The 144,179-nt window shown below is 38.3% G+C and overlaps 10 protein-coding genes across 13 annotated transcripts; 6 read left to right on the forward strand and 4 right to left on the reverse strand.

Moving 5' to 3' along the window:
- The first annotated feature begins 1,085 nt into the window (after positions 1-1,085).
- Positions 1,086-3,419, forward strand: dnajb1b (DnaJ heat shock protein family (Hsp40) member B1b). The gene is made up of 3 exons (XM_072463819.1): positions 1,086-1,386; positions 2,268-2,866; positions 2,950-3,419. Exons 1-3 carry the CDS (start codon positions 1,176-1,178, stop codon positions 3,181-3,183), a joined length of 1,044 nt encoding a protein of 347 aa, XP_072319920.1. The 5' UTR covers positions 1,086-1,175; the 3' UTR covers positions 3,184-3,419.
- Positions 3,420-18,084: 14,665 nt separating this feature from the next.
- Positions 18,085-20,686, forward strand: LOC140377985 (uncharacterized). The gene is made up of 5 exons (XM_072463614.1): positions 18,085-18,133; positions 18,496-18,831; positions 18,951-18,986; positions 19,894-20,027; positions 20,351-20,686. Exons 1-5 carry the CDS (start codon positions 18,085-18,087, stop codon positions 20,621-20,623), a joined length of 828 nt encoding a protein of 275 aa, XP_072319715.1. The 3' UTR covers positions 20,624-20,686.
- Positions 20,687-21,100: 414 nt separating this feature from the next.
- Positions 21,101-24,971, forward strand: LOC140377986 (uncharacterized). Its single transcript, XM_072463615.1, has 5 exons — positions 21,101-21,170; positions 21,424-21,738; positions 23,935-23,991; positions 24,067-24,189; positions 24,724-24,971. Exons 1-5 carry the CDS (start codon positions 21,122-21,124, stop codon positions 24,969-24,971), a joined length of 792 nt encoding a protein of 263 aa, XP_072319716.1. The 5' UTR covers positions 21,101-21,121.
- Positions 24,972-28,214: 3,243 nt separating this feature from the next.
- Positions 28,215-50,757, forward strand: LOC140378137 (dynamin-2-like). Of its 3 annotated transcripts, none has more exons than XM_072463820.1 (20): positions 28,215-28,506; positions 33,265-33,338; positions 33,621-33,770; positions 34,886-35,089; positions 35,444-35,542; positions 35,613-35,773; positions 36,147-36,289; positions 36,367-36,502; positions 36,965-37,032; positions 37,716-37,854; positions 39,481-39,567; positions 39,772-39,842; positions 40,582-40,636; positions 42,314-42,424; positions 42,506-42,615; positions 42,688-42,799; positions 43,350-43,517; positions 45,354-45,580; positions 47,327-47,572; positions 50,111-50,757. In XM_072463820.1, exons 1-20 carry the CDS (start codon positions 28,346-28,348, stop codon positions 50,178-50,180), a joined length of 2,592 nt encoding a protein of 863 aa, XP_072319921.1. In that variant the 5' UTR covers positions 28,215-28,345; the 3' UTR covers positions 50,181-50,757. The 3 variants fall into 3 exon arrangements, with proteins under 3 accessions (XP_072319921.1, XP_072319922.1, XP_072319923.1); XM_072463821.1 differs by lacking the exon at positions 37,716-37,854 and adding an exon at positions 38,430-38,568; XM_072463822.1 differs by lacking the exon at positions 37,716-37,854 and adding an exon at positions 38,430-38,568 and having other exon boundaries at positions 50,114-50,757.
- An 820-nt stretch (positions 50,758-51,577) lies between these two features.
- Positions 51,578-55,570, reverse strand: LOC140378088 (transmembrane emp24 domain-containing protein 1-like). The gene is made up of 5 exons (XM_072463757.1): positions 55,329-55,570; positions 53,714-53,811; positions 53,193-53,382; positions 52,145-52,312; positions 51,578-52,036 (listed from the first exon to the last, which is right to left on the reverse strand). Exons 1-5 carry the CDS (start codon positions 55,524-55,526, stop codon positions 51,986-51,988), a joined length of 705 nt encoding a protein of 234 aa, XP_072319858.1. The 5' UTR covers positions 55,527-55,570; the 3' UTR covers positions 51,578-51,985.
- Positions 55,571-63,796: 8,226 nt separating this feature from the next.
- LOC140377987 (tumor necrosis factor ligand superfamily member 14-like) lies at positions 63,797-65,225 on the forward strand. Its single transcript, XM_072463616.1, has 6 exons — positions 63,797-64,010; positions 64,255-64,311; positions 64,390-64,420; positions 64,495-64,566; positions 64,627-64,876; positions 64,983-65,225. Exons 1-6 carry the CDS (start codon positions 63,822-63,824, stop codon positions 65,161-65,163), a joined length of 780 nt encoding a protein of 259 aa, XP_072319717.1. The 5' UTR covers positions 63,797-63,821; the 3' UTR covers positions 65,164-65,225.
- A 10,005-nt stretch (positions 65,226-75,230) lies between these two features.
- LOC140377043 (phospholipid phosphatase 3-like) lies at positions 75,231-80,537 on the forward strand. The gene is made up of 6 exons (XM_072462315.1): positions 75,231-75,682; positions 77,226-77,383; positions 77,959-78,245; positions 79,041-79,098; positions 80,034-80,210; positions 80,285-80,537. Exons 1-6 carry the CDS (start codon positions 75,469-75,471, stop codon positions 80,384-80,386), a joined length of 996 nt encoding a protein of 331 aa, XP_072318416.1. The 5' UTR covers positions 75,231-75,468; the 3' UTR covers positions 80,387-80,537.
- Positions 80,538-82,229: 1,692 nt separating this feature from the next.
- LOC140377040 (adhesion G protein-coupled receptor L1-like) lies at positions 82,230-109,390 on the reverse strand. Of its 2 annotated transcripts, XM_072462311.1 has the most exons (25): positions 108,640-109,390; positions 100,951-101,069; positions 98,505-98,721; positions 97,753-97,862; positions 94,285-94,492; positions 93,685-93,949; positions 93,272-93,611; positions 92,291-92,584; positions 91,459-91,562; positions 91,139-91,324; positions 91,011-91,049; positions 90,750-90,930; positions 90,262-90,384; positions 89,956-90,173; positions 89,212-89,385; positions 88,928-89,140; positions 88,189-88,409; positions 87,324-87,390; positions 87,132-87,220; positions 86,391-86,559; positions 86,160-86,309; positions 85,977-86,073; positions 85,776-85,886; positions 85,549-85,569; positions 82,230-85,263 (listed from the first exon to the last, which is right to left on the reverse strand). In XM_072462311.1, exons 2-25 carry the CDS (start codon positions 101,018-101,020, stop codon positions 83,336-83,338), a joined length of 5,595 nt encoding a protein of 1,864 aa, XP_072318412.1. In that variant the 5' UTR covers positions 101,021-101,069; positions 108,640-109,390; the 3' UTR covers positions 82,230-83,335. The 2 variants fall into 2 exon arrangements, with proteins under 2 accessions (XP_072318412.1, XP_072318413.1); XM_072462312.1 differs by lacking the exon at positions 85,549-85,569.
- A 1,441-nt stretch (positions 109,391-110,831) lies between these two features.
- LOC140377045 (nucleoredoxin-like protein 1) lies at positions 110,832-113,144 on the reverse strand. The gene is made up of 4 exons (XM_072462317.1): positions 113,007-113,144; positions 112,063-112,310; positions 111,867-111,956; positions 110,832-111,760 (listed from the first exon to the last, which is right to left on the reverse strand). Exons 2-4 carry the CDS (start codon positions 112,296-112,298, stop codon positions 111,424-111,426), a joined length of 663 nt encoding a protein of 220 aa, XP_072318418.1. The 5' UTR covers positions 112,299-112,310; positions 113,007-113,144; the 3' UTR covers positions 110,832-111,423.
- A 1,476-nt stretch (positions 113,145-114,620) lies between these two features.
- LOC140377044 (nucleoredoxin-like protein 1) lies at positions 114,621-118,980 on the reverse strand. The gene is made up of 4 exons (XM_072462316.1): positions 118,679-118,980; positions 115,435-115,699; positions 115,257-115,346; positions 114,621-114,996 (listed from the first exon to the last, which is right to left on the reverse strand). The coding sequence occupies exons 2-4, from the start codon at positions 115,668-115,670 to the stop codon at positions 114,621-114,623; spliced, it is 702 nt and encodes a 233-aa protein (XP_072318417.1). The 5' UTR covers positions 115,671-115,699; positions 118,679-118,980.
- Positions 118,981-144,179: the final 25,199 nt, after the last annotated feature.

Genomic DNA, 144,179 nt, shown 5'->3' on the forward strand with positions numbered 1-144,179 from the left:
TTTGACAGGGAAAAAGTCTTCCAAATGTTTCCTATAACACAGTGCCACCGTGCGAAGGGCGAAGTGCTCCAAGGGGCACCACCTTCTTATCCAGGCAGTTTGGATTGAATGGCAATGGCTTATTGTGCAGCAGATGCACTTTACAATTGCAATTAATCATGAAGCCTATAGTAGGCTTACTTTGTATTTAGTTACTGTATTTATATTTTCAAAACTAACTCTAGGACTCGAGTAACAAGCCACAGGTTAAACAGACGCAGACAGATCCAGGGCACTTTTGACTCGGCAGACGTATTCTACAATCCTCAAGAAGCAAACCGGTCTATGAATGATGCAAATTTGACCCATATTAAAATAGAAATGAAAGAACGAATGAAACAAGATGTGTGATGCGGAACCGACAACGCGACGTGTGCAAAGCCAAAGTGTTTGAACTTCTTACAAATCTCTAATTCATGTTTTTTATGAAGGCAACAGAAAACATCAATAGTTTGTAGCCTCGAGCGTTTTCTAGAGGCTCGACCTTTTCTGCAGGTGACGCTTGAGCAGGGACAGAACAGGGAAATGTAGGGACTCATAATAAACTGAGTAATGAGTTGCTCCAGAATATAGGAATTATACGATTTGTATTAAATTGTATACATATCACCTTTAGGTTGCCAAAAGTAAACATATTTTTACACGTTCGAAGGGGGTTGGACGCTTGGAGGCACCACTGAGCATTTCTGCTTGGAGCACCCAAATTGCCAGCCCCGCTATAACAGAAAGCTGAACATAGCCTACTGGTAAACCTATACTACTGGTAAACCTGTACTACAAGTTACTACGTGGTAAAACTTACTTTAACTATGATCCAAACAAATGTGCGATTGTGGCTCAGAATCACTCAATTATCGGAGAATGCGTGAAATGCAAAATGTCCGACAGCCCGCGAAGGCAGCGCGCGATAACGCAGCGCGGGGCGGGGCTTAAGGCTGCAGCGTCATTGGTCAGCGCAGATTGTTCGGGTTTATTTGAGAACAGTCTGGAAGTTTCCGCTCTGTTTATAAAGAAAGGGTTCACGCAGCAGCCAAGACCGAGAGAGACGAGACTCACGACAGTCAGCTGCGTGTGCCTCTGACAAGGGACGGAGACCGACACAGCAAGACTTACTTAAAAGTCGTTTTAGGGTCACGATGGGTAAAGACTACTACGACATTTTGGGAATTAAGAAGGGGGCATCAGAAGACGAGATCAAGAAGGCGTATCGCAAGCAAGCTCTAAAATATCACCCCGACAAGAACAAGTCCCCAGGAGCCGAAGATAAATTCAAAGAAATAGCTGAAGCGTATGACGTTTTGAGCGACCCCAAGAAAAAAGACATCTATGATCGATTTGGCGAAGAGGGTGAGTGCTTTCTTTGCTTCTCCAGTCTGAATATTGACATCAAAGTCATTTCAGAGGAACAGTTTGACGTCTTTGGCCGTGTTGTGCTGCTGCTGCGTGTAATGGCGTCTCTTATGCCCTTCATTTTGGACCACAGTCAAGTTTGTCAGCCAACGTGAACGTGCATGTTTTTGTTCTAATGTTGACTCAGAGCTATTCTCGAGATCAGCTCACCTTAAGAGTGTTAAATAAGTGTGGATGCTGTTGTTCCGTCTGCGTGTGACAGCGCGGAGGCGGATTAAAGCCTCTGCGCGTTTGGGACGCTTAAACGATGGCGTCACTTCAGCGCTTTAGCTCCGTGGACATAGATGGGCTACAACAGAAATAGATTCAACGATGACTTTGCACACGGGGTTTTGAAACCGTTTGACAGCCTTTTGTCAGAGTCAATATTCGCGAACGAACTTCACCGATGGCTGAGGATGGTTGCTGAAGCGTTACCATAGCAACTCAAGACTTATTGATCCTTCACATTTAGCGTTCGTTGGCAAAGCTACTGGCCCAAAGCTTTAAAACGACAAAAGGGTGTTTCCTGTGCCCGTCATATGGCAGACCCTTGGACAAAGTTACTGGTTGCAAGTTTGTGGTACATTCTGCAGACTGGACACAATGGTTTGCCCAGTGTAGTTTCCATACATCCTTTTTATGAAATTTTTTTCCCCCTTCGTCTAACAGCAAACTGATACGTGGCTTTTATTATTAAATTAATAAGCAATGTGATACTTGGTTGAGTTTTATTTCCCCAAAGTCTGAACTCTGTTTGTGTTTGTTGTTGTTGTGAATATTGTTCAATGGCAATAAAGCTATTCTGATCCAATAAAAAAATATTTTCCTACTTTCAGGCTTAAAGGGCGGTGGACCCACGGGTGGCAGCGGTGGAGCACCAGGCACCTTCACCTATAGCTTCCAGGGAGACCCTCATGCTATCTTTTCAGAGTTCTTTGGTGGACGTAACCCCTTTGAACAGTTCTTTGGTGCGCGAAATGGTGGCATGGATGAGGACATGGACACTGATGACCCATTCAGCCGATTTGGGATGGGTGGGATGGGTGGTGGGGGTATGGGGGGCTTCCCTCGCTCCTTCAGCAGTGGCATGGGCAACCACACCAGTGTTGTGAAGAAGCATCAGGACCCTGCTGTGGTCCGTGACCTACGCGTCACTCTGGAGGAGGTGTTGTCTGGCTGTACGAAGAAAATGAAAATCACTCGAAAAAGACTGAATCCTGATGGACGAACAGTGAGGAAGGAGGACAAAATCTTAGAAGTGCAGGTCAAGAAGGGGTGGAAAGAAGGCACTAAAATCACCTTTCCCAAAGAAGGGGACGAGACTCCGACCAACATTCCTTCTGACATAGTGTTTGTGTTAAAAGACAAGTCCCACCAACTGTTCAAACGCGACAGCGCAGACATCATCTACTCAGCCAAAGTCCCACTCCGAGATGTAAGTGAAGTTTAAACACCGGTTCTCAAGCTTTTGTCACTGTGATTTGCAGTGTGTCTGACTGTGTTTTTGTGTGTGTCCAGGCTCTTTGTGGTTGCACAGTCAGTGTTCCCACGCTTGATGGCAGAACAATCCCAGTAACAAGCACCGACATTGTCCATCCCGGCATGAAGCGGCGCATTAACGGTGAGGGCCTGCCTTATTCTAAACGGCCAGAACGTCGAGGAGACCTCATAGTGGAGTATGAGGTCAAGTTCCCTGAAAGGCTCAGTCAGGGCGCCCGGGACACCATTGCACAGGTTCTCCCGCGATCCTAAAAGCTGCCAGCAGTTTGTGTCGAGATGAGACTTTTTCAAGCATTCATTGCTAATGTATATACGACCAATACTGTTCTGTATAAAGAAAAATGAAAGTATATTTGAAAATGTGTTTATAAAATTGACATTTATGCCTTTAACTAAGTGAGATGGGTTCTTGGAAAACTGTGTTTATATTTCTATATAAGAAAAAGAACTTGGAAGTTTTGTATTAAAATGTTTGAAATATCAAAGAAGCTTTCTTTTTGTCTTTTCTAAGAGCCAAACCTTTGTCATCATTGTAAACGTGCTGGTTTACCAATGAGAGGCTTCCATACTCATCAGTGTGGGTTCAGTTAAAGTCATTTTTATATAACGATCATGATCCAGTGAACTTGTTTGGTTTATTCATGTAATGTCTTGAGGCTGGTTTTGCTGTGCCTTTATAAACTGATACCCGTGACAAAGTCAGCAGACTGAGCTGGATGCCCTGGAGCCTCCTGAACTGTAAATGTGCTGTATGCTAAAGACATTGGCCAACAACTCTGAGGGGCTGCGATCATGAGCTGGATCTCTGCAGTGTCGGCGCAATGAGTCCAACATGATCATTCTCTGATTTCACCTGCTCAAAACAAACAAGGAGCTTTTTCCACACCAGCACATTTTATGGCTCACATCAGACCACATCCTTTTTCCATGTTCAGTCACTTGGTTTTGCAAAGTTATTCAACAAAAATGAAGCTTTTTCTGATGGTTGTGAGTTTCTTTATCTCTGGTGAGTGTGACTTAATGTCTCTGGTGAGTGTGACTTAATGTCTTGAATGCGACTGGTTAGTTTACTCAAATGTTTTGGGAATGTGAAAGTGTCAGTAAAAATAAACGATATGTGGCTAGTCTTGTGTATCTTGTAAGTTTGGACAAGTTTAAACAACATTTGTGTCGTACAAATGGTTGAATTTACTGATCAGACCAAGGTCACAGACAAAAGAGAATATATGATTGGTTCTTGACTTATTACATTTTGGATGAGAATATTTAAAACCACTGTCTGGTGTATGTAAGAGCCTTTAAACACGAGCAACAGAAAGTCCAAAATTCTGGAGACAAAATAAATTTGACGCTAAAATATTGTCATTGATTAACTGACATCAGATACAAACACTAATAGTTTTAATCTTTAACAAAACATCATTATTTGAATTTCCAGGGTAGAAATATGTTAGTTTGCGTCTCTATTATAATCTATTTTCTATCACAAGAATAATTTGTAGTGAAGTATGTAATCTGTATGTCAGACATCCCAGTCTATTGATATCACTCAGGTCAGCGTGCGGTGACACTTATGGATGGGCAAAGCAGACTTGATTCTAATCAGTATTTGTGGAAACATGAATGCACATTGAAGTAAAAACAAAAAACGTTTAAAAACTTGTACACGAAAGTCAATCCAAAGCCCAGTCTCCTGAAGGGCATCCTCAGTATTCTACTGAGATAAACCACTGTACCAGTATTTACCTGCTGGATAGATTGAATAGTATCATTTCCCGATCAATTCATTACACAAATTTGCGCTCTGTTATCAAATACTGCCTGTATTTCCAAAAATAAAGTCATTACATTTCGACATTAAAGTCATAATATTATTAGATTAAAGTCAAAGCCAGAAATAAGTTAATTAACAAGAATAATCTAATGAATTAATGAGATTATTCTAGTTAATTAATTTGATTATTCTCGTTAATTAATGACTTTATTCTCGTAGTGCCCCGCATTTCTTTTGGGGGGGTTAGCCCTTATACTCCGTCGTAGATGTGGGAACTTCACAAGCCACAGTTTACACAGACGCAGACATCAGGCTGGGAGCAGTCCGCATACAAATCTTACTAGATATTTGTAGATCTTAGATATACAAGATCTTACTAGATATTCATACTTGATAAAAAAAAAAAAAAAAAAAAAAAAAAAAACACGAAAAAGAGCATGAAACAAAACGTTCGTTGCCTCCAGCTGGAGCGTGGTTCAAGTGGTTCATTCATTCATTTTACTTATACAGGGAAAACCCAATGAGAAAAGTTCTCTTTTTCATGGGAACCCTGTTAAAACACAACACAGAATTAAAGCAGCGCTAGCGGCGATGACGGCTCTCGTCACCCGCGCGACCGTGTTTTGATCACGATTGCCCCGACACTGCATTCTCTTAGACTTTATTCTTTAGGCCTAAGTCTAAGAATAAAACACTGTACCCCCCCTCCCTGTACCTCCGTCACCTAGCAACAGAGATCTGTCGCTAATGCTGATGCTAATGCTAAGACCACGGCACGAGGGGAAATGTCCCATCAAAATAAAAGAGAAAGAGGAAGTGAAGGCATTCATTACACAAAGTGAAGGCATTCAATACACAATATCTGCAATGCACTTTTTTCATGGCTTCTCGAGGAGAATATAATCCATGAGTTTCAAACAAATCAGACAATGTTGAGTTTTTCACACAATGGGTAGGGGGCGCTATGGAGTAAATTTGTTACATGGGTATTTATTTCCAATCAGATCATAAAAACGCATTAGTGAGTGAAATATGAGCTCTGTAGATCATTTCCAATAGGTGTGACTTGTGCCTGTGGGTATGACGCGGTCTTGTAGACACCCCTCGTCAGTTTGGAGATTCGAGGAAAGGAGATGGTCTGTAATATAGCTAAACACTGCGGGAATCAATCAAAAAAACACTCTGGGACATATACATATGTACATATATGAAGCACAAATAGCAATGTAAGAAGGTTAAAAGCTCTGAAAAGTCGATTTTGCATGTTATGGGACCTTTAATATTGCAATGCAGAAAATAACTTCATAAATAGTCACCTTAAGGTTGTATTACAGATATCAAACAGCCCACACACGTTGGAAGTGGGCCGGGGGGCCTGAGGGCACCACTGGGCATTTATGGCACTAAATGGCAATAAGGGGCCCTGCTCCAGATGCTTATATAGAATGTATATGTTTAGAAACTTTAAAAAGGTCTAAATCTACTTGATTGATTCAATCTGTTTTATTTTTACTTTTCAGCTTAATTAGAAGATCATTACAATGTTAGACCTAAAAGATTATAAATTTGAAGATTTGTTTGTGAAAATACATTAAGTCCAAGGGCCTAGTCACTGATATAAATGATCTAAGTTAAACATCTGTGGATATTTCTGATCAAAATCTCATATCTGTCTGACATTAGCAACCACCATCACTTCATCCAAGTGTAGTTTAGTGTCAGACTGACCCTCACTCTATTTTAATACAAAATGGATGCTGACTGGGGAAAAAAAGAACAAAAAACCACACACAGATGAACTAATGGTCGTACTAACCATTTGTAACTCTTATTCACTTCAGCTTTGGAGGCTGCTGATGTCCAACAGGTCAGTGGCCGTATTGGAGAGGAGCTGTCTGTCCACTGCTTTAATCACTGGACCACAAATGGCAGCAACAGTCAATACAACAAGTTTTTCTGCAAAGGACAATGCTCTGAAAAAAACCTCCTTGTCCAAAAAAATGGGTCTGCCATTACGCACCGAGGAAGATACAAGATGGAGAACAACAGTGGTGCTATATTCAGTGTGACCATAATGAGGCTGAGGAGGACAGACGCTGGGAGGTACTTCTGTGAGCTGGAGGGAAATAGTTCTGTGCTGTTCCAAGAGGTTGTAATTACAGTTCTGGAGGGTAAGAAACAAATCAAAACAACAACAGTACCCTTAAGGTCAAACACACCACCAGCTACTCATGAGTTTCAGCTTCCTGTTTATAAGTGCTGTAATATTTACTTTTTAATGCTTCATTGCTTTGGCAACTGTGCTATATTTTCCTCACTCTGAAACCCATGGATAGTTTTAAGTAAGACCACATGTTGATTTAAACATATTGCCCAGTCCTTGATGGTCGGCTGCTCAGTTTGTGGCAATTCCTTTTTTATTTATTTTTTTGCAATGGCCTTCTTCCTTGCCAAGTATGCTCCATAGGTATCCATTTATTGTGTTCATGGCAGGAGTTTCGAGGCCCAGATACAGTTGGGACGCCAATACTAAAAACAGATTGCAGTGCCTGCTTAGTTCATCTGAAATGTTGTTTTAATGAATCAAAGCTGTTTCAGAGGAGCTTTAGCCTAAGAGCAAGAGGTTCCTGGGTTTTGCGAGGGGCCTTTCTGTATTATTTTAAGCAATACAAAATTGTACTAAATGCAAGGTAGATTCGTTTAATGCCTTACTGTGGAGCTTTTTAGTAACATAATAGGGACAAGCAAGTTAAACAGTGCTCAACATAAAACAGAACAGAAACACACACACACACACACACACACACCATGTCAATTAAAGTGTCTGTCATGTTATTTTCAAAGGTACCCCTGCTCCTCTTGGCTCGGTCCCTCATGCTACTACTGAACAAACTACAACACTGTCCCAGGATGATCTATCTCGCAGCATTTTAACAACAGCAGCAGGTCTGACCCCGCTGACCACGTCAGGGGCAGCGGAAAAGAAGCCAACCTCAAGCCTGACAGGTGCTTGTAGGAGAGTTTATTTTCCTTGGTCCATAGGGTGATTTGTAAGATATGAAAGAAAAAATATTAAGCAACTTTTATATAGTGTTATAGTGTTTACACAAATATATATTTTGATTGCTTAATGCATGTTGGTGTAATCCTGTATTATCCTGCATTTGAGGCTTTAGTGCTCAGAAAATGTCTCTATTCACCCGTCCCCTATCACAGCTCACAGTTCTGTACTTACTTGCAATTATTTTCTTTTTTTAAAAGTAGATTTGGTGTTTAATCCAAACACTGTGTGTGTTATTAGTGTTATTCATGTCCTCCTACTTACAAAAGAGGGTGACATTCATGATTAAAGAAGTGTATTTACATTTTCAAACATGCCACACACATAGTGACAGTGTGGGGTTAGTATATTTTATCTGTCATGTGGGGCACCAGCCTCAAAGTTGAAGCAATTACTGTACCATATCATCAATTAATATTTTGTTGATCTGAAGGTTTATGAGAACTTTACCCTGATATTGACCCTTTTTGTGAAAACGAATGAAACACTTTACCAGCTATGGTTAATGAAGATTTATTGACCAAATAATTGAATATGGAGTATGCAAATGAGTCATTAACAGGTGGAGAATCTAGATACGATTGTTCTATCTAGTTATGTGTTAGATTTAAAGTTTATACTAAGATGAGGTGTGGTGAGATGTGTGAGCTACAACCAGAGCAGGGGAGACTGTAGCTGACATCTGCAGAAGGTCGTCTCTGGAGAAGTCAGGCTGTTCAGCGATGGATGAGAGCCACGTTGATCTGAATTTCCTCCGGTGACGAGAAAGCAGTTGCACTGATCCACAGATAAAGCCAATTTGAAGATCATCTTGGATCCAAATTTGTTGTAGACTTGAGTGTCAAAAAAGTCCTTTGCTTGAGTGTACATGTGTTTCAGTCCCGATCACGTCAACAGACAAGTTGGTGGCACAGAATTTTGGAGGAGAGAGAAAGTTAGCTTCCTTGGGCATTGTCCTCTCTGGAATGTTTTTGTTCCCTAGATGGATGTGTTTCTCTCTCCTCCCTCCCTTAGTCCTTAGTGTTAGATGGCCCAGATGGAACTGGCGGGGTTTGGTTAGATTTGTGCAGTAGTTTAAGTTTAGGGGACTCCTTGAATATTGGCAGAATTATTCACAGAGGTGGGGATCTAGACCTGGGATTTCTACGGACATGCAGGCATTGTTTGAACATTAACCAGGCCTACATAGCTACACAGGACAAGACATTTGAATAAACAAGCAGAACAACATTGGCATAATGCACAACTTGTATATCAAATCCATCCTGTGAGAGTTCTGACTTAGCGGCGACAGCTGATGGACTTGTGTCATGGCTGAAACATTTTTCATCAGAATTTCTTGAGTAAATTGTATTTGTTACAGACTGACTTTGAATTTGTCATGGATATTTTGAGTCAACTTCAACCAGTTTAAAATTAAGAACCTTAAATTGAAGCTTAAGCCACATTCAAAGCACAAAACATCTGCTTGTGGCAAAGACGTGGTCGAACAATCCCCCGAAGGTATGTGGACCTCCAAAAAAGGGGATGGTGAGCTATTGAGCTATCTAGCAATGATGTCCGGTGTTCCTTGTGTAGTCTAATGTATGGGGATGAAAAATGCCACATCAACAAAAACACATAGCCTAAATAAAACTCTGCTGCTTGTTATGGTCGAATGTCATTTTCATTTAAAAATAGCTGAATCAATATTAACACGGTTTATAAGTGACATGAATAAATATTTGGGACCCTTTTTTTCCTTGATAGATACTACAGTCGTTATCATTGTGTCGGTGAGTCTGGCGCTGCTCGTCTGTGCCATCATCCCCCTGATATTCTATGGACACTGGCGCAGTTCTGGAGGTAATGTGACACATACTCTCAAAATCACACACGCACAGCTCAGAGACGGAGATTTGAGCTGTTCGTTTGTCTCTTTCAGAAGATCAGATACAGAACGCTGCCGAAAGGAACAAGTCCAGAGTGAGTGTCTGTACTTTCTATGTTATTATTTATTTAAAAATGTTTAATTTAGTGGATTCAAAGTAATAAGTAGCTACTTAAGTACAACTCATCTAGTAATAGGTCTATAGCATGTAGGCTGATTTCACTTTACTGACCACTTCTGCAAGCAGGTGGCGTCAGCTCCTGCTCACAATAAGAATGCATGTTTTTCAAGGTTCTTTTGAGCAATAAACATCAGGTAATAGAATGTATTTATTTTATTTAACCATTATTTATCCAAGTGATTGAGAACTAATTCTCATTTATAATGACAACTAAGTCAAGGCAGCTGCACAGGCGCAGAACAACAGTAGCCCACAATAATAATATATGAAACATGAAAATCTTTCACACATTAGGCTATTTACAATAAAGCATGTGAGTAACTTTAAACAACTTTAAAGAGTACCTTTAAACAACTTTAAAGAGTGCCTTTAAACACCTAAAAGCATGTGAATATTCTTCTGTCCACAGGCGGAGTACAGTAATGAGCTCACAGATGTCCCATTGACAGTGGCAGTGGCTCTTCAAACGGACCCTGAATCTGAAGCTCCCGACGTGGCTCAGTACGACTCTACCTACGAGGCCCTGGACCCACAATCTCTGGACTGAACCCACGTTTTAGGAATACACGAGTCCTTCGGTTAATTTATATTGATGTCGACTTTGTGTTTTAGTTTTGGAGACTCTCTGAGTGAAGACCCAAAAAGCTCCTGCAGTTCTCCATCACTGATTCATGAATATTTAGATCAAAGGAATCCTCTTTCTACAAGTGAGTTTGGTCGATATATTATCTGCAGGTGATTTCAGAAAGTTATTTGATTGGCTGGAATGTTCTTTTTGCTCACTTTAACAAATAAAATTCTTAAAATCTATGAGTATTTACTACTTTAATTGTATCTCACATTTAAACTTTCTGAGCACAAGATCAAAATATTTGAGAAAAGATTACATTCTTTACAATGCCAGGGGTCACCAACGTGATGCCCGCGGGCACCTGGATGCCCTTTGGGCCCCTCTCATTCACCCATGTGGACCTGATTTGAATTTAGAACAGCTCTGCTAAAGCTTTCTCGTTTCGCCATGACGCTACTAAGCTTATTTAAATGAAAGCTGGACATGTAGATACGGCAACAGACGAGATAACCAGCTCCATGTCACTTTTTAATATTTCAAAATACACAAAGTAATCACGTAGTTACCCGCCGTAACTGACGCGAAAACGAAAGTGACGCATCCGACGTGTGCACGCGGACAGCAATGGATCTGCGGCGCGACACGTGTTTTAAAAGACAAGCAAAAAGGAGACAAATAATGCACAAAACCTTTGAGGATGTCAAGAGTAACAGAAGAGGAGGAGCTGTAAGAGCAGGACAGGACCAGTGTCGGACTAGGACCAACCCAGAACTCAACTAGGTCTAACTCATGCAGAACTAAAGTTTAAACCAGGACTCACACAGGACTGAACCTGATCAAGCAGAGATCATTTCAGCCATTATGTCCTCTAAAAGCTCAACTTGTGTCCTAGACCCCATTCTAAGCAGACTCCTCAAAGACATTCTCCCCCTAATTATACACTCTATTCTTAATATAATAAATATTTCACTAGAAGTGGCTATGTTCCACAGTACTTCAAACATGCAGTCATTAAACCTCTGTTGAAAAAGCCTCACCTCGATCCTGACCTATTGGTAAACTACAGACCTATTTCAAATCTTCACTTTGTCTCTAAAATCCTTGAAAAAGTTTTAGTTAAACAGCTTTGTCGCCATCTACAGGACAATAACTTATTTGAAGTTTTCCAGTCAGGGTTCAGAGCCCACCACAGAACTGAAACTGCGCTAGTTAAAGTCACAAATGATTTGTTATTAGCCGCTGACGATGGACTGGTCTCAATCCTGGTTCTGTTGGACCTCAGCGCAGCGTTTGACACCATTGACCACAACATTCTTCTGCAGAGGTTAGAATGTGATGTAGGTGTTGGAGGAACAGCCCTCAGCTGATTTAAATCCTATTTATCTGATGGGAACTCCTCACCGTGCTCTAAAGTAACTTACGGTGTGCCACAGGGATCAGTACTCGGTCCAATTCTGTTTACTCTTTATATGCTGCCGTTAGGTAACATTATCAGGTCACATGGCATTAACTTCCACTGCTCTGCAGATGACACGCTGTATTTATCAATGAAACCTGATCAGAGCGATCAAGTAGACAGTGCTGGGGAAAGTATGGCAGATTCAGCACTATCCTCTGCTTCTGACTACTTATTCTATCAAACAATATTTAATATTTAATTTCACTTGCAAACTGTTCATTGCCTTTTCTTTTTCTTTTTCTCACTCCTGAGGACCTGTGGACCCAGATGCTCCTCTCCTGGTGAAGCGGTCTCTACCCCGTATGGACAGCCCTTCATCTGCCTGGAAGATCTGGTTCTCCTCCTGAAGAACTGGTTCTCCTCCTGAAGAACTGGTTCTCCTCCTGAGCAGATCCAGCTCCAGTCTCCCTCGCATCCGTCTGAAGGAGTCGGATCTCTCCTTCACTCTGGAACTCCTTCAGGTTTAAGGACAGAGGACTCTGGAACATCGTCCCCCGCCACCACATACATAGCTTAATTCGTTTTTCACTTTGGCCCTCAGAGGCAACCGTTGTTGTGATTTTGGGCGTTACAAAAATAAATTTAATTGAATTGAAGTAACTGCCTGGATACATGTGGAAGGTTGTCACAGGAATGAGGATAGAAATGTAAAATCCTTACAAAGTGCTGGTCCCACTAACAAAATAGAGAAGTCCAAGCGACTGTACCTCCTAAGAAAGCTCATTAGCATTGGGGTCAGCTCACAAATTATAAATATAGTGTGTAAATCAGAACAAAAACAAATTAAACAATAGTGTCTCGCTAGGCATCAAGATTGTGGGGAGACTTCAGAAACCTCTGAGCCAGCTGTACAGAGAAAGGACACTGAATAAAGCTAAGAACATTGTGTCAGGCCCTCTGAACGCGCAGTGTGAGCTTCTGCCCTCTGGGTTGCACTAAAGAGTTTGCCATTGGCAGAAAGGTCTGTTTTTTAAAAAAACTTTAGTGCCCTGTACTGTGGACAGTATTCATGAGCTACAGAATGAAATGATTCTTTATAATGTGTTTCTTGTACAACTGCTTCTGTTTCGGTTTTAAGTTGTATGTCGTCTGTTGATAAATCCTGTCTGATGATTGTGGATTAAGTTTGGAAGTATTTGTTCTTTTCTTTTGGACATAATTGAGGTGTATATATGATAATCCATATTCAGAATAGAAATCGGTCAATTGGAGGCACAATCGATCAATTAGAGATACGATGACTTCTTGCCCACCAGGAGGTTTTTTTAAGTGCCCAGTTAAAAGTTGTTAAGATAAGATAATCCTTTATTGTCCACACACGGGGAAATTTCGTTGTTACACTGCAGTAGATACAGGGGGAAAGGACAGATAAGTTTCAAAAAAACACTCTTAATAGAATAACTCTTATAAACAAAAAATAAATAAAATAAAAAGTAAAGTAAAGTAAAAAAATAGCTAGCATAAGACTAACACTAATGCTAATAGTAAGTAAGTAAACAAAACAAAACACTCTTATTTACATAAGTTATATGCACATGAATATGGCCTTAATTGCTTGTGAGTACAACAGTAATTGCAAATGAATACGATGGTATTGCACATGGTTAAGTCAGTATTGCACGTGTTCAGGACTAACAGTGTTTGTTGTAGAGTCTGACAGCAGCAGGAAGGAAAGACCTGTGAAATCTCTCCTTCACACAGCGAGGGTGGATCAGTCTGTCACTGAAGCTGCTCTCCAGAGTGAACAAAGTGTCCTGCAGGGGGTGACACTCATGATCCAGCATAGATGTGAGTTTAGCCAGGACCCTTCTGTTAAAAGCACTTTTCAAACAAACGTTTGAAAACAATTTTAGTACACGGACAAAACATCAGTAATGTAAATATTTAGGTCTAGTAATTGACTCTAAACTTACATTTAAAAATAATAATAATATTAAAAAACAGGAAACACACTGAAGTTCAACTTGATGATCCAGGAATGTCAAATATTTCACTCTAAGTAAAACCCAAGAAAATATTTGGCATTTCCAGGAGATCTAAACCAAGACTATTCCAGGTCTTAGGGCTAAATTCCGAACACATAACCAAGAACTTACTCAAAAGAAATGTGGATACTCTAAATTGAGCAAAATCTAGAACTGGAGGGGACTTTGAGTACCACAAGTGATTGCAAGTAAGTGGTACATGTATTGCAGTTTTAGAACCACTGTCAAAGGTCCCATAACATGCAAAATCGACTTTTCAGAGCTTTTAACCTTCTTACATTGCTATTTGTGCTTCATATATGTACCCAGAGTGTTTTTTTGATTGATTCCTGCAGTGTTTAGACTATCTCCTTTCCTCGAATCTCCAAACTGACGGGGGGTGTTCACAGGACCGCGTCATAATCACAGGCACGCATCATCATCCCCCCTCACCCTCCCCCCTCTCCACCCGCCTCCCCGTCCCGCTTGGTGGGGGCGAATATCAAACCAAGCCGTTTGCATTTCCGGGTTGGTGAGGGGGTCCAAGGTCTGGGTGATATTTCTTAACTATTATGTTAAGGGTGTTGCACAACCCTTATTATTATCAATTATACACTTAGGATAGACTACGAAACGTGGAAAAAAAGCATGTTATGGCACCTTTAAATTATTCTCTGCCAATTGTCTTTACTGCTATGCAGTCAAAGGATATTCACTTGTAAAGCTCAACATTTTATTTGGCATTTAAATGTCTTATTTTGCTGTTGATGCTTTGGGGAACACCCATGTTTTCACCTTTGATCTTTGCGCTCTTTGACTCTGAGCGTAGGCATGACTGACACACATCCATCTACACACAATAACCTCTGTTTCTAAAAGGTGCAAATACAGGAAGAGCACAGCGCATGCACGATTCTTTGCAAGCATTCATATTGTTGTCTGCAATGTAACGGACACAATGAAGGTATTTTCAACAATTTCTGCAATGTATTGCTTTCTTTTGGGTAAGTTTTACATAAATTCCCTTGCTCTAAAATGTGTGATATGCAAACGTCAGGCAAGTATACGATTGCCGTTCAAGTTTTATCAAAGTTTTTGAGTATTTTTACAGCCGTCTTTTTCTTTTTGGCAGTGAATGGAACAAGCATAAGTGTCAAAGGACCAGAAGGAGGTGAAGTCTCATTTTGGTGCTCCCATAAGTTGGCCCAAAACAATGACAAGTACTTCTGCATCGACCCGTGTAAGTCTGACGAACACATACTGGCCAAGGTAAAGCCAGGAGGCGTAAAAGTGTCTGAGAGGGTTCAACTGCAGGACCATAAAGATGGGTCATTCACAGTAACCATGTCCCATCTGAAGACATCAGACAAGGGGAATTACTGGTGTGCTGTGGACCGGCTTTTGGATACATACACCCCAGTACATCTGAATGTTACAGAAGGTAAGTCCAAGTCAAATCTTTCACACATACTATTAGAAAGTCATGTTTGACCCTAAGCGATAATAATGAATGTTTGTCCATGTGCATGGAACTAGTCATAGGACATAGGAAGAAAATATTGCATATACAGTAGACCGTATTTCAAATCCAAATAATGACGTCAAATCTGTATAATCTGTGCAGTTTATAGCATAACGTGAAATGGGTGAAGTCAATAGACCCACAATTGTTATGTTGTGTCTTTTGTTGTTTCAGGCCTGTCATATAAAACTACCACAAATATTTCTGCAATAACTGAAGTTACAATCACTCTCGAAAACAAGCTCATCACCCACTCGACCATCCTGACTGACGGCAGCACGAACAGTTCACCAGGCAACCACAAGTCATTATAAACAGACAAATGAAACAAGTTTAAAAAAGTAATGTGTCTGACTTTTGCAGGTCGTAATACAGAAGAGACAGCCACAACAAGAACGCTTCAAACAGAGAAAGAGAAGTACTCACGTATGTACAAGTACAAATACAGAGAATGAACTCAAAGAACAACTGCACTATTTTAACCTATATTTATTTTCACACCCTAATGTCTGCAATTTAACTACCAGCAATAATTTATTCAACAAGAAAATAACCATATTCACCACTACTACTATTCTACGATACTATATTTATTTCTTCAACAATGGCTTATGCAACATTTCTCAAATAAATGTATGTAATTTGTCCTGGTTTTGTCGCGGTCTAGTACAGGTTTTGTTGCGGTTTAGTCCTAGTTTGTCTTGTCAGTTTTTTACAAGTGCCTTTTGTCAAATGTCTTGCAGGTCTCGTACTGTACTTGATAGTGGGAGTGCTTGTGGTTTTTACTGTCACTATAGTCGTGGTCCTTTGCTTCAGGAAATGCAAACAGAAAACAAGGCATCGAGAGCAAGTCTGCTCCATTCCTCAGCAGCTTATCAGTTCTGATCTGAACCAGGTCGGTTTGAATTGCTCTCACTTCAACTGTCACCTTTATATCTACAGGACTAAAAACTGATCATTAAGACTACGTATTAAACTGTGATGGTGCTTCAAAATTCCTGACAATATCTAGATTTAGCATCTTTCCATTGTGAGATAGACCCTTGCCTGCGTTTAGCCCAAAAATGATGTATTTATTTACTTATTTATTTGATCGGAACAGTGCATATTAATGAACACACATAAATTACAGTGTAAATATGCCAGTGCCAAGTGGCAGTTTGAGAAGAAACTTGAAAAATGAAAGTAGAGTAGCGCTGAGTTCAAAAACAGACTCCCTCTGTGACGTCATCTATAAGCAACATGCAATTGAAAATGAAATGAGTATTTAAACAATCATTTATCAGGTATTATTATTCGTCAAATCATAACTACTGTGTAAATGGTATGGATATTTGCCTTTGTGTACAAATTACAGCTGCCCATGTCCAACCAGGAAGTACAATTATAACTACAATCTCCAGAATGGTCAAACTGGGGGGAAAAAATAGGCAAAATTTTTAGTAAAATCTTAAATATAATCATGTTTATGCTTTGGTCCTGTCATATGCGCTATATCGCCGAATATGAATTTGCCCAAAACCGCTGTACATAAAGGATTACATTATATTGCAGAAGAGTACACTTATAATAACAAAAACTAAGTACGTGAACAAACGATTGCTTGCTTGATTGATGGATTGATTATTTACCTCTGTCAAAATTGTATATTTTTCTTGTGGACCCAATGTCACAGACTATTTCACATTCCTCCTTCCTTTTGCATCTGTCTTTCATCATTATACATGTTCTCTGTTGCTTCATTATCTTCCTGTAATATGAAAAACTGTTCGACAGGTCAGCGCTCGTAATGACAACACGCCTGAACCAGCGATCCAGCCCGTCTACGTGAACATCAGCTGCTCCAAACCCACGAGAAACACTGCGTCTTCAACAATATCTCGCCATGATCACTTTCCTTCTTACGTCCAGCCATTACCAGCTCTGCCTGAGAAAGACAGTGTTGAAATGTGCGGCGCCAGAGCTAACGCAGAAACATGTGCAAGAGCGGAACAGTCATCGCTTTGGTTTGGATTGATTCATCCACAAACATGAAATGTATATTTGTATTAAGTGAACCCCAGACCCAGGCTTCTCAAAATAATACTTTCCACTTCTGCAAAAATAATGACAAATCGAAAGCAAACTGTCAAAGCTGCATTGCCATTTCCTTTTATGTATGCAGCTCACTTATGTTGACTTTCTATGATTCTTTGTTAATTGAAAGTAAATATTTGAAGGAAATTAACTTAAAAGATCAACTTAAAAGAATGTTATTTATGGAATTATAGTGTATTAAGTGAAAGAAAATGACGCTCTTGTGCATTGTTACTGAATTTCTTACATGAGCTTGTCTGATTGTCGTGATCGTTGTTGACTTAGTGTTTCAGAAAGTTCACATCCAATAAAAATGACAAGCAAACCAAAAGATAAGGCTCCATCTCTGTTAATATGAACATTGCACTGGGCACAAGTAAACATTCAGACACAGAACCAATCTTTTACTCAATTTAAGTATATTGTTAGCGTTTTTTTTTTAGTCAACTAAGTCATAATTTTGTGAACTAGTACTGTTTTTGAAGTATTGGAATATTAAAGCCAACTTGAAAAACAGATGCATTTTTAAATTGAATGCATCTAACTTAAAGGCTGGGACTTGAACATTCATAAGGTTAAAGTTCTTTAGTTTGTGAAAGAGGAAGAGATATTCCACATATAACACCTGCTGAGAGCGGTCTCAGGTTGTCGTCTGTTCAAGTCACAAAAGGAGCGATGGGAGCGATCAGAACTGCCATTTCACTGTTTATACTCCAAAAACAAGGTAAAACTCCTCATATTTTGAATGGTATTTTTCAGTATTTCACTCATCCATTGTAGAGAATGTTATATTTGATAATGTTTTTACAATATCAAACATGGGTGATTAATAAACATGGCTTATTGCAACTGTTACATTCTTAAACATGGCTAAACATTTACAATACACTGCCTGTCCAAAAAAAGAGTCACCACTTGAATTCAACTAGCAAATATAGTAGGTCTGAGCTTCCTACTGGATAACTGCTGAGGGTGGTGATCTTTCAGCCGCAACACAGTCGTTAATGGTTGAACTGCTCTTTCCCATTACTTCATTTATGGAGAATTTGTTTGATGTGTATTTGTGTTTGTTTTTTTCTTCAACAGTTGAACTTATAATGTGCTCCAAAATCACATTTGTGGGCGCGAGGGAAGGTGACAGCGTGACCTTTACTTGTAAATATCCTCCTGCCACTCAGAACAACCCTAGGTTCTTCTGCCAGGCCAGGCCGGTGTGCAAGTCCCACCTGATCGGTACGTTCCCACCTCAGCACTGGGAGACAAATGGACGATTTGCCCTCCATGACAACATCACTGCCGGACAGTTTGTGGTGCAAATGGACAGGCTTGACCCTGAGGACAGTGGAACCTACTGGTGTGGGGTCAAAAATACAGATAACCCTGACTATATTACTGTCTTCCAACTCAACGTTACACAAACTAGTAAGTGCAAGATGTATAAAACAATGAGTTCCTGTTCCTCTGAATGTAGCTTTCTCTTTTCAACAGCCATGAATGTATGCTGCATGCTATTAAGGTTTCCGTTTGTCTTATCTATACAGCAACCACAAGAGCTGCAGAACCTCGGAGACCTCATGGTAAGTAAAGTCAGACATGTACTCCCTCAGATGAATTACTGAGCACAGAGTTGAACTGGCAACAAAGGGCAAACATCGACAAGATGCAAGGCAGGCAATCCTCCCAAAGTGCAGGTGATGAACTCTGTTATCTGTTTGTAACGGTGTATTCATTCAAATGCACCTTTCTATTTTGAGTCATCTCAAGTATTCTCAGTTATAAAGCGTTAAATACAAAATGTTAAGGTGTCCAAAAGTATTATAAGAGGCCAGAATATTAATATCAAGCACATGATAAACTCTAAAACATGTTTTTTTTGTACGACCACAAAATCAGTTATTTCCTGTGATTCATGTTTTATTGACTCATGTTTTATTGAATAAAATATACACAATAATCAACTCAATATTGTAGGACTACGATCATTTGTTGTAGCTTTGCACGTTTGATAGAATTTTGGATCATTAAGAAATAAAATATAGTAGAAGTAACATACACATTTGTGCAGGTATAAACGTTGAGTAAATAATAATAATAATAATAATATTAAAAAAACGTTTGTAATAATCATAATTACATATTATGATCATAATATTATTGTATTAATAACGGTTTCCCTTGGGTTTTGGAAAGATAAAAGACTAAGGCTGTTGCCATAACAATTTAAAAGAAAATATTACATCTTTTGAATGGAAATTGAATGGAAAAAAGTGCTGCATATAATAGGAAGCTGAAACCTATGAATATGTAACAATTAGTCATTACATTACAGTTTTGTGTATCTGTCAGTGCAGTATGTCTGGCAAAACCGAAGCACTATAACTCATACTAGGTTTGCGTTTCAGTCCCTAGTTTTTCCTTACACCCCAACATCTTTGTCGACTTTGAAATATTCTCGTTTGAATGTTCTGCTTGTATATTTTCCAGTGCGTAACCAGCCCATGTTCGTGGCAGTGGTGTCGTGTCTGTCTGCGCTGGTCGTCGTGTTTCTGTTCACACTCTGCCTCTTTTTCACTGTCAGAAATAGAAGACACCCCCGCCAGCGAGCCAGGGCACAGGAGGTCAGCGCATTCATTTATGTCATTCTATTAATAAATGCATATCTAAATATTTTTATGTCAAATCAATGTTTCTACACACAGCACATGCATTTGTGGTTTGCAGGTTTTTTAACTTTGAATATATCACTAACTTAATCTTAATATTGTTCATGTTATAATGCGTGTGTGATGTATCGAATCTCCAGGTACAAAGTATACTATATGTGTAGCCTACATGAAACGTGATCAAATCAAAATGATGAGATCTGTTTTTTCCCACATCGCCCAACACAAAGTAGACATCCAAGTCCAAATTCTTATCATGATCTTCTTTTATCACACAGACGTCAGAGGACTACGTGGTTATGAAGTCTGCAGTTCGGCCTGAGCCTCGCAGTCCAGACACTGAGATATTTCCAACCATGCCACAGAATCCACCTCCAGGTGTCTGCTTCACTGACCAGAGACGACCCAAACACACGGAGTCCTTTGCCCTGCAGGAGGCTCACACAGAAGACCAGGGGCCAAACCTTTTCAGCCACTACCAGGGACTGGATTTGAGCTCAGTAGAGGAACACATCTACCATGGCATCAGCAACAAACCAGTGAAAGACTGAGCAGAGGGACAATGCTCTCAAACCTTTGAGGAATCATTCTTTTAGGACAAAATGTCACTTGGAGTTCAAAAGACAAAAGGCGAGACAACTAACAATTCAGCACCAAATATTCATATGGAGCCATAACAGGAAAATATCATGTATCTGAAACCCATGGACACTTAAAGGTGCATTTTCTTCCTTTTCTGGTGGAAGGTCCGTCACCTGCGTGTCTCCATGGAGTTTGCAATAATTTGCAATAAAGTTTGCAATAATTTAACTTAATTTTGTTTGCTACAAGAGGACTTTCACCTCACCTTATATTTATAGATTATATTTTTTTCCCTCTGTAATCTTGTCCCAAGTGTCCCAGCAGAATAAATGTGATAATTACAAATGGTTCTTTCCTGATTTTGTATTCATACTGTGTGTGTTTGAATTGTCCAGGAAGTAGACTCATAAGAGGAAGTTCCCTGTTTAAAAGTGTGTCAAACACCACTGGACAGACATTGTGTGACAATGAATTTTGTGCGTCTGCTTTTCATAAATATCGTTATTTTTCTGGGAGGTAAGACAATGGGCATTTACTTTGTTCTCTGGTCTTGAAGTCTCTGTTGCATTGTCTTTGTGTAACAGCCACCTTTTGCTACAGTAGGTCTTTTACTAAACCTGGGATATGCCAGATAATTTGCTTGATCAGATTTTGAATTTTTAACCCTGACAAAACATGATTGAATTGTTTTTGCACTCAGTATTGAAATACGCATTTTAGTTTTTTTCAGCTACAAAGCTACAGACGTTTAATTAAAGATGTCCAACAGGTTTCTGGGCTGTGAAAGTGGAGGCCTTGTTGTTTTCTGCAGAGGAAGGCAACGAGCTGGTGATCCAGTGCTCACACACCAATGCTCATGGAAACATGAAATACTTTTGTAAAAAGCCATGCACTGATGACAGGCATGTTTTAATATGGAGCCAACCCAGGAATCCAAACAGCAGGTACAGGATCAGAGACAGTGGGAACAGCTTCAGTGTGACCATCACAGACCTGACCATGGACGACTCTGGAGAATACTGGTGTGGAATTCAACGAGTGGGAATCGACACGTACAACTATGTACTCATCACTGTCACACCCAGTACGTTCAGACTAGAAACACTTTACAATCAGCATGGTGTGTGTTCTGTAGTGTGTGTACTGTAGTGTGTGGACTGTAGTGTGTGTACTGTAGAGTGTGTACTGTAGTGGGTGTACTGTAGTGTGTGTACTGTAGAGTGTTTACTGTAGTGTGTTTACTGTAGTGTGTTAACTGTTGTGTGTGTTCTTTAGTGTGTGTACTGTATTGTGTTTACTGTTGTTTGTGTTCTGTAGTGTGTGTTCTGTAGTGTGTGTACTGTAGTGTGTGTTCTGTAGTGTGTTTACTGTAGTGTGTTTACTGTAGTGTGTGTACTGTAGAGTGTGTTCTGTAGTGTGTGTACTGTAGTGTGTTTATTGTAGTGTGTACTGTAGAGTGTGTACTGTAGTGTGTGTACTGTAGTGTGTTTATTGTAGAGCGTGTACTGTAGAGCGTGTACTGTAGTGTGTGTACTGTAGTGTGTTTACTGTAGAGTGTGTACTGTAGTGTGTGTACTGTAGTGTGTGTTCTGTAGTGTGTGTTCTGTAGTGTGTGTACTGTAGTGTGTGTACTGTAGTGTGTGTTATGTAGTGTGTTTACTGTAGTGTGTTTACTGTAGTGTGTGTTCTGTAGCGTGTGTACTGTAGTGTGTGGACTGTAGTGTGTGTACTGTAGAGTGTGTACTGTAGTGTGTGGACTGTAGTGTGTGTACTGTAGAGTGTGTACTGTAGTGGGTGTACTGTAGTGTGTGTACTGTAGAGTGTTTACTGTAGTGTGTTTACTGTAGTGTGTTAACTGTTGTGTGTGTTCTTTAGTGTGTGTACTTTATTGTGTTTACTGTTGTTTGTGTTCTGTAGTGTGTGTTCTGTAGTGTGTGTACTGTAGTGTGTGTTCTGTAGTGTGTGTACTGTAGTGTGTGTACTGTAGTGTGTGTTCTGTAGTGTGTGTACTGTAGTGTGTGTTCTGTAGTGTGTGTTCTGTAGTGTGTGTTCTGTAGTGTGTGTACTGTAGAGTGTGTTCTGTAGTGTGTGTACTGTAGTGTGTTTATTGTAGTGTGTACTGTAGAGTGTGTACTGTAGTGTGTGTACTGTAGTGTGTTTATTGTAGAGCGTGTACTGTAGAGCGTGTACTGTAGTGTGTGTACTGTAGTGTGTTTACTGTAGAGTGTGTACTGTAGTGTGTGTACTGTAGTGTGTGTACTGTAGTGTGTGTTATGTAGTGTGTTTACTGTAGTGTGTTTACTGTAGTGTGTGTTCTGTAGCGTGTGTACTGTAGCGTGTTTACTGTAGAGTGTGTACTGTAGTGTGTGTACTGTAGAGTGTGTACTGTAGTGTGTGTTCTGTAGTGTGTGTTCTGTAGTGTGTGTACTGTAGTGTGTTTACTGTAGCGTGTGTACTGTAGTGTGTGTACTGTAGAGTGTGTACTGTAGTGTGTGTACTGTAGTGTGTTAACTGTAGTGTGTGTACTGTAGTGTGTGTACTGTAGAGTGTGTACTGTAGTGTGTGTACTGTAGTGTGTGTACTGTAGAGTGTGTACTGTAGTGTGTGTTCTGTAGTGTGTACTGTAGTGTGTGTACTGTAGTGTGTGTACTGTAGTGTGTGTACTGCAGTGTGTGTACTGTAGAGTGTGTACTGTAGTGTGTGTTCTGTAATGTGTACTGTAGTGTGTGTACTGTAGTGTGTGTACTGTAGTGTGTCTACTGTAGAGTGTGTACTGTAGTGTGTGTACTGTAGTGTGTCTACTGTAGAGTGTGTACTGTAGTGTGTTTACTGTAGAGCGTGTACTGTAGTGTGTGTACTGTAGTGTGTGTACTGTAGTGTCTACTGTAGAGTGTGTACTGTAGTGTGTTTACTGTAGAGTGTGTACTGTAGAGTGTGTACTGTAGTGTGTGTTCTGTAGTGTGTTTACTGTAGTGTGTTTACTGTAGAGTGTGTACTGTAGTGTGTGTACTGTAGTGTGTTTACTGTTGAGTGTGTACTGTAGTGTGTGTACTGTAGTGTGTGTACTGTAGAGTGTGTTCTGTAGTGTGTACTGTAGTGTGTGTACTGTAGTGTGTGTACTGTAGTGTGTTTACTGTTGAGTGTGTACTGTAGTGTGTGTACTGTAGTGTGTGTACTGTAGAGTGTGTACTGTAGTGTCTGTACTGTAGTGTGTGTACTGTAGAGTGTGTACTGTAGTGTGCGTGTACATTTAGCCTGTGTATTTTCATGTTTTAATAAGGAGCAGAGATGAAAGACTCGCCGCCTGATGCTTCTGCGCAGAACAGAACATCTACAGGTGAATAGAATGCACTGACGGCTGACGCAGTAGAACACATAGTACTGTAGTATGTATGTAGTACACACACTACAGCCTTTGTGTTTGCAGAGAAGCTGCTGTACACCGGAGGGGCTTTGGCCGCTCTCCTGGTCATCCTGCTCATTGCTGTTGTGATTTTCAGCAAACGCAGACATCGAGATATCAAAAAACCAACAGGTAAGAGAGACCAAAATCAAAGCAGGAGAAAAAGTGAACTTGTCTAATGCTACTGTTTTCAGAATGTTTAAATAACTAAATAGTAATGTATTGAGGTCAACTGTTTCAAATTTCCAGGGTTGAAATGCAAGTCAGTTTGTGTGTAATGTATAATTTTCTAGCCTCAATATTGAATTAAAGGTTCACTTCTACTTATAAGTATAATATAACTTTCTAAGTATAATTTGTGGCAAATGTAATACATATCTTTAGAAATAATGAAAACAATGTGTAAGTATTTGTTCAGAAAAAAAAGAATGCCAAGTCTATAAACTCCTATTAATATAACAAATAATAACAATAAAACACAATAGTAAATGTCTTCACTCATGTAGCCGAGTGGCTTTCATTTGCTAAAACTACCTGGATTTTTCATATTGTGTGATATTTTGAGGTTAACCCCAGTTTCTCCATTGAAATCACATTATGTGTATGTTATATGTTTGTTTGCAAAGTTTTAAAGTGAACGTGTTAAGTTCTGTGTTTTCTTTGCAGCAGGAGAGACTATGACCCTCACTGACACACAGGACACACCCACATTTTGCTCAGCCAATCAGAGCCGAGACCCAGGCCCATCGACTGCACACCATCACGGCATCATCCTGGAACCCACAAGTGACATTTACGCCAGTGTTCAAAGGGACGGAGAGAGTTATTCCTCGGTGTTCTTCACCAAACACAGAGCCAGTGTGGCACGTGCTGACCCTGAGTCCACAGTCTACAGTCAAGTCATCTGTCACTGAAGCTCGTCATCTGTCACTGAAGCTCGTCATCTGTCACTGAAGCTTGTCAAGTCACTGAAGCTCGTCAAGTCACTGAAGCTCGTCATCTGTCACTGAAGCTCGTCAAGTCACCTGTCACTGAAGCTCGTCAAGTCACTGAAGCTCGTCAAGTCACTGAAGCTCGTCAAGTCACCTGTCACTGAAGCTCGTCAAGTCACCTGTCACTGAAGCTTGGATTTAATTCCACATTAACAGAATCAGAATCAGAAAGTGTTTATTGCCATTGTCAATGAACAGAATTCACAAACATAGGAACCTGTCTTGGTAATAGTTCAGCCAATCCTTGTGTACATTTCAAACAGTGAAAAGTTGTAAACATAATTATTACTATATTATTTGCTTTTTTTTTTGCTTATATCTTCATATAAATAATCTTAATAAGAAATGTGCTTAAAGTGCTATAAATAAATAAATAAATATGAATAAATATATATATATAAAAAAAAAAAAAAATATATATATATATATATATATATATATATATATATATATATATACTTATAATATTTGTATGCCGCTCGGTGGCCGCCTGGATAGCACACAATTTGGCGTTGTGAGCTTGAATCCAGCTCGGACAATATGCTGCATGTCCTTCACTAATCTCATCCCCATTTTCTGCTTCACTGACCAGTTCAATAAAGCCTATGGCAAAAAAATATTTAAAAACAAACAATAAAAATAATATCTTACGCTAATTTGCTGTATAACTTGAGGTTAGGCTGAGACTCTGGATCTTAAAAACATCCATCCATCCATCCATTTTCTGCCGCTTATCCGGGGCCGGGTCGCGGGGGCAGCAGTCTGGGCAGGGACTCCCAGACTTCCTTCTCCCCAGACACTTCCTCTAACTCCTCCGGGGGGATCCCGAGGCGTTCCCAGGCCAGCCGAGAGACATAGTCTCTCCAGCGTGTCCTGGGTCTTCCCCGGGGCCTCTTCCCGGTGGGACATGCCTGAAACAGGCGCCCAGGAGGCATCCGGAACAGATGCCCGAGCCACCTCAGCTGGCTCCTCTCGACGTGGAGGAGCAGCGGCTCTACTCCGAGCTCCCCCCGTGTGGCCGAGCTCCTCACCTTATCTCTAAGGTGGAGGAAACTCATTTCGACCGCTTGCATCCCCGATCTTGTTCTTTCGGTCACTACCCAAAGCTCATGACCATAGGTGAGGGTAGGAACGTAGACCGACCGGTAAATCGAGAGCTTTGCCTTTCGGCTCAGCTCCCTCTTCACCACAACGGTCTGATGCAGCGACTGCATCACTGCAGCTGCTGCACCGATCCGCCTGTCGATCTCACGCTCCATCCTTCCCTCACTCGTGAACAAGACCCCGAGATACTTGAACTCCTCCACTTGGGGCAAGGACTCCCCACCCACCTGAAGAGGGCAGGCCACCTTTTTCCGGTCGAGAACCATGGCCTCGGATTTGGAGGTGCTGATTCTCATCCCAGCCGCTTCACACTCGGCTGCAAACCGTCCCAGTGCATGTTGCAGGTCCGGGTTTGATGGAGCCATCAGGACAACATCGTCTGCAAACAGCAGAGATGAGATCCTGTGGTCCCCAAACCGGACACCCTCCGACCCCCGACTGCGCCTAGAAATTCTGTCCATAATAATTATGAATAGAACCGGTGACAAAGGGCAGCCCTGGCGGATGCACTGGGAACAGGTCTGACTTACTGCCGGCAATGCGAACACAGCTCCTGCTCCGGTCATACAGGGACCGGACAGCCCTGAGCAAAGGGCCCCGGACCCCGTACTCCCGGAGCACCCCCCAAAGGACACCCCGAGGGACACGGTCGAAAGCCTTCTCCAGATCCACAAAGCACATGTGGACTGGTTGGGCAAACTCCCATGAACCCTGGAGCACCCGATGGAGGGTATAGAGCAGGTCCAGTGTTCCACGGCCAGGACCAAAACCACTCTGCTCCTCCTGAATCCGAGGTTCGACTATCGGTCGGATTCTCCTCTCCAGTACCTTGGAATAAACCTTACCCGGGAGGCTGAGGAGTGTGATCCCTCTGTAGTTGGAACACACCCTATCTTAAAAACATGTATAATGTAATGATCTCAGTTTATGTAGTGTCCACGGCTTCACAGATACAATGTATTCACAAATGTACACAAGGCAGCTTAATCAAACCTTTGTCATGAAACCAATGCAATGGCCCACAGGTTTACTGAAACGCCTTCACCCTTGAAGGTGCTATTTGTGTTTTGTCTGATGGAGGGTCTGCCACCTGTGTAGACACAAAGTAACCCCAGCCAGGCAAATTTACAGGTCAGATCTACGAAGAGGTATCACAGTAAATAAAACACATGTAATCTAATAAATGTATAATAGATTATAAAAATGTGACACAACACAAGCAATGCCATAACATCTCCATGGAGACAAGCAGAGGACCTGTCACCAGAAGAGGTATATAGTGTACCTTTAATATCAGACCATTACTGTCAGGGAAAGTAATTATTGTGTGATTGTCCTGGTTATGTTTGCCCTCTTGTGGTGATTTGTGAGACTTACGTTTGATTAAGTTTCCGTGAGTTCATTTGTGAACTAGATCATATCGTATTTGTGAAACCACGGCCCACAAAAGGCCTTTGAGCTAAACATAATGATGTGTAGTGAAGATAATATCTTGCACAAGTAACTTTTGTTTTGTTTAGGGGCGTCGTATCAGGGGCTACAGCGGTTTGAAGTAATGTGTAGGTTATAAGTAAAACACAACAGCTTTGTTATTGAGTGCAGCACAGTCAATGCAGACTCGCATTATTCCACTCTTCCTCCAATAATCAACACGTTTCTGGGAGACTGGGGGAAGTGTGTGGTACTAGGGCGCCCTCTGGTGTATGAATTAGCAACGTAGCAGCTGTTAAAAATATATATATATATACAAATCAGCAAAAAAATTCACCATCACAACATGATGACTGTTTGTAGTTATTAAGAAGCTAATACGATGTCATCACAATGAAGCAAGCACAGATTGTATAATGAAGCAGACCTGAGTGAGCAGAAGAACAGCAAAGGCCACGGAGAAAGTTGATTGACAGCAGCGTTGTCCAGTGAAGAGCCAGAGCTGCGCTGGAGGCGGGTCTTCAGGCTGCTGTCGCCTGACCGGATGATGACAGGACGTTACTTTTCAGTCCAGACACTTTTACCATGAAATCCCACCGTTTCTGACACTGAGCAGCGACAGTGATCACACTTTTTTAGTTTTATACGTTTGCAACTGTTTTGCTCATGGTTTGACAAACAACCTTTTGTAAAAGTTTGTAAACCGTCTCTGCGCTGAGTTTGAGGGTGAAATCCCGCCGTGGACGGACAGGACTTGAGCCATGGGAAACCGGGGGATGGAGGACCTGATCCCCCTGATCAACAAGCTCCAGGACGCCTTCAGCTCCATCGGGCAGAGCTGCAACCTGGACCTGCCGCAGATAGCGGTGGTGGGCGGCCAGAGTGCGGGCAAGAGCTCCGTGCTGGAAAACTTCGTTGGAAGGTTGTACAATTAACACGTTTAATTCAATGACAGAATGCATCGTGTAATAATAACAACAACAACAACAACAACAACAAAAGCGTTTGTGTCAAAAGAGTCAGCTTTGACGCGACTTATACACCAAAATGGTCCAATAAGCGCCGTTGGCTTTGCGCTCTTGTGCCTCCCTGTTCCTAAAATTTTCCAACAATTTTTTCTTTTCCCCCCCCCTCTCTTGTGCTGTGTTATTCACCACAAAAACGCCTTTCATGAAGCAGCTGTAGAGATTGAAAGCGGGAGAGAAACCTTGTGATACCGGTGGCTTATAATAAATGCGTTATTACGGGAGTTTTTTTTTTTTTTTTACCAACTTCCTGTCAATCATTAGTCGGGGTTGTTGCTCCTTGAGATTGCTCGTAAATACATCTTCACGAGACAAAGGTCAGGTCATGTTTTACCTTGAGAATTCCCGTTGTAAGCCATAGTTAGAGCCCGTTGCTTTGTTATTTAGTATTTGGTTGAGCGTGAGTTGAGGATGGCCCTGAATGTTAATGCACTGCGGCTTTTCTGTGTGGAAATGGCCTGGACCCAGTAAATGACAAATGCAAACGAAATAATAACATCTGTTCATCACATTTCACCTTGTTTATTGCAGTTATCTGAGGTCTCTTATAGTTGACTCAAGGGCGTGTACAGTTAGAGCTGCTTCAAAATAATAATCTTACTCAAGGTGATAGCTAATAAATTATGATATCAATATAAGTAAAACTGACAAAGAACCCATTGGACAACAGTGTAGCCTTCATTAAAACCATAGGATCATGTGCAAATTCTGGCATTTCCAACAACAAGACAGTAAAACAAATGATTGTGATTACTTATTGTCTATTTTTTTAAACCATCATCAAGAGTAAGAATGTTACATTAAATGTTGACGTCGACTTAATCACTTGCTAGAAGCGATTGTACAGAAGAGAAGCCTGAATGTGATTAACCGCAGATGTGTCTCTGGATAAAACATGAAATACAAAATGCTTGAACACAGGGCGTTCTTCAGGACCAAAAAGCACGACATTGAATGACTTCACTTGTCGATGACGAGGTCGTGGATTGGGCAGCCACGTCTTGGGTCGTTTTCGCCTGTCGCCTTTTGTCTGGGCGTCCCAAGCAGCGGCGGCGGGGCACAGAGGGGGCATTGATGCTGTGTGCCGGGGGTCAACAGTGATGTCACCAGCTGCACTGTCCCTGGATGTGACACACTGCGCCACACAGACGTCCTGAAAGCCCCCCTGCCCCCGTTTTTATGTTTGTGGTCGAGACCCCCTCTGACACGTCCCACCATATCACACTACGTTTAGATCAGCCCGACCTGCAGCGTGACAGATGATCAGTTCCACTAGAGAAGCGTTGAAATTTAGACAATATTTGTTTTGAAGCTATGCAACATTTTATTATCAAGTATATTATAAGTGTATACGTTGATATTCCTGCACTTTTTCTCATGTGTCTGATAATTGAACCCCAACTAACACATTCGAACACATTTCTGTTGGCTTGGCATAATATCGTCCATTGGACTACTCATTTTTGTCAATATCAACCACCCATAATTTTCTTTTTCTTCTTTGGTGTTTTATGGCGGCTGGTATCCAAGTTGTTGTTGTTGTTGTTGTTGTTGTTTTATGGCGGTTGGCATCCAAGTGTTGCATTACCGCCAGACTTTATTCCTCAGACTTTGTCGTAGTCCTCAGACTCTGTCGTAGTCCGTAAAAGTACTCCTTCCATTGCTTTGGTGTTACAAAGCCCATGAGGTCATGATATGTCTTTGTGACTAGAATAGTTGGTTGTTGGTATCCAAGTGTTACATTACCGCCAGACTTTGTTTTTTAGACTCCATTATTCAGTTCAAAGCACACGAGTTCCAAGCGCATGAGATCCTCTTCTTCTTCCTTCTCCCTATCTTCCTCCTCTTCTTCTGTGGTGCTTTGTCTTCTCCACTTCCTCTCGCCCCTCTTCTTCTTCTTCCTCCTCTTCTTCTGTGGTGCTTTGTCTTCTCCACTTCCTCTCGCCCCTCTTCTTCTTCTTCCTCCTTCTTCTTCCTCCTTCTTCTTCCTCCTTCTTCCTCCTTCTTCCTCCTTCCCAGTGCTCCACGGCGGCCGGCATCAGATTTCTGGAGTTACTTCCGTTGTTGTTGTTATGCATCTACTGTGGACAGGAGACCAGCGATGCACCCACCTCCATTTCTTTACTTTGATTACTTTGACTCTCCAAAAGTAGACTTCCTTTACTCTGACTCCCATTTAGTGCCTTTAGCTTGTTTTCTATTTCTGCCATTCAAGTTCTTTTGTTCCAAGGAATCTTCCTGCAGCTTTAGCAATGATCCTGATCCTTTCAGTTCTCTTTTGAGTTTAAGCAGCACAGTTTATAACATCTGCCATAAAGAGCACAAAGTCCTCTCTATCCACAACCAAGGTATTCTCATTCATTCTGCAATCTCCACACTTGGAACCTCCACACTTGAAGGCTTCACACTTGGAACCTCCACACTTGGAACCTCCACACTTGGAACCTCCACACTTGGAACCTTCACACTTGGAACCTCCACACTTGAAGGCTTCACACTTGGAACCTTCACACACATCCAGCAGTGAGCCCTCTCTAAGGACTCTCACATCCTTGACTCCTACAGCCTCATTAAGGCTCATGGTCAATATTTTGTTCAATATCGCCCACCCCAAGATACAAACATTTCAAACTATATTTCGATATTAAGGAAAAGGCTCAACACTGATTGTGATACTACAGTGAGAGGAAGAAACTGGTTTTAGACAATGTATTGTATTTTCAAAACAGAATAATTGTAGTCAACTTTAATATTACCATGAGGTCTTTTGATATAGATCCAAGTGCATTCTAAAACTACTCGTGAAAATTAAAGGTCCAAATGTCCTAGAGTTAATCAGAGAAGTTACATAGTGCACCTTTAAAGAATCTTTTTCATCTTTTAGCCGGCTGTAGCAGTGTTGTTCTGACCTAGTTTATAGTTCTGTTCTGGATTGTACTTGTCTTACCAGAATCAGAATTCAGAAGAGGAAACTATTGATTTAGAGCAGGTTTGATTCAGTGCCAGTTAAATGACTGTACTCCACTTAGTCCCAGTTCATACCTGACTTAGATCTGCATTTAGTCATAGTTAGTCCGTTACAAACACCATTAGTGTTCAGATTGACCTCATAATGTCGGAAAGAGAACAAAAATTCATGCTATTTTCGTTTAACATTTGTCTTATTGTCATATTATACCGTTTTGTCTAGACGTTATTGAACAATATTACCAACTCTGAATGGGACAGCGGATCCATCCACATCGATTAAATGTCTGGTGGCGTAGCTGTGGCTCTGGTTCGTGCAAAGCGGTCAGAAGTCACAGGAAGAGATGAGGAAAGAGGAGTGGATCCCTGTTGTGCAACTTCCTGCTCGCTCAGCACTACTCACAGACTCTATAGCTCCAAGTTTGTGACTTTGCATCTCTTTTAATTGTGCGCAAAAACAAGGGCCTGTTGTTGAACTCCGGTTGCCCAGAGCCGTGCGCAGCCAGTGACCCGGTAATCATCGGCTGTATTGAACTGGAGTTTCCATTTGGATTCGCAGTCTGAGGAGGTTCCACTAGGACTATATATTATGAATAAGGACATGAGCTTGTCTGTCTTGGCCTCTCATTAATAATGCAGCTTCCTCCGAGCGCCGCACACAGAGACAACGACCGTGTTTTCAATTGACACAAACACTGAAGGTTTATCCAAATTCCTTTGCCGTCAGGAGCCAGGTTTAGGTTCCTCTCATAACTCTCCTCTTTCTCTCGTCATCACCTCGGTCCATCTGTTACACGACTGATTGTGCCACACTGTAGTCTGCTTTGTGCTTGTTTGTTGATTTTTATAGTTCTATTTATCATGTGTTACTGTTTGATAAATGTGCTTTTTATTTATGGATGTGTTGTGTCCCAGTTGTGTACCCTAAGGATATATATAAGTAATTTTGTTTTAATTTGGTTTGTTCTAGTTAGTCATCCCCGGGTGATTCACAGGCTTCTTACTTCTAACTCTTATGGAGCTCAACAGTCCTGCCCTTTGTTCAAAGCTTGCCGAGGTGTTAGGAGCACATTTAATTTAAAGTTCTAAAGAAAAATGATTGTCTCCATAGATTTTGAAAAATAGATAGCTCAAAGGCACGACAGGGGCTCTCCAGTTTATGTGGTGACTAATGTCCATAATGCGGTTGTTTTCAGTCAAAAGGAAATGGCGAAATGTTTTAACAACTTGAATAACAGTTTATACAGTCTCATAACAAGATTAAAGATTAAAAAAAGATTAAATATTCGTCATTTGTTACCGCATGGTTGATTAGCCCCCATCGAGCTTTCAAACGTTCAAAAAGTATTATAAAAAGGTATATTTACTTCCTGAACCTCAAAGTACTTTGTCACTGTAGTGCTCCGTAATAAAGGGATACATTTACCACATTTTACTACATTATTGTAAACTAAATGATGAGTAACACACAATTGTAAAAGTGTATGGATCAAATATTAGAATGGAAGAATCTGTTTGATGGTTTGAAATTGCTCTGTGGTAAAAAGGGGGCAAGAGAAAAAGCTTTTTGCCAATAACAGAACAATGAAGCGATGGATCAGGTCGGCTAGCCCAGTGGGAAATGTAAAGGCGTCAAGTTTCTTTATTGCTAATTTAAATGTTAACATTGATCTCGTTCTCGCCCGCAGAGACTTTTTGCCCCGAGGATCTGGTATTGTCACTCGTCGCCCTCTGATCCTCCAGCTGGTCAACAGTAAAACAGGTGCGTTTATGACAAACTAAAAGACTTCTCATAGTTTTTCTGACATAAATACCGGCACATGAAATAACATGTCTGCACAATGTCTGCTACAATCAATGCGTCAATTCTTCAATTACCGATTTATTTCGTGTTAAAGTCACAGATTTTACCAAACGCAATTCCTTGTTTGCTCCCCATTCCTCAACATAATATTTGTGAAACCTGAGTTCATATTTGTGCAAAGTATTCCTGTGTATTTCAATATGGTGTCATGGGTTGATTTTGTATTCAAACTGTGTGCAGAGTATGCAGAGTTCTTGCACTGTAAGGGCCGGAAGTTTGTGGATTTTGAAGAGGTTCGACTTGAGATCGAGGCAGAAACCGACCGTATCACCGGATCCAACAAGGGCATCTCTCCCGTCCCCATAAACCTGCGAGTTTACTCCCCGCACGGTAAAAGCCACGCTCTTGTCTTGTGTTTGTGTTGTATTTCTTATTTGTGAATTGTCGAAAATAGGGCTGAGCAATTATGGCAATTTTTCTGACAAACATTGTTATTAGATTTGCGGTTTATGTTTTAATAGTTGTATTCTGTTCAAAGTGCACGTTTTAAGCACGTCCAAGAGCATTAACATATGATAAAAGACTGTTTGTAGAGGTCTAAACTACAAATGCAGCTTTTATACGTGTTAAGAGGATATTTTGTTATTTGCAAAGGGCTCAATTAACTTCAGTCTTTGCAATTTGCTAATTATGACCATTCAAATTGCGATAAAAAGTGAATTAGATCAAGTTTTTTGTATCAGTTTCTGCATTGTGACAATGGTTCAACATATGCTCTCTGTAAAGCTCTAAAGCAGTATTTTTTCAGTGATTCTTAATCACTTATTTTGTACTTTTTTAATATGACATCTTAAACTACATAGTTCACTAAAACACAGATAACATTATTTGTTTTAAGATGAATATATATGCATATATTTATATATTAATCTTAAAACAATATTTGACAATTTGGTGAAGTTTATAATTGTACTTCCTGGTTAGACATGAGGTAGAGGTAATTACCTAGCAACCGCACTGTAAACAAGAGCCAAAATCCATATAAATTACTGTTATGAGTTCACAGACAATAATTCCTGATAACACCTTTTATTTTTGATAGAAAAAATATGCCTCTTGTGTTTAAATTGCCCCTGCTTTTTTAACGTAATGTCGCTTTTTGATGACATCACAGAGGGATTCTGTTTTTGAACTCAACTTCCTATAATTTTCAACTTTTATTTTATTTTTATTTACTTTTATTTTAAGTTTTCTTCACAAACTGCCACTTGACTGATGTAAAATGATGATATATATTTACCACAGGTTCTCTCCCACTAAACCAAGTCATCTTTTTTTTTTTCAAACATAAGAACCTGTCACCTGCACATTAAGTAAAATAAATAAATGCTAAAAGGAAAGACGACGCTAAATATTTGTTGCTTATCGGACATCTTTAAAATATGTGTTGAAACTGTTGTTGATTGTTGAATGCGTTGTTAATTTTTCATGCTTGTCTCTTGCAGTCTTGAACCTCACACTCATCGACCTCCCGGGGATGACTAAGGTGGCGGTGGGGGACCAGCCCGTGGACATCGAACACCAGATCCGGGAGATGCTGATGCAGTTCATCACCAAGGAGAGCTGCCTCATCCTGGCTGTGACGCCCGCCAACACCGACCTGGCCAACTCCGACGCCCTCAAAATCTCCAAAGAGGTCGACCCTCAAGGTAATAGTGTTGTTAGTCATGCCCGACCGGGGTTATTAAATTTGTGTGTATATTTCCCCCGTGGTATTTCATTAAATGTAACTGGGTTTGTTCTCATTTTTCACCTGGATAATTACATTTCGTTCCATTTATCTCAGCCAATCTGTGCCCCCTGTGCAGCAGCACCTCACCAGAATAATTACCACTTACATTATTAATAGACTCCCTGACAGCAAGATGAATGGAAGATCGCTGTATTTGCTCCATTTCATGTATAATCATTAGCTTCACCCAAAAACGCTTGTAAACGATCATTTTAAGTATTCGGTTTTGACTGCTTTTGATCACATAACGTAACCAACACTCATCTCTTAGGGCTGCGGACTATAGGAGTGATCACTAAACTGGATTTGATGGATGAAGGGACGGACGCACGGGACATCCTGGAAAACAAACTGCTGCCCCTACGCAGAGGTAAAAATCATTCGTGGGTGCATTATTAGTTATGCATTTGAATATAATCTTGTCTGTCCACATTTGGCAGGTTACATTGGTGTTGTGAACCGCAGTCAGAAGGACATTGATGGAAAGAAAGACATCGGCGCTGCTTTGGCCGCTGAGAGGAAGTTCTTCCTGTCTCACCCGGCTTACAGACACATAGCTGAACGCATGGGCACGCCGCACCTCCAGAAGTCACTCAACCAGGTCACACACAACTCAGCACCAAACATTATTATAGTATTATATAGTATAGTGTTTTAGTATTATTATTGTATTATAACTGTCCAGAATACTATGAAAAACCTTTATACTCGGTTCTGAACGGTAACACAGACATTTGTATTGGATTGAACTAGAGCAGAAGAAGAATTAAAGAATAATTGAATAAGAATTACATGTATTTCAGAGCAAATTTGTGGAGGTCTAAACTACAGAGCTTTATTTAGGTATTGCAACCATTCAAATTATGATTTTGTTTCGATTAGGATCTATCTCAAATCTCACAATTTACCTGATCATTTTGTCACTTTGTATGTTCACCTTGCAGTCCAAATAACATCATATTTTTTGTCTGTAGCAACTCACCAATCACATCCGAGACACTTTGCCGGGGCTGCGCAGTAAGCTCCAAAGCCAGCTCCTGTCTTTGGAGAAAGAGGTGGAAGAGTTCAAGAACTTTCGTCCCGATGATCCAACGCGCAAGACCAAGGCTTTGCTGCAGTCAGTATCACACTGAGGCTTTTATTTCTACACGTTAAAGTGCGCTCGGTGTAAATGCTGTTTGTTTTACTGAGCAGGATGGTGCAGCAGTTTGGGGTGGACTTTGAGAAGTGCATTGAAGGATCCGGAGATCAGGTGGATACATCGCATCTGTCCGGTGGAGCCAAGATCAACCGCATCTTCCACGAACGCTTTCCTTTTGAACTTGTGAAGGTAACAACAACTACCACATCAAAGCAACATTTTACAAGAGATGCACTGATGATGGGTCCAATTGAGGATTCGATTCCAGGATATGTGATAGGTTTTGGGGCAATCAGTTCAAGACTAAGTGCGTTCACACTTAAATACATCAAACTTGGGTGACTAAACATACAAACTGGACTTGACTGGACCAGGACCAAACTTGGACTAAATCAGGTGTGAACGCACTAAGAACGTAGTTATACAAAGACTCCGTACATAGTTCCATACGTATTGAATAATAAATAACACTTACATTACATATTTGGATCAGTTTTATTGAGTAATTTGTGTTTCAATAAAAACGATCCACATTCAGCCTTAACACTAATATCGGTTGGTATCAAGTATCACAAAATATCGTTTTCAATAGTAGCTTAATTGCTGTTTAGTGATGCTCTTATTGTGAACAGAAGTGTTATGTGTAAACAGATGGAGTTTGATGAGAAGGAGCTGAGGAAAGAGATCAGTTACGCCATCAAAAACATCCACGGAGTGAGGCAAGTCCCAGCAGCAGCTCACACTTATGTTACTGTATTTGGTTGTCCAGTGTTATTTGTTCGTCTGCAGTTTGTTTGTGTTGAACCTCACCCTCATGTGCACCACAGCTATGGCTTTTGGTTAAAGCATTTACCTCTAATGGCCTCACCCTGACAGAGACGGAATTTATGTAGCATAAAAAGATGTATTTAGAAAGATATTTAGTAAAAGGTAAATGGCACGTATTGATGTAAAGCCTCGACCTTGCACCTTGCTTGCAGTGAAATTAAATTGTTGTACCTTTAAGATGACCTGGCCAGCAGATTAATTGTTTGGGCTCGCGCTGTTGTGAGTCTGACCACATTGTAGTTTGTGGGGAAGTCAAAAGGATGAACCCAAGAAAACATGGCGATGCCGGCAAAAATACAGATTTACAGACATGCACAGTGAGGCGCTTCTTTGAGGATTGGGGAAGAAGTCTGTGCTTTTCTCTGATTGGATTTGACAAAAGTTTGTGATGCTTCGACATATCAGATTCAATTATTTGTCATGACAATGAGGCGAGAGTCTGTCCAGATTGATATTGTGTAGAACTCAATTCAGAGTTTCTTTTTTTGCCCTGGTGTGCTTTGTGCTCCTGTCTGTGTCCTTGTCCAGTCTGAATATGTGTGTGTCTCTGTCTGTCTGATTTGTGACCCTTCAGGACAGGCCTGTTCACCCCAGACTTGGCGTTTGAAGCCATAGTGAAAAAGCAGATCATAAAGCTGAAAGAGCCCTGTCTGAAATGCATCGACCTGGTCATCCAGGAGCTCATCAACACAGTCAGACAATGCACAAATAAGGTATTACAGGCACAGGTGCACAAGCCTCAAGCTCCTGGGTTTAGTGCAGAGTGTCCCCACTGTGTCTGTGGTCCAGACAAGTCTTTACACGTTTAGGGTCATTATAACTCAAGCTGCAAAAGCCCTTGTCTCACTAATGTCAGTAAATACAGTCATAGCCAAAATCATCTGAACCATTGGCACATTTAATCAATTTGATTATATTTAAAACTATTGCTGAAACTATCTGTACATTTTTATTCATTCAATGTATATGAACACCTGTGCTAAAATGTTATGCTATAGACACAGAATAGCTCATGATAATTGTTAAGCTCTAATCTGTATCTTTATTGCATTGAGAAATTAAATCATATTTTTGATCAGCTGTTCCCAACATTTTGGCCACAACTGTACGCACTGTGTAGGTTCTACTGCTTGTTTTTGATATAAACATTAAATGACTTTTTAACTTTTTCTTTCTCAAAATATTTTTGAATCTTTTTTTCACCGTTGCATCCATTTCTCTGGGTCTACTTTCTTGTATAAATTCCACACTGCACTACTTCTATCTTCACGTGTCCGCACCATCCCAGGACAGGCCTGTTCACTCCAGACCTGGCGTTTGAGGCCATAGTGAAAAAGCAGATCATAAAGCTGAAAGACCCCTGTCTGAAATGTGTCGACCTCGTCGTCACAGAGGTCGTGGCCCTGATCAGGAAGTGCACTGAGAAGGTAAACAGGAAACAAAAGAGACCAATAATCATATTTAAATCAGCAAGAAACCAACAATTATAAGCAATGGAGATAACACGTGTATTGTTGATTGTTATGTGTGTTCTCCTTAGTTAACCCAAAAATGTGACCCTATTGTAAATAATCCACATGAATTGCTCATTTGATCCCAAAACTCACGTACCCATGTTATAATTCCCCACGCTTTACCCTTGTCCACTTATCTAATCAACTCCCCAGGTCCTCCTCACCTGAGCTCTGCCTGACACCAATAACTCCACCTCAACAAACTCACCTTTTTTATCTTTTTCTCTGTCCTGATTTGACACTTTCAGCTTGAATGCCTTGTTCTACCATGTTCCTATGTCTATTACACTGTAAGTTTTATACACAATACTGTGCAAACGTTTTAGCTATGAAAATCCTTCCTCTTGCTTAAAGTACAAATTATGTTTTTAATTCGTTCATGGATTGAAGAGGGTTTTGTTTTAATAATATGCTGTAAAATGTCCTCTGTAGATGAAAAAAACAAATAACATACTATATACTACAAAATCTGCTAATATTGTAGTTTAGACCTCCAACTTATATTTTTTGTATTAGTTTATTAGTTTTTGCACCATGAACTGAATCTTTATTCGAACAAATCATTTCCAATCTATTTGGAATCATATGACTTAAAATAGCAATAAAAAAAATTCCAACCTTGGTGTAATATTAACATCTCCTTGTGCTTATTGAATCATGTGTAGTTGTGTGTATTATGAAGAGCCTTTCTGCCTAAGACTTTTGCACAGTCCTGGATATTTGAATGAATGTGTGTGCAGTCACGTGTGTGTTGTGCTGGATGAGGCTCTGAGTCGCACTTTCCTATAATTACAGTGGTATGCAGCATTGTGTTTGTGTTCACAGCTCGGCTCGTACCCTCGACTGAGAGAGGAGACGGAGCGTATCGTCACCACCTACGTCCGAGAGCGGGACAGCAAGACCAAAGACCAGGTGGACACTGCAACACGTGCAAATGATCAGACTATTAACGCTCTGTTCTGTCAATGAAGTGAGGAGTGTTTAGTCTAGATACAAATCCAAGAGATCAACTATAGGTGGCACTGTGGCCTTATTGTTGGGTCATAGTTCCTTTATTGAAGGCTGTAAAGGGCTTTTACCTTTGTCATTGTGTTGTCTCCTTATGTTTTTCCCCAGGTGCTGCTGCTGATCGACATTGAACTCTCCTACATCAACACCAACCACGAGGACTTCATTGGATTTGCCAAGTATGACAAACATGTCCGTCACCTGTTCAATACTGTGCAAGGTTTACAGTACAAACACTTCATCTTTGGGTCAGTGGGGGCAGTCAGCAGGGCAGACGTGGGAAACTACCATGTTTTATGAGCTGTACTTTCTGAGGGAAGTTCAAATCACTTGTACTTTTTAACACATTGAAAAGTAAACATGAATAAGTACATAAACTTTTGCTCAACTACACTGATTAAAACTATATATTTGAACTCAGTGCCAGTAGTGATTTACTCCAAATTAACATGGAAACCACTAGATTATCAAAGACTTAGTTATGATGCATTATTTATGATTGACTTTACTTTGATACTTCCATATGTGACCTATTGTGTTGAGCGGTGGGGTTTTACTTTCAGTTTTCACTTTTTTATATAGTTTAATTACAGAAATGAGCCCTATACGCCTGATAAAGTTGGATATTTTGACCATACAAATCTTTAAAGAACTTACCAATTATAAAGTACTTCTTTTAACCTGCTTTTTACAGTTGCACACACGGTTTAGAGTTGTCTGTATACATATTTCTCGACATGTCTTTAGTCGACTGTGGCCCTATTGAAAAAGTCGATATAGTCATTATCCTTTGCGCGATTGACGTTTTTGTAGAGTTTTGAGTGAGAGATGTTTTAAGACAATCCTTTTAATGACATAAACGTGCCAGTATGTTCATTTAACATCAACCTCCTTTTCTATTCGTCTTTTTGCTTGCAGTGCTCAGCAAAGAACCGCAGCCAATGCCACTAAGAAGAGAGTGATGCCAAATCAGGTGAGTGTTGGGATGTTTCGCCGTCTCTCGTCCGCTTCCTCGCGTCAAGCAGCAGCGTCGGCCCCGCCCAGTGGCCTGTGTCTTTGCCCTTTACTCTGACATCATTTCCTGTGTTTACATATCTTGTCTGGCCTGTCCTCTCGCCTTGTTTGTGCCTTGCTCTGCTCCTCTTCTCTCTGACCAGGGCGAGATCCTTGTGAGTACCGTCCCCCCACACACCTTCATCTGTCACTTCCTCTTTGGGTGAGTGGGGGCCGCACACGCAGCCTAAAGCATTTCCAGGAACTAAGATTGTGCTGGCAGTTATAGGTTTTGACTATTGTGCAATACTGACAGATTAATCAGCAGGAGAGTTAGTTTTTGCCTCTTTTGAAAGTGCACAGGATTCCCAAACGAGGACATTACACATACATTATATTAATACATGAAATCGTGCAGCAATCAAATCACAAAGGCCGCAAATATTTATGTAATAGAATATACCCAGCTGATAACGTATTATGTAAAGATAAAAAGCACTTTTAGTTTAGTGGAGATTTCCAAAAACATGTTTGAATTTGAAATTGAATTTGACAATCACAATAACGAATTGCTGGATAACTGTGCTAAATGTTGTGATCAATCCTACAGCGTCTGTCTCTTTCATTAGGATTAACCCCAATTTCCCCCCCTGTTTGTCTTTTGTCCCTTTTGTCCCCCGTCGAACAGTCTGACAATGATGATTTGGAGAAGGTGATATGTTGGATCTTTTGGTGAATTCGGTGCCAGTAGATTTGTGGTGAACTGAATACTGTATGTTTTAATGTGCGTTCGGCTTGTATAACTACCACCTTTTGAAATTCCAATTGCAAAATGTGTAAAAAACATCATTCATTCCGGAAGTCGATGCTCTGGAGCAGTTAGCACTCTAGTCTTGCCTCACATTAAGGAGGTGCAGGTTTGTGTTTGGAGTTTGCATGTTTTTTCTGCGTTTCCTCCCGGGGCTTTGGTGTCTCCTAACATAAAAGATGCAGGTAATCCTAGGGTATAAGAAGGGAATAGTAATTACCATCTTTTCCGGACTATAAGTTTTCATAGTTTTGGCCGGGGTGCGACTTATATTTATATTTATTCTTATATACTTATACTTATATGTGATATTATTTGTTATTTTCACACTTGCAACCGCATTTCATACTCCAGTGCAACTTATATATGTTTTTTTCTTCTCTATTATGCATTTTTTTGCATGGGCAAACATCCTCAATAAGACCTTCAGCAACATTGAAGGTCAAATTCAAAGGAAACACACTCTGTAATTAGGGACGTCATTATTAATCAATCTAGATTTAGTCACATACTAGACCAATGGTGATCTATTAGACAGTGTGAAGGGGTTTAAAGATTTCATCCTACAATAATTCTATCATTGAAATTGCGTATGATTGAAATTCCTTATTTGATATTCCGTTCACTCTCACGTTCAGTCATTTCACAATTTAAAGTAACCAAATTATGGGCTGCATTGCAAATTTAAAAAGAGCTTGAATCGTACTAAAACATGTTACATTTTTACCCAGATATTTAGACATAACAGTCCCTTGTGAGTGTTGCAGTTATGGTTTGAACTGTGTGGAAAGTGGCCTTCCGTTGCTTTAAAGAGGAGGTGAAGAACAGACTGTTATTGTCTGTCTGCAGGTGATCCGTCGAGGCTGGCTCACTATCAACATCAGTATTATGAAGGGAGGCTCCAAGGATTACTGGTTTGTTCTGACCGCAGAGTCTCTTTCCTGGTACAAAGATGAAGAGGTATTGTCAAACTCTATACTGTGTACATAACATAGCTTTATGCATGGGGAATTCATTGTCCATGGACTTGTTTCTTATTAGGAGAAAGAAAAGAAGTACATGTTGCCCCTGGACAATTTAAAGCTGAGAGATGTGGAAAAAGGCTTTATGTCCAGCAAACACGGCTTTGCCATTTTTAACACTGAACAAAGGTGTGTACGCTCCGTGTGTGATACTCAATAAGGTCTGATTCTTGCTTGTTAATGCATGTTTGTGGTGTTTAGAAATGTGTACAAGGACCTGCGGCAGATCGAGCTGGCTTGTGACACCCAGGACGACGTGGACAGCTGGAAGGCCTCGTTCCTCAGAGCTGGAGTTTACCCAGAGAAGGACCAGGTGAGCTAAAGTATTGATAATTGGTATTGCAACAAAGTAAATATATCACGTTTACGCCGAGGTCCTCCATCAGACAGAAATTTAATCTTTTGTTTTTTTCTGAAAACGTTTATTTTTCCATGTCCAGCCCTAAATTAGCCTGGATTAGTCTTGGCTTTGTCCCTGTTAAGTTTTTATTTTGACACAGTTTGACTAATAAGTTAAAGCAATGGCTTTTTTTTAAAAAAACTGAAATTATTGTGACAAAAAGTAGGGTTAAAATGGGTTAAAAATGCAATATTATATATTATATTGAGTATTTGACATTTTTCTTAGTTTCAAGATAGAGTTTTAAAATGTAACCACACAATTCACAGCATTGTTTAATATGTGACAGTCAGTCAAATTTTGTATAAAAAGTTGTAGCAGACGCACACACACAACACACACATAACGCACATAACATTTATCAATAGATTTAACTGTGGTTTAAGATGACTTTAAGTCCTTGTTAAGTCTCATCAGTGGTGGGCAATGTCTTTAAAGTTTTTCATGTTTCTTTCATTTGAAGCCTGACAATGAAGAGACCATGACCGCTGGAGACACTGTATCCATGGACCCTCAGTTGGAGCGTCAGGTGGAGACCATCCGGAACCTGGTGGACTCCTACATTGGCATTGTCAACAAGTCAATAAGAGATCTGATGCCCAAAACTATAATGCACCTTATGATCAACAGTGTAAGTCATACACTCAATTTTGATGCTTATTTTAAAGCTTGTTTTGTTGTTCAACATATAGAAGCAAGAAGAACTAGATAATGTGCAATGGCTGAAAGCCTTTGCGAGTGTCTGCGTTCTTGCGTAAAAGTACAACATGTGTATAAGAGGTTGTTTTTTTTCCAAAATCGTACTTGTCCGAGATTTTTTGTCCGATCGAGCTCAAAACAACACTTTTTGCATCTAAAGACATTGAAATTATGTTTGAAATTAATATTCAAAAAAATGTTGATATTCCTTACGTAACAAACCCTCAAAAAAGGCTTAATTTCCTATTTTTTCAAGGACAAGTCACACCTAATGGAATTGATCTACGGAGCTCATATTTCACTTACTAGGGCGTTTTTATGGTCTGATTAGAAATAATTAATACCCATGTAACAAATTTACTCTATAGCGCCCCTAAGACGGTGGAAGCGATTGTAAAGAGGTATAACTTGTTGAAATCGGTGAAAGTTTTCAAAAAACGCGTCAAAAATCCTGATATGGAAAAATAAATGGGAATACATATGAAGAACATATGGTGTGCTTTATGGTGCAGACACTCAATAAATTACATATCTAGACAAGGTTAGCGTTATCACCACACAGTAAGAAGGTCCTGGGTTCAACTCCCAGGCGACGTGGTGTCTTTCAGTGTGGAGTTTGCTTCTTCTCCCAGTGTCTGTCCCCTACCACTAAAATCATGTACAATAGACTCATGCCCTCAAGCATCATTATACTAGACATTTTTAGCCTTACCCAGCTGCTTGCTACAACGGAGTGTAGAACCAAATAAAAAATATTGCGGGGAAGCGCCATCTGCGTCCTGGCCTTGGTGATGAAATTTAATCACGTTTCTTTGTCACTTTGGAGAGATTTGATGTCAGTCCCTGAAAAAAAATTGACTTTATTCTCATAATATTACGATTTTATACTCGTAAAATGATTACTTTTAATCTTGTAAAATTATTCCTTTAATCTCATAATATTCATATCATAAGATTTTTCTGATTTTGACTTTTTCTCATAAAATTACGATTTACATTATTACGATTTTAACAAGAGCAACAACAACAACAACAACAACAACAACAACAACAGTGAGTGACGACAGAGCTTGGAAAAGCTAAAGACTCAGCTGAAAGGGCAAATCCAATCTTTATAAAACTGCAGTACAGTACAATGCACAACTCAAACTGGAAGTCGTCAATGCCATTAGTCATGACAAAAATCAAAGAGAAGATTATAGAGCAGGACAATGTAATAACTGAACTGAAACACAGACGAGTCAGTGTCAGAGTTTGCTTTCAAGAAGAGCAAGAAACAAAGGGCACTAGCCAATCGCCTGAAAAGACCGGCCATCGAGGAAGAGCTGGAGGCCCAGGCACCAGCTCTAAAACACCTCACACCACTATCCTTTAGCCTTGCATTAGAAACAAAATAAACCAAACATATTTTGCATTTATTGAATATATTTTAAAATCATTTATTTTTTGACTTCCCAGGCATTGGTAAAACATACCAACTTCTTTTATATCTTTTGATCAGTGGTTCTCAAACTTTGCAACACTTTTTAACACCTAAGAAAACAAGAGGTCTAAAATAGGACTACACAATTCCTTTACTAGTTAACCTAACAAGGACAAACCCAACAGAGGACAAAAATGTGGATTAAATTGATTTCATCTTTTTCAAATGTTAGAATTGCAGAGGAATCCTCATTCCACTTGAAGTTACCACAGTTTGAGATTCACTGTCCTGGACAATAATAGTTCATTGATCTTTTCTAGTATTTGCTTTGACTTTTCTCCACAGGCCAAGGACTTCATCCACTCTGAGCTGTTGGCGTACCTGTACTCGGCCGGGGACCAGGGCAGTCTTATGGAGGAGTCAGCCGAGCAAGCCCAGAGGAGGGACGAGATGCTGCGGATGTACCACGCCCTGAAGGAGTCTCTGGTTCTGATTGGGGACATCAGTGCCACCACCATCTCTACACCCGTCCCTCCGCCTGTCGATGACACCTGGCTCGCCAAGGAGCCAAGGTGACAATAAAAATAGCACCCCAAAAAAACATAGTGCTGGTTTTTAAAGGACTTTTTGCCCTTCATTAGACAGGACAGTGTTAGCCTGAAAGGGGGATGAGAGAAGGGAGGACATGCAGCAAATTGAGCCTGAAGTTGAACGGATGACATGGCAGCCGTCTGCACAGAGCCTGACATATGTGCTGTCGCCTTAACTACTCAACCACCATAGTGCTGTTTTCAATATGATCATCAGAATAAACTACTTGTATTGTAGTCCCTCAAAGCTGTTGGACTTGGACATATGATGTAAATCACAGACTCCACTGAGGTGTTCGAGTAAGTGGGGTTTCGTATAATGCCGTTTATATAATGTCACTTCAAATGACCCACAATACATTGCAACGTCCTATTTTGTGAACTTTATTTTGATGGTAAAATATGTTTTTAAAAACCTGTACAATTCCATAACATAATAATCAGATCAATTATATTTCAAATCAGGACACATGTTGCATATAAAAGTAAAAAAAGCATGTTGTACTTGGTTAAAGGTGGTATGGACGATTTTTTTCAACAATTTTTTATCATATTTCCTCGTGGCGTGGATAAATCATTTGTCCTGCCACGTATCAATCATAAAACGCACCTACCGCTCACCTGCAGTCGCGTCAGGCTCGTCCTCACGTTTCCGCGTGCCTAAGCGCATGTATCTATCATAATATAGTTCCCTCAGTGTACGGGGCAAAATGAAGACGGAGAAAGACAGTTCGAGCTGACGCAGAAGTGGACAGAAATCTACGGGAGACGAGAGATGCGATGCGCTCCGTTGCGCTAATAAACAAACGCACGTGTGTGTTGTATCGGTCCGCACGGGGGAGTGCACATGCGCACTTCCGCCTGCGTTCCCAAATCACCGAAAAATCGTCCATACCGCCTTTAATAATGTATATTACAGCAAGCCCAGTTAGGTGTAACTTTTATATAAAATTGTGTTTGTGTATGAAAGGGTTTTTTTGGGGATCAAATGGCCAGTCAAAGATTTGAATAGGCTCTGCATTCATTTACTTCCCGACCTAAATGAGTGAATGGCACATTTTTCACAAATCCATTTGACACATTTTGAGTAGATTGAGACATAGAGACAACACGCCTGGTTTCTATCCACTTGTAAAAGCAGTCGCTCACTCCTCAGTCTGTTCCAAATGCGGTTCAGGCGGTGTTAGCAGGACACGGCTCTGCTTCGGAGGAGCTGACTCTGGAGTAGAACCACAAAGTGTTTTTTGGAGGAAGAATCCTGGGAATTGACAAACACCCGATGAGCTCAGTATAGACATACACTTGGATCCTTGGTGCTGAACACGGTGGTCTTTCTTGTAACTTGTGGCACGTACCATGCAGGGGATGCGTTGGTGGTTGCAGAGAAAAGGCTTTCTTTATTGGACAGGACAGTGCAGTGTGAAATTGGGATGAGACTGGGTAAGACAGGAGCCAGATTCAAACACACGATGCTGCAGCCCCAATGGCAGGCAATGTTTTTTGTCACATCTTGATCATATTTATAGTATTTATTCTACCTAGATTATTTTCCTCAGGTTTGTTCAAGCTTATATTCCTCACTTTAGGCTCAAAGTCACTGGGATAGGCTCCGGTCACCTGCGACCCCTGACGGGATCAAGCAGTAGAAGATTATTGCTTATGCATGTTTCCACTTTATGAACTTTTAAAAAATGATTATTATATTTTTACATCTTGTGTGTGCCTCAGTCCACCTCCAGCGTCTAGACCCCAATCTGCTGCGACAGGGGCCGCTCCGAGCAGACCAAGAGGCCCCGCTCCTGGGACTCAGGCTCCTCTGAACCCTTCTCCAGCGCTTGGCGGTCCACCAGTGCCCTCCCGCCCTGGACCTCCGCCCGCCCAGCCCACCTACACCGACCCAAACTCTGGACAGGTGCCGCTGATTCCCTCCAGACCAGCTCGCGTGCCGCCTGCTCTGCCTCCCGGAATTCCCAGGTAAAAGACTTTCTCTTTGGGATTCGAAATTATCCGGCGTGAAAAAAATGAAAACAAAAAATAGTTTGGCTTTATTCTGACTATAGCTTTATACAGTGTTCTTGAGTCATCAACTCAATATTACCACTTTTCCTGCTTTGACACACGTTTCCAGCTCTGTTGTTGCTTGTTCCCAAAGTAGAAAAAGCTTCAGTTGTAGTCATCTGGACTCAGTTTGAAAAAATAGACGTTTCGACTCTCATCCAAGAGTCATTGTCAATAACAGAATTTAGGTCGAGAACTCCGATATTAATACTGTTCTGTGGTAAGACCCGCCCATTGGGAGGAGCCTTCCTGAAGTAGAAAGAGTTGTTTGTTTCAACAGAAACTCCCCCTTGTATCTACCGAGCTAGCCTATTCAGAATCTTAATGGGCTATTAGAATCCTCTTTGTCTTTGTGAGACCCTGGCTCAACCACTCTGAGTACCTGATTAGCATCTGAATGTCCTTTACCTTTCCAGGGGTTCAGAATCCCATTATAAATAACAGGAAGATGAAACCTAAGCCCTCCATTTCTGTTTAAAGAAGGTCTTTCTTTTTTAACAAAAATAGCTTCCTTGACTCCTCTTTCAAACCATCTTTTCTCCCTGCTTAAAACCTTCACCTCACCGTCTTCAAACGAGTGATTAGAGGCTTCAAGATGGAGATGCACGGCGCTCTGAGGTCCTGAACTAGTATTTCTTCTGTGCTGATAAAGCCTCTTGTGTAGAGGCTGTTTCGTCTCACCTATGTAACGTTCTTTACAACTTTCTTCACTGCATTGGATCGAATAAACTACATTGCTCTGTTTTTGAGTCGGCAACTTGTCCTTTGGGTGAACCAGTTTTTGTCTTAAAGTGTTTCCTGGTTTAAAATAAACAGGGACTTCGTGTTGTCTAAAAATTCTCTGCAGTTTTTCCGACAGGCCAGACACATAAGGGATAGAAACACCCTTCCTTCTCTGTTCAGTTTCCCTTTTGTCCTGCTTCTTGGTTCTCTTCACTCTGTTGAGAGCCCAAGCGGGGTAACCACAGGCTGAGAGGGCATTTCGGACATGTTTTTCCTCTTTCTTCTTGCCCTCTGAGCTGGTGGGCACACCTTGAGCTCTGTGTTGTAAGGTTCTGATCACACCCAGCTTATGCTGTAGTGGGTGATCAGAACCTTACAACACAGAGCTCAAGGTGTGCCCACCAGCTCAGAGGGCAAGAAGAAAGAGGAAAAACATGTCCGAAATGCCCTCTCAGCCTGTGGTTACCCCACTTGGGCTCTCAACAGAGTGAAGAGAACCAAGAAGCAGGACAAAAGGGAAACTGAACAGAGAAGGAAGGGTGTTTCTATCCCTTATGTGTCTGGCCTGTCGGAAAAACTGCAGAGAATTTTTAGACAACACGAAGTCCCTGTTTATTTTAAACCAGGAAACACTTTAAGACAAAAACTGGTTCACCCAAAGGACAAGTTGCCGACTCAAAAACAGAGCAATGTAGTTTATTCGATCCAATGCAGTGAAGAAAGTTGTAAAGAACGGTACATAGGTGAGACGAAACAGCCTCTACACAAGAGGCTTTATCAGCACAGAAGAAATACAAGTTCAGGACCTCAGAGCGCCGTGCATCTCCATCTTGAAGCCTCTAATCACTCGTTTGAAGACGGTGAGGTGAAGGTTTTAAGCAGGGAGAAAAGATGGTTTGAAAGAGGAGTCAAGGAAGCTATTTTTGTTAAAAAAGAAAGACCTTCTTTAAACAGAAATGGAGGGCTTAGGTTTCATCTTCCTGTTGTTTATAATGGGATTCTGAACCCCTGGAAAGGTAAAGGACATTCAGATGCTAATCAGGTACTCAGGGTGGTTGAGCCAGGGTCTCACAAAGACAAAGAGGATTCTAATAGCCCATTAAGATTCTGAATAGGCTAGCTCGGTAGATACAAGGGGGAGTTTCTGTTGAAACAAACAACTCTTTCTACTTCAGGAAGGCTCCTCCCAATGGGCGGGTCTTACCACAGAACAGTATTAATATCGGAGTTCTCGACCTAAATTCTGTTATTGACAATGACTCTTGGATGAGAGTCGAAACGTCTATTTTTTCAAACTGAGTCCAGATGACTACAACTGAAGCTTTTTCTACTATGGAACACGCCTGGACGAATGAGGGATTACACCGACTTGTTCCCAAAGTGTTATTCATGAATTCAAAAATAGCATAGGATTTCATATGCTATGATCTGATATATTATATTCTGTTGTACACTAACTTTAGGGCCAGGACACAAAGTGCGAACACCTTCTTGAGGGCCACACTATCAGTAGAATATAATACACTTCATATGAGATTATTTTGTACATTAAAGGTTTGGCCCAGAAGACAAACGTGTTAAGAACCCCTGCACTAACTGTACATTGATGCACACTGTTTTTACACTGTCCTAATCTGTTTTGATTTGGGAGTGTGGGCTGTGTGGTTTGTGGCGTTCTGGCATCCTGGTGCATGACTGCATGTCTCTCCTCTCTCCTGTCTCTTCCTGCAGTAGACGACCGCCGGCTGCTCCCAACCGTCCCACTGTCATTCGTCCCTCAGAGCCCTCCCTCCTCGACTAGAGACAGATACAATACAACACCTCTGGTTTACACTTTGTATGTAATAGAACCTAGGTGACCTCTGAACCCTGTATAAAACTGTACCTAAATGGCCTTTTGCTAGTGATGTGATGTCTGTGCATTTCAGAAACATTATGGATGTAATTTTGTCTGTATGTCTAGATAGATTTTTTTAACAAAAAGGGAACTATTTTGAGTAAATTAAGTTTATTGGCCTTGGAATTAGTAAGAAATAAGATTGTAATGCAAATGTGTCCTATAACGATATGTTCATGATTTGATAGTCCAATTGACATTTGTAATTAACATTGCCAATTATCAACATAAGCACCAACAAGATGTTTGCAAGTTGCCTATTACAATTAAATAGTCGAAGAATATTTTGTATTGTATAATCTTAATAAAAATACATAGGAGCATCTGTTTTCAAATGCTGTTAAGGTACCATTCTTGGCCTTAATATGGAAATTATTTTTAAACCAATTTTAATCATGACCTAAAAGCCATTCTGTATTTTAAGATCTGTGTCATTTAGAGGATGTTTGAAGGGCTGGACACAATAAAGGGTGAAAAAGTGTCACATTTTCTGACTTCCTTTTTTCATTAAGATAAAAGTGTCTTTATGTCATGTCATAATTTTACTTATTTTCCATTGTTAATCCAGACAAAGTACAGTGTTATTGCTGGTGCCAGAAAGAAAAGGTCACAAGAACCAGATAAGGGTCAGTTAGGTCTCAGGGTTGTAAGTTGAATCACTGTGTACAAATAGATTGTAAAAAAAAAACACTGAAGCTTTGATGCAGGAAGTTTAAAGCAAGACTCCAACAATAATGAATGCATGTGGTAAAAGGCTGAGGATGAGTGAGCGTGTTAAAAAAGGAGGCAAAAGCATCACTTTATTGATGTTTTGAGCACTGCAGCAGAGCATTTCCAGGTGGGCTTCTTCTTGCCTCAGTGGGATGTGTTTCCATGGTAACTCTGCTAACAGCAAAGACAGGGACTTTTCTGAACCTCGTAAATTAAAGGCACATCGAGGGACAGAAACATGAACTTTTGTTTTGTGCTTGTGGTCTCCTCAGGCCAGCCCCACAGATCCCGCCTCGTCCAAATCCCTGGTGAAAGAACACAGCGGAGCCAATGCCAACGTTACCATCAAGTCATTGTAAACTTTGCCATTTCATTTCAGGAAATAAACATGGGAAGAAATCTATGAGCTGCACTTACACATATTTATTCTGTTGTTTGGATAAACTGAGTATACTGTATTATGTGTTTAATAATTTGAGGAATTAAATATATTTGTCTTGTGATATTTGACATTGAAAGAAGTTTTTTCCCCGTTAGTGAATGTACAAGTATAAGTATGTATAATCTTTGTGGAAAAAACAACATACAAATACAGAAAAACATAATTTATTGCCGACAACAGAAACAGATGCAGTATTTACAACTTGCAAATGTTAAATTTGACACATTGCATATGTAAATGTTTGCTTGAAATAAAATATATTTTTTACATTCTTAAATCTCCCCAACACACAGCTGCACTGGCACAGTAAGTAACAAAACATTGAAGAGGTTTATTGTCCCACTAAAATAACAGTATGAAGTTAGTATGAATGCACTCTATTGCACAAAATGTATACTTCTATTTTCTACGGTCTTTAAGGAACAAACTGCATCATCTTTTCCTCAACCACCACAGTTTCACATCAGTATTTTGCAATCATTTTCAAAATTGCACTGCATTTTCACCAAATGCCATCTAAAAAAAATTGCAGAATAAAAACTCATTCATTTTCAGTTTATGTGCACACTTTCCGCTTATCATCAAACAGTTTCCGTACAGTGTAAACCTGAAACAAAGAAAAGAGCATGAGCATTGTGAAGGCAAAAGTAAACTCAACAGAACAGTTTATTTCTACAGTTGGACAGACATTGACATAGGAGTTGTTGGGCTTTACCTGAGTGAGGGCCACACACAGCAGAACCAGCACACTCGCACAGGACCAGAAGGACACTCTCCAGAGGTTGTCCTCCAGCAGGTTTCTGTCCCGCGCCTCAAACGCTCGCAGCACCACCTGCATTTGTCGACTGCGCTCCAGCCGTCTGTGCAAACCATCCATGGACTCCTGCGAAGATCACAAAAGACATGCGCTTCAAATAAATGACATGGACACGTTTTGGAACTTTGAATAGTTTTTTTTTTTAATTCCTGATATTTAGAACTGTCACAAGGTTTATAAAATATATGTTGCATATAGAGATTCTCAATTTAAGCAACAGGAACTTCTTAGGAACATAAGTCACGTGAATCAATACGAGTGACCAATGTGGAACTCTCAAGTCACTCACGGAGCCCACCGGTGTATGTTCTTAGTAAATGAAGAGGGCCATTCAATTATATTATATTATATTATATTATATGACAGTAGTGAATAAGATTACTCTACTTTGTTTGAAGCCATGGATTGAATTGCTTTTCTGAAACTCCTGAAATCAAAAGACAAAAACATTCGCTGATCACTGTAAAGTCAAGAAGTGGTCTCAAGTGGCCCAACTTCTGTCACCACAAACCATGCAATGTTCACTTAAGTCCAATGTCTTTTTGCAAGAATGCAGTTTCTGGGTATGCGTATTTTGTGTGACCTCGTTGGCCTTGTTTACACGGCCTTTGTCTTACACAACAGAACCTGAATAAATTACTTTCTTGATCTACTCGAACACACTCTGCCTCAAGACATAACGGAAAGCAATGAATTGGGTGTAATTTTGACATAAATATTATCGAAGCAAGAAAATATAATAGTATGAATTGATAAGATACAAGTGAAAATATTTATAATGTACTTCTAAACATTTGAACACATTAAAGTATCTCCATGGCATGGGTCAGGGGGACAAAGCTTAGGAGAAAAGGTTAGGAACCACTGTCCAAAGTGTCAAAATGTTAAACACTTTGTAAAGAGGTTTTGAATGAAAACGTCAAAGCACATTGGTGTTATAACATACCCGAATATCATCAAGCTTGTACTCCAGTAAGCTTCCGTCAGGCTCTCCCATCCCCGCCCACTCATCGTCTCCGCCCACATCTCCTCCACGTCCCTCAACGATGATCTCAAAAAACACCATCTTGTCGGAAAAGTGACTGAAAGTGTTGTCGAAGCAGATCTGGTAGTCCCCCTCCTCTGTGGGCTCCACCCTGAATCAACAAAGACACACCTGATAATACTATATATACTGTAACTGTCAGTGCACTGTCACAATAATTACTGCATCGATCCATTGTTCAATATATGAATGACAGAAATGTATTTTTTGTTTAAATGTATGTTTAAGGGGATTTGACACTTAACCATAGATCTCCTAACTGAATGCAGCAAAAAGAGCAGTGGAAGGTTTAAAGGTTTTTAGCAAAGCTTTGTGTGTAAATGTGATAGGGTTACATGTGTTTTAAAATGCTCTTCAATTTTATCACCATATGTTCTGTAGTCATCTGCCGCAGTAATCAGGCCTAGCTGTACTGGACTTACACATGGACTCCATCAGAGCGTCGAGAGTCGAAGATCAGACTGATGCCACGCGGAGAGAGTATGGAAAAGTCCACGTCCATACCAGCTCCTGCAATCACCTGCAAACAAGAAACACTTACTTGTTAGTTACTTTATGGTTGGCTCTTCAAGTCAGACATGCCTACTAAGTAAACATCAAACAGGATGATGTCCAATCTGTCAACTAAACAATAACGTAGGCAAAATATAAAAACATGTTACAACCTGACAATAGATTATCGGTCAAAATGGGAGTTAATAACGTATTAAATAATAAAGCAGGAGTTATATTATCAGGTTACCATTACAAGTGTGCCCATGTAACGTGTGACAGACGTGTTTTGTGCAGCAGAAAAAATGCCCAGTGCCAACACGTGGTTAATCTCTAAATAGAAGAGAGCAGCGGAGGAGAGGGCCAGCCTGCCTCTGTGCCCCTCACACACGTCTGCCCCGGGTTTAGAGCGAGTCACTGCTTTGGATTCTATACGTGCAATATGCGCTTTGTCCCCACTCTGTCCCCACTCTGTCCCCACTCTGTCCCCACTCTGTCCCCACTCTGTCCCCACTCTGTCCCCACTCTGTCCCCACTCTGTCCCCTCCTCTGTCCCCTCCTCTGTCCCCTCCTCTGTCCCCTCCTCTGTCTTTTAAACTTAGGCTACTGACCGCTCATTTTGGTGATGTAAAGTATTATAAAGTATAATGCATGTGTCGTCACTTCCTTTCCACTTTGATCCCATGAGCTTTTTGTGTCAAATGTGAAACATGTGCTGCAGTGCGAGTCACCACTGTGCAGAAAGTAGTCTGTGTGTGATATTGTGGACCCACAGTGGTAAAAGTGAACCACAGTGACGAGAAGTAACCAGAGAGCATCTTCACCTTGAAATGCCTCATTCGCCGCGGTTAAGTGCTTATTCTGTGCTTTCCCACTTCAGACAAGGGACTGAACTGCCCTGTCTGCGCAGCTGAGGAGAAGAGACAGAGGGAGGGGAGAGCACTCAGAGGCTCATATACTTGAGAGCAGTGAGACTATGTGTTGGACCATTTCTTCATAGCTTCATGCACATTCCAACGAAAGACAGTCACTAAAAATAAATTGTAATTTAGCCTATTTAAACTCGAATTATTACTGTTATTTTAGGCTAATGTGTGATTATATAGTTAAAATGTGTATTGTTTTATTCTATCATATAATATCTCGAGGCTGTGGGGGGTTTGTTTTTATCTGCCAAGGGGGAAGCACCACAAAGTTTGAGAAGCTCTGCTGTACTGCCTGAACTTGAAGTATAAAATATAGCCTTCAGATCATTTCAGATTACTTTATTTTGCATGTATAAGAATGTGATTGTTACTTGTCACACGCACATTATATATGTAAATTAATTAATCAACATTAGGCTGTTAATAATATCCCACAATGGAATGTTGCATGAGAAAGAATTGAGTGAAGATGACAAGAAGGAAGCTGCAAACCTGCAGCTAGCCTCTTGTCAATACATTCTCCTGACTAGTAACTAGCTTGCTAATGTTTTGATTACTTGCAGGACACAATCTACTCAAACCAAGTTCTCGTGGATACATAAAGTGCTTTAAAAGTTACCTGATATTCGACCTCCATCGTCCCATTTTTGATTGCAGACTGAAAGAAACACTCAGATCTTCCGGGTGGTAAAAGATATGTAAACTCGCTGTCTAGGCTTCTACCCAAGCACTGCATTGGACCTAAAAAACATCCCAATATCACAGGGAAGAAGACACAACGTCCCCAGGTCCACGTTTTCCACCAGAGAGGGTTCATCTTCAGGCTTTTGAACACACGGCGTTATCTGACTTGAGCCATCACCTTCGCGTACCACTTCCGGACTACAACTTTGCGGCACTCTGATTGGTCAAGAGCGCTGCAGAGGGGATCCAATCAGTGGACGAGTAGTGGACGTTACCGCCAAGTAAAGCCAGAGTCGCTTTGATTGAAGGGAGTGTCTGCAGAGCCGCGGCGCGCGGCCGAAACTGCCATGTTATTTTTGTGCCGGCCGCGCGCCGCGGCTCCTGAAACTGCGCCGCTATTTGACCGCGCCGGGTTAAGGTTAGGGTTAAGGTTAAGGTTAAGGTTAAGGTTAAGGTTAGGGTTAAGGTTAAGGTTAAGGTTAGGGTTAGGGTTAGGGTTAGGGTTAGCCATGACGCTATAAGAGAAGTCCCGCGGTTCCTGAAACTGCGCGGCCATTTGACCGCGGGCCGCGGCACTGCAGCCACGGCCTTGATTGAAATGCAGATCGCCAACATCCAAATTAAATCCTAAAGTTGAATAGTTTTCAGACCAAAGAAATAGGCCAACGTTTACTGTGACATTGGCCTTAAAGTTGCCCAGCTTTTTTCCTTCTACAAAGAAAGATTTTGCTTCACCCCCCATAAAATTTATTGTAAAAGCAGCCTTTTGAGTCAAAATTAGGCCAATGTGTGCTGCCTGCATCAATTTGTAAAACCTTCTATAAGATAAGGTTAGGTGTCTTTATTCTTACCTTTGGGTGAATGAGTTTGCAATAATTAAGAGACATCAAACATAAGATAAGATAAGATAAGATAAGATGCTTTTATTGTCCACACATGGGGAAATGTTAGTGTTACAACACAAGTAGATACAGGGGGAAAGGACAGATTCAATTCAATTTATTTTGTAACGCCCAAAATCGCAACAACAGTTGCCTCTAAGGGCGACATTGAAACATGAATCAACAATGTTTGTGGTGGCGAGGGACGATGTCCCAGAGTCCTCTGTCCTTAGACTCTCCTTCTCGGCCAGGAAAAACTACAAAAAACCTCCTTGGGAAAAAGTAGAAACCTGGAGGAGTTCCAGAGTGAAGGAGAGATCCGACTCTCACAGACGGACAGACGGACGCAAGGGAGATGGACCCACTCTTCAGGCAGATGAGGGACCATCAGAGTCGAGCTGGATCCACACACAGATAACTTATTGGAAGTTTTTTTTTTTTAAACACTCTTAATAGAAGAACTCTTATGAACAAAAACATACATGCAACAATACATGCACACAGTGTAAAAAAACATACATAATGGATTATTTAATTACCCCCGAGTGACCAGTCTTTGCCCCGATGGCAGGTCCTGAAACAGCGTGTTCAGGAGGTGGATCTGGTCCTGCATTATACAGGAGCTGAGTCTCTGCAGCTGGCTATAATAGACTCCATACTTTGTTGTGGCCATCCAATCTGCTTGCCAGCCCATTTCACATCTGAGAAAGTGCATTTTTGTTCTTCACTGACACATTTCCAAACCAAGATGATGTTCAGAAAGCTAAGATGGACTCAATAAAAGCAGAATAAAACATAAGACATCAGAGTCTTCTCCACACCAAAAGGTGCAGGTTTCCTGAGGCAGTGCAGGCGCTGGTGTGCTTCTTGCACACTGCCTCACAGTTGGCATCAAAGTTAAGACCAAAGTCAATGATTGTGCTCAGGTACTTATACAGGGTCACCAGCTCCACAGTCTGACCATTGACTGTGACCGCTTCATAACTGTGTGTGTTTTCTTTTCTTTCTTTTTTTAACTTTATTTATTGATTTTTTTCAAATATTAGAACATCACACGGAAGTACAGCAGTAAAAATATCAAGCTTACTGTTAATGCAAAATAAGTCCCAAGAGTTGCTGTATCACATAACCATTCACAAAATACGTATAAAACGTATTAACAATAATGATGAAGCAAACATACATATATAACTAACATACATAAAACAATTTAGAAAAACAAAAAACAAATAAAATAACAAACAGTGTGTACGTTTTCTAAAATGAACGACCATATCTTTAGTCTTGTTCACATTCAAAAGCAGCGAGGACTCCTCACACCATTTTGCAGAGTCTTATACAATTGGCCCATGGCGATTCTCCCCTCCTGGAGTATGCTCACAATGACAGAGTCATCAGCATATTTAAGAATGAACCTGTTATCATAGTGGCTCTGCATCATGCTGATATACTGGGTGAACAACAAAGGTGAAACGACACGCCCCTGTGGTGAGCTAGTAGAACTACAGACAGGTTCAGACAGCACTCCATTGACCCTTAAAATAATATTTTATTTTATGGGTCTGGATTGTGTTAAAAGCTGAGGTAAAAAACACAAATAAAAGCCTGGCATGAGCTTTGTGTCCATTCAGGTGGTTAAGAACCATTCAATAAAGTAACATCCTCAACTCTCTCTCTACTCGCCTATATGCAAACTGTAAAAGGTCAATCAGCCCCTCAGTTGACCTCAAGACTTCAGATCTTATTATTTTCTCAAATGTTTTCATTACTAGCGGTGTAAGGGCAACAGGTCTTTATAGTCTCTCTCTATAGTCTTTTAAGTGCTTTTGTACAGTTTTGTTTTTGTACAGGGACAATCGTGGCAAGCCTTCCACACTCGGAGCACCGTCTGTTCTCTTAAAGAAGTGTTGAAGAGTTGAGTTAAAATCTTCAGTATTGAAGCGGTTATAAAGACTAAAAGTAATAATATTTGGTAATTCACTATCAGAATTAAAACCCTCCACAAACACGGTATAGTTGTTGGGGTTGTGAAGACCTACGATCGTCTTAGTGCTAGACCACACTGAACCCATATTATTTGCAGCCAGGTTTTCTTCCATTTTTGCTTTACAAGCTCTTTTAGAGTTTGTTATATCCATTTTTTACTCCATGTCGACTTCATTCTGCATATTTAAATCTCCCAGTTTGAGAGCCTGCTTCTTTTTATTGAAGACATCCACAACTGCTCTTGAAACACATTGTTTGTTGTTTGGGTAAATTTTAATTTAATTTTCACAGGGATTGTCATGTCTCTAAAGAAAAGACCATATAAGCAGCATAATGTCACAGTATGCTGCTGGAGAGTAGGTGAGGAGAGAGCTGAAGAGGATTAAGTAAGGAAGGCAGCAGGACCTGACGGCATCAGCCCCAGGCTCTTTAAGTCCTGTGCAGATGAACTGTGTGGAGTGATGGAGCATGTCTTCAACATGAGCCTGAAGCTGAGGGTGGTACCACAGGTCTGGAAGACCTCCTGTCTGGTACCTGTGCCTAAGACACCGCGCCCCAAAGACCTCAACAGCTTCAGGCCAGTGGCTCTCACGTCCCACCTGATGAAGACACTGGAGCGGCTGGTCCTGGACCACCTCCGCTCCACCGTGAGCTCAGCCATGGACCCGCTGCAGTTTGCATATCGGCCTGGCATCGGAGTGGAGGACGCCGTCATCTCCCTGCTGCACCACTCTCTCTCTCACCTGGAGAAACCTGGCAGCTCTGTGAGGATCCTGTTCTTCGATCTTTCCAGCGCCTTCAACACCATCCAGCCGCTGCTCCTGAGGGACAAGCTGGAGACGGCTGGTGTGGAGTATGACCTGGCAGAGTGGATCCTGGACTACCTCACAGACCGACCCCAGTTTGTGAGAGCCCGGAACTGTGTGTCTGACACTCGGACCTGCAGTGTGGGGGCGCCCCAGGGTACTGTCCTTGCGCCCTTTCTCTTCACCCTTTACACTGCAGACTTCAGACATGACACGGACAGCTGTGTCCTGCAGAAGTTCTCTGATGACTCTGCCATCATCGGACTCATCACGGACGACGATGACGAGGAGTACAGAGGACTGGCGCAGGACTTTGTGGACTGGTGTCAGCGGAACCACCTCCTCATCAACGCGGGGAAGACCAAGGAGATGGTGGTGGATTTCCGCAGACGCCACCCCACTGCCCCCTCACCAGTGAACATCCAGGGACGGGACATTGAGAGAGTGGACTCATACAAGTACCTGGGTGTTCATCTGAACCACAAACTGGACTGGACTCATAACACAGACGCACTGTACAGGAAGAGCCAGAGTCGGCTCTACCTCCTGAGGAGACTCAGGTCTTTTGGAGTGACAGGGCCACTCCTGAAGACCTTCTACGACTCTGTGGTGGCATCAGCTCCTGTACGGTGTGGCCTGCTGGAGCAGCAGCATCACAGAGAGGGAGAGGAAGAGGCTGGACAAAGTCATCAAGCAGCTCCATCCTGGGCTGCGCTCTGGACTCAGGGCAGGAGGTGGGGGACAGAAGGGTTCTGGCTAAACTCACCATGAGTCTCACCCCCTGCAGGACACTCTGTCCGCTCTGGAGAGCAGCTTCAGTGAGAGACTGATCCACCCTCGCTGTGTGAAGGAGACGTTTCACAGGTCTTTGCTTCTGCTGCTGTCAGACTCTACAACAAACACTGTGAATACTGAACACGTGTAACTGTCATAACCATGTGCAATAATGTCATATTCATGTGTGTTTACTTTTGCCACTATTATTATTATTATTTTGGTCTTATGTTTTATTTCAATTTTTATCTTTCTATTCCTTATTAAGAATATGAGCGGTTTTGTCTTTAAGAGTTTTGTTTATAAGAGTTTTTCTATTAGGGTTAGGGTTAGAGTGTGTGTGTTTTTTTTTTTTTTAAGTTTTCTATAAGTTATCTGTTCTTTTACTTCGGTACCTACTTGGGTTGCAACACCAAAATGTCCCCATTGTGTGGACAAATAAAGGCTATCCTATCTTATACATTACAGTAAGTTCATCGAGACTGTCACAAGAGTCGTTAAAAACCTCCCAATTTGTGCACTCAAAGCACTCTTGGATGGAGTCCTCTGTTCACACTTTTATCAAGGCAAACATGTAAGAAAGAGCCACCTGTGTCGTAGCTTCACTATTTGGGATGAGAGCTGATTGGCTATGCAAGGGTGGTCCACACTGTTTCACTTCCTCATCTGAAAAAAAGATCTAAAGCTGTGCTAGTGGCCACGAAAGTCACGCATGTGAATACTACTGCCAAGTATTTGTAAGAGCTAAATTGTCAGACTGATCTACTTCCTTTTCACAGACTGGAAATGAGTTACCGCAGCTTTAATGATTCACTTATTTTTCATAAGACAAAGATCCTTATTCAGCATTTTGTTCAATAAATATAAATGGTAATTGATTTAAAACAGCTTAATAACAAAAGCAGAGTATTTACTTCCTGTTCAGTACTGCAGAACTGAGTAGCTTCACTAAGCAGCAGATTTTCATTTATTGAAAAAAGGCTATATGACTACATTATTAACCTAATATCTGAATTTTTTGAGTCAACAAGTACTTTTAACTGTTGATTGTATGTATATACTAAGTCTATTTGTATCTTATTAGTCAACTTTAACTTTAATACATGCCTTATTTGATTCTATATATCTTGCTTTTATTAATGTTCATTGTTGTTTGTTGCACCAAATCCCCAAAGCAAGTTCCTAGCCTGTGAATTTTGTTCACTGACGACGGCAAAAAACTTTTTTTCTGATTCTAAATACAGAGCTGTGGGGCGGAGATAGGGGGTAGGTGAAAACAAATGTTTTCAAATGCAGTATAATACAGTATTACACAAACGTGCAGGAATGAGTTTAAATGTAGCTAATAATAAGCTAATGATGAACAAACACCATTGTTATCATAAATACTGTATGTATCCCTATGTAGAGGGGTTCAATTCAATTCAATTTATTTTTAAAACAGTTATAAACAGTTGCCTCTGAGGGCGACAGGGTTCACTTCCTTGATTCTTAATTTAACCTCTACAATAAATAATGAATGCAAGAGCCTGGTTTACACTGATGCCGTCGCAGCACGGTAAAACCACCGGGTTACTCCAGCCCGTACTCCAGCCATTCTCAAAGGTCAAGAACATAACACTTCTTCACATGTATTACTTGAGCAAAACAAGGAAGCAGTAGTGCGCCCCCAAATGTCCAAAACATGGATACATATTGAAATACCTTTTAAACAAAACATCATTGTGAATTGTTAAATGAATCATTAATATTGACCATGGCGCTTAAACCCTGATACCATAACTTTTACAAGATGAACATCATACCTCATCAACTATTGGCTACATTTGTTTAGGGATCTCTCCACTCACAGAGAGACCCACAGAGCGCACTGAAGTTCTAAACGTTGGCTCAAACAAGAATTCAAGCTTTTTACAATACTTGTTTGTTTACAACCTCAAGGCCTATGTGAACACTGTAACTTTCCCTTCAATATGTGGCTATAGTGGGACTAAACATGACAGGCACTTGATAACTACTGACTTCCGCCGACCCTCCCTCTGTGTCACCGTCTCTGCACTTTCTGCCTTTATGTGGTTTTCATCCACTCAAGGGTGCAAACAACCTACAACTCTGTGCCACAGACTTTCCAGCCAATGGTTGGCCACTTGTGATGTGTTGAGAGTTTCGGTTAATGCAATGTAATATGCTTTGGCACGTAAATAATTCTTAGAAAAATGGGGGTTGGATTGTCAAACTGCGTAGAACAGGGTCAAAACTTTCTATATGAAAAGTAGGTGTCTGCTTTCTATTGCCTGTTTGACGTTGACATTGACATGACAGTTGATAAAAGGAGTTGCAGTTCCCATTGCATTTAGGATGAACTATTGTGCTGTATATATTTAAAGTGGTTGAACCCAGCTGGTCATGGACAGGCTTGCCCTCTTTTGTAACTAAATCTATTTGAAGACATATATTGCAAAAGACCTGGAGGATATTTTTGAAACATCGACGACAATACTGTCTCAAAATCTAAAGAGGAAGAGGTGACACATTTGGGAACTCTCTGACAAAGGTTTTGATAGACATTTCCCCAGATCACAGTCAGCACTGTGATTTAACTGCGATCAGGAAGATGGAGTCATTATCTGTATCAAAAAATATTCTCCACTGAAGATCTACAGCCTGGATAGATCAAACCATGTTACAAGGTTCTCAGAGCGTTGTGAATAATAGAAACAGAAAATAAGACTCAAAAAATGAAAACAGGGGAAGTGTCAGGGTGCAATAGTTACGTACAGGGAGTGCCCCTTAGTCGCTCTGCAAATACTCTCTCTCTTGACGTGGTGTCATCTTTGTTTCCTCCTACATGAACTTACAAACGCTAACAGCGGACATCTCAAGACAGAAGTGTGCTACAAGCAGAGAAGACCGGCTTTGTCTTTGGAAAGGTAAAATATTTGGTTAAAACGCAATGTGGTCCTTTTGTTTTTCACTTGTTTTGTTCTTCTCATTGTGCTTTACACCTGTCAGTTGAATTGGTTATGATTGTGTTTCCAGGACAATCACGTGTTGTTGAATGACTGATGAAAGTTTTGCAGACAAGATTCAAAGATTTGCTTTGTTCTAGACAGTAAACCAAGGTAAGATTGAAAGATTTATATCTCGATGTATTATCTACAATCAAGATGTATGTAAGGGTGCAAACTTAGATGCTGATGTTTGAATACTGGTTTCTCGTTATCCTAATATGTAGTCCATAATAAACATAATACAGACAATGAATGGTTCAGGGTTTATATCTGTGTAAATACGGGGCATATTCACATGAAACAAAAACTGGCAAATTAACAATGGTAAAATTATTTATCATTTATTTTGAGAAGTAACACATGTACCAAAAATACATATTCAGAATACTAATTATTTTGGTGGAATTCAGAATACAGTTACTTTTGTAAAATCAGAGCAACAAATCACAGTATATGAGCACACAATTCAAGCTTCAACCTTCACTGAATTAGTGAGAAAACATAACTCTTAGAGTGAGTCCATGTGCTATTTTTACTTCTTTTAGGTTATTTTGTCTCGTAAACAAATGCATGACAAATTGTGAAACAAAAAAATGATACTCTATAGTATAAAACATGCTCAAGTATTCAGTATTCTGGCCATCATTGCCAAAAGGGTGGATTGTTCAAGCAAAAAGGCATAAATGTTTTCATTTGACGTTTAGATTATTATTTGTGGACCCAATCCCGGATCGTTCAACTTTCATACATTTTCCGTTTAGATTTTTTGGTCAAAAACCTTGTTGCTGCCTTATATTTGGTTTCAAAAGGCCAAATTCCCTTCATATGGGATTATGACAATATCAAATCTTAACCACAAACAAACAAACAAACAAACAAACAAACAAACATGAAAACAAGCTATTGTCCTTCTTTCTTTCATTCTTTGCTTGTTGTTTGGTTCGATCAGAAGTGTGTCCATCTCTCTGGCATGGCAGAGGGCAGCTGTCCCCAGGTTTTTGTGGTGGACCAACCGACCATCCGCACACAGCTGCCAATCAGACAGAAACCCTTATGGAAGAGGGCACGGAAGAGTCTCCACTTGCCCCTATTGGGTTTGCTTATGCTTGGACTTGTGCTGGAGGGGATTTTCATCTACAGAATCCACAAAAGCACGGAGGTGAGACTGTCTGTGTTATTGCCGAGGTGGTTTAGACAGCGTGGAAATTCCTCTTCTCAAAAAGGTCCTCCCTACGTCATTAAAGACACTCTCAGCATGTAACTGACTGAAAGCTTCTCCACTTTTACTTCTCCTTTTCTCTCTCGAGTAGAAAAGTTGCCTCATTTTTAAAAGAATATGTATTAATTTGAGGCAATTAATTTCATTTAAAAAGAATGCTCCTAAATATGTTTTGTCGTTGCAGGTGCTTTTCAAGTTTCATCCTCAACTGCAGAACCCATCAAGCCCCATTCCACCTGACGTAAGCGTGTAAACTTTGCATATCCAGGGTAATGCTCCATGAGAATGTATTCTGAGCTTTAATTTCCTTTGGTTTCAGGGCAAAAAATCGGGACAACTGGGAGCTTTAGGTAAGAATTTATATTATTCTACAAATTGTCTTTTATGTGAAATGCTTCTAGTTGCTGATTGTTTTTGTCAACAGAGACCAATGAGGTTCCTATAGGGACATTGCATCCACAAGAGAACACAGGAAGACCAATGGCACATCTTCAAGGCTTGTGCTTTTAACACAAGAAAGATTCAATAGAAATGTAGAGAGGGAGTATATTGTAATGTATTCTCATTGTTATTGTAGGCTCAAATACTATGGATGTAGAGGGCGTGGTCCAGTGGGTCAAAGGTGAGGGCTTCGCCGATCACATGGACTTCAACAGCAGTGGCCTTGTGATAAAGGCTAGCGGCTTCTACTACCTGTACTCGAAAGTGCACTTCCAGGAGACTGAGGACTGTGTGATGGTCAACCACAGAGTCACGAAGAACACCACGGAGTACGGACGGCCCATCGATCTCATGAAATCAAAAAGGTACATCATCTTGTGTCGTCCTTAGGTTAGGATTGGAGTTAGGTTTAGTGGTAACTCTAACCCTCGAAGAAACATACTTATGTAGTTTTGACTTTTCTTTTTACAGTCTACATTGCCGCAATGAGCGTCCAAACCAGAAGAATTTGAAACAGGATACAGATTTGTGGAACAGTTTTCTTGCTGGAGTCTTCAAGTTGGAAACAGGAGATCACATTTTCGTCACGCTGGACAAAGGATTGTATCCAGGACCTGCTGACAACTTCTTTGGAGCTTTCAAGATCATTTAAAGTCAACCATTTTCAGTGTAGAATAGGTGTTACTTATTTAGGTGCACTTACTACGATTACATTTTAACACTGAGAACTTTGGTATGTAAAAGCATACTTTCAAGTAACTGATATTCAGAATTACTGTATAAATTATTTGTTTACTGCAAGTGAAAATAAACTATTGCTATTGAAATTGCAGTCTCAACAGATTGTATTTGTGATAGAGCAGTGTGCACAGTTATGCACATGTTTCAGTTCCGCCGCAGACAGTGTTGTTTGTGTAAAGAGTAAATAGACAGCAGCACCTGAGAGCATGTGTGAAACAGCAGGATGTGGTTGCATCGCACTGGGATGCACTGAAGAGTAGCTGACTCAGCTCTTCTCACAGTTTGCAGGGAAACTTTTCTGCCACATGGAAACACAGTAGAGTCTAACGCACGAAAGGGAATGTGCCGGGCACGTTTGAGGAAAGAACAAATGCACAAATTACCACAAGGGCAACCACTAAACTAAGAGCACTACCATGTGGGTCATGTCCTGCTCTGACAAAGTGAGAAGCAGAAACAAGTGCAACATATGCTGTTGCTGCTGACCAGAGATTTAAATTTATTTCTATGAATTAGTTACAAAGTGCATAGAAAGATGGAGCTTCAGTATTATTTCAAAATATAATGAATATTATAGTAAATACATAAAAATGTTGCATTTAATAAAGCTCTGACTATTTCATGTCTTAAAACAATTTTTTTTTACAAAAATTACAAAACAGAAACAAAATCTACTGTCAAACAAAAAAGTAAATCACATGTAAACAAAGTACCACATTTGTGCAAACTGACATGATGTATTTTTTTTCAAACCACGGCTCATTGTAATAGCATCAGCAGCACAAGAGAACAAATATTTTAATCATATATTTATATTGGCAGTGCAGGCATTGGTCTGTTAAGCAATAATTCTCAGGCTATCTTCAGAGAAATGGTTTTGTCACAATAACCCATTAAGTGCCCAAGCATTTAGAACACACCCTTATCAAATGTATATAAAAATAAAATAAAATAATAAAAATAAAAAAGCGGGGAGCTGTAAATGCAGCTCTTTATTTTCTAGCCACAAAGCAAATAAACAGGATGTCGGGTTGATCTAGTTCCCGACATGGGCCACTTCGACAAGGAACTTTCCCATTACCGACAACAACTCATATTTTCCGTTCAGGTTTCACCTTGGTCACTTTCTCATATTTTTACACAAATGTCATAGAACCACATTCAACACTTTCATTTCATGTGACTCTTGTGATACTGTTGTTGATATACTATCTTTCATGAAAAAACACAATCTGAAACCAGTTGAGTTTAAAATATATATATATATATATATATATATATATATTTGTTTATTCACACAAAAAAAATGTGTACAATTAACAGCAGCAGAATATCATTAATTAAATAATTAATTAAGAGCTTTTATAAAATATACAATAAATAAACCCATGAGGTCATACACAATATTTTTTTCAGGATGTGCAGTGTTTAACACCTAATACACTAATACACACTAATGTAGTGTAGTTATTTTAAACATCTTAAAATACAAGAATAAATAAATAAATACATTCATATGAGTCAATAAATATCGCACGTATAAAATGACATGGTTCAAGTGTTTCTCACAGTCCATATCCGTCTGTCCTTCAGGTGCACAGTCTGGACTGGTGCTAATTAGTTGAGCAGAAACATGCCAAAGCCAGAGCCTCGGAGCTCCAGTTTCCAGTGGCGTAGGGGCCCGTGGGGCAGAGACATTTGGGCCAGCAGGTGTGTGTCCGTGTTCAGAGGCTTCACTGTCCAACAACTCTTCTGTATGTGCTTCAAACTTTGAGAGAAGTTTGGGAGATGCACTTCACAGCTCAGTTTGTCTGACAAATGGACTGAGAGTAGACCCGACTTGCAGTGGGACACGCAGGTGACATTCAGCTCCACGTACAGGAAGTAGTTTCCCGCCTGTTTGACCTGCAGTGAGTGATGCTCTGCGTTGAACTCAAAGTTACTTCCCACTGACTTCCCAGACAGGTATGGGATCTCGGCCAATGGCATGGTGTGATTAGTAGTCAGCTCACCTACAGGAAACAACACAGAATTTAGGAAACATGTAATGTTCTTATAACTAAACAGCTTCTCTAACAATGTAATGTAGTGGGGCCCTCGCAGTACAATTATCCATTCCTTTTCTACCGCTCGTTCCCATTAGGGGTCGCGGGTGACGGAGTCTATCCCAGAGACTTTGGGCCTTAGTAAAAAATTAAGTACATTATATTTTTGGGACAATAAAACTAATATAAATGTTTTTTGTAGACTCATGTTTTGTTCCCCATGTCAGAAGTTAAAAACACAGCAAACAAACAACATAATAAGTATGCCTAATTTTAAATGTGACATTCAAGTTTCAAAAGAGCTTATATAAGTCATATCCCTTTATAGCCAAACATGTTTTCATTTTGTAAGGCACTTATTCCTACTTCATCCACAAACATGGAACAGATTACACTGAGTAAGTTCAATGAGATGTGTTACTTACTTGAGGTTGCCTCCAGGTATGCAAAATTCTGCGTCTAAAGACAGACAAATATAGCTCATGTTAATGGATGTGAGGGTTAGGGTTAGAAAAGAAAATACATGAAAAGAAAAATACATGAAAAGAAAAATACTTTTATCTAGAGACGCGAATGTGAAGCAAAATAAATAATCACCTTGAAGGTATTTTCAGGCGCGTCTCCAATGACCTTTGACATCTGGAACTCCGGGTGCGATGACTGAGCCTGAGCCTCCAGTTGTGACTGCAGACCGTGAAGCACCAGGGCCCCTGCGGCAGCAAGAGCCGCGAGTCCCGCGAACAAAACGATCACCGACAAAACCAAGCATCGGTCCAAGCACCGGCGGCGCGCGCCGACTTTCTGCAGAGACTCCGGGTCTAGCGTCTCATCCGGTCCCATTATGTCCGCTTCAGTTATCAAAGGGTCAAAGAGAAAACTGTCACTGATGCGCGCTGCAGCCGGTGATGTGCGCGTGTGTCCGCGTTAGGGCTCCTCAGGGGTCGTAGAGCCGGTGTAAGGGCTCCTCAGGGGTCGTAGAGCCGGTGTAAGGGCTCCTCAGGGGTCGTAGAGCCGGTGTAAGGGCTCCTCAGGGGTCGTAGAGCCGGTGTAAGGGCTCCTCAGGGGTCGTAGAGCCGGTGTAAGGGCTCCTCAGGGGTCGTAGAGCCGGTGTAAGGGCTCCTCAGGGGTCGTAGAGCCGGTGTAAGGGCTCCTCAGGGGTCGTAGAGCCGGTGTAAGGGCTCCTCAGGGGTCGTTGTGCGCTGTCGTTGTGGTGCTGCTTGTGTCGCCTGCTGCCCTTTGGGACTTTTATACTGAGTTTCATGCGGAAGTGATGGTTTCTGGCGTTGACACATCCGCCTCCAGAAGACGCTCCTGGAGCCAATGAGGACATGAGAACTGTAAACTTTCCACGGCTCTCTCTCTGCGCTTGCAGAGAGGTGGAAAACGAAAACTTTCAGTCCTGTCACCATGGATATATTATATTATCTGTCACCATGGATATATTATATTATCTGTAACCAACTTCTGATTGAAGTTAATGTCACCATTAAATAATGCAGACAATATGATTTTTCACACTGCATAGACAATCTGAAGAAACAATGTTCATATCATTTAATATGGTTGCCACGTGTAGACGTCACAGTGGGAAGAGTAACCAATATGTAAACACATGGTGTAAAGTCAATCTGTCCAAATGTAACTGAGTAAATGTAACTGAGTAAATGTGACTGAGTAAATGTGACTGAGTAAATGTAACTTAGTAAATGTGACTGAGTAAATGTGACTGAGTAAATGTAACTTAGTAAATGTGACTGAGTAAATGTAACTGAGTAAATGTAACTTAGTAAATGTAACTGAGTAAATGTAACTTAGTAAATGTGACTGAGTAAATGTAACTGAGTAAATGTAACTGAGTAAATGTAACTTAGTAAATGTAACTGAGTAAATGTAACTGAGTAAATGTAACTTAGTAAATGTAACTGAGTAAATGTAACTTAGTAAATGTGACTGAGTAAATGTAACTGAGTAAATGTAACTGAGTAAATGTAACTTAGTAAATGTAACTTAGTAAATGTGACTGAGTAAATGTGACTGAGTAAATGTAACTTAGTAAATGTGACTGAGTAAATGTGACTGAGTAAATGTAACTTAGTAAATGTGACTGAGTAAATGTAACTGAGTAAATGTAACTTAGTAAATGTAACTGAGTAAATGTAACTTAGTAAATGTGACTGAGTAAATGTAACTGAGTAAATGTAACTGAGTAAATGTAACTTAGTAAATGTAACTGAGTAAATGTAACTGAGTAAATGTAACTTAGTAAATGTAACTGAGTAAATGTAACTTAGTAAATGTGACTGAGTAAATGTAACTGAGTAAATGTAACTGAGTAAATGTAACTTAGTAAATGTAACTTAGTAAATGTGACTGAGTAAATGTAACTGAGTAAATGTAACTGAGTAAATGTAACTTAGTAAATGTAACTGAGTTAATGTAACTGAGTAAATGTAACTGAGTAAATGTAAGTGAGTAAATGTAACAGAGTAAATGTAACCGAGTAAATGTAAATGTGACTGAGTGAATGTAAATGAGTAAATGTAACTGAGTAAATGTAACTGAGTAAATGTGACTGAGTAAATGTGACTGAGTAAATGTAACTTAGTAAATGTGACTGAGTAAATGTGACTGAGTAAATGTAACTTAGTAAATGTGACTGAGTAAATGTAACTTAGTAAATGTGACTGAGTAAATGTAAATGAGTAAATGTAACTGAATAAACGTAACAAAGTAAATGTAACTTAGTAAATGTAACTGAATAAATGTAACTGAATAAATGTAACTGAAATGTAACTTAGTAAATGTGACTGAGTAAATGTAACTCAGTAAATGTAACTGAGTAAATGTAACTTAGTAAATGTGACTGAGTAAATGTGACTGAGTAAATGTAAGTGAGTAAATGAAACTGAGTAAATGTAACTCAGTAAATGTAACTGAGTAAATGTAACTTAGTAAATGTGACTGAGTAAATGTGACTGAGTAAATTTAACTCAGTAAATGTAACTGAGTAAATGTAACAGAGTAAATGTAACTGAGTAAATGTAAATGTGACTGAGTGAATGTAAATGAGTAAATGTAACTGAGTAAATGTAACTGAGTAAATCTGACTGAGTAAATGTGACTGAGTAAATGTGACTGAGTAAATGTAAATGAGTAAATGTAAATGAGTAAATGTAACTGAGTAAATGTGACTGAGTAAATGTAAATGAGTAAATGTAACTGAGTAAATGTGACTGAGTAAATGTGACTGAGTAAATGTGAGTGAGTAAATGTAAGTGAGTAAATGTGACTGAATAAACATAACAAAGTAAATGTAACTTAGTAAATGTAACTGAATAAATGTAACTGAGTAAATGTAACTGAGTAAACGTTACATTTACTCAGTCACATTTACTCATGAGCAATTTAACTGAGTAAATGTAACTGAGTAAATGTAACTGAGTAAATGTGACTGAGTAAATGTAATTGAGGAAATGTAACTGAGTAAATGTAACAGAGTAAATGTAACTGAGTAAATGTGACTGAGTAAATGTAACTGAGTAAATGTGACTGAGTGAATGTAAATGAGTAAATGTAACTGAATAAACGTAACAAAGTAAATGTAACTTAGTAAATGTAACTGAATAAATGTAACTGAAATGTAACTTAGTAAATGTAACTGAGTAAATGTGACTGAGTAAATGTGATTGAGTAAATGTGACTGAGTAAATGTAAATGAGTAAATGTAACTGAATAAACGTAACAAAGTAAATGTAACTTAGTAAATGTAACTGAATAAATGTAACTGAAATGTAACTTAGTAAATGTGACTGAGTAAATGTAACTTAGTAAATGTAACTGACTAAATGTAAGTGAGTAAATGTAACAGAGTAAATGTGACTGAGTAAATGTAACTGAGTAAATGTGACTGAGTAAATGTGACTGAGTAAATGTAACTGAGTAAATGTAACTGAGTAAATGTAACTCAGTAAATGTAACTGAGTAAATGTAACTTAGTAAATGTAAATGAGTAAATGTAACTGAGTAAATGTGACTGAGTAAATGTAACTGAGTAAATGTAACAGAGTAAATGTAACTGAGTAAATGTAACTGAGTAAATGTGACTGAGTAAATGTAACTGAGTAAATGTAAATGAGTAAATGTAACTGAGTAAATGTGACTGAGTAAATGTAACTGAGTAAATGTGAGTGAGTAAATGTGACTGAGTAAAAGTGACTGAATAAACATAACAAAGTAAATGTAACTTAGTAAATGTAACTGAATAAATGTAACTGAGTAAATGTAACTGAGTAAACGTTACATTTACTCAGTCACATTTACCCATGAGAAATTTAACTGAGTAAATGTAACTGAGTAAATGTAACAGAGTAAATGTAACTGAGTAAATGTAATTAAGGAAATGTAACTGAGTAAATGTAACAGAGTAAATGTAATTGAGGAAATGTAACTTAGTAAATGTAATTGAGGAAATGTAACTGAGTAAATGTAACTGAGTAGTACACCTCCGCAATGAAGACTCACAAGTTACATAGGCTCCATATGAAGGCTACTGATATGAGTCATGGCCTTATATATTTAGTATTTAGTATGCTCTTCCCGGCTCTGTGTACGAGGCCTGTGGAGGAAGTATCCCACGTGTTTCAGGAGCAGCGAGAGTGAGGCACAAGACGCAGGGAAATGCCCCGAAGGTGAGAGTCAAAGCAGAGACTATCTCTAAAGTCACTCGTATTCCCCTGTAGTTTTGCCAAATGCTTTGAGCTTTTGCTTTTAAATTACTCTGTGTAAGCAAAACTCACATTTGTCCACAACCACAAAGCTGCTCATCAATCACTTTACATATTTAAACCTTTAAGTATTTCTTTCAACAAATAACAAATGTTTAGGACATTGTAGATTGACCAAGACCTGTTTTCACTCTTAGTTCAGGGGCCAATCCAACATAACTTAAGTTGGTTTATATCACACGATACGTAATAAAATGTTAATGTATTAAGAGCATGGCACACGTTTCCTTTTTTATACAGTAACACACACGCTATTAACAATGTGTGTGTTATTTTAGCGTACTTCCTGTGATTGGTGCTACGGTCAGCTGATCAAATGAGTCTTGAAAAGAGGAACTGAACAGATTTGTCACACCAAATGGGATTACCGTAATGTTGTGGTATTTGCGCCCCAACTCTTTAAACAAATGATGACAGCATTACAGGAGCGCATCCGATCGTCTGTGGTCCTAATATGAATACAATACACGCACGTTAAAGACCTCATCATGTTTGAACTTAGCAGAAATAGTGCGTGAGCTCCACTTCTGTATTTAATCAGATGGAGTGTGACACCACAGGCAGTCGGAGGTGGAGGTGGTTTTTCAGATAACGGACAGCTATTTTAAGCCACGGCTTCAGTTTTTTGTGTCAGTTTGCTCTCTCGACATAAGCTGTCACCAGGAAACACCAACATAGTCCAATTTGCACCTTAACATGTTTTATTATTACATTTAATTGAATCGCGTCTATAAATTCATATGGGGCGTTGTAACTTCAAAGGCCGTTTTCTGTGTTTTTTCTCTCCCATTACACAAAGATCAGCCGTTAAAGCAGCACCTACAACAAACTTTACAATCTTATACGTGACAAGACTTTGATGGATCATACGGAAGGATTTGTTGATTTATAAGTTTTAACACCAACAAGTTCAGTGCTAATTCAAACATGTTAAGATAATTTGCAGTAATAAAATCCCATCTGTACGTTTTTTGTACCTAATTATGTCAGCAACTGTGTGGTGAAAAATGTGTAATAAATGTTACTTACATTTATATTACTACACAAGAAGTTTTAAGTTGATATCTTTAATTTAAGATGTTTTTCCTATTCACCTGCAGAGTCTTTTATACAGTACGTGACCTCACCCTGGGACAGACCACCATCTTATTAATTCATTTATTTATGTATGTTTGTTTGATAAGGATAGATAGGGTTGGACGATACCAGCAAAAATGTGTATCTCTATATATTTCTGGAGTATTGCGACAACAATAGTCAGAAGATGTTATCTCAATCCAACATAAATGTGTGAAAACATGTCTTTCAATGTATCATTTCAGGTTTAATTATCAGAAAAATGTGATATTACCCTTATTTGAATCAAACTATTGCTCTGTTTTCTTTTTGACTACCTTCTTTTTCAAACTATGAATGATATACTCAATATTTAAAGTATATCACGAGGTATAGTACAGTATATTTCACGAGGTTGTGTCATGATTTATCAGTGCATTTACTGTTCAGCTTTTATATTTGACTGTGGAGGATGTTGCATGAAGCCACATATTATTGATAACATCCACGAGTAAAATGTAATAAAACGTTTGAGTTGCATTCCAAGGATATTTTACATAACGTTATTTTTAGTACGACTTTTTATTTCTCATTCCTCAAGGATTCTCCTGATTCAAAAACGAATGTAAGAACCTACAAAAAAAGGAAGAGGTTTGAGTGGAGGAAAGTCACGTCAAATTGAACGAAAACTCTAGTATTGCCGCTTTGGTCATGTGCGTCAGGGCAAACCCAGAGCTGCGGTTCCTTTTTGAAAGAAGACAAATATTCCACAGTTTACAAGCAAGACGTCTTTCAATGACCAAACCCTCAGAGTGTGTTGTTGCTAATTGCATGATTAATGCTGATATTGGACTTTATAAATCTTTCACAGTATTGCGTCTGACAGTAATTGAGAGAAGTGAAAGACAAAGTGTTATTCAGAGGATGTGTCAAATGAAGGCGGAGTAAGATCTGCAATAAATGATGATGTAGTCACACAAATAGACTTGAAAAAACTCTGCTAAATAAGCTACTTTTTACGTGTGTTACACTGCAGCCAATGAAGTGGAAAACAAAACAAAATGCCTATACATTAGGGACTTTTTCTTTATTTTATCCATTCTGTCCGCATTTAAAAGTAAACTCTCAAGCTGCTTGATGTGCTATACATAAAATAAAGCTGTAACCCACTTATTTCCAGTCAAATCAATCTTTCTGGGAAGCATCAGGGTCAGATTGTTCTCCAAACCCACAAATAAAAATGACCCTAAAATAAAATGAAATGAAAAATGAATACAGCTTTTATATGGATTCAACCAGGACATTTATGTTTTATTATAAGTCCCTCAAACTAACTGTTTTTAATGATTTAATTTACCTTCAGCCTTTAAAAGAGAGTTGTCAAAACCCAACAATCAGACCGTTCTCATTCATATATTTAACAAAGAAAATCGAGGCAGGATTTAAAGCCTGAATTCCTCTGTGCAGAGCTTGTTTACTTATAATTAGAGTAAAACGGACATCAGAGTCCAAAACTACAGAGCCGCAGCTTCTCAAAGGCTCCAGACAATTGTTTGTACTCCAGAAAGTTATGGAACAGCTTCAGTTTTTGGGAAATATAGGCCCCCAGCATAATAATCAATAAATGGAACAACGAATAGGTTAAGATTGTGTTGACTCACACCATTGAGTCAAGGTACTTCCCAAGTAAGGTTATGTTCTACTTTTTATTAATGAACTATGAATCATATGCTCGGTGTCAATACAGAATGGATCAAACTGAATGTTTGTACAGCTTTTCCTCCACATCTATCAGAGAAGAGAAGCACACATCTTCACACGCAACAATGCAGTCAGAGTGAACACAATGTGATTTGTAATATCACGTGTTTTTTAAAGCATCTCATGGCGTCAAAACGATTTAAAACTGGTGTCAAAAAGTCTAAGGCCTAATGTTGCCTGAACCCAATAAAGTTCTTTGTCACCGTGAGTGTGCATGAACAAAATGACGGAGCATTGGTTGCAAATGATAATTACAGTGCACGTGAACGAGGGAGGCGGGATTCTCCTGCAGGACTTTCACAATTCCCTCTCTCCAAACGCAGCGCGCGGTGCATAGCTGCGCACTGACGGTGGCGCGCGACCAGTCCGGACGAGTCCCGCTCCGGAGCGCGATGGAAGGAGACGCGTAAAGACGTCACGTTCTCAGCAGGTGACACATACAATGGGAATTACATACAACTACTATAAAAGCGTGAGGGCTTTAGTGAGTGTGTGCACATCCCTGCGCTGACCAGCTCAAAGACGCGCACTTTTCCCGTGCTCCCGGTCTGAACTCTCCAGTCAGTCGTGATGTTGGATACTTTTGGGTCACCGGGCACCGCCGTTACCGTCCCCAACAGCGCCAATCTGCAGCTCAAAGCAGCGGGCACCGGAGGCGGCCTGGCAGCGGCGGGGACGGGCCTGGACACTGACGCGGGGAAAAAGAAACTCCTGGAGCTCACTGGAGAAACTTTATCTAAACGAAAACTTCTGGTTGGATTGGACCTGCTGTGTCTCTTCGTCGGTGAGTCTTTTCTCGTGGCACCGGTGCTTCTGGGACTGGGAGGCTCTTTGACATCTCTATTTTTGATTTATTTAAGCCAGTTAACTGCATTTTATGGCCTACTCTGGAAAAAAAGGTGCAGAGCCAAAATTGTAATGAAGTAAGAGTAACAATACTGTAAAATGCTATTCAAGTAAAGTAGGGGGAAACTACTAAGAGTAATTGTAAGAGTAGCCCAGCTGTCTGGAAGTAACATCCAATTTATACATTTAAGTTAATGTAATGTGAAGGACAAAACATTAAATCGTCCACTAAATTTGGTATTTTCAAAGGATGGACACACAAATCGAGAACCGCAAGTCATTTAATATTGTCATTTATAGACTTAGTCAACGTGGGCAGAGGAACCAAAACCTTTAGAGTACTGTTAGACAAAAATATAACTTTACCTTACAAAATATGAGTAAAAGTATGGTGTCTGAAAAGTACAGTAAAGTAGAGTGAATGCATGAGAACAAGGCGTCATATGGAGGCCAAGGTTGTATCCTCATGTTAGTATACATTTCCATAGCGCACAGTGTCCAGTGACGGTCAACATAACTTGTTGCATAAACCGCTCTGCCCTGATCCAGGCCGTTGCTTTTGGTGCCAACTGGTTTGTGCGTCGTTTCAGTGCGTGCCCGGGGGAATTGTATAGTTTCCAGGACAACCCTCAGTTCTCAGGGCAGAGCTGGGCCATGGGGCATGAGTAAATAAATACATGATGTGGGGACATGTTAAAAGCAAAAACGATAATTTCATCTCAGTCTTATTCAGCCCTCATCCTGTGTGTGAGCCTCTGGTGTAATTGTGTTTTAATTGGAAGCAACAGATAAGCTATGAACTTATTCTTTGTGATGATCCCTCTCTCTCTCTCTCTCTCTCTCTCTCTCTTTCTCCTCCATGTACTCAAGCATGCAAAACAGAACGGTCCCGGGACAGTGAGAGGCTGGCCCAGGCCGTTCCTCTGCAGCTCTTTTGTTGTTAAGAGTTGAACTGGAGTCACAAACAACCCACTTTTCTTCCCTCATCAACATAATGGGACAAACAGCACTTGCGCAGATGGAATTGGGTCTCTGTCAGCGCAGCTCCACTCTGCTATTTTCATCTGTATTGAGCTGTTAAAGGGGAGCTCTCTGGGTCTGTGGTCCCGGTGGAGCAGTGTTTTGACCTTCACATTCCTTCTATTTGTCAGAATGGCTCCATTTCCCAGAGAAACAGTGAGGGTTCCCATGCACCACGACTTTGCTGAGGTTCAACTTTGGTCTAAAACAGCCCCAAACATTTTGTTCTGGAATAACTTGTGCAAAGTCCTCAATGAATCTCAATTATAGGAGCCTTTTTTCCTGAACAGTATTTTTCAGTCCACAAAATGGGCACTATATCTTGTCATTTGAATGGATTTATTTTACTAGACTGTCTTTGTTAATGTTATGACACCTTTCTAACCCTAACTCCTGCCAAGTGTTTTAAACAAGAAATATTATCAGTTTATTGAATTCTTCTCTTTTGTCTGTTCCTTCAGCATCCATCCCGTTCTTTGCTTGTGAGCTCAAGGCCGTGAGTCCGTACAAAAGAGGCTTTATCTGCGGAGACCCCAGCATCACTTATCCATACCTCCACAGAGAAGTGATCCCAGACGAGCTGCTTATCGCCGGGGGAATCGTGATCACAGGCCTCACAGTGAGTGTGTCCAACAACAACATGCTTCACAACTGTGGATTCAGGGTGTATAGATTAGGTGTGAATCCCAGTGACACAATTAAAACTGTTTTATAGGCTTCTCAACAGTTTTCGATGTTTTGTGTAAAGGTATAATTCCAATTTGGAGGGAAAATTGTCAAGTTTTGGATTGTGTTTATTTATTTACACCCCAATTTAACCTGAAAGTTTATCATCTGCAAAAAACAAATATTGCAATGATGTCAAAATACAATTCAACATCAATGAGCAGTTACTAATGCGTGTTCACACTTAAACACACCCCAAAATTGTGATTAATGTTGGACCTGATCCTGGAACTAAATCTGTACTAAAATGGGGCAAAGACTAGGCTCAAACCAGGACCAAAATTGAACATACCCATAAATAAGTGCTTCACATCTACGCTTCTTTCCAAGGCAATTGTATCTTTTATATCTTTTACAATATTCACTAACACAATTTAACTTCTGCAAAAAGAAAGGCATGTACAACAAGAGCTCTAACTGTCAACACCATCCTCACCTATGCCCTGTTGTCGTTTCATTTCTCTCCAGATCGCGCTGGGAGAGTGTTACCGGGTGCGTTTTCGTGGTGTACGTTCCAAGGCCTTCATAAGGAACGTGTATGTGTCCTGCCTGTACAAAGAGCTGGGCTGCTTCCTGTTCGGCTGCTGCATCGGCCAGTCACTAACCAACATGGCCAAGCTGAGCGTAGGACGGCTCAGGCCCCACTTCCTGTCGGTGTGTGGTGTCACGTACGCGTCACTCAACTGCACTCCGGGAACTTATGTGGCATCGGTGACCTGCCCCCAGCCCGACCAGCGCCTGGAAGAGGAGGCCAGGTGAGCGCGGTGTGCGGTGGTTTGGCAGCAGGGGAAGTAGACAGCCGTCGATATCGTAACTTGTGTAAATAAATGAATCACCGAATCTTCCCTCTGATGTTTATCGTTGATGTCACGGTTTTCAAAGGTCATGGAAAAATCTTGAAAAGTGTAAAAAGAAGAAAAATAGATATGTTTTGTCTAGTTTATGCCCGATACAAAAAAGATCAGATAAGCAAAACGAAACCTGGAAATCTTCCACATGATTGCTTTCCAAATCCTCCTGGTTATATGGAAAATACTATGAGTGTTTCGTCAGAGAGGGCAGATGAAGTAGTACGTTTGAATTTCGAATAAAAAGAAAAGCTTTATGCCACTTTAAAATATTGTGCCCTATTAGCATTAGTGACTGGTCATCATTATTTGAGCAGGAACACGGATAATGCTTTAGGACAATCGTTTTCGAATGTCCGTCTATTATGGCCCCTGTATTGTGTGAAAAATGTTTTATATTTGAATAGCCTTATTTCATATGCCTGAAGACTAATTTAATATATTTTTGTATTGCCTTGAACTGTTTTAAATCTGTTCTACTGTGCTTAAGGGCTTTGAAAGGTGCCTAGAAATAAAGTGTATTATTATTATTCGCTGTAGTGGTTTAGTTTATTTCTTCTGTCATTCAGACATAACTTAAACGTATTACAGGACATCATTTTTGAGTTACAAATATCATATAACAGTAGATTTATGCAAAGCAAGTTACAAACCCCGCCTACGTATTTGTCTGTTTCTGAACACATTTTCCTCTCATTTCAGAAAGTCCTTCTTCTCTGGCCACGCCTCCTTTGCCATGTATACAATGCTCTATTTGGCTGTGAGTATCTCATAAACCTCCCATATTGTTCCTTTTACAATCACACAACTCACACAGACTATAATCTCTTTCTAACTTCTAATTGCATCGCTCAGTAAGAATTCCCAAATCATTCCCCGAGTCATCTTCACATTGATATACCAGCGACAGAGAGAGAGAGAGAGTGCGATCTGAATGGACACTAACAGAGCTGTCTTTGTTGGCCGGTGGGAGGAGAGTGACCTCGCCTCACTGCTCCACCATTGTGTTAATGTAAGGCCTTGTGCATTTAAATCTGCACATCACATCCCAGTAGGTGTCCTCAAAATGTACAATACATGAGTCCACGTCTAAGATATGACGTGTGCAGTGCATGGATGTTGTTGGGCTGAGTTCAGGACAGGTTTCATTGCTTTGAGACAGTGTCAATCTTAAAACGAAACTGAGCAGTACAAAATGATGTATTGATGTAAATGTGTGCTCTATGTGTATGGTATACTGTAAACACTTGCAATAACTTGATGATGGACATTGGTTCAGCCATTATTCTGAACACAAAAAAGAGTCTCTGTGGTAATGGAATACTAAAACACACTGCAATATATATACCGTAAAATGGATACTGTTGCAATGGTTGTTTTGTAGAATGGAAAAATTTGAATATTGCGCATACAGTTTAGACTATAGAATTAATTAAAAATGAAAATGAAAAAATAAGAGAACTTTCATTTTTTTTAATCTTTTGTCATTTTGTCGAAAACTTGAACCCCAAATACAACCTTTGTGAGTTTTTTTTTATATTGCCCTCCACAAATTGCACAGGTTCTGCATCATTTAAAATTAAGAATTGTCAGTGCAATACAAAATAGCGTCTGTGATTTATTGACCAGCTAAAAGATAATTGTGCTTGTGCTTTTAAGTAAGAAATAATAATTGTGATTTGTTCATTTTTCTAGTTCTACCTGCAGGCACGGTTCACATTGCGCAGCGCTCGTCTGCTGAGGCCAATGCTCCAGTTCATCCTGATCATGCTCGCCGTCTACACTGGGCTCACACGCATCTCTGACTACAGGCACCACCCGTCTGACGTGCTCACGGGCTACTCACAGGGGGCGCTCACTGCCTACTGGGTGGTCAGTCCTTTTGCTTATTTTTCTGCCTGTAATGTCATGGTCTGAGCTTTACACTATTTATTTGTCTCTTCTAGGCATTCCACATCTCGTCCATGTTTAAGACCTCCAGTTCGGACCGCTCCCCCTGTGAAACCCCCCTGGACAGCCCCCTGTCTGCCCCGCACACCGCCTGCTGAAGTGCACCACCACTAGCACCTGGTCGGAGAGAGCGGAAACGTGAAGAATGTGAGACTGTTTCCTGTGAAGAAAAGCCACATACCTCAAGTTATTGAACAAAGTGCATGGTGCCACAAAACACTCAAAGTCTCTTAGTAAGCATATACTGCAACAGAAAATATCACGGATAAGGATCGTATTAAAACTACATTATGTCCATGTTACTATAATTCTAAAGCAGTAACTCTTTTGTCAATGTATAATATTGTAAAAAACATGAACTGCAACCATGTATATATATGAATATACACACATGTATGTGTGTGTACGTGTGTATGTATATATATATACACACATATACATACACACACATATATATATATATATATATATATATATATATAGCCAGCAATTATTTATTGAACGATAAGTTGATTTAGAAATGATCATGACAGGCCTAACTCTTAGACTCATTTTAAAAGGCAATGGACAATGGACATGAAAAAGGATTAATGTACGTATGTAAGAACGAGTACGAGTGTGTCCGCATCAGCACTTAAACTTCTAGTTCAAGATTGAATGTTCTTATCTGGATCATAGCAGTGATCTGCTCATCATACTACATAAATATTACTGTACAGTTCTTACATGTTTAAACATGTTTATTTAATAGGCCACTCTTAGTTCCTAACGTTTTTACCTCACAGAATCCTTTGCACACTACAATAACTGTACCTAAATAAAGGGATAAAATATGTCATCTGAAAACTGCAGCTGCTCAGTGCACTTGAGTCTTGGCCTTTCGACCTTTGGGCCTTTAGCCTCACATTATTTTGTTTATGAAAAGATTCCTTAAAGCACTTTTGATATTTTGTCAGTATCCATTTGTATAACATTTATATAGTGTTGTGTTTATTTATAGTTTTTACAATCTCTGTGAATGTAATGTCATTGAAGGAAAGCACAAGGCACATGAGAAACTAACAATAGTCTAGTCTGTAATAACCTGTTGAAAGACTTCCATAGCAGCCATATTTGTACTATTACCGGTAATTAAAAAGCAGTCAATAAACAAATAAAGCTGTTTTTTTGTACAATTGCATTCTGTAATTTTTAAGATTTCAGTTAAAAAATACAGGTCCATTCACAAAGTGAACTTAAATGCATTATTTTGACCCAGTTTATGATGTCGCTGTAATCACTGGCACAAAGTTTAACACCTTCTTTCTCAGCAGAAATTGACCAAGGCAGAATTTCTCACAATGTCACCAAAAAGTTCTATTATTAATTTTTCAAAAGCACAATTAATCCCTCAGGGTGCTTTCATTTTTGTCTTGATTTGGTCCTATTTAGTTTTGATTCAGACTTTGCAGGTTTGGTCCAGTTCTAGTGCTGGTTTAGTCCAAGTCTTTCCCAGTTCTGAAGTGGAGTGTGTTCAAATGTGAACGCATCCTGACACAGACCCTAACCCTTAGCCTGGGATTCAGACTCCATGTCGCTGTCTTTTCTAAAGTGTAGACCAAGCAAAGAAAATCTCATAAAAAAGGAAATAGTTTATTATCCCCAAAGTCAAGCGCAAATAGCTCAAACAAAGCAGACTTTTGATAGAGAACGGTCTTGCACATCCGCCTACAAGCAACATAGAATTCTTTGTCTAAAGTAGTGACACTGTAAATATAACATTTTCAATACCACAGTTATATCATTTAATTTCATATCTTTCCACTAAATGTGTTTGGCTTTAATCCTAGGAGTGTTTGTTCTGAGGCTGATACTCCACTTTGCAACAGGATGTAAACTGAACACTTCTATCAAGTGTCTTTACCTTGTGTCTAGTTCTATTCACAAAACCAGAGAGAAACGTCTATTTCACATGTTTACTTGAACTTCAATAGCAATACAAGACAATCAGAACACTTGAGGCCGATATTTACAGGGACCGGGGGCAGTTGCAGAAAAGTTTTGAGGTTTTTAACATGATTGGCTTTGGAGTTAAGTTCAAAGTTCAGTCGCAAAGTTCATGTCAACAGTTCCATCACCAAAAGTCTGTGGCATATTCGGAGAAGAAGGTTTTTTGGCCTTGTGGTGAAATGGGACTGCTCGAAACTGTTCAAAATCAGTAGCAGAGGGAGTATAAGAGCCCCCTTTTTAGTATATTGATAAAATGCTTCACTGTGGTACATTAATTATACAAGAATGGTTTATTTACATACAGTCTCGCATCCATTCGCTCACACATTTCATGCTCACTGGCACACTTCCTCCCTATAGTATGTAGCCTGGTAAAGCCACTAAAAAGTCATGCACGTGTTCTTTGAAAGGATTTTTTGGCAACACACAAGTGCTTTTCTTTGACACACTGTTTGCTTTGCTACAGGGAAGGGCAACACCAGCCAATGAGCCAGTAGAAACTTATGACAATGATGAGCTAATAAGAAGAAAGCACCGATGAGATGGGAAGACACAGCAGGGCGCGAGGAGGAGAGAGGACTCGGGCAGAGTTCAACATGAATCACAGTCTTAAAAAAAGTAACTAAGGATGAACCGGGGGAAGTCTCGTGGTGATCAGGAGATAGAAGCAGGAAGGAGCCATCAAAATTAAGAAATTCTGCTTTTCATTGCACTCAATAGACTTTACATAAAGATAAACATCTGCCTGTGGGTCATTTACTTCATAGCAAAAGTTGGAGTTTCTCATTGTGTAACGCTTCTGCATTTGGTCACTCTACTGTATGTCATGTAGATGCAATACTATTGTTTAGTGGACAATTTAATAACCCTTAAAATCCTGCCTATAACCTGTCTTTGATGAAAAGATTAGCTTTGTATGTAATGGCTTCCTTATCTATCTTTATGAAGAGTCTATGCACAACGCAGCTACTGTTCAGATAAAATTTTGTCTTGATTTATATGATAATTTGACGTTCATCCTCCTGCCTGTTTCTATGCCCCAATCACCACCGCCCTAGTCACAGACTCGTCACCCGCTGCATCTGTCCGTCCTCTCCTTCCGATGTGGGCTCTGGTGTGTAGACTGCATCACCGTTTGAGGCCAGCGGAGGGGGCTGGTAGAAGGTCTGCAAGTGATTGGGCCGCGGTCCCAGTGGAGGACGTCCCAGGCTGTAGGGGAGCTCCAGGGCAGGCCTCTGTGGCTGTCCTCCGGTTGGACTGAGCTCCTCTGGACCTTCAGGGCTGCTGTCGGGGTAGGACATGGTGGGAGGTGAGGTGCGGGTGTAGAAACGCGGAGGAGAGCTGCTGCGGCTGTACACCTGCGGGGAGTGGCGCGAGTACAGGTTGTTGGGAGGCGAGGTTGCCTCTCTGGGAACAAAGATGTTGGTTGGAGGAGAGCTTCGGGGGAAGATGCCGAGGGGAGGGGAACGCCGCTCGCCCGGATACAACGGCGATGGGTTTGAGTCTCGGGCGTAGATTGGAGAGGAGTCAGCATCAAGGTCAAGGTCAGGTGTCAAAGGTAAAGTGAAGCTGCCCTCAGAGTCCTCTCTGTCTCCATGGTAACGCAGTGAGCCTCGGTCTCTGCCCCGTTTTCTTCCATCTGCCCCAGTGTCCTTGCCTTCAAACATGAAAGAATCCTCCCTGTCGATGTCCACGCCTCCTCTCCAAACATCCAGTGCCCGATCTTTCTGCCCCTCACCGTCGCGTTCAACCGGCCCTCGCCAACCATCTCTGTCCTTCAGGAAAGGCTCTTCTTTCTCTCTATCCAGACCACCTCTCCAAACCTCAATCCCAAATTCTTTTTTCTGAGTGATAAATGTCTCTTCTTGCTCCATGTCTGGTCCCCCTCGCCAAACCTCCCTCCTGCAGTCACGCTCCTCTCGTGCTCTGTTCACTGCAGGGCCCCATTCAGCCATGTCCTCCATGCTCTTCTGAGAGCTGAAAGACTCGTCCCGTCTCCGCTCAGATGCACCTCTCCAATCCTCCACCACGGTGTCTCGTTTTAATAGATACGTTTCGTCCTTGTCCCGGTCAGGGGCCCTCCATGAATCAACTTCTCTCTGTTTCACAAGTAGAGGCTCCTCTAGAGCTTTGTAGAGGGGCTCAGACTCCTGGGGCGGAGGTGGAGGAGGAGGCGGCAGAGGGCGGTCCCGATAGCGCTCCCTCTCCCTCTCGCGGTCTATCCCACCACTGGACTCCACTGTGCTGCGGTGGCGGGATAGTGTACCAGGCGTGCGGCTCAGAGTGGAGTAGGGTCGGGCCTGGACCTCAGGGGGGCGCACTGACTGTTTGTCCGGCAGTCCTCGACGACCCAGAGTCCCCTGCAGTTGAGACCTGTCCTCTTTATCAGTGTCTCCTGTGTTGCGGGTGTGTGACCAGCCATCCTGTATGCGAGGAGAGGTCATGAGATCCTGTGCACCTCGGGGGGGTGGGTGAGGGTCCTGATCTGTAGGGTGCCTTGTCCACCCCTCCTGTGTGTTTGGGCGGGTGGTTGGCTGTATGGTCGACGCCCAGGCATCTTGTGGCGGCGGAGCATGTCGGGTCAGAGTGGCTGAGTGGGTGACGGCGGCTCGGTCATGGTGAGGCCGGGCTAAGCTGCCGTACCGCTCCGGAGGAACTGGCATGGGCACAGATGGTCGCAGGTTGCTCTGCACCAGCTCTGAGATGATCATCTTCTCCAGTGCAGCTGCGTCGGACAGGTTACGCCTTATTCCTGTCCCGCTGCTCAGATCTGACGCCCCGTGGGGGGTGAGAAGCCCCGGAGAGATGTCATCTGGCCCCATTCCGACTCCACCGTCTCTGAGGAGGTCTGTGCTGCCTACCACTCCTGCTCGGGACCCAGGGGTCGTCCCTAAACCGTGTAGGGTGAAAGTGTTGGGAGTGTAGCCACCATTGAGACACATGCTGTCCAGACCACAGGACTCCTGACCCTGCAAAACAGCGCCCTCTGTTGGAGAAAAGACAGAAATCAGTGAAGAACAGGGCAGGAGTGCATGTAGCATGGGCCATTCATGAGTGAATGAGCAGAGGGTTATGTGCCTGCTTGAAATGTGGACCAAAGCATCTTTTTTGATGACATTTTGATTAATTCCCACATGGATTGGATGCTTTATATTTATGGTCTATGCATAATTAAGTAGAGTAGAGTAGTAGAGAGTAACAGTCGCACAGAAAGTCAAGGATGTGGTGCTCAATGATTGATTGAATGAGCACAATAAAAGAGAGCTCATACTCGGCTTGTTTCTGAAGGTTCCTAGTGGTCCGAGTTAAAACAGAGGGACAGAGAAGGCAATTGTCAAAATAGTCACAAAGACAAAACAAACTACCGAGCTAACACAAAAACATACGAAGAGTGCAGTACTAAAATGGATCATTACATATTTAACAAAAATTGTTTGTAGTCAGGGTAGCAATAATGTGACTCAAGCTCAGGGCTGTCACAGATAAACTGAGAGTTACCTGTGGAAGTGAAAGGTTGATTGTATCCTTGGGCTAACATTGTGTCATAGGGAGAAGCCCCAGCATGAGTCTGCAGCACTGGATTAGTGAGGAAATGATTTCCTAGAGCAGCTAGAATGAAGGCAAATATACATTTTAACTAGTGAATACAAGAACAAGGACATTCTGAGTTTAATTAATGAAAAATGTTTTTAAAAGTACCACGGTTAAGTGTAGGTGTGTTGTTAACATCAGCTGCAATAAAAGACGATTCAGTCTGTCTGCGAACTGTGTCGTTCCACATCCTCCTGATGCGGCTCTGAAATAGACATATTTTTACAAGGTCAAATGTGAGTCAGCGCGAGTAGCGGAACAAAAAGAGATGTGCCGTGGGTGGTAAGAGACCTGTCTGTTGGCCGTGGCTCTGCGGCTCTGGCTACTGGTGTAACGGCTGTTGGACCTAAGAGCGCTGCCTTTGACTGAGTCTGGGGAGCTGCCGGATGAAGGCACACAGCACTGGGACAAACGCAGGCACCGGCCGTAATCCTTCTGACCCTGCACACGACAGAGGGACATGTAACACACTGTGGCAAATCTGAGTGTAACAAAGGCTTGTTCTGCCACTAGAGGGCTGACCTTTCTAGCGAGAGTGCAGTGCAAAATGGTGATGAGGAGGGCCTGAGCAGTATTGAGGGAAGAAAAGAGGTAAGCCAGTAACAGAGATGGAGCGGACAGGAACATGAGCCCCGAGGACCAAGTGACGCTCTGCAGAAAGAGCAGAGTCAGAGAGCCGACAGCCCAGGCCCTGAGAGAGAAGACACGAGAGAAAACGTGAGGCCATGCACAACACACGTCCCACAGAAACACACAATCATGACCTCAAAATAAAGGCAGAGAAAGTGTATCAGCATGTTATTAGTGTAGGTTGTCGTTTCCATGTAATTGTTATAATTTCCATAACAGACTTCTTCAGCTGTAATCAAAATCAATAAAAACACATTTGTTCTATAAGTGTATCACAAAGCACTGAATTAAATGGATTTTCTATATTTATTGAAAACATGTATGTGCCTTAATATGATGAGTAAGTGCATACTATGTAGTGCAGTAACATTTCTACTTTAATTTTTTTTTTTTTGCTTATTGCAGCAAATGTGTGTTCCAACCGTGTTCTATTTATAGCTTGATTTGACCCATCAGGGTGAATCAGAGGAGGCTCCACTAAAGCCCTCAAAATGCTATTTTATATTTCACTTTTGACATTTTACATTTAATTGTGGGCCATGTAAGCCGTGCGTTTACAATGTACACTTCTCTCATAGCCTTTTAATTTTTTTTAAACATTTTTTGACCAAATAACATGAGGCGGAGACTGACCTCAGGTTGTCATGACGACTGGAGTCTGGCTTGAGCGCCGCCGTGCTGTGCATCTTATGTAAAGTCATCACCAAGACAACCAGGTTCAACTGGGACCAAAAAAGGAGATGCATCACTCAAAACCTCTCAAATATGTCAATACAAATGATTGAAGGATGATTAGTATCTCTATCATCACGCTAAAGGGTTTACCGTGATGATCAAAGCCACAGGCCCCAGAAAGCTCCAGATGAAGTAATTGTCTGTTCGCAGCCAGCATCTGTGCGAGAGAACAATATTGATTTTATTGCATTCAAATACAAGTTGAAGATGAACATTATTACTCTGATACTTCTTTCAGTGCTAGTTTGATACTCAACACAACCCATTCACAACTCAGTTTGGGGAGCCAAATAAAAATAGATGGGAAAATACTGTTTTACTTAGGTTTACGTTGAGAGTGGACAAGATTTGTCCAAGATTTACTTTAGTATTATACTATATATATATATATATATATATAGTATAGTATTGATTTTCACCAATATTGGTTTTGGGCGATACTTTGATCTATTTTTTTTCTGATCTGCCCTCGTCTGTGTGTTATGCCAGTCCAAGTCTGTCCTCAGTGCATCAGATTTATCCCTTTGAACCCTAATGAGTAAAATGGGAAATAAAAAAAATAATTAGGCAAAAAAATATGGATGTTCATTTACACAATCATGCTACAAATGATTTTACATCCCAGATAAATACATTCTGTTACTACTTTTACAAAAGGGAAACTTAATTTGTGTGTGTGTGTGGTTTTTTTTAACTTCAACTTAAGATAGTTGTAGGTCTTGGTATTGATTTATTTGGGTATTTGCAAATTCCAGTTATCTGCCAGACACGGCAGCAAGCCAAATATCAGATATCGGTATCCACATTAGACCATTCCTAATTTATTACAGATGTTTTAAATCAAATTATTTTTTTGCATTTCACTCCCTTTTTAAGATCAGATCCAAGTGATACTACTTGAAAGCCAATTGATGGTGATGTTTATAACCACTAACATTGACCAAGTTGTTCTTACGCGGTTTTAGATCCATATCCTCTGAAGTCTATGGCCGCAGACACAGCCACCACCAGCCCGGGAATGGAGTATCCGCACAGGTAAAAGTACTTCTTCCGAGAGTTTCTTCCTTCAAAAACTTCGCGTTGTAAGAGGTAAAGTTCCACTGCCTCCAAACACAACCAGCAAAAGATGGACAGCAGCGAGAAGTGCAGCAGGCCAGCAATGATAGAGCACAGAATCTGGGATTGGGAAGAAACAACATCACTGTACACACATCACCTCTAAACTAACTAAATTAAAGTAGGTGGTGTTCACATTTTTGAACTTTATGAGCCAGTATTACTTTATAGGTGAGAATGTTGGAGATATAGCAAATACAATTCTGATTCTGATTTTGAGAATTTGTGAAAAAGTCTTATAGACTGGTACCATTTAACACACATTATTGGATTGAATCCTAAAGTCTGAAAGCTTATAAAAGTTATTGCACTTTTACTACCACAGAATGGGCTGAATATTGAAAACACCAAGCCAAGAATTGTGATCTGCAAATGATTAGATCTCAATTAAAATTCTATTTACCCCGTGCCCATTAGATTTAACTCAAAATACTGTTGAACTTCCTGAACGTATTTGGACCATTTAACAGCTAAATCTACAACAATCTGTCTTTTTGCGTAGTTTTGAATTACAAGCTCTTTTAAATCTCGTGTGAAGACGTTTTTTATTTTAGTGTGAGTTATTCATCATCACTTACTGTGTACTGAGCCTTATTGGCCCCCACAAGGAACAGCAGCTCAGTGAACAGCAGGTTGGCCCACAGGTTGCAGTGGATGGTGCTATGGTCTGTGTGCCATGGCGCCCCCTGGCAGCAAAGTGTGGCGAGGCAAGTTCCCAAACACACCAGGGCGACTGAAATGCCCACCCAGGAGACCACACTGACAAGGAGCTCCTCGACCCCGACTCCAGACTGGGTAGAAACAACCTGGTTATATATGTACATTATGTACAATAAGTGCAATACTTGTGTAAGTTACTCACGACTGGTTGCTGATAGGTCATGAGCACTGCATAGCTGGACAGGTGGTTACAGGCGCATGTTGTGTGTGTGTTGTTGGTGTGTAACAAGCGGCAGCCCTGCGTGGACCACCTGCCGGCCCCTGATGCCCCAGACGCATTCCAGAAAGAGCAGTTCGGACCAAAGTGGTTTTCCAGCTTTGGGACAGAGACAGAAAAACACATTAAAGCCCTTCAGAAAATGTCAGGCGAACACCACGGGGCTACCTGCCTCTCTAAAACAAAGATGGACAAAAATAATACATTTTTGCCTTAAAAGCGTATTTAAGCGTCACAAAATCTATAATTTGTTTTAAAGTCGGTATATGTTAAAGTTATCTGAAAACATATCTGCAAGTAAAACCTTAAAACCTTGATATTGATTTCATAAAGACTGCCAAGTATCTTTCATAATCTCCTACCAAATAAACAAATCATGTAAAAGACAAAAGCAAATGTCTTCAAACTAGGCTCTGATGTTGTTTGCATGTGTGGTTTTCATTTGCTAAAACCACTTGAATTCGTTTTAATATGTGTTAAATCACAGTTTCTCCTTTGAAATCACATTGAAATCCACTTTGTTTTTGCCTCCATTCCGATTGTACAATATCTTTGCAAACAAACTTATAAACGGTTTGTAACTCCAATCATATATTTTCGTAAGACATTTTTGGGGACGCTCCTTTAGATTACAACACTCCATAAGAGTTGAAACGCAGTGGAACAAACCTGCAGGTGTCTCAGGGTGAAGATGACAGGCTCGGAGAGATAGACCCTGTTGGAGCCTCGGTGCACTGAAGCAGAGATCACGTGGGAGTTGACCACTAGACTCCGCCTCCTCACATCAGAGGCCAGTCCCATGCCCGACCCCATTCGCAAAGTGGAGTTCTGGGTCGTAAGGAAGGCCCCCAGGTTCTTATACAGCGCAAGCACCAAGTTTACCTGGCCTGAACAGCAGAATCTCTTTTAATAATCATTACGCTGAAATGCAAAATGCAAACATGGACAATAGAAAATGAGGTTGGCATCACAAACCATTGTTGCTGTACTGCTGCAAGGCCAGAGCTGAAATCTGCAGGATGCTGTCGCTGTCGTATGAATGAGGAAAAGTCATGTCCTGGATGTCTGCTTCTGTGTTTAGGACATACACCTCCAAATCTGAACACAAATATTAATAGTTTCAACATTTAGAAACAACGTCAATAAATTAAAACACTGTACATGTTCTTGTACTTTGGGAACGTCCACAGAAAGCAGTAAATCCGCAACGTTTTTTTCTTCGGAAGTGTTCGGATTCACACAGTTTTACCTTTCAAATTCTTTGTTATGGTTAAAATATGTTACAATAAAGAATGAAGTCCAGATATGTGTTGCAGTTCTGGTTTATAGTCAACAGTTGTATTAAGCAAAGAAGCACTTATCATGCTGCGCTTGGGTTTATTTCATCAATGTGTCTAGATGCGTCATACAAAAGATTGTATGTTACTGTAATACGAGTCCAAACCAAAAGACAAAACCCATACCGATATTGGGTGCTCTGTCACTGAACCGTCCTTCGTACAGGTTGTTGGCCAATAAAAACGCTCCTTTCTCCACTGCGTCCAACAGCAGCGAGGCCGAGCGCGACTGGTCCGCATTGCTCATATCGGCCCAGGACATCAGAGCCTCTGGACCGAGCAGGTTATCGACTGTCTGAACCACAGCCTGCGACGGAAACAGAAAATACGTCGTACTCATACAATAAAACGCTTGCATAGATCCGTGCATCGATCATCTTTGCGTACCTGCACATAAGCTCGACAGGTGCGCTCCCTCTTCTGCAGCTTAAAAGAAGAAAAGTAGCTATTGTTAGACACCTCCACTGTGACATTTCTGCCTGTGGTTCAGGGAAAAGGTCAAGAGCATAATTTACCTTGTTGTAATTACGTGCCGCTGACTCTTTATTGGCCGGTCTTAGGGCCTGCAGCTGAGAGTCCAGGATGTCCAGTAGCTGTTCGATTAGTTTGACAGACATGCTGACATCACCCGCATAGATCCGCCCCCGGGTCAGGTTCACCAGCTCCCCTGCAATATTGGCTGCGTTCTCGCCGCTCTTAATCTGCACAATGGACGGAGCATTTATAATGTCAAATATTGTGACATTTAAGGTAGAAAAGCCACACTCAGGCGGCTGAGGGGCCATCGCACACAGCAGCGTTTGTGTTTGGTGCAAGTTGGGGATGTGTGACAAACCTTCTGTGCTATTTGGCTGACCCATGGAGAGGTGCAGTTGGAAAGGTCAGGTCCTCGGGAGCTCCAGCCCACGGGCGATGACATGCACTGGTATGAGGCGATACCTGCGGGGACCAACGGGGGGCATCCTTTTAGAGTCACAAACTAACAATGAACCTTAAGGGAAGCATTAGTCTGCACTTTAACATTGACACAGCATAATGACCTCAATATGCTCAGTGTTGAATTATATATTACATCAATAGGTCTACATTATTTATTAGTGCTACTGGTCTTTTATTCTATTACCGATGTTATTCAATTGTATTTACTCGTTCATACTATTATAATTACAAATAGTCTAAAGTGTGAAAGATTTAATGTTTTATGTGTAGGCTATTTTGTATTGTATGGACTGTCACTGCCTCTTGACCAGGTCGTTGTTTTAAAAGAGAATTGGTCCTCAAATGACATAAATGCACAAATAAAAGTTGCAATTAAAAAAACATCTATCTCTTCTATATAGTCTTCTATTACTTTACTCTGTGTAAATAAATTCAGGGCTCATGCAGGACCGGAGCTAATTCATTTACTGGCAAAAATTGGGATGAATCTCACCCAATTTTCATATTAAAATTAATTACAAAAACAGAAGCACTACAAATGTATAAATGTAAACCTATGTACATGAAAGCTTTTCCTCAGAGAGAGAACTGGGCTGCGCTGTCAGTCCGTGTCAGTCAGTGAAGCCGGTTCAAACAGAAAGTGCCAGAGTGTATTTCAAAGGAAGCGGAAAAGGAGAACCTAATGTAAACATCAACACAAGCACTCCCACATTTAAAATGGCCCTTACCAAGTGAGCCTTTGGGACAGGGCCTCTCCACTGTCTCTCCCTTCAGGGTGAACGGCCATTGTACCCCTCGCGCCACCCGCCCCTCACAGCCGCCAATCTGCCCGTTACTCCCAGGAGCCAGAGGCACACGCAGTGGAGGGCGGGGTGTCAGCGGGACCATGGCTGTGATGGGACGTTGGTCAAATGGCCCCCGGTTGATGACTCCAATCGGATGGGACGCCGAGGGCTGCACCGGGGTTAAAGAGACAGTGGTGGTGTAGGAGCGAACAGTGGTCATCAGTGACGACATAGGACCTGGGGCAACAAGAGATACTTAATCAAGCACGATTACAAAGCCAGGACTAAACCAGGACTAAAGCCATCCAATCTTAATCTGAAGCTACATCAAAACTGCCATTCGGAACTTTATTTCTTGACTTAATCTAGTGATATGTGAGGTTAGGGGTGGGCGATATTGACAAAAATGAATGCCTCGATTATTACTATTCTTTTTCCCCCCAAACCAACAGAAATGTGTTAAAACTTCCACGTACAAATAATTGATAATTGTGAATCGGCAGTAAAATCTGTCACAAAAGTGCAGAAATGGCACCTTACAGTGTTGCCTAACAACCTTTTTCATTTATATTTGCATCAGCTCTTTTTGTGGCATTTTTACTATAAACAGTGTGCTGTTTATAATCTTCAAAACGCATTCACAATATCATCAACATTTCTATACATTGCTCTCTTCTAGTTGAGGTGTCGTTGACGCTATAATAAATAAAGCAAATGTAAAGCAAATGATGGCAGCAACTTGCACTTTGGTAGCTGCTAGTATTTCCTTTATGAGCTAATACAAATCATGTACCAACCTAACAACAAGACAACTAACTTTCAAAATGATAATCCTGCTGTATTTAATTAGTCCGATTAACATATTGAGTGTACTGGTTAACTGACTGCGCATGTTTAATTGCTGATCCTCATTGTTAAACTCACCTTTAGTGGGAGGCGGCGGCGTGAACTGCAGCGGGTATCTCAGCACGTAGTAGTTATTCCACACATACAGCTGGTTGTCTCGGGGGTTATAGTCGATGGAGGAGATGTACTGATATGGGTTGGGGAAGGGGATTTGAACAGGCAGCTCTTGTCCTCTGCTGGTGTCATAGGCGTACACCACCATGTCGCTGCCCACACGCCCCTCCGCTTGCCCCTCGTCGTCCTGGAAGACCGAGCGCACGGCATACAATACTCCACAGGCCATGAAGGCGTTGCTGGCGCCGCGTTTGTCGAAGCCAGTGGCCCATGTCCCCTCGAAGCGCAGTGTGTACGGGTTCACCTGCACAAAAGGAGCTCGATTCAAGACCTGTTCCTCTTATCAACAGCGCTCATCTGTTTTCTTTTCTTCCTACCTGGCTGACCACAATGCGTCCATTATTGGCTTCAGTAGAATAGATTACCCAAAGGCCATTCTCATCCACGGCGAGATCGATGTCGGACTTCCCTCCCCAGCGGTACGGAGAGGTGTCATGGTAGTTGGCATTGACCACCACCGCTTCGCCACTCTTGATGCGTGTCCGGAGGTCGTATTTGACCAGGTTTCGCGTTCGCTCCTTGTTGTAAAACACAGCGCCGTCGTACACCACAAAACCGGTCCCATCCACACGACTGGGCAGCCTGAATACATGCAGCATTTAGCATTAATAAGCACTGGCTGGGACATATTTATAATCAAAACTGACACTAAAAACCCTTAATCCATTTAATCTTGCACAGGGCAATTCAGTCAATTATTTTTCATTAAGAATGTAGTAAAGCATGCATAATTCATATTTGCGCGCCTCCTCCTACAATCATTCAAATATTTATTCAAGTCAATTCGGCAAAGGAATATTCTCTCTCTCTTTGGTGCCAAAAGAGCATCCACGATTGATCAGAAATGCTTACATATTTACGGTCTTGCTTAGACCTGGATACATGCCAGTGATAAAAGCCAGGCCTGTCTGACTCACTTGTAGGTGGTGGTGACCCTGTTCTGTCGGTAGTCATCCCACGAGGCGTACTCATACAGCACCTCTGTCCTGTAGGGCGTCCAGGGCATGACGTAGAGCCGGTCGCCTGCCTGCAGAGGGTCCTTACACCACGCCCCCGACTGATGCTCCGCCTCCAGGAGAGACGAGGCAGGGCCGATGCTGAGCAGTGACCCCGGACACACGAAAACTGGGAACCGGGGAGGAAGGAGGGGGTCAAGAGCAGGATGTGAGGAGGAGCAGGAGAGAGAAGAAGAGAGTGGAAAGACAGTGAGGGCAGGTGATAGATGAAAATGAATCGATGCATGAAAAATGTTATGAATTAGATGCAGCGAGATTTGAGAAACAGAAAGAGGAGACAAAGAGAGGAATTTAAAACACCTGAATTTGAAAAGAAAAGCATCTTGAACATGTGAGTGTTGCATCACACAGTTATTGTGTGATAAATGTGTAATACGACTGGGGCACTGCAATTAAAGTGTTTTCATGTGGCTTGTGTTGGGAGTTGTGTGTTTATGACAGTTAGTGCAAAAAGACTGAGAGTGTGAGAGGTAGAGTCAGGGACGCTGAAGGAGGGGCGAAATTTTGCCTTGAAGTGAATGAGAGGGCAAGTTAGTTTACGCCAAGCACGATTGGTCCACCGACATGTCAATAACTGTATGGACACTTATGTACTTCTCACACTGGCATGCAGAGAGGCATGCACACACATTCACACAGAGAAGCAGTGCTTGATAAGCACACATCCAGACGGATAGTCACACACATTTGGTCTTATTTTTCCTATGGAGATAAATAAGGGGCTCTTCCTATAAGGGAAGAAAAGGGAAAATAAGCATGAACAGATGATTGGACAAGAAGGAATGAAGCAAAGATAGAGAGAAGAGAAGTGGTAATAGTGCGAGGATTATTCAGAGGAATATTTAAAATGATATGTTTGTGTGCTGTAGTTTATTTGTCTGTGTTTGTGGGCTGTTTTGTGCAGAAAGAGCAGAGAGAAGGCTATAGACAGTAGAAAAATATTGAAGCATCTGGCAAAAAAGGATTCTAACATTCACAGAACCGTTTGGAACAGGAACATCTCAACTCTTGTAAAGTCTGATTTAGTCACATCATGTTGTAGATTGCTGGTGAATGTGGAATAAGTGATGTTGAATATTAAATAAGCAAGAGGCAAAAAAAGGTTGTTTAAGTATTTTTTTAAATAAAAAAGGTTTTCTTGTCAGCCACTGATCCCACGGTCCACTATTCTTCTACTGTCTATAGAGAAGAGATAAGATAAGAACGCTAAGTGCAGAACCTGGATAAAACTGGATAAAAGGACGAATTTCCATACAACAAGAGATGGATAATATGGGAAAAAAGGATAAGGAAATGGAAAAAGGGGGCAACATCCAGCATGACTACGAAACAACGTCCTAGGGCAGAGGAGAGAGATGGCAGAGAAGAGCAGGAAAGAGAGAGAGTGGGGTTGGGGCAAGGAAAGATCAAGATGCTACAATATATAGTGTTTACCTTTTTGGTCCACTTCTACTCAAGCATAGGAAAAAAGAGGGAGAGAAAGAAAGAGCAGTCAGAGGATGAAAGAGGAGAAACAGAAAAGCAAGAAAGCAAGCCAGAAATCAGGAGGAAGCGAGAGAGAGAGAGAGAGAGAGAGAGAGAGAGAGGTTGATAGGCACAAAGGACTGCACAATATTTAACACATTTTAGAACATGTGTACATACAACAGAAGACCAGACTGAAATTGAAGCTTTACATATCATATTATTATCGCACAGATGTAGGCTGAGCTTTTGTACCCAAGAAAACCCAAAGCAGAGATAATGAGACAAACTGCATATATGTAGCTTTCCAAATATTGTGCAGTCCTATTCGACAGAAAGGAAGAAAAAACAGAGCAAAAGGAAGAAAGAGTCAGAAAGAAATGCACAGAAAAAGAGCTAATTCTGGCCCAAAACTTGAGTTCACATTTACAGCCCTCCCTTCAAGAGCCTCCCCCTCATCAGACGCCTCCTCCCCACCTCCACCCCTATGAACCCCGCCGTCCCGACTCTCCTTCCTTCAATCAGGCTCCTGTGGAGAAAAGAGAGCAACTCCTGTGGCGTAAATCTGAAAAAGAGAAACCCACACGCATGCACACACTGCGCACACAGCCGAGATATGTACAGCTACGCAAACGTCTTACAACTGTCTGTCTGAACTTCCCCCATGAACCCTCTCAAAACACTCACACTCCCTGAGAAAAAAGAGACAGCATTTCACTCATCTGACATCAGAGGTTATTACAACAAACTAAACAGATTCAAATGTGGGTAATACATTGTCATGCAGTGTTGGGAGTACACTGTAAAACTTTGAATGGTGAATAAACAGTGGAAGTGGTTTTCCTGTCATGTTTTATAGTGCAGTGTTCATTTGTACAGTACAACCAAACTACCATAATTATGTGAACAACATTAGCAGATTACTACTGAAGATCGCAATTTTGTTGTAGGTTCATGGTAGATCATTTTCTTCCTCCTAAACTCCATTTTATTCCACGCTGGATAATTATTACAGTGTTTGTCAGAAAATTGTTTCTCAATATTGTGGATATTGCTTTGATTTGCTTTTTATATTAGATGCAAACAATTTTAAATAAATTGAAATATACTGAAGTGACAATTTTCAATTTATCAGCTGAAACAGCATGACCACTTATGAGCAGAGTTGAGGTGGGTAAGTAGTTACATTTATTCAAATACATTTACTTGAGTAACTTTATCAAGAGATTGTACTTCTCAAACTCTCAGACTGCACATCGAGCACAGCGGTGGTGAACCACGGAGTCTATTGACCAGACGCTCAGCCCTTTTTCCAACATAAATGTTTAGTTTCTGTGTGAAATGTCTTTCCATGGAGCATTTGTAAATGTAAATGAATTTGAAAATATTTGATCTTGTGTTGTGTGCTTCTGCTTCTTGGCCAGGTCAAACTTGAAAAATGAATTGTTAATCTGTTAATGAAGGTTAAAAAAATGATATATATATATATATCAAGTTGGTGGGTGCAGTCTGAGTGAGGCCTTTTGCAATCACATTATTTTCACCTGATACGTTTTTATGGTATTTTCTTGGACCACTGCTTGAGTAGTACGCTTTCAAGTTCAAGTCCAATTTGTGGCTTCTCTACCCAACTCTGCTTATGGGTTATGCTTATATTTTTGTATTCATTGTTCAGTGTTTGATGTTTGTGTTGCACCGAACCGCCAGGACAAGTTCCTATGTTGGTGAATCCTGTTCATTGACAAATGGCAATAAACTTTATTCTGATTCTGATTCTGGGGTCCCAACCTACTATTTGGGAATAACTAATTCACTTGACATTTGTATCATAAATACTGCAAAACAAAGTCTTACAGTGTAGCATCTGTAGACATGTTTGTATATATGGAAATTATTCATACTCACTGTAGGGTACACATTCATATTGGATCTCGAGGTACTTGTACGTTCCGGGACAGGGGTCTGGGAAGACGTCCACCCCCGCGACTACGACACACTGAGTCCTGTTGTTACATCTGTGATGGATAAAATAAAGATAAAGGAGGGTTAGTGATTAGGAGACAGGAAAGGGGAAGGAAAGGACACTCGATTTGTCTCCTCTGCTTCTACCTCCGAGTGAATATTGATCAGGTCTTCTAGGAAAACACTGCTGAGTACATCGCTAATGGTGCACCCAACCACTCACACACAGTTGGGGATAGCGGCGCTCACACACACACACACACACACACACACACACACACACACTTACAGGACGAGCTCTGGTCTGATGCAAAGCTACATATGTGTACTACAGCCTTCATTGATTGACTTAATGTTCCCAATGTGTACAGTACACCTACTGAAAATGCACTGGCTTATACATCAATGCGCAAAACACTGCAGACTGAATAATTTGCTGTAATTAGCCATTTGCTTTCTACTGTAGTGATAAAATGATTGTGTAAGTGACAGAAATACCAGGATAATATTAGTAAATTCTTAATTTATGCATGCCTTATTGGATTTTATAGACTTTGCTAATATCATTATTATTATTATTTATTAATTTATTTTTTTAATTATTATTATTATACAAGTTCCTATGTTTGCAAGCTTTGTTCAATGACAAAGACAATAGACCTTTTTCTGATTCTGATTCTGAATCGAGCACTCACCTTTGGGCCATGATTTTGAGGGCGTCTGGAAGGTAACATTGAGTGTTTTCCATCTGAAAGGGGTCTGCGTCACAGATCTTGTCGTCTGTTCGGCCGTAATTTGCCGTCTCTACCATCACCACATCACTTCCTGGGCAGCGTAGCTCAATGGGATAGCCCTCACAAGCCAGCTCCCTGCGGAGCAGCCCAAACGGCATTGCAGCCCGTGACATGGCAGCTATGGGCCCAAAGGAAAGAGAAACATGAAGAGCAGGGTTATTTTCAATGGCTTTGTTCGACACATTTTATTAACATTAGTTGGCTTCAATGTATTTCTCATAAAAAGTCTAAATAATCATAGATGTATTTAAACATTATTGGTAGAAGAGCAGGGGACACACACACACGCATATGTGCTGCTGCTTAGACCACTCGGCTACTTAAAGTCACACTATGTTACTTTTCTCCATGGAAATGTTGTTGCTTGGCCTGGAATGTTCCGCAGAAGCATAATGGCTCTAAACTTATTATTATGGCGTTCAAAGCCTGTGACCGCAAAAGTACAGCAGTGCTCCACGTGCACGTGCAGCAAGAACACGGCTTCAACACGGCCGTCGCAGCCACAGTCTGAGTGAGGCGCAAGAAATTGTTGCCCATTCATTGAAATAATGTCCACAGACTGAGAATGACTGTTGGGTGGGAGTTTTCTTTTTTCCAGATGACTACAACTACCGGTAAATCAAATACAAATACAAATAATAGTTAATAGTAAAATGCTCTATCACTGCTTAATAGGGCTGAATTATTCTTCTGAACAGCCTTACAGTGGAACATAATGCTATTCTATTTGTACGTCTTCACATTTGTTCACATGAAATCATTTAAATAATGTCACCTTTCTGTAATTGCGATATTTAACACTCAAACGTGTGTGAACAGGCTGTTTGTGTGAAGGCTGACACTGGAGGCATTCCCAGATGTAAAAACAACGTGAGTTAAATCCCATAGCACCTTGGTTGTGACACCTCTGTTTGATGTGACACAATGTTACAGCACTAAATCTACTGTTTTAAGCCACAGAAACAGATAAAACCTGCACTTCTGTCAGGGCCCCGCTGAAAATAATCTGATGTTTGATTTTCTTTACTCCTCTCGACATAAATCAGAGTGTTTCAGAGTAAGTGTGTGTGAATGTACCTACAGCCATATTAATCCATGTAAGGCAGAGTAACAGCAGAAAATGATATGACTTTCACCTTAATCTGGTCGTCCACATCGAAGTGAGCATTACCATTTAGCAGATTAAAGCCTGGTTTAAGGCCACTACACTGCTGTAATCTGCACGGGACGGCTGTAACTGTCTGTGACACTGAATGACAGATTGTTGATTAACTACGAAGCCGACACTGAAATGCTCGATTTGGCCAATCGCTCTCTTGAAATGTGCCGCTAATCTTTGTTTATGTGGGTCAAAGCGTTTCATAAAGCTTGGCCCGGATGACTTTGATTTACAAATCCTGATTTAGTATTGAGTCATATATTGGATTCATGGACGTGTTGACATTTCTTTACGACAGGAGCGTACATGGCTTTGCAAAAGTATTTCTGTACACTCAATTTTTAGACGTTGTATTTTTATACGTTGAAATTTGAAACGCAGAAATGCAAACTGAACATTAAAGCATTGTATTATTCCCCACTGTTTTTGTAGTTTTGGTTTTTTTGACATCATGAAAAACTTACTTCACATAACGTAATTCAAATGCGAAAAATGTAATTACATGAATTCAGTGTAAAATAAAACCTTTTGAAATAAAAACACAAAATGACCTTCATACAAAAGTTTAAAGAAGACATATTATGCTTTTTTCCAGTGTTAAGTATTAAACTACAAGTTAGCTAGGTCATTATTTTCCATGTTGTTAACTGTAAACCCGAATATTGATCCAAAACGGCTTAGTAATATAAACTTGACCATCGACTTCCTGTTCTTTATACTCCTTAATGGCTGTGTGAAATGTTGGAACCGTAAGTGTATGCTATGGAGATTTATTTACTTTTAATAATCACAAGTAATGACAGAGCAGTGGGCGGGGATAATGGGTGAAAATAAGCCTCAAATTCAGGACAATACAGGATTACACAAACAAGCAAGAATCAATCAAAATACAACTTTGAGTTTATACATTATGAGGGAAAAGCTCTTGAACATAGCACGTCTCCTTTAGAGTCAAGTCAGCTATAAAAGGTATAATTAATTATCATGATGCAAATCAATTTTATCGAAGAAAAATGCTGACAGCTAATGACAAAATGTATGTTTCAGGAATAGAAATGTATGCTTTTTTCTAATGAATCATGGCTGTGAAAGTTATAGTTTATATATATTTGTGTTATAAATAGTTTTAGCTTATTTCATTTACCAGAGACAAAAACAAAAAACCTGCCACTTTGGGGACATCCTTACCTTGACCAAACGGGACAATGTGAGACAACATGAGCACACAAGCTCCCAGGAACCACACGGACAAAGCCATGTTGGAGGGAAGGGTTATGACGTCGCGCCGACCGCCACGTTAGGAGCGCCTGCGGAGAGAGCACGGAGAAGAGATCAGAGACTGAACTTAATGATTTACCTCAGTAACTGACACACATATTCCAACCACTAATTTAAAAAGACAAATTTGCATGTTAAGATTTGATTGATGTAATGAAGGGAGAAGAAGGATGTGTTTGCTACGAAATATATCTTCCCCAACACTGCAATAGCCTAAATCATAAAGGCCGCGATTGTTTAAGTACATTATTAAAACCTGCCAACTAAATGCATGTAATTCTTGTTAGAGGCAAATTTAGTCTAGTTTAAAATGTTAGTAGATTTGTTTAGAATTTGGACTGCTGGACTGAATCATGAATTTAAAACAAAAATGGCAAATCAATTGTTCATGTGGTGGTGGTGGTGGAGAGGAAGGAGAGGTTGAAGAGGCTGATGAGACTGAGGGGTCTTGCTGTTGGAGAGGGGGCGGAGGGAAAGAGAGAGGGCACATACATGAATCACTAGAAAGATGATTGGTTAAAGGTAGGTACACAACTTTTAATTCTAGGTCAGGAAAACAGCCGGTTACTCCATTTAAAGTATCGTAAAAGCCGCTATTTCTGACCAAAAATCAAGCTGAATGATGCATTTTATGTGGCATTTAGTAAATAAGGAAGCAACTCCTGGAAGCAGACTTTTGTATCCAATCAGAGGCTTTGTTGGATGAGAATCACGAGGAAACAACTTCCTCCCTGAAAGTTGTTTCGCTTTTGTAGTTCAACAGAAACCAAGAGCATTTCTGAGATCAAAATGTTCAGTCTCTCTGAAAACAGATCAAATGATTAAGTGTTGAATGTGGATATCTGAATCGATGTAGGCCTATATATATGGCTGAAATGTATTTTTGTATTAGAATGTGTGTTTGTGTAGAAAAGCCAAACAGGGTTGAACCGAGTTGATTATTAGCACTAGATAACTCACATCAATTAGCCAGTTGCTGTTGATGTTGTCTCCACAACAAATTTAAGCCAATTCATCAAAATGTTCCCTAGGAAAAAGAGGTTTTTAATCTCAATGGGAATCTGGAACTGCTTCAACAAAGGTTAAATAGAAATAAATATTGTCTATTGGCTTACAGGCAGACTTTTCTACAAATACAATCTTCTAAACTTTATATAAAAAGCTATAATGTGAGTTACAATTCTGCTGTTCTTCCCTCAGTGGCACGTGAGAAAAATGGCAGGCTGTGATGGCGAGGCAGCAGAGTGGCACAATGGCGGAAAGAGAGAAACCGAGATAACTATTGAACGATTGTGTGTCTGCGAAAGTCCCTCAATCTGCTGTTACCATGGTGACAGGCAAGCACGGCGCAGCCGGGATGGGCGACGTGTGTGTGTTTGTGCGCGGCTTTGTGCGAGAACGTGTTTTACGTCCTTAATTAGCCAGCGGCAAATCCAGCATCGCTGATCCATAAAAGCGCAGACAACAAACACACACGCGCACACACACACGCACGCACGCGCGCACACACACACACACGCACGCACGCACACGCACAAACACGCACGCACACGCACGCGCACACAGAGGAGTGAGGAGGCAAGTGGAGTGAGTGGTAGGCTAGCGCCGTAGACCACTTTCCAGTAATGCTGAATAAATGATGGTGTGTGGAGATGAGCCCTTTGCCTGGCAGGGTTAATTAGGTAAACACGGGCGCTCAGGTGATCGAAGGGGCAGCGCTGCATCGAGGAGGGTACGAGGAACCCACCGGAATGTACAGGCTGTGACCTGTATCATTAAAGCGCATATGACAAATTCTTGTCTTCTTCTTGGTGGGGCAGTACATGTGGTAAGTTAAATATGTATTAGTTGGTGGCAGTTTGTGTGAAATTATTTAAAAACAAATGTTGAAATTTACAGGAACTCTATGTCATTCCATCAAAAATGCAGGAAACGCAACTAACAAAAGGTGTCATCAGATATTATTTGTCAAATCATAACCGAACTGTAAATTCAATGGATTTTGGCCCCTGTTTATGTTATAGTTGCTTGGTAATGGTTATGGAAAAACATTCACGTGTGTCACATCAACTGCTTATGATTGTGGAAAATAGGAAAACTATTTAGTACAATTTTGAATATAATCATGTTCCGATTAGATTACATGTTTTAATGAAATGTGTAATCTGTCATATGCAATTTAATATTCCATGGGTTGAAGAAAATCTATCATCATAGAAATTAACAATTCGAAATATGATGTCTTTTGAACGGGCTAAGGTCAGTGAGATGTCACCTATAAACAGGAAGCTGAAGCCCACAAATAGATTGAACTTTTGGCTGAGCACAGAGGAGCAGCTGAACAACATGTCTATCATTTTTCAGTCTCCCTCTGCATCAGGGTGAAATGACTGCTACAGTTAATTAAAAAACATTTTGAAATGAATATGTTTTGTCACAGCTCTCTGGCAAGGCGATATGGTAAAAATGCCCAGCCAATGCAGTGATTCAAAAATATATATATATAAAGCAAGGGTTGGTGCAAGACTAAAATGTCAGAAATCCAATTATTTACACAAATAAGCATTTATTCTTCTTTTCAATGTGTTTCCCTTTCCATACTGTGCCACCTTCAACTATTGGCCTGGGTGATGTGTCCATATGTGCAAAGGCTTTCTTTTCATTTGCTCATATGTATTTGCTCCGTCTTCCCGTTAGGTAATGACGACGGGCAGATTTAGGTCACTCCTCAACAAATGTCCAACATGCATTCAAAGACGCTTACGCACATCACGCACACGCAAGCAAAAGCAGCAGAATAAAAGAAAAACGGAGACCTCTGCCTTTTTCTTTATGTCCACTGAACCAACAAGACGGTAATAAATGCCCCAGGACCATGCATGTAAACACAGCCGTTCATAATAGATGCACAGACTTGCAAGTACGCACAGTGTCATCCCCAAAACCCTTATGGCAGCATGTTCTTTTGCTCCGGCCCCCTCCTCCGCCTCCCGACACACACACACAGCCCGGAGAGTGGATGAAAGTGGAGCAAGGACACTGATGGGCCCTGACAAAGCCACACACCCCTGTTCGCAGTGCCACGCTCCCAGCCTGAAACCAAAATCCAGCCCCAGGCCAACCATCGGCCTACTTGGATGAGCAGGGTTCCAGTCAGAGCTAGTGTATGTGAAAAGGGCCTGGAGACAAATGGATTACACAAGCATTAGTGTAACTGTATGCATTTTATACATACTAATTCAATTCAATGGTTTTATGGAACATTTCAAGTGAGCAATTAGAAAATACATTAAATATTTTTCACGGTATTCATTAAGATGTAGAGCAAAGAATGGTCAATGTGAACTTCCCAAATAGTTCAGTATAACCATTTTAGTGATACAGAATACATTGCACTGATTTTACTACTTAATTAAGTAAGGTTGGACCAGTTTTTTAAAGGCTGATTAGTATTTAGTTGATAGTTTGTTTGTTTATTTGTGTGTTTGTTATAGTAAGTTTGCAAATTAGCTTTTCACATTTGTAAAAATAAAAACAAAATTTAATATATTTTTTTCACAATTGTGTAAACATACAGTCATTATTATTTTGAGCCTAATTACTCTGCACTAGGAATGAAACATGGACACAAAGCCAGCTTAGAAAAATACCAATATTTGGAACATTCACATAAGGCAGGGTCCAAACTTTTTTTACGAGAGCCGCATTTTGAAGCTTATACGGAGCAGAGGGCCACAAACAACTCGACTCTTATGACAAAGAGAATCATTCAAAAGCATTTGACATTGTTTCAATGCCTCCACACCTTTGATAAAACTTGGAACATTAATATTAGGTTGGTATAATATCAAAATGCTTGACTTTTTGTTGTATGGCCCAACTCAGCAGGAAGCCGGAGGGCCAATGAAAATTGGTCTGAGGGCCGCATTTGGACATGTCTGACTTACGGCAAACCAGAGGTGAAATTGGTATTGGAAAATGGCCCTGTTAAACTGATGCTGTTGCTATGACCTGGTCCATCCCATTTCATCATAGTTTTACAAAATTATTAGCAGCTCAGTATTCTGTTTAAAAGATGAAGTGTAAATAAAGCGTGCAAAAATAAATATATATTGCATTACTAGGTATTAAAACTACAGGCAATTACTACAGAGCAACTACGCAATCCTCTTTTGTATAATAATACCCCTTCACTAGCATTGGCTATTTGTCCCCACTAAATTTCCCTGCCTCAGATATAATAAAATAAAATGACACAAAATATGCTCTTTCTGCAGCATAGTCACTGTTTTCAAAGTGTACAGCAGCAGTGAACCAGTCTAAAGCTGTAGCTACAACTAATCATATCGTATTGATTTCTATTTGGTTGCTTTATCCTCATAGCGCAAGAGAATTGGTCATTTAATCACGCAGTGCTTTTAGAAAATACAATAAAATACTTGTAATATTACTTTTTCGAGAATCAATATACATTTGAAACTAATGTGTGTTGCATTGTCTGTGGTTGCTGGAGCAAAATGTGGCTCAGTGCAGTGAATTTTTATAGAAGGAAGAATCCTCGTTAGGCTACACTGCATAATCTTTGTCAAATCATCAACATGAAGTAAGGGTTGGATTGTATAAAACGGATTATGGTTGGTTAATTTATTCTGTTTAATCTCTTTCAAGTCTGGTGAATCTGTTTTACACCAGTTAGAAAGATAATCCAATCTTGTCTTGTCAAACGAGTCTTGTTATTGGTTACATACAGTAGACTGAGGCCTGCCCCATCAGCTACAGGACAATAATGTCCTCCCTTAACACTTGGACATGAGCTAGGTATGACTGTTGCCGGAGTGCTTGTTTTAAAGCAGGTCCCCCGGGCACGCTATATGCTGCAGTCAAAGCACTTATGGGGTTTTAGAGCCTCTGTGTTTGTCTGGTCGATGCATGACTCTGGGGAACAGAAGTGTCACACTCTGTCAATCAATTAGTAGTTTCAGAAAGGGACTGTGGTCTTAAGAGTGTAAGGAAAAGTTAAAGAAATTGTCCAATAGGCATAAAACCCAAAATTGAGATAAACTAGGCCTGTGTAAAGGATATGAGTCAACCAATTAGATTGTATTCCATTTGAAGGCCTGAAACGCCTAAAATACAAGAGGATACTGATCAATAATTGATGAGTTTCCACCCAGGTTTATCATATTTTGTGCTGCCTTTATTATGCTTTCTCAGTTCTGGCATTATGTTTTGAATAGCATTTATTATGCCCTTACATGGGAGTGAGTTTATAAAACTGTATAGCCTAATATCCATGGGTTTAAGAATAATGAGAAATTAAGGCTGTTTACGTAACGATTAAAACAAAAATATATCTTTCGAACAGGAAAGAGTCCTCAAAACAGGCCAATCGAACTCCCCTGCTATTTATAATAAACTAAATGAATGTATTTATTAATATAAGAGCCCCTTCAAACTACTTCAGCATATTATCAAATTATTTTATATTAAATTAAAATAGTAGCCAACAATCTCACAAAAATGGTCAATATTAAAGGACGTATCATGTAAATTAGCCTTAAAACAGCCTTGAATGACAATAGTCGCTGGACTTTTGTATCATTCATGTTTGTAGTTTTATGGAATGCTCCAACTGCTCCAGGTCTGGGACGCAGATGTGGTCATGTGTGCAGCGTGGTCTCTGTGCGTAAAGATTGTACTGCTCGCCATGGCACACGTGAGGTGTGTACGCACGTAACACAGCACTCTTGTAAGCTCTATGTGCCACAAGGGTAGGGTACTTCTAGACTGATATAAAATGTTCACCTCTACCTAGCTAACACAGTTGTTATTAGCATGTATCAATCGTTTGTAATTTCACAAAATGTTTGTGTATATGATATTATTTAGATGTTGTATAGCATAGTAAATTAGTCAGAGCACTTTCGTTGACCAATATGATCTCAATACGTTGGCCATATCCGTGGGCATGAATAATACATGAGCCCCACACAACCACATTTTAAGACCCAGCTGTTGCCTTTTTCAGACGTCCCAGTGTGCTAAACCAATCTGAAACGTGCCAAGAAAGAAGATCTTACACAATGTACAGGAGTCAGATACAGGTAGAGCTATCTGTGTCTAGATTCAAACTGATGTGCCCAGAACTGATGCATTAACCCCTAAGTGCTCAGTCAAATGTTTTATACTTCATCATGTGAATTTAGGAGTTTGGGGAAATTATTTCAGTTATTTCCCTTTAACTATACTATGTATGAACACATCTATTCACAAAGACTCACATAAATTTAATTCAAAATTCAAACCATGACAGGGACATTCATGGTGTCCCTGCTCCATCCTCTCCACAGCACAGCCACTGCCTGGCCTCCTCCACTGACCCAGTCCTCTCTTCGCCTCTCTAAAATATTGATGGCAGACTCTCAATCCAGTCTCTCTTTCCGCTCAGGTTCCCATCTGCGGTGAATCAGCAAAGCAAACGAAAGCAAGCGGCGGAGGCCTCACTTACACCCAGCCTCGCTGCAGCTGGAGCAGCACAGATTCCGCAACACCAAAGAAAATGCTCAATAATCAACATCAGATCCACCTGGGACTTTCCCCTCTCATATGGCGTTGTGGGACACCCGGGATTATTAGGGCAGTTTTCTCAATGCACTCCTCTGTGGCTCATCATGTGCACATGAATATTTCATATGCCTTAAACTCACTCATAGTGACTCTAGTTAATAGCAGCAGTATATTGCATAGTGAGCTGCAATAGGTCGTATGGCTGAGGGTTGTGATTTTTATTACATTCTCAATTTTATCAAGTCATTCAATTTAATTCCTCTAAATCAAAGACATATTGTAAGCTTGCATGGATTTGGATATAAAATATATGAGTTGGAAGCGCATGCAGAACAATTCATATCTGGTAAATGCAAAATCTTGTAAATGCAAAATCTAAATGAATAATGTTATTGATTTAAGATCACATTGCCCAGGCCAGTCGCATACGGTGTAGTCAAGTGTCTAGCTTCTTGGCATCGTACAAGAAGCTTCCATTACTGGATACATAGGTCCATATGAGATAGTTCATCGTGTAGAATAAACTGCATTTGTGAAATAAAACAATAGACCAATTATCTATGCTGTAATTTATCAGTCAGCATTTAAGTAAGGACAGAATTAAGTGACCTATCCTAAGATAAAGTTAAATAAGTTAAATCCGTATAGCACCAGTCAACATGAAGTATTTTTCCAATCATAAGAAGCCTCATGCACTCCACTATTCAGCGGCTCTTCCATCGCTGCATTTGAACAACTGAGTAGGTGTAGCTTCTACAATTATATCAGTATTCTGATGCTGAACATCGTAATTGTCTTATGTCTAGCTGCCTAAGCTAAGTAAAATAGAGAATGTACCCTTGCTAATGCCCATGCAGAGGAGCATCACATCCCTGACTGATCAAATGGCCCCTGACAACAGCAGCAGCAGCAGCAAAGGACGCAGGGCTGCTCAGCTGTCTTCTCAAGCATTGATCATGTACGTGCACGAGTGGAGAAGAATACGTACAAGAGGGGCGGGGGGCATTCTCATAGCCTATATCCATATCTTACCCTCAGTCCTCCGGTTTCCCTCCTCCTCTTCCTCGTGCTGCTCTCTCACTGCGTCTCCCGCATGCCGTCTCGAGCGTCCGCGCCCTCGCCCTCTCCTCTCCCGTCCTCCTCCCTTTCCTCCAGATGCATGAAATATGAATCAAATATGCAATAGCGAACGGCGGTGTCTCTGTACCTGGGTCTTCACACGGGCAAGGCAGTTACTACGAGGCGGTCATTAGCGACAACAACTGGGCGTTCTCTTTCCAGTTTACAGTAGCCCTCCCTCCGCGTCCTATCGAGGCTCGATGTCTTCCCCGCTGCGCTGTGTGACCGTGCGTCACGTTGGTATCACAATTCCCACGGGTTTCATGCCCAGAGATGATGCGGGCCTGGTATAGCTCCGGTGCGTACGGCGAGAAACGGAAATCCAGCGAACAATACTAATTAGGATTGAAGGCGCGCAATGTGGATCGATGGTGCTCATTTGGACTTGGCCATTGTCGGTGTTCTAGGCGCCTCCAGTCTTACATCCATGCAGTAGATGGCAAAAGAGCGTCGACGTGATCCCCATATCCTTGAAGAATCGTAATAAGGCGCAGCACATCAGGACAGATGGGCGGCGCGGCTTTTCAACCAGAACAGAGAAAGGCGCTGTGATAAAATATACAAAATGAAAATAACTAAAGGACAAAAGCACTGGCTGAGGTGTAGAGATACGTTTCCTTGCTTCTGGCCTCGCCTTGCATCCGACCCTCACTGCTCTCTCTCTCTCTTGCTCTCTCTCCTCTGTCTCTCTCCATCCCCTGGCCCCGCTTGTTGCGCGTTCTGCACTCGAGAGCGCGCAACTTGTGTGCGTATGCGCGCGTGTCCGGCGCCCGCGTGTTCAGCGAGGGAGGCAGGGAAACGAGAGTGAGGCAGAGCCAGAGCCTCGTCTATATTATCAGGGTTTGAGTGAACAACAATAAGCTGCTGTGTTGGCAAGAAAGAGCCGTTGAATAAGTTGACGCTATGTTGGTTTGGCCGTGTCCGCTCACCCCAGATGCCGTCGACAATCACCTATCAGCAGGACAAGTTACCTCCATCTTCATCTTTTCTCTGGTAGGGATCAATCAGATTCCAATGGGTGTTGTGCCTATTGTCCTCAAAGCCTTGTCAACTCTATTGTGGGATTATTATGATAAATTCACAATTACTAGAGCAAAAACGTCTTATTATAAGGCCCAAAATACAGTCTATGCCCTTGTCCACATGTTTTTCATGGGCACAGAGGAGGCATTTTATTATAATCTGTAATTGGAACATCGTGTGTGCCAGCAACAAGCAATCATATTGTGCATTTGTGATAGGTTGGCAACTGTCATGAAGTGTGTTTATGATCTCAGACTGTGATGTACATCACCTTGTCACAGTTTAAATCCCTGTTGTCAATCATATGCTTCCTCCTTTCTTCATCCCTGAATTGATTATTTGTGACCACTTTGGCTGCCCTCTATTGCTGTTTATAGACACATCTGTTAAAGGTAAGAAAAGCCTCTTTGAGAGTGAGATGTCACCCGCTGCATACTAATTAGTCTAACTGCACAAAAACAGGTTACATATGCATGGGGCGAACATGTTTAGTGTCAAGGAAGATGACTCATATTCAGTGTTAGAGTGGCAGAAACTGTTTCACCATTCCACTCCTCTTTTCAATACTTATAATTGCCTTGGCAATAAGATGATGCAACTTCATAAACATTTAAGCACACCTTTTAGTTCTAATTCATTATGTTTTAGTTCATGCAGGTTTTGATTGGATCATATTTAGGACTGTAGTTCTTTAGTTGTTTAGTCATTGGTGTCTTAGTTGACTAATTATTTTATCAAGTTTATAAGGATTTATATGAACCACAGCAGTAAGAAGAAGTGAGTTAGCTGGAGTTTTGGGAGTGACTGGACAGTTTAATCTTCACTTATGAAGATTATATTTACTAAATACATTGGCGCAGGGCATTTGTATTTAGACAACCAAGAACTTTTTTGTGAACCACAAAACTAGCTAGATAACTAACATGTGTGACACACATTAGAGATTCAGAATAGAAATTGGGATGTGGCTGAGAAAATATCCTTTGGGGCCAGAAAACAGGCTATAAAGCCAGACTTGGATCAGACCTAACTTTGGCATGACAGCTTTCTTGGCAGCGTTTAAAGACTAAAAGACAGCCAAGTATAAACCAGGGTCAGCAACGGTTAGCAGCATGCACCGTTCCTGTTACATTATTTTATTGGATGTTGGCACATCAATCCTCTTCTCTGAAGCTACAGCAGTGAGACAGACACAGTGAGAAGCAGAGCTGTTAAAGACAGATCCCTCTCTTCTTTGACATTTGTCTTCTTTAAAACAGTGTTAGCAAAAAACATTTTTATTTACAAGAAATGTTCACAATGGGTATTTCTTGGCAGAATGTTGAAAATCCACAGACATAGTATCTGTGTCTGTTGATTTGCTTGATGGCCTTTGCTTTGCTACTAAAAGCAACTCCAAATCAAGCACTAAATATGTAATTATAAAGTCTGTTTTGAGAAACCAGCAATATTTCCTTATTAAATATCATACCTTTATCCCCCTGACTTCATTTCTTAATAGGAGTAAAATGGTTTTGTGGCAGATAAAGCTATTTTTGTACATTCAATATGGTATATATGCCTTTGAATTCTTTGGAGAAGCTTCATGACCTTCTCACATCTGTTTAAAAGACCAATTACTGCAGCGTTAGGACCTCTTCAGTCACTAATAATGTGCTATTTTCCTGGCCTCTGTCACCAAGGTGACTCTGCTCCACCATCTCCTTCTCCATTTGCCGCTGTATCTTTTCTCTTTCCCCATCCTCCATGCGGCTTCTTCTTCTTCTTGTTTTCCACTTTGTACTTAAGTCTCCTCACAGGGTCAGTCAGGCTCCTCATTGACTTCTCACTGATGTCGTCACTGATCATAAAGTTTCTGTCGATGATTTCGGCGGCCTCGTGCCAGTTCTTGTAGCAGTCTGGACCAGAGTGCAGTATCTCCTCTACTGCATTTGGGATGAGTACAGAGCTGTCCGGGCGCAGGACAACCACAGTGGGCATCTCATCTACATTAAACATGGCTTCTAGCTCCCTGTGGACATGCATATTTTCATAAAGACTTAATTACACCAAAATGTATTTGCAGTACAATCAACCACCAGCAGGTTAGACACACAGCTTTGACTACCCCTACTCACCTCCTGTAGGGGTCCTCGTAGGCCAGAAACAGGCATTTCTTGGGCAGCTCTTGGAGGAAGCTTGTCTGGTCCTCCTCTGACTGGCTCATGCTGAGAAAAAAATGTTTTGGAATGTGAAATCTCAGGGGTCTCTATTTATAATGTATAGTCAGTCATCATACATAATAGATATGATATGTCGCTGTGGTTGTTATACCTGATGTAGAGCAGGACCAGCTGAGCAGAGCGGTCCACATAGAACTCATTTGTGAGTCGTTTGTAGAAGTCACAGAGAGCTGGAGCAAACTCCTGGCACCTGTCACAAGCCGCTGATCCAAAGAAGAGCAGCAGGATGCGGTTCTGCAAACGATTCACTATCTCCAGCTCTGTGTCCAGTTCATCCTGATCCCTGTTGTTTTTAACCAAGACGTGGTCAACAAACAGGTCCACCATGATCCCAGGTCTCTAGTTTCAGACAAAAATCCCTCATCAGTTATGGCATTATGGCCATACATGTTCCATTCATTGTGGCACCTTGCTGGTCATCTCTCCAGTCATCACCACTTATTCACTCATGCACTCACTTCACACTTGGGCTAAGCGAGTGACGTTTTCAAAGATAACACTATTGTTTGAGTTATATGTTATTGTACCATATTCAAAGCTACAACTGTATTTTTATTATTTACAATCTTCGTGTAGACTAAACAGTGGTGACATGTACTCAGGTATTTTTAATTGCTGCAGAAGTTAAAAGCTGTATTTGATCATGTGTTCTTCTACTGGACTATGCAGTTCAGTACGAGATTGCAGTGGTCAGATGTAATGCCAGATTGATAATACTCAATTGTGAAATTTAAGCCTCCGGTCATAATTGTTTTCCTCTGTATCCAAGAACTATTGTGCAGGCATGATATTTGTACACATATCTGCACAACGCAGTAATTAAGCTGATTAAAATAAATAATCTATGAATAGAAATAAGAAGTAATTGCTGTTATTGTTGTTTAGGCTAAGCCTGACACTATGAACTATTCAACGTTTGACTAATTTAGCTCTAACAATATAGACCTAACTGTTTTATTGGTATCTTGTTTTAGTATTCTGCTTATGGACATACCTAGCACATTATCAAATCCCATAATCCTAACAGGTGCTTACCTTTAACAAATGTTATCTCCTGTTGTGGCAGCAGAAAATCCACCAGGAACAACCTTCAAGATTTTTCTATCTCAACTCTTTGTGAATCGTACGAGACTGTCTAACAAGCCGGTCACTTCATGTCACATTTGTTCACTGACCACAGAGCGTCTCAACATGCTGTCTCCGCCTCTGTATATGTGGGTGTGTGCAGTATATCTGTGTGTGAGGAGGGATTGAGAGACAAGGTGACAGCGGGATGGGCACATGCAGTCCTTACAGCCTGTTCTTACCAAGGCTCAAAAGCAGCAGCACAAATGAGTGTATCTCTGATTTCAACACAAAAGGCCAAAATGATGCCAGTCACAGTGAGACCTTTATTTCTTACTCACCAACGGACAGACAGAAGCACAGGAAGCTTTTGTCATATACTGATGTGGATCTATTCACTGGTCTCACGTAGGGCTGCATACTAAATAATAGATTGTACTGAGTGAGATGCAAATACTGAAAACAGAAATGTCCATGATATCACTGCATGCTGTAGTATCACTTCCCAACACAGACAAATAATAATACACTTTACACATAATAACTTACACATTAATCATATCATTTTATCTGTCATAGCTGGTTATGAAATTGTTCACTTCAGTAAAAACAGCGTAAGAGAGTTGATGAATCCTTTTTTATGGAAGCAATGAAATACTACTGTAGCTCACAACACCCTCTAGTGGTGTAAAGTTACAAATGTAAACACTGGATTTAGCATTATTCATCATAAATATTGAGTGAGAAAAGGTCACATTATATAACTCACAATAATGTATGAAAAACAACTAGAGGCAACGCTGTCCGGCTCTTTTACATACTTACAAAAAATACAACCTGAATTTAAAGTGCATAATGAGGTTTTCATCTTTTCCTCCCACTATGTCAATGGTTCCCAGCCTTTTTCTCCCAGCGACCCTTTTTTACCCCTTGATACGTTGGCGACGCAAACATCCAAAGATTGTAATTCTTTTCTAGTTAATAAAGATGTTGATAAAGAAGAACTGTAATGATCATAACTTACTTTAGAAGCATTTGATTAAGTGCTGCCTGGTGGTGGAGTGGTTAAGGCACAGCACACGTATGCCAGGCTCCAAGTGCAGCCGGCCACTGTGTCTCAAGTTAAATTCCCGACGTCGACAATTTACTGCATGTCCTCCCTTCTCTCTCGTCCCCATTTCACTCTGTACCTTCCTGCCAATAAAGCCTACAGGCCAAAAAAATACATCCATTAAAGGATGATGCCCTTGTTTACAGTCTGGTTGCTAAGTAACAGTTATGGATTTAGCTCTATTTCACATCTGCTGCTCATGTCCAACCAGGAAGTAAAACCATAAACTTCACCAACATTGTCAACATTGCTTTGATAGCACAATCTTAACTCTAATTATGTTTACTACATTTGATGGAACTTGTTCTACACACTACACACTACTAGATCTTCTGGCATCATTAATGTTATGAAGTATAAACAATAGAGTACTGATCGTGTGTTAAGTGAGTCTGGTGAAGGTCGCTGGACTTTAGAAACAAAGAACATCCTGAATTAAAATAGTATATGAATAAAATAAAGTATTAAAGTCTTTAGATGAGTCTCCATCTTCCTTTAGTCTCTGCCTCTTTTCTTCTTGAATCCCAGGCTCTGGCTGGCTCTTCCTCTTCATCTTGCCCTAGGCCTTTGGTCCATGGCTTCCACCACCTCTTCTTTCTCTTGTCGTCCTCCGTCTTGTACTTGAGCCGTCTCACAGGGTCTGTGACTGTGCGTAAATTGAGGTTGTCAAACTCTTCATTCAGCATGAAGCTCCTCTCCACCAAACCTGCTGATTCCTGCCAGTTGCTGAAACAGTCACAACCATACTCACAAATCTCTTGTACTGCGTTTGGCGAAAGAACAGAGCAATCAGGGCGAAGGACCACCACTGTTGGTAACTCTGCAATCTTAAACATGGTCCGTAGTTCCCTGTGAGGATATATACATCAGTATTGCAATATTCAACATGTGGACTTTTAGTTGTCAAAGTTGTTGTAGTAATATTTAGTGGTCAGTAGCAGATTATTGTGCCCTAGGCTGACTTGAACACCCAGGGCCGACACAATGGTGGTCTGTCTTGACCTGTATTGTGAGTACTGTTATGGTCTAAGAGTCAAGCGTAGTTAAGCCTTCATTGTAAATTAAAACAAATCTATTGTGTTGGTAATAACTAGATTTCAAATGCTCACAGTCTGTATGGATCTTCAAAAGGCAAGAACAGTGTCTTTTTGTGAAGTTCTTTGAGAAACTTCTCCTGCTGCTCCTCTGTTTGGTCCATGCTGAAGAAGACAGAATAATGTATATTTTAGGGCATGGTAATACTGTAAAGTATATATATATATATATTTTATAAGAGGAAACAAAAACCTGATATAGATGAGTGCCAGCAGTTTGGGGTATTCAATGTACGCCGGGTCCTTTAACCTCTTGAAGAAGTCGTTGAGGATGGGCACAAACTCCTGGCACTTGCTGCTGTCGGACGCTGCGAAGAACAACATGAGGATGCGGTTCTCCAGGATCCTAGTGATCTCTCGCTCTGTGTTTAGTTCGTCCTGGTCCCAGTTGTTTTCCACCAGGACTCGTTCCAAAAACATGTCCACCATGATTCCAGATCAAAGCAAGAGGAAGTTGCCTGTGTAAAGAAATGTGCTATCAACACTAAATCTACAAGGTAATAAATACATTTTATCTTAAAATAGCAGATGAGTCTATAATATTTGTAATAAGCTGTAGAGATGATTTGGTTCTCTTTTATGGAGAAACAAATTACAGCTCTCATGACACTGTTTCCACATTTTGTCAAGTTACAGTCCTAAATCGGTAAAATGTTTTATATGCCTCAAAATTCTACAAACAATAACCCATAATGACAATTTGAAAGAAGGTTGTTTGAATTCTTTACAAATGTATATTAAATGTATATTTCGTCACTGATCATCCTTGAGATGCTTCTACAACATGATTGGAGTCCATCTCGGGTAAATTCAGTTGATTGGACTTGATTTGGAAAAGCACACTCTATATAACAGATATCACAGATAACAGTGATGGCAGAGCACAAACCAAGCCATGAAGTCAAGACCTTCGAGACAGGATTGTATTGAGGCACAGATCTGGGGAAGGTACAGAAACATTTCTGCAGCATTGAAGGTTCCTAAGAGCGCGGTGGGCCCCAGCAGCCATAAATGGAAAAAGTGTTGAACCAATAAGACTCTTCCTGGAGCAGGCCGTCCCACCAAACTGAGCAGTCGGGGGAGAAAAGCTTTAGTTATGGATGTGACTAAGAACCTGATGGTCACGCTAACACATCTCATTTAGAGAGAGGAGAAACTTCCAGAAGAACAACCACCTCTGCAGCCCTCCACCAATCAGGCCTGTGTGGTAGAAACAGAAGCCTCTGCTCAGTAAAAGGCACAGTCTTTGTTATAAAAATACATGTTTGTATGTGTTTTAGAATCTTTATTGTCCAGATAAGGATTACAATAATCGAAATACAATTATGATTATTTTTTATAGACGACTAAACAGCACCTCTTGGCAACATTGACTTCCTTCAGTCCCTTAACATTACACAAATCAAGATTTCAATCAATCAATTAAAATTTTGCCTCTCAAGCTAACTATACCTTTTATTCAAACATTTGTCCAAATTAATAAATATGAATTCAAAACTTGTGTCAAACAATCCTAGTATATGAAACATCCTGGAAATCATTACATACAATAATGTAGTGTCTTATCTTTAAAGAGATATTATCTATTTGTAATTCAGAACAACAGAGAAACTCAAGTCACCGTTGCAGAACAAGACATTAAGTTGGATGGAAAGTGACAAGATTGTGGACAAAATTTAGCTGGTGCCTTTCTAAAATGAATATGAACAATAAGGAACAATAAGGAACAATAAGTGATGTCCACTAGAGTAATGACTAGTCCAAGGAAATATGCATTACATATTGGCACCACCGTGTGAGAAGGAAATCACTACAATAATATCCAAACAAAAATCTCAAAACGTCTTAGCAACGAGCTGAGCGGCGTTGCTATGACAATCATTATTCCAGTTAAGCCACTGGAAATTAAATATGACATTTAGAAGCACAAAATGTTGTCAACATGTTCAAAATTACGCTTAATAAATGATCAAAAGCAAATGCCAGACATAATTTGAAGAAGACGATTGAGCCTTTATTTGGAGTATTATCATTACACAAAATGCAAAGTCGAACAAATTTAAGCAACATCCTCACAGCAAGTCATCGTTAGCCTCAGGTCCTTTCCAATTGTGCATCTAGCTCACGTCAGGAGTAATCGGTGTGGGATTTCTGAATGCTAACACTGAACAGAAGCCTTGTTGTCACCAATTTTTTAGAACAGCTGCTGCATTTTTTTTTTTTACAAAAGCAATGTGATTCTCCTGGCAAATGTTAAGGGACTTCTTCCAAATATGATGCAACAAACATCTGGAGCGGCAACCAGGCTCAGAATAATGTGCATAACACTATAGGCCTAAGCTACATCAACAATTTGTGTTTGTATTTTATAGTTTGTATGAATAATTACTCATTAGATTGTGCCAGCTTAATATTTTGCTGGTTGCAGACATTTAAAAGCATGATTTTATATGTAATTTTGTATCGATAAACAAGACAGGTGGGGTAAAGTTACATTTAAAATATAAATGTATTTAATATAATTCAGAAGCCAAAACCTATGAGAATTGCATTTGTCCGGCAGAAATAACAACAGCTGAGAAAATGAGTTTATCTGTGGTGCCCAGCCTGTATTTCACTTTCGCTGCAGACGCTGTGGGCTGAGAATTGACAGCGATAACCTCACAAATGAGATTTGGCCGCGTAGCTTTAAGCTGTGCCAGATCTATTTGAGACGCTGGACTTGAAACTTGCACAAGAAAAATGTTTGAAACTGAGCATCTTGGATGCCTAACTGGAGGATTTACTATAGCCCAGCAAAAGGTCAACCCCCACACCACACATTTAGAGAAGTTATTTCACAATTATCTGGATTACTTCTGATGTTCATCAATAGCTCTTGATGTATTAGCTTATATCAGCAGCGCAGCCATGTTCTATTCATTACTACATCATTACACATGTAGACCTGTCACAATAAGTACTATATTAAGCTATCGTTGAGTAAATAACAATGTCCTGTTTTTTCCTGGCTATACACTATTTTATTGTATAAGTTGTAAGTACAGAAATCAGTATACAAACACACAAGCTGTGCAAAGGTTGTAAATTAGCATTGTATGAGTCATTCTAGATTCTAATAAATATTTATGATTCTGACAGCACTTATGCATATGCATACTGTACATCTTGTCATATTTACTTATAATTAATATGTTTTACTCAACTTACACTTATAGGAAGTTTTCTGAGCCTGGATGACGTGGGCAATTACTTGAATAATATTATTTATATGAACTCTATATGTGTTGCACATACTGCAGTTAGATATGCATTCATTTTAAAAAATAAATATAATAATACATTCTGTTAGAGCTTGTTGGACAAATATTGAGTTTACTTGAGATACATTAGCCTCCTGTTGTTCATTCATCTCTGTCGTGTGATGGAGTGTTTACCTTCAAGTTCTGCCTCACCGAGATTGTCCAGATCTTCCTTATTTCAAGCCATTGTTGTGCCTTTGATTTAAGGCCCGCTCTCTGTTCTTGACTTGGTCCTTTTTTCTTTCAAATCCTGTGAAGTCTCCTATTTCGCAGACACCTTTCAGTGGCCATTGAAGCGCGTGTCTGCAATTTGCTCAGTCCATGGGGGAGATTACAGATCGCTGTAGGTGTAGCACGGCCGTAATTCAGGGCAGAGGTGTCCCCTGTGTGAGTGTTCAGGTGAGTGTGTGCAGGGCCAAGAAACTCAGGCTCAACCTTGCCAATCTTATTACTTAAAGAGTATGAGGGATCAGGAAATGGGACAAATTGGATTGCAAGGTGGGTGTGACATGTGGGTCAAGAGGTTCCTAAGAGACGGACAACAACGTTTTCATGGGTCTTCTGACCCACAGCAGACAAAACACCCTCGGGCAGAACAATATATCAGAAATTTAACATTACAGTAATGCAAAATGTATCACTTGATTGGGTTTGGATAAGTTGTACAGTCCCATGGCTCATTGTAGTTATGTAACCCTTAAGTCTTGTCTCTGAAGGCTGTGGGTATGGCGGGTTACAGGTACAATTTTGATTTGATGTGTTTTCTGCTGTCTAAAAGCTAAAATTGACCTAGCAGTTGTTTCAGTAAAAAACAATATAAACAAATCATCAAATTAATATCAAAATACAAATTCCCCAAATGCATGTATATTAAATCAAATTATTTATCATATATTACAGTTTTAATTATTTTCCTTATTTAGTCCTGGTTTTATATCTTTAAGATTTTGTTTTTGATTAACTTACTTCTTCCGGATGGTATTAAACCATCTAATCCAGTACTGTTGGAATGGACGTTTTATTTTCATTTATTATATAAGTTTGTGGCCAAATAAAGTTTCATATTTTATGGTCCCAATATATACGTTTTTACTCAAGAGGCCATAAGGATAAATGCAACCACCCGGTGTGTGTGAGCCTGGCACCTTTAAGGAAATGAACTGAGGGTGTCAATAGTTTTGAGTCTGATTCTGCAGCAGGTCCCACTGTAGAAAGTAGCTATTGATCTGAAAGGCACTTGCAGAAAATACCTGGCTTAATCTGAGAGAAGGCTGAGGCAAGTAAAGCAGTGAAGAGCGCGCTAACCGGATTAGTCTGAGTCACAGACGCGTGCAGTGGCACGTGTACACTGCACTCAACTGCCCCTACACAACCAAGCACACAACCAGACACACAACCAAGCACACAACCAAACACACAACCAGACACACAACCAAATACACAACCAGACACACAACCAAGCACACAACCAAACACACAACCAAGCACACAACCAAACACACAACCAAACACACGACCAAATACACAACCAAACACACAACCAAGCACACGACCAAGCACACGACCAAACACACAACCAAACACACAACCAAACACACAACCAAATACACGACCAAACATACGACCAAACATACGACCAAGCACACGACCAAGCACACGACCAAACACACAACCAAGCACACGACCAAACACACAACCAAACACACAACCAAACACACAACCAAACACACAACCAAACACACAACCAAACTCACGACCAAGCACACGACCAAACACACGACCAAACACACGACCAAACACACGACCAAACACACGACCAAACACACAACCAAACACACGACCGCATTATAAACTGTTTTGCATTATAAACTGTATTATAAACTGTACTGCATTATAAACTGTATTATAAACTGTACTGCATTATAAACTGTATTATAAACTGCATTATAAACTGTATTATAAACTGTACTGCATTATAAACTGCATTATAAACTGTACCGCATTATAAACTGCATTATAAACTGTATTATAAACTGTACTGCATTATAAACTGTATTATAAACTGTACTGCAATATAAACTGTACTGCATTATAAACTGTATTATAAACTGTACTGCATTATAAACTGTATTATAAACTGTACTGCATTATAAACTGTATTATAAACTGCATTATAAACTGTATTATAAACTGTACTGCATTATAAACTGCATTATAAACTGTACCGCATTATAAACTGCATTATAAACTGTATTATAAACTGTACTGCATTATAAACTGTATTATAAATTGTACTGCAATATAAACTGTACTGCATTATAAACTGTATTATAAACTGTACTGCATTATAAACTGTATTATAAACTGTACTGCATTACAAACTGTACTGCATTATAAACTGTATTATAAACTGTACTGCATTATAAACTGTATTATAAACTGTACTGCATTATAAACTGTATTATAAACTGTACTGCATTATAAACTGTATTATAAACTACATTATAAACTGTACTGCATTATAAACTGTACTGCAATATAAACTGTATTATAAACTGTACTGCATTATAAACTGTATTATAAACTGTACTGCATTATAAACTGTATTATAAACTGTACTGCATTACAAACTGTACTGCATTATAAACTGTATTATAAACTGTACTGCAATATAAACTGTACTGCATTATAAACTGTATTATAAACTGCATTATAAACTGTACTGCATTATAAACTGCATTATAAACTGTACTGCAATATAAACTGTACTGCATTATAAACTGTATTATAAACTGTACTGCATTATAAACTGTATTATAAACTGTACTGCATTATAAACTGTATTATAAACTGTACTGCATTATAAACCGTATTATAAACTGCATTATAAACTGTACTGCATTATAAACTGCATTATAAACTGTACCGCATTATAAACTGCATTATAAACTGCATTATAAACTGTACTGCATTATAAACTGTATTATAAACTGTACTGCATTACAAACTGTACTGCATTATAAACTGTATTATAAACTGTACTGCAATATAAACTGTACTGCATTATAAACTGCATTATAAACTGTACTGCATTATAAACTGCATTATAAACTGTACTGCATTATAAACTGCATTATAAACTGTACTGCATTATAAACTGCATTATAAACTGTATTATAAACTGCATTATAAACTGTACTGCATTATAAACTGCATTATAAACTGTACTGCATTATAAACTGCATTATAAACTGTACCGCATTATAAACTGCATTATAAACTGCATTATAAACTGTACTGCATTATAAACTGTATTATAAACTGTACTGCATTACAAACTGTACTGCATTATAAACTGTATTATAAACTGTACTGCAATATAAACTGTACTGCATTATAAACTGTATTATAAACTGTACTGCATTATAAACTGTATTATAAACTGCATTATAAACTGTACTGCATTATAAACTGCATTATAAACTGTACTGCATTACAAACTGTACTGCATTATAAACTGTATTATAAACTGTACTGCATTACAAACTGTACTGCATTATAAACTGTATTATAAACTGCATTATAAACTGTACTGCATTATAAACTGCATTATAAACTGTACCGCATTATAAACTGCATTATAAACTGCATTATAAACTGTACTGCATTATAAACTGTATTATAAACTGTACTGCATTACAAACTGTACTGCATTATAAACTGTATTATAAACTGTACTGCATTATAAACTGTATTATAAACTGCATTATAAACTGTACTGCATTATAAACTGTATTATAAACTGTACTGCATTACAAACTGTACTGCATTATAAACTGTATTATAAACTGTACTGCAATATAAACTGTACTGCATTATAAACTGTATTATAAACTGTACTGCATTATAAACTGTATTATAAACTGCATTATAAACTGTACTGCATTATAAACTGCATTATAAACTGTACTGCATTACAAACTGTACTGCATTATAAACTGTATTATAAACTGTACTGCATTACAAACTGTACTGCATTATAAACTGTATTATAAACTGCATTATAAACTGTACTGCATTATAAACTGCATTATAAACTGTACCGCATTATAAACTGCATTATAAACTGCATTATAAACTGTACTGCATTATAAACTGTATTATAAACTGTACTGCATTACAAACTGTACTGCATTATAAACTGTATTATAAACTGTACTGCAATATAAACTGTACTGCATTACAAACTGTATTATAAACTGTACTGCATTATAAACTGTATTATAAACTGCATTATAAACTGTACTGCATTATAAACTGCATTATAAACTGTACTGCATTATAAACTGCATTATAAACTGTCCTGCATTACAAACTGTACTGCATTATAAACTGTATTATAAACTGTACTGCATTATAAACTGTACTGCATTATAAACTGTATTATAAACTGCATTATGAACTGCATTATAAACTGTACTGCATTATAAACTGCATTATAAACTGCATTATAAACTGTACTGCATTACAAACTGTACTGCATTATAAACTGTATTATAAACTGTATTATAAACTGTACTGCAATATAAACTGTACTGCATTATAAACTGTACTGCATTATAAACTGTATTATAAACTGTACTGCATTATAAACTGCATTATAAACTGCATTATAAACTGTACTGCATAATAAACTGTATTATAAACTGTACTGCATTACAAACTGTACTGCATTATAAACTGTATTATAAACTGTACTGCATTACAAACTGTACTGCATTATAAACTGTTTTATAAACTGTACTGCAATATAAACTGTATTATAAACTGTACTGCATTATAAACTGCATTATAAACTGCATTATAAACTGTACTGCATTATAAACTGCATTATAAACTGTACTGCATTATAAACTGTATTATAAACTGCATTATAAACTGTACTGCATTATAAACTGTATTATAAACTGTACTGCATTATAAACTGTATTATGAACTGCATTATAAACTGTACTGCATTATAAACTGTACTGCATTATAAACTGTATTATAAACTGCATTATAAACTGTACTGCATTATAAACTGTATTATAAACTGTACTGCATTACAAACTGCACTGCATTATAAATTGTACTGCATTATAAACTGTATTATAAACTGCATTATAAACTGTACTGCATTACAAACTGTACTGCATTATAAACTGTACTGCATTATAAACTGTATTATAAACTGCATTATAAACTGTACTGCATTATAAACTGTATTATAAACTGTACTGCATTATAAACTGTAATATTAACTGTACTGCATTATAAACTGTATTATAAACTGTACTGCATTATAAACTGTATTATAAACTACTGCATTACAAACTGTACTGCATTATAAACTGTACTGCATTATAAACTGTATTATAAACTGCATTATAAACTGTACTGCATTATAAACTGTATTATAAACTGTACTGCATTATAAACTGTATTATAAACTGTACTGCATTATAAACTGTATTATAAACTGTACTGCATTATAAACTGTATTATAAACTGTATTATAAACTGCATTATAAACTGTACTGCATTATAAACTGCATTATAAACTGTACTGCAATATAAACTGTACTGCATTATAAACTGCATTATAATTTGTACTGCATTATAAACTGTATTATAAACTGCATTATAAACTGTACTGCATTATAAACTGCATTATAAACTGTACTGCATTATAAACTGCATTATAAACTGCATTATAAACTACTGCATTATAAACTGTATTATAAACTGCATTATAAACTGTACTGCATTATAAACTGTACTGCATTATAAACTGTATTATAACTGCATTATAGACAGTTTTGCATTATAAACTGTACTGCATTACAAACTGTACTGCATTATAAACTGTATTATAAACTGCATTATAAACTGTACTGCATTATAAACTGCATTATAAACTGTACTGCAATATAAACTGTACTGCATTATAAACTGTATTATAAACTGCATTATAAACTGTACTGCATTATAAACTGCATTATAAACTGTACTGCAATATAAACTGTACTGCATTATAAACTGCATTATAATTTGTACTGCATTATAAACTGTATTATAAACTGCATTATAAACTGTACTGCATTATAAACTGCATTATAAACTGTACTGCATTATAAACTGCATTATAAACTGCATTATAAACTGTACTGCATTATAAACTGTATTATAAACTGCATTATAAACTGTACTGCATTATAAACTGCATTATAAACTGTACTGCATTATAAACTGTACTGCATTATAAACTGTATTATAAACTGCATTATAAACTGTACTGCATTATAAACTGTATTATGAACTGTACTGCATTACAAACTGTACTGCATTATAAACTGTATTATAAACTGTACTGCATTATAAACTGTATTATAAACTGCATTATAAACTGTACTGCATTATAAACTGTAATAAAACTGTACTGCATTATAAACTGTATTATAAACTGTACTGCATTATAAACTGTAATAAAACTGTACTGCATTATAAACTGTATTATAAACTGTACTGCATTATAAACTGCATTATAAACTGTACTGCATTATAAACTGTACTGCATTATAAACTGTATTATAAACTGTACTGCATTATAAACTGTAATAAAACTGTACTGCATTATAAACTGTATTATAAACTGTACTGCATTATAAACTGTATTATAAACTGTACTGCATTATAAACTGTATTATAAACTGTACTGCATTACAAACTGTACTGCATTATAAACTGTATTATAAACTGTACTGCAATATAAACTGTACTGCATTATAAACTGTATTATAAACTGCATTATAAACTGTACTGCATTATAAACTGCATTATAAACTGTACTGCAATATAAACTGTACTGCATTATAAACTGTATTATAAACTGTACTGCATTATAAACTGCATTATAAACTGTACTGCATTATAAACTGCATTATAAACTGTACTGCAATATAAACTGTACTGCATTATAAACTGTATTATAAACTGTACTGCATTATAAACCGTATTATAAACTGCATTATAAACTGTACTGCATTATAAACTGCATTATAAACTGTACCGCATTATAAACTGCATTATAAACTGCATTATAAACTGTACTGCATTATAAACTGTATTATAAACTGTACTGCATTACAAACTGTACTGCATTATAAACTGTATTATAAACTGTACTGCAATATAAACTGTACTGCATTATAAACTGTATTATAAACTGTACTGCATTATAAACTGCATTATAAACTGTACTGCATTATAAACTGCATTATAAACTGTACCGCATTATAAACTGCATTATAAACTGCATTATAAACTGTACTGCATTATAAACTGTATTATAAACTGTACTGCTTTACAAACTGTACTGCATTATAAACTGTATTATAAACTGTACTGCAATATAAACTGTACTGCATTATAAACTGTATTATAAACTGTACTGCATTATAAACTGTATTATAAACTGCATTATAAACTGTACTGCATTATAAACTGCATTATAAACTGTACTGCATTATAAACTGCATTATAAACTGTACTGCATTACAAACTGTACTGCATTATAAACTGTATTATAAACTGTACTGCATTACAAACTGTACTGCATTATAAACTGTATTATAAACTGCATTATAAACTGTACTGCATTATAAACTGCATTATAAACTGTACCGCATTATAAACTGCATTATAAACTGCATTATAAACTGTACTGCATTATAAACTGTATTATAAACTGTACTGCATTACAAACTGTACTGCATTATAAACTGTATTATAAACTGTACTGCAATATAAACTGTACTGCATTATAAACTGTATTATAAACTGTACTGCATTATAAACTGTATTATAAACTGCATTATAAACTGTACTGCATTATAAACTGCATTATAAACTGTACTGCATTATAAACTGCATTATAAACTGTATTATAAACTGCATTATAAACTGTACTGCATTATAAACTGCATTATAAACTGTACTGCATTATAAACTGCATTATAAACTGTACCGCATTATAAACTGCATTATAAACTGCATTATAAACTGTACTGCATTATAAACTGTATTATAAACTGTACTGCATTACAAACTGTACTGCATTATAAACTGTATTATAAACTGTACTGCAATATAAACTGTACTGCATTATAAACTGTTTTATAAACTGTACTGCATTATAAACTGTATTATAAACTGCATTATAAACTGTACTGCATTATAAACTGCATTATAAACTGTACTGCATTATAAACTGCATTATAAACTGTACTGCATTATAAAATGCATTATAAACTGTATTATAAACTGCATTATAAACTGTACTGCATTATAAACTGCATTATAAACTGTACTGCATTATAAACTGCATTATAAACTGTACCGCATTATAAACTGCATTATAAACTGCATTATAAACTGTACTGCATTATAAACTGTATTATAAACTGTACTGCATTACAAACTGTACTGCATTATAAACTGTATTATAAACTGTACTGCAATATAAACTGTACTGCATTATAAACTGTATTATAAACTGTACTGCATTATAAACTGTATTATAAACTGCATTATAAACTGTACTGCATTATAAACTGCATTATAAACTGTACTGCATTACAAACTGTACTGCATTATAAACTGTATTATAAACTGTACTGCATTACAAACTGTACTGCATTATAAACTGTATTATAAACTGCATTATAAACTGTACTGCATTATAAACTGCATTATAAACTGTACCGCATTATAAACTGCATTATAAACTGCATTATAAACTGTACTGCATTATAAACTGTATTATAAACTGTACTGCATTACAAACTGTACTGCATTATAAACTGTATTATAAACTGTACTGCATTATAAACTGTATTATAAACTGCATTATAAACTGTACTGCATTATAAACTGTATTATAAACTGTACTGCATTACAAACTGTACTGCATTATAAACTGTATTATAAACTGTACTGCAATATAAACTGTACTGCATTATAAACTGTATTATAAACTGTACTGCATTATAAACTGTATTATAAACTGCATTATAAACTGTACTGCATTATAAACTGCATTATAAACTGTACTGCATTACAAACTGTACTGCATTATAAACTGTATTATAAACTGTACTGCATTAAAAACTGTACTGCATTATAAACTGTATTATAAACTGCATTATAAACTGTACTGCATTATAAACTGCATTATAAACTGTACCGCATTATAAACTGCATTATAAACTGCATTATAAACTGTACTGCATTATAAACTGTATTATAAACTGTACTGCATTACAAACTGTACTGCATTATAAACTGTATTATAAACTGTACTGCAATATAAACTGTACTGCATTACAAACTGTATTATAAACTGTACTGCATTATAAACTGTATTATAAACTGCATTATAAACTGTACTGCATTATAAACTGCATTATAAACTGTACTGCATTATAAACTGCATTATAAACTGTCCTGCATTACAAACTGTACTGCATTATAAACTGTATTATAAACTGTACTGCATTATAAACTGTACTGCATTATAAACTGTATTATAAACTGCATTATGAACTGCATTATAAACTGTACTGCATTATAAACTGCATTATAAACTGCATTATAAACTGTACTGCATTACAAACTGTACTGCATTATAAACTGTATTATAAACTGTATTATAAACTGTACTGCAATATAAACTGTACTGCATTATAAACTGTACTGCATTATAAACTGTATTATAAACTGTACTGCATTATAAACTGCATTATAAACTGCATTATAAACTGTACTGCATAATAAACTGTATTATAAACTGTACTGCATTACAAACTGTACTGCATTATAAACTGCATTATAAACTGCATTATAAACTGTACTGCATAATAAACTGTATTATAAACTGTACTGCATTACAAACTGTACTGCATTATAAACTGTTTTATAAACTGTACTGCAATATAAACTGTATTATAAACTGTACTGCATTATAAACTGCATTATAAACTGCATTATAAACTGTACTGCATTATAAACTGCATTATAAACTGTACTGCATTATAAACTGTATTATAAACTGCATTATAAACTGTACTGCATTATAAACTGTATTATAAACTGTACTGCATTATAAACTGTATTATGAACTGCATTATAAACTGTACTGCATTATAAACTGTACTGCATTATAAACTGTATTATAAACTGCATTATAAACTGTACTGCATTATAAACTGTATTATAAACTGTACTGCATTACAAACTGCACTGCATTATAAATTGTACTGCATTATAAACTGTATTATAAACTGCATTATAAACTGTACTGCATTACAAACTGTACTGCATTATAAACTGTACTGCATTATAAACTGTATTATAAACTGTACTGCATTATAAACTGTAATATTAACTGTACTGCATTATAAACTGTATTATAAACTGTACTGCATTATAAACTGTATTATAAACTACTGCATTACAAACTGTACTGCATTATAAACTGTACTGCATTATAAACTGTATTATAAACTGCATTATAAACTGTACTGCATTATAAACTGTATTATAAACTGTACTGCATTATAAACTGTATTATAAACTGTACTGCATTATAAACTGTATTATAAACTGTACTGCATTATAAACTGTATTATAAACTGTATTATAAACTGCATTATAAACTGTACTGCATTATAAACTGCATTATAAACTGTACTGCAATATAAACTGTACTGCATTATAAACTGCATTATAATTTGTACTGCATTATAAACTGTATTATAAACTGCATTATAAACTGTACTGCATTATAAACTGCATTATAAACTGTACTGCATTATAAACTGCATTATAAACTGCATTATAAACTACTGCATTATAAACTGTATTATAAACTGCATTATAAACTGTACTGCATTATAAACTGTACTGCATTATAAACTGTATTATAACTGCATTATAGACAGTTTTGCATTATAAACTGTACTGCATTACAAACTGTACTGCATTATAAACTGTATTATAAACTGCATTATAAACTGTACTGCATTATAAACTGCATTATAAACTGTACTGCAATATAAACTGTACTGCATTATAAACTGTATTATAAACTGCATTATAAACTGTACTGCATTATAAACTGCATTATAAACTGTACTGCAATATAAACTGTACTGCATTATAAACTGCATTATAATTTGTACTGCATTATAAACTGTATTATAAACTGCATTATAAACTGTACTGCATTATAAACTGCATTATAAACTGTACTGCATTATAAACTGCATTATAAACTGCATTATAAACTGTACTGCATTATAAACTGTATTATAAACTGCATTATAAACTGTACTGCATTATAAACTGCATTATAAACTGTACTGCATTATAAACTGTACTGCATTATAAACTGTATTATAAACTGCATTATAAACTGTACTGCATTATAAACTGTATTATGAACTGTACTGCATTACAAACTGTACTGCATTATAAACTGTATTATAAACTGTACTGCATTATAAACTGTATTATAAACTGCATTATAAACTGTACTGCATTATAAACTGTAATAAAACTGTACTGCATTATAAACTGTATTATAAACTGTACTGCATTATAAACTGTAATAAAACTGTACTGCATTATAAACTGTATTATAAACTGTACTGCATTATAAACTGCATTATAAACTGTACTGCATTATAAACTGTACTGCATTATAAACTGTATTATAAACTGTACTGCATTATAAACTGTAATAAAACTGTACTGCATTATAAACTGTATTATAAACTGTACTGCATTATAAACTGTATTATAAACTGTACTGCATTATAAACTGTATTATAAACTGTACTGCATTACAAACTGTACTGCATTATAAACTGTATTATAAACTGTACTGCAATATAAACTGTACTGCATTATAAACTGTATTATAAACTGCATTATAAACTGTACTGCATTATAAACTGCATTATAAACTGTACTGCAATATAAACTGTACTGCATTATAAACTGTATTATAAACTGTACTGCATTATAAACTGCATTATAAACTGTACTGCATTATAAACTGCATTATAAACTGTACTGCAATATAAACTGTACTGCATTATAAACTGTATTATAAACTGTACTGCATTATAAACCGTATTATAAACTGCATTATAAACTGTACTGCATTATAAACTGCATTATAAACTGTACCGCATTATAAACTGCATTATAAACTGCATTATAAACTGTACTGCATTATAAACTGTATTATAAACTGTACTGCATTACAAACTGTACTGCATTATAAACTGTATTATAAACTGTACTGCAATATAAACTGTACTGCATTATAAACTGTATTATAAACTGTACTGCATTATAAACTGCATTATAAACTGTACTGCATTATAAACTGCATTATAAACTGTACCGCATTATAAACTGCATTATAAACTGCATTATAAACTGTACTGCATTATAAACTGTATTATAAACTGTACTGCTTTACAAACTGTACTGCATTATAAACTGTATTATAAACTGTACTGCAATATAAACTGTACTGCATTATAAACTGTATTATAAACTGTACTGCATTATAAACTGTATTATAAACTGCATTATAAACTGTACTGCATTATAAACTGCATTATAAACTGTACTGCATTATAAACTGCATTATAAACTGTACTGCATTACAAACTGTACTGCATTATAAACTGTATTATAAACTGTACTGCATTACAAACTGTACTGCATTATAAACTGTATTATAAACTGCATTATAAACTGTACTGCATTATAAACTGCATTATAAACTGTACCGCATTATAAACTGCATTATAAACTGCATTATAAACTGTACTGCATTATAAACTGTATTATAAACTGTACTGCATTACAAACTGTACTGCATTATAAACTGTATTATAAACTGTACTGCAATATAAACTGTACTGCATTATAAACTGTATTATAAACTGTACTGCATTATAAACTGTATTATAAACTGCATTATAAACTGTACTGCATTATAAACTGCATTATAAACTGTACTGCATTATAAACTGCATTATAAACTGTATTATAAACTGCATTATAAACTGTACTGCATTATAAACTGCATTATAAACTGTACTGCATTATAAACTGCATTATAAACTGTACCGCATTATAAACTGCATTATAAACTGCATTATAAACTGTACTGCATTATAAACTGTATTATAAACTGTACTGCATTACAAACTGTACTGCATTATAAACTGTATTATAAACTGTACTGCAATATAAACTGTACTGCATTATAAACTGTTTTATAAACTGTACTGCATTATAAACTGTATTATAAACTGCATTATAAACTGTACTGCATTATAAACTGCATTATAAACTGTACTGCATTATAAACTGCATTATAAACTGTACTGCATTATAAACTGCATTATAAACTGTATTATAAACTGCATTATAAACTGTACTGCATTATAAACTGCATTATAAACTGTACTGCATTATAAACTGCATTATAAACTGTACCGCATTATAAACTGCATTATAAACTGCATTATAAACTGTACTGCATTATAAACTGTATTATAAACTGTACTGCATTACAAACTGTACTGCATTATAAACTGTATTATAAACTGTACTGCAATATAAACTGTACTGCATTATAAACTGTATTATAAACTGTACTGCATTATAAACTGTATTATAAACTGCATTATAAACTGTACTGCATTATAAACTGCATTATAAACTGTACTGCATTACAAACTGTACTGCATTATAAACTGTATTATAAACTGTACTGCATTACAAACTGTACTGCATTATAAACTGTATTATAAACTGCATTATAAACTGTACTGCATTATAAACTGCATTATAAACTGTACCGCATTATAAACTGCATTATAAACTGCATTATAAACTGTACTGCATTATAAACTGTATTATAAACTGTACTGCATTACAAACTGTACTGCATTATAAACTGTATTATAAACTGTACTGCAATATAAACTGTACTGCATTATAAACTGTATTATAAACTGTACTGCATTATAAACTGTATTATAAACTGCATTATAAACTGTACTGCATTATAAACTGCATTATAAACTGTACTGCATTATAAACTGCATTATAAACTGTACTGCATTACAAACTGTACTGCATTATAAACTGTATTATAAACTGTACTGCATTATAAACTGTACTGCATTATAAACTGTATTATAAACTGCATTATGAACTGCATTATAAACTGTACTGCATTATAAACTGCATTATAAACTGCATTATAAACTGTACTGCATTACAAACTGTACTGCATTATAAACTGTATTATAAACTGTATTATAAACTGTACTGCAATATAAACTGTACTGCATTATAAACTGTACTGCATTATAAACTGTATTATAAACTGTACTGCATTATAAACTGCATTATAAACTGCATTATAAACTGTACTGCATTACAAACTGTACTGCATTATAAACTGTATTATAAACTGCATTATAAACTGTACTGCATAATAAACTGTATTATAAACTGTACTGCATTACAAACTGTACTGCATTATAAACTGTATTATAAACTGTACTGCATTACAAACTGTACCGCATTATAAACTGTTTTATAAACTGTACTGCAATATAAACTGTATTATAAACTGTACTGCATTATAAACTGCATTATAAACTGTACTGCATTATAAACTGCATTATAAACTGTACTGCATTATAAACTGTATTATAAACTGCATTATAAACTGTACTGCATTATAAACTGTATTATAAACTGTACTGCATTATAAACTGTATTATGAACTGCATTATAAACTGTACTGCATTATAAACTGTACTGCATTATAAACTGTATTATAAACTGCATTATAAACTGTACTGCATTATAAACTGTATTATAAACTGTACTGCATTACAAACTGCACTGCATTATAAATTGTACTGCATTATAAACTGTATTATAAACTGCATTATAAACTGTACTGCATTACAAACTGTACTGCATTATAAACTGTACTGCATTATAAACTGTATTATAAACTGCATTATAAACTGTACTGCATTATAAACTGTATTATAAACTGTACTGCATTATAAACTGTATTATAAACTGTACTGCATTATAAACTGTATTATAAACTGTACTGCATTATAAACTGTATTATAAACTGTACTGCATTACAAACTGTACTGCATTATAAACTGTACTGCATTATAAACTGTATTATAAACTGCATTATAAACTGTACTGCATTATAAACTGTATTATAAACTGTACTGCATTATAAACTGTATTATAAACTGTACTGCATTATAAACTGTATTATAAACTGTACTGCATTATAAACTGTATTATAAACTGTACTGCATTATAAACTGTATTATAAACTGCATTATAAACTGTACTGCATTATAAACTGTACTGCATTATAAACTGTATTATAACTGCATTATAGACAGTTTTGCATTATAAACTGTACTGCATTACAAACTGTACTGCATTATAAACTGTATTATAAACTGCATTATAAACTGTACTGCATTATAAACTGCATTATAAACTGTACTGCAATATAAACTGTACTGCATTATAAACTGTATTATAAACTGCATTATAAACTGTACTGCATTATAAACTGCATTATAAACTGTACTGCAATATAAACTGTACTGCATTATAAACTGCATTATAATTTGTACTGCATTATAAACTGTATTATAAACTGCATTATAAACTGTACTGCATTATAAACTGCATTATAAACTGTACTGCATTATAAACTGCATTATAAACTGCATTATAAACTGTACTGCATTATAAACTGTATTATAAACTGCATTATAAACTGTACTGCATTATAAACTGCATTATAAACTGTACTGCATTATAAACTGTACTGCATTATAAACTGTATTATAAACTGCATTATAAACTGTACTGCATTATAAACTGTATTATAAACTGTACTGCATTACAAACTGTACTGCATTATAAACTGTATTATAAACTGTACTGCATTATAAACTGTATTATAAACTGCATTATAAACTGTACTGCATTATAAACTGTAATAAAACTGTACTGCATTATAAACTGTATTATAAACTGTACTGCATTATAAACTGTAATAAAACTGTACTGCATTATAAACTGTATTATAAACTGTACTGCATTATAAACTGCATTATAAACTGTACTGCATTATAAACTGTACTGCATTATAAACTGTATTATAAACTGTACTGCATTATAAACTGTAATAAAACTGTACTGCATTATAAACTGTACTGCATTATAAACTGTATTATAAACTGCATTATAAACTGTACTGCATTATAAACTGTATTATAAACTGTACTGCATTATAAACTGTATTATAAACTGTACTGCATTATAAACTGTATTATAAACTGTACTGCATTATAAACTGTATTATAAACTGTACTGCATTATAAACTGTATTATAAACTGCATTATAAACTGTACTGCATTATAAACTGTACTGCATTATAAACTGTATTATAACTGCATTATAGACAGTTTTGAATTATAAACTGTACTGCATTACAAACTGTACTGCATTATAAACTGTATTATAAACTGCATTATAAACTGTACTGCATTATAAACTGCATTATAAACTGTACTGCAATATAAACTGTACTGCATTATAAACTGTATTATAAACTGCATTATAAACTGTACTGCATTATAAACTGCATTATAAACTGTACTGCAATATAAACTGTACTGCATTATAAACTGCATTATAATTTGTACTGCATTATAAACTGTATTATAAACTGCATTATAAACTGTACTGCATTATAAACTGCATTATAAACTGTACTGCATTATAAACTGCATTATAAACTGCATTATAAACTGTACTGCATTATAAACTGTATTATAAACTGCATTATAAACTGTACTGCATTATAAACTGCATTATAAACTGTACTGCATTATAAACTGTACTGCATTATAAACTGTATTATAAACTGCATTATAAACTGTACTGCATTATAAACTGTATTATAAACTGTACTGCATTACAAACTGTACTGCATTATAAACTGTATTATAAACTGTACTGCATTATAAACTGTATTATAAACTGCATTATAAACTGTACTGCATTATAAACTGTAATAAAACTGTACTGCATTATAAACTGTATTATAAACTGTACTGCATTATAAACTGTAATAAAACTGTACTGCATTATAAACTGTATTATAAACTGTACTGCAATATAAACTGTACTGCATTATAAACTGTATTATAAACTGTACTGCATTATAAACTGTATTATAAACTGCATTATAAACTGTACTGCATTATAAACTGCATTATAAACTGTACTGCATTATAAACTGCATTATAAACTGTACTGCATTACAAACTGTACTGCATTATAAACTGTATTATAAACTGTACTGCATTATAAACTGTACTGCATTATAAACTGTATTATAAACTGCATTATGAACTGCATTATAAACTGTACTGCATTATAAACTGCATTATAAACTGCATTATAAACTGTACTGCATTACAAACTGTACTGCATTATAAACTGTATTATAAACTGTATTATAAACTGTACTGCAATATAAACTGTACTGCATTATAAACTGTACTGCATTATAAACTGTATTATAAACTGTACTGCATTATAAACTGCATTATAAACTGCATTATAAACTGTACTGCATTACAAACTGTACTGCATTATAAACTGTATTATAAACTGCATTATAAACTGTACTGCATAATAAACTGTATTATAAACTGTACTGCATTACAAACTGTACTGCATTATAAACTGTATTATAAACTGTACTGCATTACAAACTGTACCGCATTATAAACTGTTTTATAAACTGTACTGCAATATAAACTGTATTATAAACTGTACTGCATTATAAACTGCATTATAAACTGTACTGCATTATAAACTGCATTATAAACTGTACTGCATTATAAACTGTATTATAAACTGCATTATAAACTGTACTGCATTATAAACTGTATTATAAACTGTACTGCATTATAAACTGTATTATGAACTGCATTATAAACTGTACTGCATTATAAACTGTACTGCATTATAAACTGTATTATAAACTGCATTATAAACTGTACTGCATTATAAACTGTATTATAAACTGTACTGCATTACAAACTGCACTGCATTATAAATTGTACTGCATTATAAACTGTATTATAAACTGCATTATAAACTGTACTGCATTACAAACTGTACTGCATTATAAACTGTACTGCATTATAAACTGTATTATAAACTGCATTATAAACTGTACTGCATTATAAACTGTATTATAAACTGTACTGCATTATAAACTGTATTATAAACTGTACTGCATTATAAACTGTATTATAAACTGTACTGCATTATAAACTGTATTATAAACTGTACTGCATTACAAACTGTACTGCATTATAAACTGTACTGCATTATAAACTGTATTATAAACTGCATTATAAACTGTACTGCATTATAAACTGTATTATAAACTGTACTGCATTATAAACTGTATTATAAACTGTACTGCATTATAAACTGTATTATAAACTGTACTGCATTATAAACTGTATTATAAACTGTACTGCATTATAAACTGTATTATAAACTGCATTATAAACTGTACTGCATTATAAACTGTACTGCATTATAAACTGTATTATAACTGCATTATAGACAGTTTTGCATTATAAACTGTACTGCATTACAAACTGTACTGCATTATAAACTGTATTATAAACTGCATTATAAACTGTACTGCATTATAAACTGCATTATAAACTGTACTGCAATATAAACTGTACTGCATTATAAACTGTATTATAAACTGCATTATAAACTGTACTGCATTATAAACTGCATTATAAACTGTACTGCAATATAAACTGTACTGCATTATAAACTGCATTATAATTTGTACTGCATTATAAACTGTATTATAAACTGCATTATAAACTGTACTGCATTATAAACTGCATTATAAACTGTACTGCATTATAAACTGCATTATAAACTGCATTATAAACTGTACTGCATTATAAACTGTATTATAAACTGCATTATAAACTGTACTGCATTATAAACTGCATTATAAACTGTACTGCATTATAAACTGTACTGCATTATAAACTGTATTATAAACTGCATTATAAACTGTACTGCATTATAAACTGTATTATAAACTGTACTGCATTACAAACTGTACTGCATTATAAACTGTATTATAAACTGTACTGCATTATAAACTGTATTATAAACTGCATTATAAACTGTACTGCATTATAAACTGTAATAAAACTGTACTGCATTATAAACTGTATTATAAACTGTACTGCATTATAAACTGTAATAAAACTGTACTGCATTATAAACTGTATTATAAACTGTACTGCATTATAAACTGCATTATAAACTGTACTGCATTATAAACTGTACTGCATTATAAACTGTATTATAAACTGTACTGCATTATAAACTGTAATAAAACTGTACTGCATTATAAACTGTACTGCATTATAAACTGTATTATAAACTGCATTATAAACTGTACTGCATTATAAACTGTATTATAAACTGTACTGCATTATAAACTGTATTATAAACTGTACTGCATTATAAACTGTATTATAAACTGTACTGCATTATAAACTGTATTATAAACTGTACTGCATTATAAACTGTATTATAAACTGCATTATAAACTGTACTGCATTATAAACTGTACTGCATTATAAACTGTATTATAACTGCATTATAGACAGTTTTGAATTATAAACTGTACTGCATTACAAACTGTACTGCATTATAAACTGTATTATAAACTGCATTATAAACTGTACTGCATTATAAACTGCATTATAAACTGTACTGCAATATAAACTGTACTGCATTATAAACTGTATTATAAACTGCATTATAAACTGTACTGCATTATAAACTGCATTATAAACTGTACTGCAATATAAACTGTACTGCATTATAAACTGCATTATAATTTGTACTGCATTATAAACTGTATTATAAACTGCATTATAAACTGTACTGCATTATAAACTGCATTATAAACTGTACTGCATTATAAACTGCATTATAAACTGCATTATAAACTGTACTGCATTATAAACTGTATTATAAACTGCATTATAAACTGTACTGCATTATAAACTGCATTATAAACTGTACTGCATTATAAACTGTACTGCATTATAAACTGTATTATAAACTGCATTATAAACTGTACTGCATTATAAACTGTATTATAAACTGTACTGCATTACAAACTGTACTGCATTATAAACTGTATTATAAACTGTACTGCATTATAAACTGTATTATAAACTGCATTATAAACTGTACTGCATTATAAACTGTAATAAAACTGTACTGCATTATAAACTGTATTATAAACTGTACTGCATTATAAACTGTAATAAAACTGTACTGCATTATAAACTGTATTATAAACTGTACTGCATTGTAAACTGCATTATAAACTGTACTGCATTATAAACTGTACTGCATTATAAACTGTATTATAAACTGTACTGCATTATAAACTGTAATAAAACTGTACTGCATTATAAACTGTATTATAAACTGTACTGCATTACAAACTGTACTGCATTATAAACTGTATTATAAACTGTACTGCATTATAAACTGTATTATAAACTGTACTGCATTACAAACTGTACTGCATTATAAACTGTATTATAAACTGTACTGCAATATAAACTGTACTGCATTATAAACTGTATTATAAACTGCATTATAAACTGTACTGCATTATAAACTGCATTATAAACTGTACTGCAATATAAACTGTACTGCATTATAAACTGTATTATAAACTGTACTGCATTATAAACTGCATTATAAACTGTACTGCATTATAAACTGCATTATAAACTGTACTGCAATATAAACTGTACTGCATTATAAACTGTATTATAAACTGTACTGCATTATAAACCGTATTATAAACTGCATTATAAACTGTACTGCATTATAAACTGCATTATAAACTGTACCGCATTATAAACTGCATTATAAACTGCATTATAAACTGTACTGCATTATAAACTGTATTATAAACTGTACTGCATTACAAACTGTACTGCATTATAAACTGTATTATAAACTGTACTGCAATATAAACTGTACTGCATTATAAACTGTATTATAAACTGTACTGCATTATAAACTGCATTATAAACTGTACTGCATTATAAACTGCATTATAAACTGTACCGCATTATAAACTGCATTATAAACTGCATTATAAACTGTACTGCATTATAAACTGTATTATAAACTGTACTGCTTTACAAACTGTACTGCATTATAAACTGTATTATAAACTGTACTGCAATATAAACTGTACTGCATTATAAACTGTATTATAAACTGTACTGCATTATAAACTGTATTATAAACTGCATTATAAACTGTACTGCATTATAAACTGCATTATAAACTGTACTGCATTATAAACTGCATTATAAACTGTACTGCATTACAAACTGTACTGCATTATAAACTGTATTATAAACTGTACTGCATTACAAACTGTACTGCATTATAAACTGTATTATAAACTGCATTATAAACTGTACTGCATTATAAACTGCATTATAAACTGTACCGCATTATAAACTGCATTATAAACTGCATTATAAACTGTACTGCATTATAAACTGTATTATAAACTGTACTGCATTACAAACTGTACTGCATTATAAACTGTATTATAAACTGTACTGCAATATAAACTGTACTGCATTATAAACTGTATTATAAACTGTACTGCATTATAAACTGTATTATAAACTGCATTATAAACTGTACTGCATTATAAACTGCATTATAAACTGTACTGCATTATAAACTGCATTATAAACTGTATTATAAACTGCATTATAAACTGTACTGCATTATAAACTGCATTATAAACTGTACTGCATTATAAACTGCATTATAAACTGTACCGCATTATAAACTGCATTATAAACTGCATTATAAACTGTACTGCATTATAAACTGTATTATAAACTGTACTGCATTACAAACTGTACTGCATTATAAACTGTATTATAAACTGTACTGCAATATAAACTGTACTGCATTATAAACTGTTTTATAAACTGTACTGCATTATAAACTGTATTATAAACTGCATTATAAACTGTACTGCATTATAAACTGCATTATAAACTGTACTGCATTATAAACTGCATTATAAACTGTACTGCATTATAAACTGCATTATAAACTGTATTATAAACTGCATTATAAACTGTACTGCATTATAAACTGCATTATAAACTGTACTGCATTATAAACTGCATTATAAACTGTACCGCATTATAAACTGCATTATAAACTGCATTATAAACTGTACTGCATTATAAACTGTATTATAAACTGTACTGCATTACAAACTGTACTGCATTATAAACTGTATTATAAACTGTACTGCAATATAAACTGTACTGCATTATAAACTGTATTATAAACTGTACTGCATTATAAACTGTATTATAAACTGCATTATAAACTGTACTGCATTATAAACTGCATTATAAACTGTACTGCATTACAAACTGTACTGCATTATAAACTGTATTATAAACTGTACTGCATTACAAACTGTACTGCATTATAAACTGTATTATAAACTGCATTATAAACTGTACTGCATTATAAACTGCATTATAAACTGTACCGCATTATAAACTGCATTATAAACTGCATTATAAACTGTACTGCATTATAAACTGTATTATAAACTGTACTGCATTACAAACTGTACTGCATTATAAACTGTATTATAAACTGTACTGCAATATAAACTGTACTGCATTATAAACTGTATTATAAACTGTACTGCATTATAAACTGTATTATAAACTGCATTATAAACTGTACTGCATTATAAACTGCATTATAAACTGTACTGCATTATAAACTGCATTATAAACTGTACTGCATTACAAACTGTACTGCATTATAAACTGTATTATAAACTGTACTGCATTATAAACTGTACTGCATTATAAACTGTATTATAAACTGCATTATGAACTGCATTATAAACTGTACTGCATTATAAACTGCATTATAAACTGCATTATAAACTGTACTGCATTACAAACTGTACTGCATTATAAACTGTATTATAAACTGTATTATAAACTGTACTGCAATATAAACTGTACTGCATTATAAACTGTACTGCATTATAAACTGTATTATAAACTGTACTGCATTATAAACTGCATTATAAACTGCATTATAAACTGTACTGCATTACAAACTGTACTGCATTATAAACTGTATTATAAACTGCATTATAAACTGTACTGCATAATAAACTGTATTATAAACTGTACTGCATTACAAACTGTACTGCATTATAAACTGTATTATAAACTGTACTGCATTACAAACTGTACCGCATTATAAACTGTTTTATAAACTGTACTGCAATATAAACTGTATTATAAACTGTACTGCATTATAAACTGCATTATAAACTGTACTGCATTATAAACTGCATTATAAACTGTACTGCATTATAAACTGTATTATAAACTGCATTATAAACTGTACTGCATTATAAACTGTATTATAAACTGTACTGCATTATAAACTGTATTATGAACTGCATTATAAACTGTACTGCATTATAAACTGTACTGCATTATAAACTGTATTATAAACTGCATTATAAACTGTACTGCATTATAAACTGTATTATAAACTGTACTGCATTACAAACTGCACTGCATTATAAATTGTACTGCATTATAAACTGTATTATAAACTGCATTATAAACTGTACTGCATTACAAACTGTACTGCATTATAAACTGTACTGCATTATAAACTGTATTATAAACTGCATTATAAACTGTACTGCATTATAAACTGTATTATAAACTGTACTGCATTATAAACTGTATTATAAACTGTACTGCATTATAAACTGTATTATAAACTGTACTGCATTATAAACTGTATTATAAACTGTACTGCATTACAAACTGTACTGCATTATAAACTGTACTGCATTATAAACTGTATTATAAACTGCATTATAAACTGTACTGCATTATAAACTGTATTATAAACTGTACTGCATTATAAACTGTATTATAAACTGTACTGCATTATAAACTGTATTATAAACTGTACTGCATTATAAACTGTATTATAAACTGTACTGCATTATAAACTGTATTATAAACTGCATTATAAACTGTACTGCATTATAAACTGTACTGCATTATAAACTGTATTATAACTGCATTATAGACAGTTTTGCATTATAAACTGTACTGCATTACAAACTGTACTGCATTATAAACTGTATTATAAACTGCATTATAAACTGTACTGCATTATAAACTGCATTATAAACTGTACTGCAATATAAACTGTACTGCATTATAAACTGTATTATAAACTGCATTATAAACTGTACTGCATTATAAACTGCATTATAAACTGTACTGCAATATAAACTGTACTGCATTATAAACTGCATTATAATTTGTACTGCATTATAAACTGTATTATAAACTGCATTATAAACTGTACTGCATTATAAACTGCATTATAAACTGTACTGCATTATAAACTGCATTATAAACTGCATTATAAACTGTACTGCATTATAAACTGTATTATAAACTGCATTATAAACTGTACTGCATTATAAACTGCATTATAAACTGTACTGCATTATAAACTGTACTGCATTATAAACTGTATTATAAACTGCATTATAAACTGTACTGCATTATAAACTGTATTATAAACTGTACTGCATTACAAACTGTACTGCATTATAAACTGTATTATAAACTGTACTGCATTATAAACTGTATTATAAACTGCATTATAAACTGTACTGCATTATAAACTGTAATAAAACTGTACTGCATTATAAACTGTATTATAAACTGTACTGCATTATAAACTGTAATAAAACTGTACTGCATTATAAACTGTATTATAAACTGTACTGCATTATAAACTGCATTATAAACTGTACTGCATTATAAACTGTACTGCATTATAAACTGTATTATAAACTGTACTGCATTATAAACTGTAATAAAACTGTACTGCATTATAAACTGTACTGCATTATAAACTGTATTATAAACTGCATTATAAACTGTACTGCATTATAAACTGTATTATAAACTGTACTGCATTATAAACTGTATTATAAACTGTACTGCATTATAAACTGTATTATAAACTGTACTGCATTATAAACTGTATTATAAACTGTACTGCATTATAAACTGTATTATAAACTGCATTATAAACTGTACTGCATTATAAACTGTACTGCATTATAAACTGTATTATAACTGCATTATAGACAGTTTTGAATTATAAACTGTACTGCATTACAAACTGTACTGCATTATAAACTGTATTATAAAC

The sequence above is a fragment of the Eucyclogobius newberryi genome, unplaced genomic scaffold (assembly GCF_026437365.1).
Source record: "Eucyclogobius newberryi isolate DKJ021-1_F unplaced genomic scaffold, fEucNew1.0.hap1 SCAF_4, whole genome shotgun sequence".
Lineage (NCBI taxonomy): Eukaryota > Metazoa > Chordata > Actinopteri > Gobiiformes > Gobiidae > Eucyclogobius > Eucyclogobius newberryi.

What these genes read in the sequence shown, in the direction of transcription:
- LOC140377987 (XM_072463616.1), top strand. Translation starts at nt 63,822, where the DNA reads ATGGCAGAGGGCAGCTGTCCCCAGGTTTTTGTGGTGGACCAACCGACC. An exon ending in GGGACAACTGGGAGCTTTAG is followed by an intron (nt 64,421 to 64,494) that starts GTAAGAATTTAT and finishes TTTTGTCAACAG; the next exon opens with AGACCAATGAGGTTCCTATA. An exon ending in ACCAATGGCACATCTTCAAG is followed by an intron (nt 64,567 to 64,626) that starts GCTTGTGCTTTT and finishes GTATATTGTAAT; the next exon opens with GTATTCTCATTGTTATTGTA.
- LOC140377040 (XM_072462311.1), bottom strand. Translation starts at nt 101,020, where the DNA reads ATGGCTTTGTCCGTGTGGTTCCTGGGAGCTTGTGTGCTCATGTTGTCT. An exon ending in CCTGTCGAGCTTATGTGCAG is followed by an intron (nt 90,931 to 91,010) that starts GTACGCAAAGAT and finishes TTTCCGTCGCAG; the next exon opens with GCTGTGGTTCAGACAGTCGA. An exon ending in TGACAGAGCACCCAATATCG is followed by an intron (nt 90,385 to 90,749) that starts GTATGGGTTTTG and finishes ATTTGTGTTCAG; the next exon opens with ATTTGGAGGTGTATGTCCTA.
- LOC140377986 (XM_072463615.1), top strand. Translation starts at nt 21,122, where the DNA reads ATGAATTTTGTGCGTCTGCTTTTCATAAATATCGTTATTTTTCTGGGA. An exon ending in TATCGTTATTTTTCTGGGAG is followed by an intron (nt 21,171 to 21,423) that starts GTAAGACAATGG and finishes GATGTCCAACAG; the next exon opens with GTTTCTGGGCTGTGAAAGTG. An exon ending in AGATATCAAAAAACCAACAG is followed by an intron (nt 24,190 to 24,723) that starts GTAAGAGAGACC and finishes TTTTCTTTGCAG; the next exon opens with CAGGAGAGACTATGACCCTC.
- LOC140378137 (XM_072463820.1), top strand. Translation starts at nt 28,346, where the DNA reads ATGGGAAACCGGGGGATGGAGGACCTGATCCCCCTGATCAACAAGCTC. An exon ending in AGAGAGTGATGCCAAATCAG is followed by an intron (nt 40,637 to 42,313) that starts GTGAGTGTTGGG and finishes GTCTGTCTGCAG; the next exon opens with GTGATCCGTCGAGGCTGGCT. An exon ending in TGGCTCGCCAAGGAGCCAAG is followed by an intron (nt 45,581 to 47,326) that starts GTGACAATAAAA and finishes TGTGTGCCTCAG; the next exon opens with TCCACCTCCAGCGTCTAGAC.
- dnajb1b (XM_072463819.1), top strand. Translation starts at nt 1,176, where the DNA reads ATGGGTAAAGACTACTACGACATTTTGGGAATTAAGAAGGGGGCATCA. An exon ending in TGATCGATTTGGCGAAGAGG is followed by an intron (nt 1,387 to 2,267) that starts GTGAGTGCTTTC and finishes TCCTACTTTCAG; the next exon opens with GCTTAAAGGGCGGTGGACCC. An exon ending in CCAAAGTCCCACTCCGAGAT is followed by an intron (nt 2,867 to 2,949) that starts GTAAGTGAAGTT and finishes GTGTGTGTCCAG; the next exon opens with GCTCTTTGTGGTTGCACAGT.
- LOC140377045 (XM_072462317.1), bottom strand. Translation starts at nt 112,298, where the DNA reads ATGGTGGACCTGTTTGTTGACCACGTCTTGGTTAAAAACAACAGGGAT. An exon ending in CTGGTCCTGCTCTACATCAG is followed by an intron (nt 111,957 to 112,062) that starts GTATAACAACCA and finishes TTTTTTTCTCAG; the next exon opens with CATGAGCCAGTCAGAGGAGG. An exon ending in TACGAGGACCCCTACAGGAG is followed by an intron (nt 111,761 to 111,866) that starts GTGAGTAGGGGT and finishes GCATGTCCACAG; the next exon opens with GGAGCTAGAAGCCATGTTTA.
- LOC140378088 (XM_072463757.1), bottom strand. Translation starts at nt 55,526, where the DNA reads ATGAACCCTCTCTGGTGGAAAACGTGGACCTGGGGACGTTGTGTCTTC. An exon ending in CGCTCTGATGGAGTCCATGT is followed by an intron (nt 53,383 to 53,713) that starts GTAAGTCCAGTA and finishes TTGTTGATTCAG; the next exon opens with GGTGGAGCCCACAGAGGAGG. An exon ending in ACAAGCTTGATGATATTCGG is followed by an intron (nt 52,313 to 53,192) that starts GTATGTTATAAC and finishes TGATCTTCGCAG; the next exon opens with GAGTCCATGGATGGTTTGCA.
- LOC140377043 (XM_072462315.1), top strand. Translation starts at nt 75,469, where the DNA reads ATGTTGGATACTTTTGGGTCACCGGGCACCGCCGTTACCGTCCCCAAC. An exon ending in CGCCTGGAAGAGGAGGCCAG is followed by an intron (nt 78,246 to 79,040) that starts GTGAGCGCGGTG and finishes CTCTCATTTCAG; the next exon opens with AAAGTCCTTCTTCTCTGGCC. An exon ending in CGCTCACTGCCTACTGGGTG is followed by an intron (nt 80,211 to 80,284) that starts GTCAGTCCTTTT and finishes TGTCTCTTCTAG; the next exon opens with GCATTCCACATCTCGTCCAT.
- LOC140377044 (XM_072462316.1), bottom strand. Translation starts at nt 115,670, where the DNA reads ATGGTGGACATGTTTTTGGAACGAGTCCTGGTGGAAAACAACTGGGAC. An exon ending in CTGGCACTCATCTATATCAG is followed by an intron (nt 115,347 to 115,434) that starts GTTTTTGTTTCC and finishes TGTCTTCTTCAG; the next exon opens with CATGGACCAAACAGAGGAGC. An exon ending in TTTGAAGATCCATACAGACT is followed by an intron (nt 114,997 to 115,256) that starts GTGAGCATTTGA and finishes ATATCCTCACAG; the next exon opens with GGAACTACGGACCATGTTTA.
- LOC140377985 (XM_072463614.1), top strand. Translation starts at nt 18,085, where the DNA reads ATGGGAGCGATCAGAACTGCCATTTCACTGTTTATACTCCAAAAACAA. An exon ending in GTTTATACTCCAAAAACAAG is followed by an intron (nt 18,134 to 18,495) that starts GTAAAACTCCTC and finishes TTTCTTCAACAG; the next exon opens with TTGAACTTATAATGTGCTCC. An exon ending in AGCGAGCCAGGGCACAGGAG is followed by an intron (nt 20,028 to 20,350) that starts GTCAGCGCATTC and finishes TTTATCACACAG; the next exon opens with ACGTCAGAGGACTACGTGGT.